This window comes from Passer montanus, unplaced genomic scaffold, assembly GCF_014805655.1.
Source record: "Passer montanus isolate IOZ18808 unplaced genomic scaffold, ASM1480565v1 scaffold127, whole genome shotgun sequence".
Lineage (NCBI taxonomy): Eukaryota > Metazoa > Chordata > Aves > Passeriformes > Passeridae > Passer > Passer montanus.
Genome location: NW_024359499.1, coordinates 3,122 through 108,053, shown reverse-complemented (window position 1 = coordinate 108,053; position 104,932 = coordinate 3,122). Strand labels below are relative to the sequence as shown.

Genomic DNA, 104,932 nt, shown 5'->3' with positions numbered 1-104,932 from the left:
ATTTTGCCCCATGACTTGCTGGGAGCTGAGCCAGGGAGCTCCGCGTTCCCTCCAGCCTGCGACAGCACTGCAGTGGAAAAACCATCACAAAGAGGCATCAGCTGCTGCCCACAGCCAAAATGGTTTCCCCAGGACAACCTGTGGGGCCACCACAATTACAGTCAGTGTAGGAGGGGACAGCAGAGCCCGAGCAGGAGCTGCAGGGCAGTGACCTGCAGCAGCTGCACCCAGGCCAGCTGGGCCTGAGCGTGCCGGGCCAGCAGGAACCCTCACGCACCTTGGCACCACAGCTGTCACCTGCAGTGTTCCAGGAGCAATGCCAGTCCTGGGGCACTGCTCTGCCTGGAGTGGGTTTTTTCCAGCCCTGCCCTACTTCTGGGGCTGCCAGCAGGAGCTCACCTAGGACAGAGAGCCCACAGGGACAAGGCTGTGTCAGCCCCAGCCTCTCCAGCCTGCACAGAGTCACCTCTACCAAGGCTTGGGGACGGCAGCTGGAGATGCCAATAAGGCTCTGTCACCACCTGCCCTGGCTGGCCCAGCCCTGTGTCAGGGAGAAGCCGCAATTAGCAGCTCAGGTTTTCCTTCTTCATTAAAACTAGGAGCTCGGAAAGGCCTGAATTGTTTCAAAGCCCCTTTGCTGGTTTATTCTGAGCATTTGCACCCAGGAACCAGAGCCACACCAGCTGCTTCTCTCCCCTGAGCAAGGAGCTGGGAGGCTCTGCAGGAGAAGGGGGAGGGAACAGCTCAGCCCCAGGCTCCACCAGTACCAAGGGTGAATTTCAATATGGATTAGGACCAGCAGGGAACTCAGTGTTTGCTCTGCACAAGGACAGGCACCACTTCTCAGAGCCTGCTTTGCTCCTCTCCTTGCTTGCAGTCCCAGACAGCACCAGGCACTGCCACTCCCCAGGAGAGTGTGCAGCCCTGCCCTAAGGACTTTGAGAGACTGAAACCCCTGCCAGGGTGCACCATGACATTGGCCAGTTACAGCCCAGAGTCAGACACTCATTTGACCTTCAGCATCCCCTTCACCAGGTCCCTGTTCCTCCATCAAGGACTTAAGGCCACCCTGAGTGCCTTCAAGGCCATTGCTCCTACCTAGTTCCTCCTGTAGCACCAACAGTGATGATTCCACTTCCCCTCCCAGCTCTTCCCATATTTTCTCACATCCAGCACCTCCCTTCCTTGCCTTACATGCTTTCACTGGCACCCTCATCTTCCCTGTGCTCTCCCCATTCCCTCCTCCCCCTGCTCCCTTCAACCCACTCCTGGTCCCTGCAGGACTCTGCCAAGCTCCACCCTGGAGCATTCCTGTTCAGCTGAGAGCAGGTGGGACCAGCAGGATGTCCTGCAGCCAGACCTGCCCCAGCCCTGGGGACACTGGTGGTACTGGGACCAGCCATGTTTCAGATGGAGCAGTGATATCCCAGGAAGTCCTTGAGGCAGTGTGATGGTGACCACAAGGGCAGCCTGCACCTTTCCATGTCCAGGGTGTTTGGGAAGGGCTGTCCCTTTCCAGGATTCTTGGAAGAAAATGGGATCTGCTCCCTTGTTGGGACAGCATGTCCTGGCCCATCCCACAACCCTCTCTAACCCAAAGACCTTTATTTGAGAACTTTCCTACTGTTTCCCCCCTCCCAGGAAAGTTTGCTGGGTTGGAGTGGCTATGTTTGGAGCATCCCCAAATCCCAGTGACTTCTGCCAGGTCCCAGTAAACTGGGAATGCACACCAGTTTGGGTCGTCCAACAGGGCCCAGCTGCATCCTTTCCCTACTGCCACCAGGGAGCATCATGGGGACATTCAGTCCAGCTGTCCCTGTGCCGGGTGCTTCCAAAATCCCCCAGATAGTGAAATCCTCCCAGCCAAGCTTTGGAAATACCTGGTCCTTGGCATCACTGGTATACCCAGAGCCAGCTGTGGCCCAGCCCTGTTCTAGATGCAGGGGCTTGCACCCAGAGGCCGCTCCCTGCCCTGTTCAGCACAGTGTGACAGCCCTGTGCCATCCCTGGAGGAAGCATTTCCCCAAAACACCTCCGGAGCAGCTGGGCCAAGACATGGTGCTCAGAGAACAATGGGGGGTTGATCTGTTGATCCAATAACCTGCAAAGAAACAGCCATGGAAGATGCTCCAATCTCATCCTCCTTGTCCATGAGCAAGTCAATGCCAAAAGGACACTTGGATATTTGCAGGGAAAGGCCAAAACCTCCAGCTGGACATGACCAAGGACAGTGAGAGCCAGGGATGAGGCTGGAGGTGGCTTTGGCTCTTACCCATCTCCTGGGAGTTAGGAGGTGACAGAGATCCCAAAGAGACCCAGAGACAAGAGGAAGAGATGGGGGTCTTCTGCCTCCCAAGGCTAACTCTTAAGAAGGAGGAGAAATTCTCAGTCACACAAAATCTGAGAGCAGCCCTGGGAGAAGGGCTTGGGGTGTTGGTGCTCAATGAGCCCCAGCCATGTGCGCTGGGTCTCAGAAACCTCCCAGGCCAACTGGGCTGATCCTCCAGTGTGGGCAGCAGGGGAAGGGGCATTCAGCCCCTCTGCCCCACTCAGGTGAGACCCCAACTGCAGAGCTGCCCCAGCCCTGGGATTCCAGCTCAGGAAGGATGTGGAGCTGCTGGAGTGAGCCCAAAGGAGACCACAGAGCTGCTCTGAGGGCTGGAGCCCCTCTGCTCTGGAGCCAGGCTGGGAGAGCTGGAGGAGTTCAGCCTGGAGAAAAGAAGCCTAAGGGGCTCCAGGAGAACTGGAGAGGGACTTGGGACAAGGGTCTGGAGGGACAGGACAAGGGGAATGGCTTCCCACTGCCAGAGGGCTGGGATGGATGGGATATTGAGAAGGAACAGGGATTCCACCTGTGAGGGTGGGGACGCCCTTGCCCAGGCTGTCCAAAGAAGCTCTGGCTGCTCCATCCCTGGAAGTGTCCAAGGCCAGGCTGGACGGGGCTTGGAACAACCTGGGCTAGTGGAAGGTGTCCGTGCCCATGGCAGGGGGTGGGAATGGGATGAGCTTTGAGGTCCCTTCCAATGCAAACCAGTCTGGGATTCCGTGGCACAGTGAGCTGGACGCAAGGACACAGCCTTGCTCTGTGACACAGACAACCTGCCAAGGGAGCCCATCCTTTCCGAAGGCTGGAAATGCCCCGGGATCTCACTGGGCAGTGGTGGCTGGAGGCATCATTCCTGCCCAGCACCTGTAAAGCCCTGGGGATCTCTTGGGGTGCTCTAACTTTGCAGGAATGCCAAACGACGTGCAGGGCTGTCACCCGCCCCTGCTGGCACTGAAGGTGAGAAGCTGATTTATGTTCACAACCTGCAAAGCCCTGGGGAGGTGGACATGGCACCAGGGTTGGCTCTTTTCTGTCCCTGGCACTGAGACTTCAAAGTCAAGCATCAGGACTCTCCAAAAGTTCACATCTTCCTGCAAGCCAGGCCATGATCCAGCCCCATCCCACCACCTGCACAAAATAAAACACCTTTGCTGGTCCCTTTTTCAATGCTGCTTGTGACTGTGGTTAGCTCTTCTTGTGGGGTGCAGGAGAAGCTGTGCTGTCCTTTTGCACCCCATCATGGCAACCAGGAGGGACGGGAGGGACAAGGAGGGAGCTGCCAGGACCAGTTATCTGATCCCAGCAGCTCCAGTGTAAACTTAGCATGGCCTTTTGGAAAATACTTGCTGTGGCAAAACACGCAGTAAATCACTGCTCTGAGTGCCAACAATATTTTGAGATTAGCAAATCTTAAAGCTCACTTTAGGGTCGTGGGTTGGAGCCCTGCCAGTGTAACTGGGGGGTCTTCCTCACCTCACAGCCTCCAGCTCCTAGGGATTGCACCAAGCTGCAAATCCTTGCTTTTTGAAGAAGATGGGATAAAGTCCAGAGTCAGCAGTGGATGTGGGGTCCTGCAACCCACTCCTGTGAATTCTCACCCTTTGCTCCCAAAGAGCAGGACTGACCCTCTGATTTCTTTGCTTTTTCCTTTCCAGACTACCTTGGAAAATCCCCAATTTCCTCCCTTATTTTATCAAATAAACCCAGCTCCCACCAGTTGCCCTGACCCTTTCCAGCATCATCCTGTGTTCCCTGGGACAAGTCACTGTGTCCTGCAGCACCATCACCCTCCTCCTGCCTCCCCAGTGTCCCCAGAGCCCCCAGCACCCCAGCACTGAGCTTTCCACAGTGCTTCAGGGTAAGAATGCCCAGGATTTAAAAGCCACCCAGGAGGTGGGACCCTGGTGCTTCCAGACATGCCACAAATTGTCCAAGCTCAGCTGAGGGCTCATGAAGCCTGTGAGACAAAAAGAAGGGAGAAGTCCTTGGAAGTGATCAGGAAAAGGGGCATCAAGTACCTGGGAGCCCTAACCAGGCACATTCCAATAGAAAAACCACCTTAGGCTCTGCATCCTGCAGGAGATTGACCCCTGAAACACCTTCCCAAGGACCAAATATCCTGGAGATGGCATTTTAACCCAGGATAAATCACTGGGTCATCACAGGAGGTCCTAGGGAAATCCCAGGCTACACCTGAGAGTTCTGTGGCTCGACCCTTTCCAGGCCATTTTGTAGTTTGGATGCAGCTGTCTGTGTTGAGAATGCCACGGAGGGAACCACTTCAATCCAGAGCAGTATTCCATCAAAGTTCTGGAGGGATGTAGGACTGGAACTCTGATTGCTGCTATTCTTCCATCCATGCTGTTTGAGTGAACACCCTGATTTATTTCAGGCTTAGACCTCCTGTCACTGAGTTCTCAAAAAGATTTGTGTTGGCCACAGGTCATTCCTGTTTGTATCAGGGAGAGCAGAAAAAGTTGCTTGTCAGAAGGACATTGTCAGTGTAGCTGAGCTCCCATTCCTTGTGGAAACATTACAGAATAAAAAGCTGCCAAGGTCAAGTGCAACAGGAACACAGGCTGATATTAAAAATAATGCTCCTGCTTATTGGCATTGAGGGACAGCTACCACCCATGATGCTGTATGGAACTGTCCTCAGAGTGCAGGGAAAATTCAGCAAAAGCAGCGCAGAGCTGTGTCAGGGAAGGGTCAGGCTGGATTTCAGGAAAGGTTCTTCCCCCAGAGGGTGCTGGCACTGCCCAGGCTCCCCAGGGAATGGGCACAGCCCTGAGGCTGCCAGGGCTCCAGGAGTGTTTGGCCAACACCCTCAGGCACTAGGTGGGATTGTTGGGGTGTCTGTGCAGGGCTGGGGCTGGACTGGATGGTCCCTGAGAGTGCCTCCCTACCCAGGGGTTCCTGTGATTCTGTGATCTGTGGTTGCCCATGTGCCAACAGCAATGCCAGCCCAGCTGGAAGGCTGTAAGCTGAGATGTCCCCTGGCCAGAAAACAGCCTTTGAGCACTTGTCCTGCACTGTATTTGCAGAGGAGCTGCAGCCCAGCACAAACCTGCCCTGCCCACCCAGCACTGTGCAAGCCCATCTGCCCATCACCATGTCCATGAAATCCCAAAGGTGGATTGAAATATTTGGGGTTAAAACCGTGAGGTGCAAGGAAAAGCGGCCAGATTGTCTTTGTTTTCCAGTGCCTGGGAGCTTTGGAACCTCCACTGCAACTACCATGGAAAAATTTGGCCCAAATATTTTTCCATGCAAAAAAGGGCCATTTTGGGGTGTGTGACTTTGACATTGGGATCTCTGCACCCCAGCAATTGGAACATGGAGGATTTTGGGTGGATAAGAGATGTGCCTTACTAAGAAATTGTGATTTTGGTGTACCATGAGGGCTGACATCTCTTTTCCTTGCCCAGTCTGGGTCTGCTTTGCTCCTGGTCATGGCTCAAAGTGTCCCAGCTGAGCCCCCAGCAGATCCCTCTGCACCCACAGGGAAGAGGAGCTGGCAGAGGATGTTCCATGGCTCCCTGTTTTGAGGTGTTAGAGGGCACCATGGAGCACAGAACAGGGCAGAGAGCTAAGCATCAGTGGCAGAAACAATGCAAACAAGAGTATGCTGAACCCACACATCCTCAGCCTGAGCACAAACATCCTGGGAGCCAGAAAACCCGGGGAAAAGTCTCTCCAGTGAAGGTCCCCTCTCCCAGAGAGATTTCTTTGCTCTAACGCCGCCATCCAGTGGGAGAAACTCCCTGACATGGGGAAGGCTGGAAAAGAGGGCGTTGGGTTCCCACCATCCTCGGGCTGCCCTCGGTGGCCTCCCTGCCAGGGATGCTGCGGCTGCCCTCCGCCCTCCGTTTCTAAGCCCCGATCCCAGCCTGGATGCAAAATGGAAACAGCTCCCGGGGCACCGGAGCTCCTCCGGCACCCAGCGAGGGGATGGGGAAGGAGGGAAGATGCACCGGGCTCAGGCGGGGCTGCAAGCCCAGAGGAGGAAGCTGCGGTGCAAGCGGGGTCCCGGGGCGCTGCGGGGCACTCTGCCAGCGCTCCCCTCCCGCTCCCGAGGGATATTTGCAGTTCCAGCACACCGTGCCTGCGGAAAGCCGAATTCCAGCGTGTTTTCAGCAGCACCGGGACTTCAAGGAAGGAAAAGCAGCCAAACACAAAACTCCCCGGGGTTGGTCAGGGAAGCGAAATGACTTTGGCAGCGGCCACAGAGCAGCGCGACGGCGAGCGGGGGAAGCGCGGTGGCCAGCGGCGCCCCGGACCCCACAATGCGCCCGTTTGTTGTCCCTATGGGCGGCCGGATTCCCGCAGAAAGGAGCTTTCAGTGGGAATATTCACTGTTCAACCTCCCTCAGCAACGCAAGGTTTGCTGGATTGCGCAATGGCACAAAGGGACAGTGTTTCCTCGGGAGCGGGAGGTTCTGCGGCTGGAACACGGCTCTTGCTCCCGCACAGAAGCCGCCCGGGCGGAATCACGGCGTTATCGAGGCGGGATCGTAGTCAGAGACTTGCCTTAAAGGGAGAAAGCAGGGGAAAAAATCTGTTTATGGGTATAAAATAAAACAAAAAATCGGGGGTTTTCTTCTGGCTGAAAGCAGCAGCTGTTTTCCTAAGGTGGCGCCAGTTTCCAGGAAGCAGGCGTATTCCTCCAAAATCGAGGGGAACCCCCTAACTTTTTCTTTTCCCTTTGTGCCAAGAGGAAATTTGTCCTGGGAACAACCCCTCTGCACAAACAAACACACTGTCCTCTCCTCCGAGAAGCACAAATGCTTTCCCACCCACTCAAAATTAGACAGAAAAATTACTCCTGGACCAGCAGTTCCCTGATACGCCCGATGAGGAGGCAGCATCCTGGTTGATTCAGAGGCACGCGTCCCGGTGGGGATGAAATTTGGAAGCATCCACCACCTCTGCAAGCTGGCAAAGGCCATTCCTGGCGGCTGCAAACCCCTCCTCAAGCTCCAGCCCACACTCAGGAAAGGGAGAGGAATGGGAGATGTTGCAAAATAAAAGAGAAGAGGACACTTGGTGTAGGGAATCTGCTCTACAGCTGCAAACGGCCTCACGCTGGCACTGGGGCTGAGAACTGTGCACAGCTCATCACACCTGGAATCCGATAACTGATAGCTGTGCCCAGGTCCCTCTGTATGTTTAATTTGGATCATAGAAGATATTCCTTACTTCAGTTTTCTGATCAGAAAATTGTTTGGTTTGGAATGGATCTTAGTTACTGCATAAGCACTACCCCAAAACACCAGAGGAAATACTGGTGGACAGGCTGAGAATGGAAAAGGGGGATTTTTCTTTCAAAGCTGTTACTGGTTTTTAAGGGACTTTCCCTGTTGGTGTGTGCAGAGCAGTGAAACCACCCAGCAAGGCCGAGCAGCTCCACAGTGTCCCGGCATGCCCAAGACAGGGAAACCCCCGGATCACAGCAGCAGGACACTGCTCTTCCTTCCTGCAAGGAGCGGGTGATGGGCTGACTCTCTGATGCCACTCCCATTCTCCTGGTACCTGCAGGGTCTGTCCAGGTGTCCCTCCCTGGCAAGCATCACGATGATAATGGTTAATCACCAACCATTAACAGGTAATTGAAGAATTCTTAACAATGAAGCTAACAGCACTGGACTAACTTGTTTTAACTCTGCAACCTTAAAAAAATAGATAACTTTTTATTCATAACATGCACCACACCGCAGAGTGAGAGACACCAAAGCATCTGTACCCTTGAGGGGACGGGTCAGTGCCGTCTGTGACCCCGCAGAGGCTGCGCGGGGCACCGGTCCTGGCACTGATGGGGTCCTGGGGAAAAAAGGGCTTGGTGGAGGCTGGGAGACTGGAGCAGGGTTTGGGCAATGCTGCAGCACTGGGGAATGAGTGTTCTGTCCCCTGTGATGCAGGGTAAACCTTGTTCCAAGTGTCCATGCCTCGATTCCCACCCTGTGCCTAGTCATGCCCTGTGCCCCAGCCTAGGCCGGATCCCCACTGGGATGCCCAGCCCCGTTTGAAGGGATGCTCAGCTCCCTCTGTGTCCAGTGCTCCAGGTGCCCCCATGCCCATTCTCCTGGATGTCCCATGTCTGGCTCCTGCTGGCATCCTTATAACTCGGGGTGTTCCCAGCTCCCCCATTCCCGCTGCCTCCACGACCATCGTGCCCGCTCAGACTCAGATCCCAGTGCTCCCTGTACCCCCGTGCCCGGTGCTCCTGCTCCTCTGCAACCAGGTCTTCCCGCCTCCCCCATTCCCGAGGCTCCCAGGACCCCCGCATCCAGGTTCCTCCCAGGACCTCATGCCAGGTGCTCCCGACTCCTCCTCCCCAGTGCTCCCAAGGACTCCCATTCCCAGTTCTTCCCTTACCCCCGTATCCTGTACTCCTGGATCCCCCATCCCCAGTTCCTCTCTTACCGCCGTATCCTGTACTCCCGGATCCCCCATCCCCAGTTCCTCCTGGTATCTTCGGCTCCCTGCTCCCCTCATTCCCGATGCTCCCGGGCCCCCCACGCCCGTTTCTCCCGGTTTCCTGGGCTACCCCGTGCCCCAGTGCCCCCTGTCCCCGGACGAGTCCCCCGTGCCCGGCCGGTGCCAGGTGTTGCCCGGTTCCCCGCTCCTCCTCCTCTCCGCCCCGTGCCGTCCCTCCTCCCCCGGGAAAGCGAAAGCGCGGCGGGCGGAAGCCGAGCCCTCCCCGCCGGGCCGGGCCGGGCCGGGGCCGCACCGGGACCACCATGGCTTCCATCGGCAACTTCTTGCGACGGAGCCTGCGGCGCGCCGGCCGCCGAGGTGAGGGGCGGAGGGGCTGCGGGAGGGGCCGGTGCCGGTGCCGGTGCCGGTGTCGGTGTCAGTTTCGGTGCTCGGACAGGTCCATCCCCGGTGCCGCGGCTGCGGGAGCCGACGGCTGCCGGCGGAGCGGGGCCGTTCCCGGGCAGCGCAGCCCGGGGCAGCGGCTCGGTGCCTGCAGCCCTGCCCGTTCGCACCCACCCCGCGGAGCCCAGCTCGGGCCGGCTGCCCCGGGGCTCTCCGCATCTCCTGCTCCCTTCTCGGGTGTTCGGCCCATCCCGGGAGCTGCGCTCCCTCTCCCGGGAGCCCACCCCTGCCCAAGTGAGCCCACCCCAGCCGAGCCCCCACATCCCCGCTGGACATCGCAGGGCATGCCGGCGCCTGGCGTCTGGGACACCCGTGAGGGTATCCATGGGGGGACCCACGAGGAGACGCTGCCCTCAGGACAGGTGGGTGTTGCAGAGCCTTCGGAAGGCGCTGCAGAAATTCGTCCTTTGGGATTTGTGATCTTTTCCGAGATACTGAAAGGATCATCAGAGTTTTCTGGCTGCCGTGTGTCAAGGCAGAAAAAGCAGGTTGTAGCAATCTATGGACTGGGGGGGCTTACTGCGCTCCCCTCCCCGTCTGTTTTGTGCTGGCTCCGGCTCCGCATGAGCTCCATGTTGCCCGAGGTTTGATAAAGGCAAAGCCATTTCCTCTCCGCTGGGGCAGGTGGGCGGCACGGGAAGCCGAGCTCCCCCGCAAACCAGGTCGGGAAACCTTGTCACAGCAGAGGTCGGGAGTTTTCCAGGAAGAAAGAAACCGGTTGTGCCACAGGCAGAGTGGGGCTGAGCACAGCCCTCGGCGATAAGAAAAGCCCGCGGCAGCCTTTGCCCTCTCCGTGCCCGGTGGATGGAAGGGTGAAGATCCACGTCACCCGTAGCCACTTTCCATCCGGGAGTTGCGAGATGCCCCTGGCCACCCGCCTCCTTCCCTGCCTCGCAGGGGATGCTCCCACCCACTGCGGGGGGCTGGGGGTGCTCCCCGAGTGTTCCTGACACGGGCTATGGAGAGTCATTGGCTCTCTCCCAGGAGACGAGGCACTGTGAGCCCTGCTGGTTTGGGGCAGCGCTGGGATCTCTGACGCCACATTCAGCCTGCCTGACAGTTCACTCCATACATCCCTGGAGCTCATCTTCCAGCCCTGGGATGGGAGTTGTGGTCTTGGAGGGATTTAGGCTCTGCCAGTGAGGGCTTTGCAGCCAGACTGGCACTGCTGAGGGATCCACACTTCCACGTGTGAGAGGCAGAGCTGTAGCCTGGCAAGGCCAGGCTCTCCAGAGCAGCAGGTTTTGCTTGTTTGCTTGTGAACCCCATGGACAAAATGCAAATGCAGTCCTTGCTGAAGAGCAGATCTGTTCTCTGAAATGCATAATGGGACTGGATAGGCAGGATTTGACTGCACTTTCCTCTTGCCCTGGTGATGGGAAAACAGCCAATGCCAGTGTCCAGCGTGGATGGGGGACACCAGCAGCCCTCCCGTGACACAGCCTTCTTCCCTGGGGTCCCCCCAACAACAACCCCCTGCCTGGGTCAGAGGTGGGAGCAGACCAAAGCTGGTGCTGGAGCATCCCAAGGAAGAGCAGGAGAAGCAATGCACATCTTGTCACCTTTTTCCTGGCCTGGAGCACCTCATTGGGCAGGTCCAGGATGATCCCCAATGAGGATAAGCCAGAGGTATCCTCAGCCAGGTCTCATCCTTGACCTGCCACAAAGGGTCCTCTTTGGGATGAATTTTGCCTTGCCAAAGACGAAGGACTTTGTATGTGGAGGTGGGACAGCCCCAGGGTGCACAAAGAGGTGGCTTTGAGCATCCCCCCACTCCAAGCTGGCAAAGGAATTTCTAGTCCCTGGGAAGGAACATTCTGTGATGGGACCATGAGTGTCACCTCCTCCTATGAGCCTTCTGTTCCCTTCAGCTCCCAGTGACCTGGAGCAAAGGCTGGAGAGGTGTTTCCAGACTAAAGGAGGTAGCTCTGGAGCTGGAGGGACATGTGGGCAGGGTGTCCTGCTTCTGGAGGAGGATGCCATACATGGAGAAGGATAATGGGAATAGCTGATCACAGCCATGCCTTGCCCCAACCAGCCACAACTAGAAGAGCCCAGGGACAAACTGGAGTCTGGGGACAAACTGCAAGAGCCAGTAGTCTTATCCAGCCACATATTTGTTTTCCTTGCTATTCCTAAAAGAGCAGCTCTACTTTTCTGCCCCAGCTCCCCACCATAATCAGAGATGGGACAGTTTCTGAATCAAGAACAAGGTATAAAGGGATGCAGAAATGGCCTCTGGGAGAGGGAAGAGCTGCGGCATGGCCTGGCTGCAGTCTCTGTCCAGCATTTAACTCCTTTCCAGCCCTTGGGTCTCACTGTCCCACTGTGGTCATCCCAGGGCCCTTGGAGATGCTGGATGGGGCTCTTTTCCCTCCTGTTCCTGGTTGTTTAGGGTGTGACTGCTGATGCTTCCCAGCTGCCCTCCCCAACCAGCCCAACAAGAACTGGGGTGTAATTCCAGGAACTGCTTTGCTTTGGTTTAGGGAAAACCCTTGAGTAGCTCATTTGCAATCAGCAGTTCCCAGGACACCTGGCAGGGAGAGGTTGGGATTCATCTGACTGGAGCTTTAGGAGGTGCTCAAACAAGATCTGGGCTGGTTTGTTGCTGTTTACGTCTCCTAAGAGAATACACTTAACTGCTATAAACACATTCACACACCTCCCTGCAGATGTTAATGCAGAGCCCATCTGCTCTCCACATTCCATGTGTCCACTTTGCTCAGGGCATCCTTCTGCCCTCGCTGGGCTGGGGCAAAGGAAGGCTGGGGGTGTCAGGGCCCCAGGACCTGGTTCCCTTCAGCCAGTTCACATGTAACCCTGCAACTCCTCCCTTGCCCTCAGTCCTTTCATTGCACTCTGATCAGATTTTTTTGGGATCTTTTTGGCTTCAGAAGGAAAAGATGGGGCCTCTGCTGCAGAAAACACCCCACCACGGGTACCACAGGGGAAGCAGGGAGAGCGGAGCTCTGTCTTCTACTCTGCTGGACAGTTCTTCTTTGAGTACCTGGTGGTGGTGTCACTGAAGAAGATGCCAGATGGACATTATGAACCCAAGATAACCTACCAATTCCCAAAGGTATTTAGTCCTGTGTTTCTGATAAGATTAGTTTTCCACATTTAGAGGAGAAAGGGATGTTGTTCCTTCCCCATCATTAAAGCTATGGAAGGAGAAAGGTGCCCCATGCTCTTGAGTCACAGTCCCAGACCCCAGGGCTTTGCCTGCCCTGGGCTGGGGTTGCTGGGACCATCTGTCCCTCCCCATGATCCCAGCCCAGGGCCACAAACCTCAGGAGGAAACTCCAGGGGCTCTCCCATGCCTCCTGACCCAAAAAGGGAGACCACAGTGGGGAAATCACATCTCAGGGAGGTGGCACAGGAAGAGATCACAGTTTGCAGAGGGTCCCTCTGCTTTGCTTCACTGTTCATGGGGTGAAAGTCAAAATTTGGATTTTTGGGAGGTGCTTGTCCAGACATGTGCAGGCTCCTTCTGCATCATGCAGAGCCAGGGGTTGCTTTGGGACAGATCTCATTCCACTGAATCCCACCCTATTCCTGGTGATGATGGGGACCCTCCATCTCCCTGACTCTTGGCATCACTTCCATCCAGCGTGAGAACTTGCTGAAGGGCCAGAAGGAGGAGGAGGAACGTCTCCTTCAAGCCATCCCCCTCTTCTGCTTCCCCGACGGCAACAACTGGGCACCTATCACTGAGTTCACCAGGTACCTGCCCCACTGCAGGGTCTGGGCTGGGGTCCCCACTCCTGTTGGACTCCTGAGGGCTGGAAGGACCAGCCCAGCCCAGCCCAGTCCATCCCAGCTCATCCCAACCCCACGTTTTCTCTCCTTGCAGCGAAACCTTTTCTTTTGTCCTGACAAACGTGGATGGCAGCAGGAAGATTGGCTACTGCAGGCGGCTGCTGGTGAGCCCTCCCCACCCCAGAGCCATCGGGGGTGTCACCCCCTCCCCACCCCAGAGCCATCGGGGGTGTCACCCCCTCCCCACCCCAGAGCCATCGGGGGTGTCACCCCCTCCCCACGGTGGGACACGTCACCTCCTGCCAGGCTCAGAGCTCAGCTCTTGGGGGTGTGCCTCAGAAAGCCACAGTGAGGACGAGCAGCAAGAGGGTACCCAAAGGGGGTTTTTAAAGCTCTCTGCTGAGACATAACTCAGATGCTGGATGGAGGAAACGAGGAAACAATGAGTGTTCACAAAGCCTGTGGATGTGACACTTGGGGATACGGTTTAGGGGTGAATGTGGTGGTGCTGGGCTACTTTTGGACTTGGAGATCTTGGGGGGCTTTTCCAAACTTAACAGTTCTGTGATTCCCCACTGGCTTCCACAGCTTCCCTGGCTCCTTTCCCATGTCTGCAGTAGTCAGGATGGCGGCAAATTCCACTTGGGAATCAGGATGGGAATGTCAGTGCAGCCATCCAGGTACCAAGGAGCTAAGAGCCCTCAGCCCCATTCTCCAAAAACTGCATCTGAGCAGTGGCTGTTTCTCAACTCATGGGTTTGACCAGCTCAGGGGCTCTGAGATGCAATGGTTTTCCCTGGCTGCTGCTTTAAACAGGGGCATAAATCCAGGAGGATATCCCTGTGCCACAGCCTGGGCAACAGCTGGATCAACCACCCCTTCACCCTGGTGAACCTTCCCATTTTGTCATCCAGGGATGGACTCAGGCTGCTGGAACTGGATGTCTGGAGGGCTGAAAAGAGCAAACAGACCCAGGATAGTCCAGTTGGAAAGGGAAAAAAAAGCCAGAGAACTCATCCCGATGGCCCCTGTTGTAGCTGGAGGCAGGATTAACCTGGTGGGGCAGGGTGTCTTGGAGAATGTGCGCCTGGGTGAGAGGAGAGTTTGCAAATATGCCAAAGGACTTTGCACCAAAATAATTAACAGCTTGGGCACCCAAATCACCTTCTCTGGGCACTCTGCTTTTCCAACATCAGCTGCATCATTGGCCTTGGCCCTAGCTTTGAAAATCTCCCAGTGAGTGACTGGGAATTTGAGGGGAGCAAGTGAGGATCCCTATGGAGAGTGTGGGGCTGGTGCAGGGGGCTGGGAGATGCTCAAATCCTTTTCCCACACTCTTCCAGCCGTCTGGGCGTGGTGTCCGACTCCCTGAGGTTTTCTGCATCATCAGCTGCCTGGGCTGCTTTGGGCTCTTCTCCAAGGTAGGGACATGGTGGCTCTGGCCCAGTGGTGGCCCTGGCAACGGCTCCTTTATCTGCTGGGGATTCCCAACTCTTATCTTTCTCACCCAGATCCTGGACGAGGTGGAGAAGAGGCGCCAGATCTCCACGGCAGTGATCTACCCCTTCATGCAGGGCCTTCGGGAATCACCCTTCCCAGCTCCAGGGAAAACTGTCACCATCAAAAGCTTCATCCCCGAGTCGGGCACAGAGGTTGGTGGGGGACCCGGGGGCACCTCCTGGTCTACATTTGGGAGTATCCTCCACCCCTGCAGCACCCAGGGATGCTGACCATAGCAGGGCAGGGTGGGTCAGGCTGCCAGGGGCCTCATTGCTTGGGAATATGGGTGTTATCTCTCTCCTGATCCAGGAGGAGAGCAGTGAGGATGAGGATGGAGCCCATCCCCAGGGGATGCTGCTCCATTTTTGAAACCTCTGCAGCTCCTCCAGCCTGAAACTGGAACTGGCTGCACAAAAACCTCTCCATACTGTGTTGGGACTTGCCTTGCCCTGATGCCAGAGCAGGATGCTGTGCCAGGGGCTGGAAGTAGGATGTTGTGCCAGGGCCTGGGAGGGGCCTGTTGTGCCAGGGGATGGGAACTGTTCCTGAACCAGTGTCTGCTCCTCTGGCAGGCTGGGGAGCACAGTGGTGCAAGGGCTGTCATGGGCTGCAAATTTCTTCCCAAAAGAGGTGCCTGTCCAGGACAGTGGTGGAATCACCATCCCTAGAAGTGTTCAAAACACACATGAATGTGGCACTTGGGGATGGGGGTTTGTGGTGAACATGGAGTTCCTGATCTTAGAGGGCTTTTCCAACCCTGATGATTCCATGATTCCATGATTATACTCTTCTCCATACCACTGTACTCAGCTCCCAGTCTTATTCCTGCCTGGTTTAGCCCCCCAGGCAGGTGCAGGTGTGTGACAAGCCCAGTCTTTTCATGTAGAGAAAAGATCTGATCTAGGCATGGATGAGATGATCTCATTGCGCCCACACGCAGCCCAGACTCGCACGGGCATAGCTTTTTAATTTGCTTTTTCTTTCACTTGTGGTAAAGCCAAGCTGGAAAAATAGGTAAGATCCACTCTGGCACTGGGAAAAATATCCTCAATGCTGAGCATCCCATGGATGTGCCAGGGAGGGCCTGAAAGCAGGATCCCTGCTCTCTAGAGCAATTTAGCAGCTGGTGATCTAAGCAATTTCTTAATCCAGGGAGCTTGTGCAAGACTTTGCAGGTTGCTCAATGCTCTGTCCCAGGGCCATGGTTGGAAGCACAGCCTGGGCTGCCAGAGGGAGGAGGAATGAGGATGTTCTTCGAAAGAGCTGCACTCTGGGGCTCTGGGCAGGGTCTGGAGCCAGGAGATCACTGAGACCAGGAAAGGAGGGGAAATAAATCCTGGGTACTGAATGGGCTGAGGTGGGGATGGGGCAGGATTTGTGCTGGAAAGGGGCTATGGAGCCCAGCCAAGCCTGATGCTGCTGGCTGGGAAAATGCTGCTTTGGTGGAAAAGCATGTGGAGAAGGGGATTTTCTTCCTCAAGGATGGGGGGAAGGGCCAGGACTGTGTCATGAACTGCCTGGTCCTGTTAACCCTTCAGTACTTGCCATGGGGATTGATGGAATTGGGAGACTTGTGGGCAAATGCAGCTGAGTAGCCAGCCCTCCTGTCTGTTAGATCCCTCACTTTTGGGACATCTTAGCCAGGAATTGCCAGGCTGACCCTGCCAGAGAGACATGACAGGAAGGTTTTGTGGCATTTGTAGGAGTCATGCCCTCCCCACTCCTCCCTTTCCTGGCAGCTCACAGCTGACCTCTCAGACACTGAGATGGGACATGTCCCTGCCACCCCCTGCCAGGGACTTGGGAGCACTGGAGAAAAGAGGCATTTGGGTTAAAAATCCAGTGCCCAAATAAAGAACCCCACAGTGCACATCACTGATGGCTTCCCTGAGCTCTCAGCACTGCACAGGGTGAATCTCCTGGCAGGATGAAATGGGGTTTGTCTCTTGTATGTGGACACAGTACAGATGCTGCAAACACTGGGTCATTAATTGCTTCCAAATCACCTTCTCAGGAAGCCAGGGCAGGACAGGGGGAGTGTTGCCCCTCCTAAGCTAGGGTTCCATGGCTCTTTCTTGGCAGCTCATCGAGCTCACACGGCCTGTGGATGCCCACCTGGAGCACGTGGAGTTCCAGGCTCTGCTCCAGCGACTGAGCCCTCACCTCATCCTGCACATCTTCGCCTCTGCCATGTTGGAGCGACGGCTCATTTTCCTGGCTGAGGAGCTGAGGTGAGTCCTGATCTCTTTATTATAAAAACGCCTGTAAAAAATGCCCTTGAAGTGGCACAGGACACAGCAGAGCTTGAGGTGGGGTGTTCCCTCCTCCACGCTGTGATATCACCGCTGGTTGCCTGTCCCACAGTGTCCTGTCTCAGTGCATCCACGCCGTGGCTGCTCTCCTGTACCCCTTCACCTGGGCTCACACCTACATCCCCGTGGTCCCCGAGTGCCTGCTGGACACTGTGTGCTGCCCCACACCCTTCATGGTTGGCATCCAGATGCGGCACCTGGAGCGGGTCCTGGAGCAGCCAATGGAGGAGGTATTTCATCCGGAGGGGAGGGCAGCTGGATGGAGCCATCAGTGAATCTGTGTCCCCAGGTTTGGCTTGGCCCTGGGGCCAGAGGCTCGGATTGTGCCCTTTTCCCACCCAAGGAGGCTGGGAATGAGGGTGTCCTCCATGTCCCCTCCTGTTGGCACCTGGGGTGTTACCTCCATGTTCCCCTGGGAGCTGCCCTGCCCCTGTGCTCCAGGAGCTGCTGTTGGGGTCATCTCAGTCTCGAAGCAGAGGAAAGCTGTGTTGGGACAAGCCACCACACCTGCAGCAAAAATTGTCCTTGTGGGAAATGCCCTGGTCCCCCTGCCCAGGTCTCTCCTGCAGAGAGGGGCTGATCCCTCTCCTGCTACCCTCATGGGCTGGTGACACACCAGTCCCATCCCAAAATGGGTGGGAGGAAGCCCAGGTGCCTTGTCAGGGCTGAACCTGCTCACTCCCTGCTCTCTTTCAGGCTCTGATAGTTGATCTCTGTGAAGGGAAGATCATCCGGGCGGTAGGTCCTCTCTGTGTGGATGTGGGGTTGGGGGTGGCCTGGATAACCCCAGGAAGGGCCTTTTCTCCTTTGGTGTCAGCTACCTGGCAGCTTCCACATTTTTAAATGGCTTCAAACTGCCAGAGGGCAGGGTTAGATGGGATTTTGTGGAGGAATTCTTCCCTGTGAGGGTGGTGAAGCCCTCGCCCAGATTGCCCATGGAAGCTGTGGCTGGCCCTGGATCCCTGAAAGTGTCCAAGGCTAAGCTGGATAGAGCTTGGAGCAATGTAGTCTAGTGGAAAATGTCCCTGCCCATGGCAGGGAGTGTAATGGGATGAGCTTTAAGGTTCCTTCTAGCCCAAACCTATCTGGGATTTTGTGGTTCTATGATTTTGGTGGCAGAGCCATCCTCAGTGGCATCCTCCTAGGGGGAACATCCCATGTGGGGATGTCTACAGCCACTGCTCCTGGCTTTTGAGCAGGTCCATGCACTGGATATCCCACACTCACATCTCTGCAGGACATTGTGATGATGATTAATTAATGAGCTTTGAAAGCCCCACTGATGGGCTGCACCCAAGCCATGGCCCCCTGAGCTGGATTCTGTCCAGTGCTTCACAGCCCCGTTGCCTTCCAGGTGGGGGATGAGGAGGAGATCCTGCCTGGAAAGCTGCAGAACGAGATGCTGGTATCTCTGAACAGGCACAACAACAACAACAACGTGCACAGTAAGGATGTCTGTGATGGTAAAAGAGCCCTGATCTGCCCTCTCCACAGCTAGAGACTTCAGCCAAGGGATTTTCCTAAAGTCACCTGGTCTGGGATGTTGCTCCCCGTTTGCAGGGGTAATCCCTTGGGTTTTCCTCTGTCCTTTGAAACATGAGAACAGGAACAGATAATTCTGATGGAAAAATGGATTTTTACTAATATTTAGAACATTAAGATGCTGCCACCAGAAAGCAACACCCTGGAAAACCAGGGTTCCCTCAGCAAAATTAGTCTGATCCTTGATTAGTGGCAGAGGAAGGCTCTGAGCAAGTAACTCCTTGGGGTGCACACACAGACCAGGTTAAAGTAAGCCCATCCTATCTGTGTTCAGAGGTCTCATGCCCACCTCTCGTGCTCCGTGTCCCCTTCCAGCCTCGGAGCAGGTGAACGCCCTGGTGTCAGAAGCCTTCGTGCACTTCTTCGTGCGGCTGGTGGGGCACTACGGCTCCCACATCAAGTGGGGCAGGAGCGGCTCCGGCAGCTTCCAGGAGCGAGCCTTCTGCAAGGCCATCGCCTCCAAGAGCTGCCGCCGACTCGTGAAAAAGTTTGTGAAGACAAACATGTTTTCCCTATTTATTGAGGAGGCGGAGAAGAGCAGGATCCCACAGGAAGGTAATGGTCCCATTTCTTGTCCCCTCCCCTGTCGGGTGGGCTCTGTGGAACCCTGAGCTGGTTGGTTTAGGGGCTGAGACACCTCGTTCCTGTGAGGGATGGGATGCAGCCCGAGCTGAGGGTGCTCAGGGCACTGAGCAGATCCTGTTTGCTCTCAATGGCCTCATTTCTCCATACCTGTCAAAAAAAAAATCCTCATTTGTGACTCCCCATCCCTGGAAGTGTCTAAGCCCACTTTGGATGGGGCTTGGAGCAAACTGATCTAGTGGAAGGTGTCTCTGCCCAGGGCAGAGTTTGGAACTGGATCAGCTTTAAGGTCTGTTCCAACTCAAACCAGCATGGGATTCTGGACTCTGTGATTCATTTTAGATCTTGTCACTCTCCTGGAGCTGGGGCTGGCTCACTGAGAGCTTTGTGTAGAGGCAAACAAGCGGCAGCAGCACAAACATTTGGCTTGGGCACAGCAGCAACTGCCAGAGCCTGACTCAGCTCAGCCCCTAACTCCCTGGCAGCAGAGCTGGTCCTTTCCTCTTCCTGGGGATTTGCAGGGCTGAGCCTTCTCCCAGCCTGGGACACAGACAAATGGGCAGTGGAGGTGGAGAAAACCACCCAAAAACTGTATTTCTGGATGGAGACATCCTGGGCTGGGATCTGCCACCCCACCTGGGCCACTCCTGCTGGCACTGCCTCAGGTGCTGCTTCTCTGCCCTTTTGTGAGACCTTATAGGGCAAATGTGGGGAGAAAGAGAGGGATGACACAATCCCTGTTTTTTTATTGTATTCCCAGTCTACATCACCATTCTTGCGTTTTGCTGGGTCTACTGCTTTCCCCCTTCCTTGCTGGTGGGAAACACAAAACTGAACAGGAGTGAGCACATGGGTTAAAACCTCTGGCTAAGCCAGCATAATAAAGCCTATTTTGGGTGAGAGAAATGTAACCACCCCCATTTCATAGACTTATAGAATCCCAAAATTCCAAAAAATTGGGTTGGAGGGACCTTTAAAGAGCATCTCCTTCCACCTCCTGCCATGGGGCAGGGACACCTTCCACAATCCCAGGTTGCTCCAAGGCCCATCCAACCTGCCTTGGACACTTCATTTCCATATTTCCCCTGTGTCCTCTTTGGGTGCAGGTGTCCATAACCCAGGACGGTTTGGGACACAAACACTTCCCAGGATTCAGGCTGGGCAGCTCTGTATCCCCCATTCCAAACACCAGCACCTCACCCATGACCTTTTTTCCTCCACAGCATATTTCCAGCAGAAAATAATAGAGTACCATGAACAGAAGAAGCACAGAAGGGACTCCTGAAGTCCAGCGTGGGAGAAGGGGAGCAGGACTGGGATTGACACATCCCTGCCAGCAGCACCATACTGGACTTTGTTCCTGCCCACCTGGGACTCCTGAGCTGCCTGGGCAGCACTGAGCAGCCTTTCTTTCTCAGGGCATCATTGCACTGGAAAACTCTTTGCACAGAACTAGCACCAGGCTGGGATTTCTTTCCTGATCGTGGTCGCTCCAGGGACAGACTGTGACTCCCAGTGCTTGGCCCTGCACAGTTTTTGTCCCTCCAACACCTCACACAGAGGGAGGGCAGCCAGAGCTGGCTGCAGCACAACAGGGGATTAGAGTAATTATTAGAAGGGAGAAAAAAAAAGGGATGAGTAGGAAATAGTGTTACTTCTCATTAAAACAAACCAGGGGTTTGCAAATAAGGAACATCCCATTGCACAGTTCCTGAGGTTTTGTTATTAACAACTGGTTTATATTGTTTACTAAGCCATTGTTGAACACCAGCAGGAGCAGGTGGGGGGGCGTTGTTAGTGGTTTCCTCTCTCACAGCTGCTGCATCACTGGTGCCACATAGAGCCAAGTTTGGCTTTCCAAGGCAACAAAAATACTCATTTCCAGCAGGTTAGTTATTTGTGCTGGAGCAAGCTGTGAAGGCCACATGGCTGTGGGGTGTCAAGGGGAAACAGCTGATCAACAGCTTCAGGGAGGGAGGAAGGATTTGTTCCATCCCAGAGTAAAACGTGTCACCATCCTCCTTGGGTCTGGTCTTGGTGCCAACTTCTCTTAAAACCTCGTAATTCCTCTCTGAAATGTGAGGCCAGCAGCAGGTTAAAGCTAAATGACAGTTCTCCTTTCTGAATACACTCACCCAGGAAATAAATACTGCAGCAGGGAGGCTGGGCTGGGGCTGCAGATCTGACTGGTCCCATCCACAGAAACCCAACCCAGGTACTTCTCCCAGCAAAGGCTGGAAATGAAGGCAGAGTTTCATTCTTCTCCTCTCTGGGATGTTACAGCCAGGCTGTCACATCACTTGGTACCCACCAGGCATCAAAATATCCTGGAATCATGGAATCTCAGACTGTTTTGGGATGGAAGGGGTGTTTATGATCACCCAGTCCCACCCCCTGCCATGGCAGGGACACCTTCCACACCTTCCACTAGCCCAGGTGCTCCAAGCCCCATCCAGCCTGGCCTTGGACACTTCCAGGGATCCAGGGGCAGCCACAGCTGCTCTGGGCACCCTGTGCCAGGGCCTGCCCACCCTCACAGGGAATAATTTCTCCCCAGTATCCCATCTAACCCTGCCCTCTGCCTCCGCCCTTGTCCTGTCACTCCAGGCCCTTGTCCACAGTTTCTCTCCGTCCTTCTTGTGGTTCCCTCAGGTACTGAAAACACACAACTAGGTCACCTCAAGGGTTCTCTTCTCCAGACTGAACACCACCAATTCTCAGCCTCTCCTCACAGAGAGCTGCTTCATCCCTCTGACCACCTTGATGCCTCCTCCCCTGGTTCCAAATCCAGTTTAACACAACATCTGCAGTGCTACTGGAAGCCCCAGTGGGGGATTTTGTACAAGAACTGAAATCCACCAGGGTGCCAGCTGGCTTTTACTCTCAGGGCTGGGCAACATCCACCCAAATAAGAGAGATAAAGGATATTTATGTTTGAACCCTTTGTCCAGTCACAAATGTAACAGAAACATGGCTGAACATAGGACACAAACAGCAGTGAAAATCTCCAGCCCCGCTGAAAGAAAATTATCAATTTTTTGTTCAGCCTCCTCATGTGTTTGGAGGGAGAACAGGAATTATTTGTTAGGAAAAAGGGGGATTTTTGGCACTGAGGGTTTCTTCTCTGGCTCCACAAGTTCCCCCCCACGAGTAGAGAGAGTACAGGGTTAACTACAGGAAATTAAAGGCTAGTGGTATTTTTCTGGGGGAGGGTTATCATATTTATTTTTCGAAGTTCAACTGACAGCAGGAAATGGTGTGGAAAATCAAGGGCACATATCATAAAGAATCCCTTTGGAAACAGCCACTTGCCTACCCTTCTGCTTGTTCATTATGTTGTGAGGAGATGCCAAACCTTTTGGTTGTGAAGCCAAACACCATCTCATTGAGAAATTGGGAAGTGGTCGTCATTCTGGGAGTAGTTCTTTTGGAAACAATTACAAAGCACCCAAGGGACTGGACTATGCGATTGCTTAATTCCTCCTGGAGAAAAAACTGACAGAAAGTTATTCCTCAACTGCTGAAAAGAGATACACAAAAACGCATTCTTAAATCAAAAAATATATAAATTTTCAAATGCAATCAGTGCTCCAGCTGCTAGGCTAGGATGAACTTCAGCTTCAGAAGGGCAGGAGCTGCCTTAGAATGATCAAGCCCCAGAATGGTTTGAGTTGGAAGGGATGTTAATGATCACCCAGTCCCACCCCCTGCCATGGCAGGGACAACTTCCACCATCCCAGCTGCTCCAAGCCCCATCCAACCTGGCCTTGGACACTGCCAGGGATCCCAGGGCAGCCACAGCTTCCCTGGGCAACCTGTGCTAGGGCCTGCCCACCCTCACAGAGAGGAGTTTCGTCCTAACATGCCATCTAAAAATCTCCTATTTTAGTTTAAATCCATCCCTCCTTGTTATATCACTGTTTCCTTGTGTGAAAAGTCACTCTCCTTTTTTTATAGGTATTTGTTGAGTTCTGGCTTTAATACCCTCCCTTTAATGCCCAAAGGGTGGACAGACTGTTTGCTGGGGACACACTGGGAAGGCTCAGCTAGGGCTGCTGGGAGCAGGGACACTGGGGCTGGGTCACATTGCAGCACATCAGCATAACCCACAGTGTATTTTTAAATCCTTCTTCCTGCTTGAGATTTGCCCAACACTTGATCCAAGCCTACAACAGTAAATAAAACAGTGCCAAGAAATGTTTCCCTGAATTGGAAAGAGCTCATCTATTCTGCTAAATTGTTAACATAGTTCCCAGCAGAGCACTGGCCAACTCACACCATCCAAATAACTCGGGGCCCGGCCAGCAGGCAGCTCAGCCCCTGCTGCTGATTTGGGACTCAGCCCCTGCTATGCAGCTGCTCTGGGGAAGATAATTTCATGCTCTGGCATGTGTCACCCTCTGCCACTGGCCTCAGTGCCAGCAAACAGTCCTGGGAAGGTTCACCCTGCTAGAGCCAGCACAGGGACGACAGCCCAGTGCTTCCCACTGCTCCAGGGCAGGAACAGCCCCTGCTCCCAGCCCACTCCCAGCCCACCTGGCCATAACCTCTGAACTGCTGTAGTCCTCACCCTCTGGAAATGATTAAACTCCGCTGCAGCTCCATTCTACACTCACAGCTTGGTCACAGCAGCACTGGAGGTACCTGGGGCAAGCTGGGTAGGATGGGAAGAGGAAAATAGTGCCTTGAAACAAAGCTGATGCTTTGATGACACAGAAAGGGGCCCTGAGGTGTCCTGACCTGCCCCTTTCCTGTGTTAAACCCCTTATCAGAGCAAGAGAACTCCTTCAGCAGTTCTTAAAGAGCCAACACAACACCGAGTGGAAATTTCCAGCTTCTCTTTATAAACCGAGAGGAAAACCTGCAGAGCAGAACTGTATTGTTTTAGCAGGGCGTATTCTCATCCCCAGGTGCTGCTGCTGCAGAAGTTCTCCCTCCCGTCTTCTTGACACAACAGAAAGTGAAAGGACCTCATCATGAGATCAGGCTGAGCCCACAACTCCCCTGTTCTCATTCTAAACCCCACACACATGTTTAAGGTAACCCATGGCCACAAACAAGGCAGGTGGAAAGGTCATTATTCCATTATCTGTCACCATACCCAGAGCCATAGCAGCACTCTAGAGGGCTTGGATTGCTAGCAGTGACTGTTCCCTGACAACACTGAAACTACCTCAGCAGAGAAATGGAATTATTTCTTGGCTGGAGGCATCCAAACTTCCAGGGAGTGAAAAGTTCAGAAAAAAAAAGTGTCCTATTGCATTTCCTGAACAGCAACAGGCTTTAGCTTTGCACATGGAAGTCAGGTCCTGCACAGCCCTTTAAAGGCTTTTGTTCTTCTCCAGTCTCAAGTATTAGTAATAAATTATTTGAAGTGGCCGAATCTTAAACCTCTGAGGACAGAGCAGGAATCTCCTTGTTTACATGGGCAAGTGGACACAGAGGTGTTTGGTCAAAGGTTGGACTTGATAAACCACCAGACTGATTTTGATTCGAGGAAACCACTCACACTCCAGGGAGGGACTTTCCAAGCAACAGTTCTACACCCACTTTATGCTGATGAAAGGAAACACGTGATTTGTAAAGGGCATGTTCAAACCCTTCCACTCTCTTCCCTTGCAGACTTACCTGCTGCCCCTGAAGGACAGTAGCAGAGGCCACATTGTCCAGATCGACCCTGTCCCCAGCTCACTGCTGTTAAAACTCAGTGAGGTCCCTGAATTCCACTTACATCTAAAAATGTCATTCTAGAGCTGTCATCTCATGCATGGAGATGCTCCTGGCACCAAGGTACTCGGAGCAGAGCTCCAGGACACTTGGGAGCTGCCCCAGGTGTATCAGGATGCAGGAATCAACCCCCCTCTCTGGCTCCAGCCTGGCAGGGATCCTGATAGGATCCCCAGCACAGGGCCAGGTCCCCAAAGAACCCTCAGCTGCTCTTGCCATAAAACTGCTGCTCACAAGATTCAAAGTGGGAGTGCAAGGGTGGAGTGGGAAAGCCTTACAGGAGTCTCCTCCTCATCCTGAGCATGTTCCTGACTCCCCCAGTGCCCCCAGGCTGACACATGACCTCCACCTCACTTGCTGACTCGGTGCCACCCCATGGGAAGGAACCAAGACTCTTCCAAGCACAGAAGCCACAAGACTGGGCACTTCCCTGTGCCAAGGCTGAGCCGAAGGACTTGGCACCTCTGCTCCACTTGCTAGCACAGCCCAGCAGGGCCAGCCTGGTCTCTCCCCACAAACACTGCAACCACTAAACCAGAGCCACCTTCCTCCGTGCCCCCTCCAGTCCTGTCCCTGCCAGGACACAAGCAAGCTCAATCTCTCAGTCCACATCAACCAGATACTGAGCACTGCCCAGGGAGAGGGCACAAGGGTTTCAAACCTTCAAACCTCTCCAAGCACTGCAGGAACGGAGTTTTCTCTCCACTTCCTGAGCACATTTTCTAATCACTGGGGTATCACAGGAAATCCATGTCAGCACTTCCAGGAGCTGAGGGAGGTTTTGATTTATTCTTATTGAGGTGTGAGGGTCTTTTGTTTGTTTGTTTTTTTCTGACCATGAAGTGTGTTTAATTCCTTCAGAGCCATGTCATTGTCCACAGGCACTGCCTTGGCCTGGGCTCCCAGCACAGCGGATTTCCTTCCCACCTTCAGAGATGCTCCATGGTTCAAGGGCTGGGATTTCAGACATAGGATCCCAGCATTCCAGCTCTGTCCCCAGCAGCTTCCCCACAGCCAAGGCAGATTCTGCTCCCAGTCACTCCCTGCTCGGTACTTCAGCCCCTTTGCTCAGAGCCAGGGCCAGGCAATGGCAGGGCCTGTGGCACCACATGAACTTCATTAACATGCAATTAAACTCTTCATTAATCTTAGTGTCCCTCATGCAGTTCACAACAGTTAAAATTGTATGAAAACAATGACAGAAAAAAGAAACCCAAACTTACTGCACTATACAGCAAGCAAAGCTCTCAGAGATCCTGGAATGACATGATCCACATAAAAGCACTGGAAAACTACTCTCTAAACCACAGGCAGGTTTGTCATTCACAAGTCTAAGCACAACAGAGCAACACATACATCTCAAGACAACTGTTGCTCTCAGAATTCTTATTTATTAAGAGCAGAAAGGAAATTTTGCTTAAGTTTTATACATAAAAAAGTAAACAGTAAAATTTTTTTTCTTATAGTCTTTTCCACTGAAGAAAATTGAGAAATAAGTTGTCTTTTTAGATAATGTTTATTTAAAAAAATAAAATTAATTGACAAAGATACCACACTATTTTGCATGCCGGGCACCCCTTGGCTCGCAGGACCCTGTTCAGCATGAAACCGCTTTGTCAGCAATGCACGAGCAAAAACCACCCCAGCCTGGCTCCCACCTGGCAGCTGCTGCAGCCACACAACTTAGTGAGATATCTCTGGGTTTTTACCAGCTCAAGTCTTTAGTAAATAAATTCCAAGTGGACACTAAACAAGTATTTCACTAAGAGATGATGAAATATTAAAATTAAAAGCAAGTCAGATTGCAGCTGTAATTATACTACATTAGAAACTTCAGTTGGTGGGGATCCATTCACCATAGAGAGATTAATTTGTAATCAAGGTAATTACAAAGACAGAGCATTTTCTTCCTGCATGCTTTCCCGGGCTTGGAACCAACAGAGTTGACTACATGGAAAGTTGACTAGGGTGTACTTGGAATTCACTCTCTCAGGCAGGAGACTAGTTAAGGAGTGTTACTGATAACAAAGAAGAAAAGTTATACAACATTGATTATTATAAATTACTTTGTTTTTATCTGCTTTTAGCCTTAGTCTCCTACAAGTCTTCACCCATTCCTGTAGAAACCCAACTCCTTCTCCAATCCCCTGTGGCAGCTCCCATGCCTAGTGGTGGTTCGAGTGCGCGGGGCAGCCCTTGATGCGGAACACGTGGATGTGCAGGTGGGCAGCGATCTGGTTGCACACACTGACACAGTATCGGAGCAGGTCGAACAGGGACAGGATCTGCACAGGAAAAAATCATCCACAGTTATACCCACATGTTCTTTATGTGCCACACAGGGTGTAACAGCCCACACTCCACAACCACAGCACTGCGCTCCATTGAGCTGAATCTCCAGCTCTGGGAACAGTCACGGAATCCCAGACTGGCTTGGGATGGAAGAGACCTCAGAGCCCATCCAGCTCCACCCCTGCCATGGGCAGAGACACCTTCCACTACACCAGGTTGCTCCAAGCTCTGTCCAACCTGGCCTTGGACACTTCCAGGGATGGGGTGTTACTCCCTAAAGAGTTTCTGGGAATTGTGGGCTTTCTTCCAGCCTAAGACAAGACAAACTCTTAATTCTAGAAGCAGAAAGTGGAGAAGAGTTACAGCAGCTATGGAGATATTGTGAAATGCCCCATTAACTCTGAATGGTGATAACCACACACACAACATCTTTTCCCATCACATCAACACAATTTTACTGAAAGGTTAACACTGTTCCTGTACATTAAACTTGTGCATTTGATAAGCCCAGATAAGTTGAATTTAGGATGTTTATCCGGATGGGTGCTGGAGTCATGACAGACATTCCAGAGCTTAAGCCACAGCCAGAGCAACCTGACATTGCCCATCACAGACACCCTGCTAATGATGCAGCAACACTCATCTGCAAAATATTCTAATATGAGCTTTGAATATCGGCTACAATGCTTTGAAAATTTAAACTATCACAGTCATCAAGTTTGGAAGTGACCTTCAAGACCACCAAGTCCCACCATCACCCCAGAGCCACCATAATCACCCTTAACCCATGTCACCAGGTGCCACATTCAGACACCTCTTGAACACTTCCAGGTATGGTGACTCCATCACTGCCCTGGGCAATTTATTCCAATGCCTGAATATTTCTTTCAGCATTTTTTTTTCAAATATCCAACCTCAACTTCCCTGGCCCAGCTTGAAGCTGTTTCCTCTTGTCCTTGCCCTTGTGCCCTGGCAGCAGAGCCTGACCTCCCCTGGCTGAACCCTCCTTGTCAGGGAGCTGTGCAGAGCCAGAACTTTCCTCCAGGCTGAGCCCCTACAGCTCCCTCAGCTGCTCCAGGTGTTCCAGACCCTTCCCCAGCTCTGCTCCCTTCCCTGGACATGCCCCAGCCCCTCAGTGTCTCTCTTGTCAGGAGGGGCTCAGAGCTGTCCCCAGGACTGGAGCTACCCCAGCAGTGCCAGCACTGGGAACCACTCTGGGCCTTCTGGACACACGACAGCTGTGACAGCCCAGGTGCTGTTGTCCATGTGGGTTCACTGTTACCAGAACTACCAGATCCTTTCCCAGCTTTCCAGCCACTCTTCTCCCAGCCTGGAGCGTTTCGTGGGGCTGTTATGACCTGAGGACAGGACCTGGCACTTGGCCTGGCTGACCCTCCCACAGCTGGCCTCAGCCATGGATCCAGCCTGTCCAGATTCCTCCAGAAGGTCTACATCCCACCCAACCTGGTGTCCTCTGCAAACTGACTGGGAGAGCCTCGATCCCCTCACCCAGACCATCCCTAAAGACAGTGCCCAGGACTGTCCTAACACCAAACCAGGGACACTGTGACCCTGCTCAGCTCTGCACCAGCTTCAAACCCACATCCCCTCCAGGGGATACAGCTGGGCACAGCCAACACAATTAATTAGTGGCAAAGATAATTAATCAAATGAGCTTGGACTCACCAGGGCAATCCAGAGGACAATATACTCATCAATAAAGCTGTTAAAATACTGGTCAAGGAACAGCAATGCTGGGCCTATGAATGCTGTGTCATACAGATACATCTCACTCTTGGTCATGTGGGCAACCTGCAGTAAAATAAAAAAAAGAGAAGTTTAAGAAATAAACATATGCCAGCCAAAGCAAAGTGATTTTAGAACACGCAAAGCCCAAACCATACAGTTGAAGCCACATTACTGCAAAATACCAAATACTCAAGTGGTAGCAACAATATTGTTTGAACCATGGTGCTCCACAGCTACAGAGATGCAAGGTTTACAGAGAGGCATCTTTTATTAGAACAGAGAATGTAGCACAGGAAAAAAAACTAACAAGTTTTCCAGCTCACCTCTTCCTCCTCCCAGAAACCAAACAATGAAATGGAAGCAGACTGGTAACTTTTAAATTTGAGCCTAGAAACAAAAACTCACAGCTGCTGGAGCTTGAAAAGTCAAGGACACTTGGTGTTCCTCTCTCTCCACTTCTTTTTCTCCCATTCCATAAGGATCACCACCTCTTTCTGGTTACAATTTGATAACATTTTTGGTGTTCAAGTGTGCCTTTCTCACTTCCCTACGTGCACAGAACCCATCCCACACTCCATCCTCACTGCACATCCAGCTGGGAGGGAATTGAGCACCAAAGTGGGCCTGGTAAAAAAGAAATTCTTCTTCCACTGTGAGCTTAAACTTTTCCTTCACTATGAATTTAAACTCTTTCACTGTGATTTAAGTCTAGCACTGACCCAGCTCACAGTAGCCCAACAGAGGCTTGCAGAACTGGGATGGCCTTTACAGCAGGATCTGTTTAACCCTCATTCACTGACACCCCTGCCCTTGTATAAACCTGTTAATTATTTTAACCCCTATTTCCCTCCCATTCTTCAAGTTAAACCCTCAGGAAGTGTTCCAAACCTCAGCAACTCCATCACCTCCCCTCCTTCTGCCAAACTTTCCTGGGTCTGAGGGGGATTGCAGCCCAACTCTTCACACGTGCATAAATACATTGCAAATGTGTGAATTAACAGCTGGGGAAGGGAGAGAAACAGCACTGGGCTGCCTGGTGCTGCCTGTGCAACCACAGCATCAACTCCACGTTTCCACTGCCCTTTCAAACAGAAGAAGACTCTGCTGCACCTCCAGGCTACTTAAAGCAAAGCATGAATATCTCTTCAGTGCACAAACAAGTGCAAGTTACTCAGTGGAATACCCAGGGAGCTCCATAATCTACAAAAAGTTCTCCTGCAACAAGACTCAGAAAGGTTCTGGCGCACTCACCACCAGTTTATTTGTGATCTTGGCAGACACAAAGCCAAAAGTCAGGATGTAGAGGCAGGGGTGCCTCTCAAAGAGCTGCACAGCAGATTTCTTGTAGATCATTGCAGCCAAGGCAATCACGGAGCCAATATGGAGAAAAGGTGAGAGGACACTTGTTCCCTGTGGTGAGATTAAAGCATGAGGTTAATAAAATGTGCACATTGCAAAGAAACCTCAAAGAGCCCCTCATGTGGTGTTAAATGAGGGGTTAAAAATAAAAGCACATTAGAAACACCTTTCTGAGTGCTGGTGGTAAAAGGAACAAAAAGTAGTGAAACTTGAGCACGCAGCAGCTGAGAATGTGGTGGAAACTTTCTGGTGCTGGGGAAAAAAAATCAGATTTTAGGCAGCAAGAACACTGCAACAGAAGGTGCTTGTGCAGACACCTCTACTCATTCTTTTACATTGGTAATATAAATAATATAGACCTTTCAGAAGGATCAAACCCAGAATCTTCTTGAAAAATTTCTTTCTGAATGGATTTTTGCAGAGGATTTTTCTATAAACTCTTAAGTGAGGGGTGTATTTGTATAACTCTGTTTATCTCATTAATTCAAAAACAAGTATCAAAGTACAATGAGTACTTTTAATCAAAAATTTTAAAACTTTGACTCCTAAATCTACTATTCTTACACATACAGTATTAACTTGTTTTTCCTAAATCAGCAAGAAGCTGAAGGGAAAATATTTTCCATGAAGGAGGGATTATGTTAAACAGAAACTGTGGCTGAAGAGCCTCTGTGCTGAGGAGGAACTGGCAGCCCAAGGTACTCACTGCTATAGTGGATCCATTTTTGCCAACTCCACCCGTGAAGATCACACCAAAGTAATTTGTACAGGAGAATATGGTTCCTGCCACAGTACAAAGAGCTGGGAATATTTTCACCTGAATATTCAGTATTGGAATCTTAATGGAAGAGAGACAAGAAGTTAAAATATGTACAAACTCAAATTTGGGTTAATATTTCAGGTGCACTCAAACACTCCACTTTTCAACACATTTGCTCTTCTCTCTCTGCTATACAGAGATTGACATTTCTACAGAGAAAAATTTATTTTCCAAAAGCTTCCATGAAGCTTCCCAAAAAGCCAGACTTATGTTCAGTTACCAGAGAAAAAACACCAAAAGCAGAGAAATCCAAAAACTTGCTCTAAATCATCCCAGGGGAGAGAATCATTACCTTTCCTGAAGCTGCAGCCAAGATCAAATTGGGCAGAAGAGCCACTTGGGGATGGTCAGATAAGCCCTTTCAAGTATTGGATCCAATCTTTTGTGCAAGGCAAGGCAAGCAAAGAGATCAGACAAGTCAGATCAGAGTCAGTGACCCAGGAGAGGAAGGATGAGGTTGCTAAAGAAGGGGAGAACAAGCACAGGCAGTTTCGAAAGTTTCCTTCGTTTTTTAACAGTCATGTTTCAAGCAGAACAGGAAAAACTAGAAATGAAGAATAGTCCAAAGTAAACCACAGGAAACATGTTATGGGAGCAAATGTTTAGAGATAACTACCCAAAACTTCCCAACTGCATCTATTCAACTACTAAAAGCTCTTTATTCAGGAACTGAAGTCATGGCACTCAACTGAATAAATGCTTGGCTCCCTGATGAGTCCGGCCAGGAACAGAAGGCCAAAGGAGATCAAGTTGCTTCTATTTGTCTTTAATTACACTCTCAGAGTAGCTTTCAGCAGGTAAATCATGGAATATAATGAGTTGGAAGGGACCCATCAGGAGCATCCAGTCCAACCCCTGCTCCTCCACAGACAGCCCAACAATCCAACCCTGTGCCTGAGAGCTTTGTCCAACCCTACTAGAGCTTGAAGATAGTTCTGGAAGATCCTAAGTTTTCTATTCCATCAACAACTGAATCTCTTCATCTTTCCAGGGCGTGATTAAGAGGCAGAGGAGCTTTAACCCTTCATGTCTTGTTCAGTCCACTCCCCCAACCCCGCCCAGTTTCATGACACTCAAATATATTTCTCCCTTGCTAAGGCTACCCCGCTAAGGCAAAAAAAAAAAAAAAAAAAAAAAAAGGCATTTCCTACAAGATTGTAGAGAAAGAATAAAGACAAGTAAAGAGAAGGCTTGAATTGCCAGACTGGAGGACTACTTGTAATCATCCATTAACATCAAGAGGCTCAGGACTCCTCAAGCTCATCTAAAAGCAGGTACCTGCGCTGGCCTCTGCCCCAGAACTTCGATATTTAAAGAACGGCAGGGGCGGGGGATTGACTTTACAAGCAAAAGGAAACAGTAGCAAACTCCACTACAGGAGTCAAATGACATTAAGGTTGACATTTCCCCAAGACAAAGGGAATTGGCTGGGAAAAACACCCCGTGAAGTCCCAGCTACCACTAGAACAGTGGAGAAGGATGCTCAGGGAAGGATAAGATAAATCCACACTGTTTTAACACCCAGTTTGACCAAGTTTGGGTTCTTAACGCCCTCCTTTTGGCCTCCAGACCAGCTGCATCAGTAGTGCAAAACATGTCCGAAGAAAAAAATATTGAGAAAGAGCCACATACAGAAATTTGGCAGAGGAAAGCCAGTAGTGCATTAAAAAGTCAGAACCTGCTGAATTTCTCTGTGCCAAAATGGGATCAACAAAGCCAAAAGTGGGAAGCAGCAATATTAAGCAAATATCAGATTACTTTTATTTTTTTGCTGTGACTGGAGGGAGAGAGGGAAAATGTTCCTGAAAAGTGGCACCGCAACCCCTGAATTTTAACTCAGGACACTGGAAGACAGCTGCAAGGCTTCCCTGTCTGGTATTCCATGTATCACTACAGTCCCTGCAATTATTCTGCCCTTCCTGGTGATTCCAGGGGCTTCATCCAAAGCCACATGCAGGCAGAACTTCCCAAAACCATGTCAGCAATGCAGGGAAGCACCACCAGTCACATCTTTCACAGGCATATGATGTTCTTCTTTCAACCCTCTGAGACTAATCACAGATGGAATTGCCCAGAGAGCTGCAGAATCCAGGTAAACCCTGGGAAAGAAGCATTCCAGATTGGACAGGGCTTGGAGCAACCTGGTCTAGTGGAAGGTGTCTCTGCCCATAGCAGGGGTGAGACTGAATGAGCTTTAAGGTTCATTCCAAACCAAACCATTCCATGATTCCAGATTTTGTTTGGGAAGAGCCCAGGCCTGACAATAACCAAGTGGCAGCAGGCAACAGACGGAGTCGGGAGCGGTTGCCAGAGCCGGCATTAAAGCAAGTCTGGAATATTTTGCCAGAAAATTACTCCCAGGATTCCAGAGTACATTTCATCAGTTTTGTGCAGAATGAATAGGGATTGATGAGGAAATAGGCCAGAGCAGAGCCCAGCTAAGGGCTCATGGAAGCAGCAGGGAGGGAGCATGTAAGAGTCGCGCTTCCTCCAGGAACTCCTCCTGTCACCAATCCCACAAATCCCACAGCCAGCTGGGCAACTCGGACCCGGGAGTCCTCACAGGGCTGGATCCCAGCTGGAGTTTTGAGCTGTCCAGATATACTGCAGTCACATCTGCCCAAGGAACAACTTCCAGAGGGCTGAATTCCAGCTTCATATTCCCAAAGTGTTTGTGCTTTTTCATATTCCAGATCCTATGGGAGAAAACTCCAGCAACTGTAGCATTTTTATTTGCTTCAAGCAGGAAAATCAACTCCAAATAGACAATCTATTAACAAGTTACCCTAAGCTTCCTTGCTTTACTTGTATGTCCCAAATGATCCAAGCTGAGCCACACTCAGCATCCCACAGGAATTACCCAGCTCAAAGAGCATGGGGAGCAGCATTTAACAGGCTTTGAAGAGAATTTACACTGCCAGAAAGGAGGGAGTCAGGACAGGCACACACAGTTTCACGGACTAAAAGAAAGGTAATGAAAGCAACAATTTCCAAAATTCACAGCTCTGCATTTTGCCTGTTCAGAGTGTTTTGCTTTTCCCATGAAAAGTGGAATGTTTGAGTACACAACCACATCTACTCCATATTTCCCCCAAACAGAAGCAAACAGAAAATACCAAACCACCAATTTTGCAGTCACATCAAGTATTAAAGGATTAGAGAGGGCTGGGTGAGAAGGGGTTGTGTGATTGATTTTGCTCTGCAAGCAGTAAGCTACATTTATCTCTAAATGAACGCAAAATCACACTCATTGAATTAAACAGGATTGTCATGGGAGACCTGATTAATGTTGTTCTCTGGAGAAATGCTCTGTTAAACCAACCAAAATAGTTAGATATTTTTGGTCCTGCCTTAGCAAATGCTGCTGCAACCTAGAACTTCTGATAGATTTCAAGATTTTGCTGAAAAGAGTTATTTTAAAGGCCATTTTAGAGTTATTTAAGCTATTTAATAACAAGAGATCCATTTCTAAGCTCACACAAACATTACTGAATTGTGCCAGAGATTGCTGTAGCAGCATTCTGCCACCACCCCCCTCCCTTTTTTTTTAAAGGAAACTGAGAACAGGAATTGAGAAATTCTCTTGATAACACAAAATATTAAATTATCGCTGCATGGGGATGTGGGCCACACTAATATTTCTGGAAAACTTGGCACCAATAAGGTGACATGTAGCCTAATTTTTATTTTGTAATCAGTCCTACCCACCCTCATTCCGTATATATGGTATTTACTTTGCAGTTTATAGAATTAATTAAGAGAGAAGATCAATAACCAGGAAGGAAAACTAGGAAAACCTTTCAGGAAATCAATGTTTTAGATTTTATTTCTAGTAAACGTATATATTTTTAATTTATGTATGCACATACATGCTTTTCTGTGGACAATGCCATTTTGATAGCAGAATGTGGCTTCAGTAATACTTACTATTGTATTATTATTATTATAATTATCATTATTATTAAACTGTCAGCTGACATGACCTGGTGAGCCTATATCAACATATCTATAACACTATATATATAGATATATACATAGACATAGATATAAATAAGAGATCTGCAGCCAGGCTATGCCAGCAGCTCATTTAATCAGGATCATCTTTGTTTAAAAGGAAAAACCTGACAAGTGGGGGGTGTCCCCTTACACAAATCAAAAGTCATCAGCCACATTCAGGCCAAATTATCTACTGATGGCTCCCAACTGCTCTCTGAGAGTTTCCCCAAATCCTCCTCCCAGTTTAATATTCCTCCACTGTTTGTTGCATGAAATTAATTTAGGTTTTGGCCAGGATTTCACCAAAGGTTCAAGTCCACGCACAGGTATAAAATAACCTTGTTGTAATGACTCTGGTACAGACAGAATCCACAGTTAATTCCATGGGATTGGAATTCAAAAATCTGTTTCTGTTTATAAGGAAAAGTGAAACCTTCCTGCAGAAGTGAAACTGTCTCAAGATGTGCAGGAGGCCTTCAGCGACCATGGGATTATTACAAAGGATAAAATAAGAACATGAGCAAAATTACCAGAGATTGCCAAAAAGGTGGTCCTCCAATCACTGCCAGTAAATGCATGATTATTATGAAGATTTGTACTTCAGTCACATCAATTCTGATTAGGTATAAAAAGCCAAAAAAAAAGCAAAATTATTCAAAGCAATTTCAAGTCAGTTATTCGCAAGCTCAGCAGCACAACTCTGTCATGCACAGTATAAAGGCTGAGGAAAAGAGGAAAAACTTGCAAATAAATTAGAAGGCAAAAATGTATTTAGTTTTATTGTTCAAATTAAGAGCAATGTTGTACTATTATTTTGTTTTACTTCACAGTCCAATAACAGAAATCCATTTTATCAAGCAGAAACATTGGAACTCTTCACTGCCCAGTGGCAGCTGCAGAAATAAACATTCTGTTTTAACCTTGTCCACCAAAAAAATAAGAATTTAGTACAGATGATAAAATTCTAAAAATGTATTTTTAACCCCTATTATATTCCCTACCCTATCTTAATATGAATATTCTCTGAATAGCATCAAGCTTTGAAAAGAAACACAAATCCCTAAAGGGTTAATGGAAATAGTGCAGTGGCAGCAAGAAGAGAAACCACTTCTGGTTCCAGCAGAGCCAGGATGTGCTGCAGGAAGAATGGGAGAAAACAGGGAATTTATGGCTTTGTAAAAGTCTTGGAGGTAGAAAGGGGGGGAAACAGGTCTACAAATGAATGCCAGAAATAGGAGCATATAAAAATACAAGTGAAAGGAAAAGAATGGACTTGCTGGTGTGATATATATATGGGGTGTGTATACACTATATATGTTATAAATAGGCATACACATTCTATACACCTGTATGTATGCATATAGATGTATGTTATATATAACTTATATATTATAACCACATAATTGTATCTTGCCCTGAAGTGCTACATTAAAAATAATCCTTCAAGTCAGTTTGAAACATTTCTGGCTTATCCATATTTCCAATTAGATAGTTCTACCTAAAAGACTCCAAATCCCTTCCTGCACACACAGGTTTTGCTGTGACAAAACCCTGCTGATATCACCTGCACAGGGAAGAAGCATTATGGGGTGGGCTTTCCCCTGTCTACCTTAAATGAGCTACAAGACCATGGAATTGATTTTAGTATCAGCTCAGTGTTTCTCCATAGACTTTGTTTCAGTTTGGGAGTGGAACCTCTCATTTGAGGATCTCCAGTCTGGTCAGCAGCAGAGCCACATGCTCAAGGGATAATTCCAAGGCTGTACCTAAATCCCTTGATGGACATTTCCCATGGCAGGGGTTGGAATGAGATGAGTTTTAAGGTCCTTCCCACCCCAACCCATTCCATGATTCTTTGCTTTGCCAATTTGCTTTCCACCACACAAAGCTGGAGATGGAACATCCAAGAAAAAACCTTCAGAGCCCTCCTATATTCAATTTGCCCAATAACAATCCTGCAAGGCAATCACAACTGGCTGAGGAAAAAACTGACTTCCACTGAGGAAAGAATGTTCTAAAATATCTCTGTTTTCAGTCCTGATACAAACCAATGGAGCCATTGAGGTACCTTGCAAGAAAAAAAAAATGCTCAGCAGAGATACACAAACCAACTGATTTAATGCAAATTGCTTCCTCCCAGCCCTTGGAGTCAGCATGGAAATGTGTTCTCAGTGTGTCCAGCCAAAGAAGGACTGGAGCAGCTCCATTCCAGAAACGCAGGAATGTGTTTTAGCCCATTTCACTACTTCTGTCAATCTCCTAAAGAACAGAAAGAAACCTAGAAAGTTCACAGAAACAGTGACTAATAAGTCATGGAGGTAACTCCAATTTACAGCTTTCCTCGGATAGGAAACCGGGTTTCTTTTGGCAGCAGAAATCTTATGCACAATAAAATAATGTCATGCATGGAAACCCAAGTTATTCTGCCAGACAAACCTTTGCACAAGACTGAGAGCACAACAAATACATGGGGAGCAGTGCCTGGATTGAGGTTAGGGAAACAGTTTTATCTTTACACAGCCATGGCACAACCTTTACTCCCCTGCCCAGGGCTCTATCCTTCCAACAAACAGAAACAGCATCAGGCAGCCAAGGATATTTGTTAAAAACTCGCCCTGACTTAGAGTAAGAATCTCCTACTGTAGAACAAATACAAGTCTTAACTTCAGTTCCATCTTAATATTCTGTATTTTTAATACCAAATGGCTCCTTAAAAGAGAAGACAAAAGCATTAAGACCTATTGAGGAAAAACTAAACACCAAACTAACACCTAAAGAAAGCATAAATTCCTAATACCAAAGAGAAAAAAGGCCTGGGAACATCCCATGCTCATTAAAATCACTGTCAGGTGGCTTAAAATTATAAGCTTGATATCAGTAAAGCACATGCCTGATGTTGGAATTATTCAGTGATTTTTTTTTTGGTAGGATATCAAGTGGCCTCTGGGCAGAAATCTAAGAATCCAGAAATCCACAGGCAGCTCCTCAAAGCTGAACCACAAAAGGGAACAACATCTGGAAGAACAAAGTGTGAAAGGGGCACACTGTTCCTCTTTGGGTTTAGCATGAATTCAAGACAATTGCAACCACAGCATGAACCAGAGACATCTATGATGCTGCTGCTTTGGAGCAGGCATCCCAAGTTCCTTAAAATCCAACCACTTTCTTCCCCCAGAAACACCTGCTCAGCCCCACTTTCTCTCCCATGCCAGTACCATCTCCTGCCATCAGTAGGGTCAGGAGACTGGCTTGGCTAAAACAACCCAATCAAAAAAGAAGAAATTCCTGTCCCAATTCCTAGCCCATCAGCTTTCCTGGTGTTTTTTTTCGTGACCTCGGGAATGCTGGGAGCCCTGAGGAGAGGGCAGGGAAGGTCTGCTCAGCCACACAATCCAACACTGAGCCAGTGAGACTTGGCAGCTCCAGAGAGGGGAGGAATAAATGGGAATGACAGACAAGTGGATTGCTATCTGCCTTCATAAAAGTCCTAAACATCCCCTAAAATGAAAAAGAAGTGAAAGAATGCCATTATAAACCAAAGCAACAATGGTTTTGTCAAGACAGACGTGAGTAAAGCAATATCCACACTGCCTGGAAAACATTAACACATCAGGTGATCCAGAAGACATTCTTACACCTAAATGATTAACTTCAATTTATGCATTGTACCCAGGTAAAATGACCTAGCAATCAAAAAAATCCATAAATTGCCTAGGTCACTATAGTGCTTTTAAACTCCGGTAGAGCTGGGAAGTACCCAATAAATGGGAAGGCAAAAGCAGGGCTGCAGGAGAGCACTTGCTCCACTTGGAGGGATGTTGGAACCCAGGGCACAGAGAGGATTTCTCTACCTGTCCTGAAACATCCTGATCCTCAGGAGAACACTGCTTTTAACCTTTGTCTATGGAGAAAGCTTCCAAGACTTTGGGATTAATTGGAATCTATGAGTATGTGAAATAGATAGTAGTAGAGTTTATCACAGAGTGACAACCTTAGAGTTTTGTGGTTTTAGTATGGAGGTAGATAGGAGACAAGATAGAAGATTTTGGGCATTGTCTGATCTCCTTGTTCTTCATCTACTCCATTTTCTACAGTGTTGGGAGCACAGGATGATTGGTTAAAAAGAACCACAACGCAGATGCTGCGTAGACAGAAAAATAATTAGTTATTCGTAGGAAGGTAGAAATAAAGTACATTCTAAGAGTTAATCAGACAAAATAGCTTTAAAAAACCTTGAATCTGTGTGTCTTGTGACTTTTGGTGCCTTCTCTTCGTACACTAAGTCTAAGATGTAGACAGCATACAGAACTTCTGATAAGAGAAAAATAAACAATAACCTGAAAACCAAAAACCCAAGAGTCCCGTCCATCTCTCATTCCTAGCACAGAACTTTTTAGGGGTCTCCCCATCAGGGGGACCCATGGGGGAGGTTTCTACAGAGGGAAACTGACCAATGCCTTTCTTTTTGAGGGAAAATACATCCAATTTGCTTTAGTGGATGGGGAATTGATTCACAAAGTAGGGTGATAATGTTCCTACTTAGATATGATATCATTAACACTATATTTTATTCTACATCAAGTTCCATTGTATATTCAAGTGTCTCTCCCATGGCACACATAAGGAAAAACTCAATTTTGGATCAATGGATCATGTATCAAATTATAGTAAAAAAATAAGGGGAAAAAAAGCAGAAAATAGGAAAAGGCCTTTGTTCCTGCAGACTGCCTCATTTAATTACTATAATCACATTTAATTACATATAATATAATGTAAGCTCTGTACCACACACAGAGCTGTAAGAAAGCAGATCCATTTCAAAGCAAGAAGGGAATCAGCCAGTTCAAAGATTCTATTTTCAACTTGTGTTTGTATTTATTTACTCATTTAAATACTACAGTGGAAATCCTAAGAAAAAAACTAATGGGAAGAGCAAGCAGCATGAATTCTGCAAGAGGTTCTTAAAGCCTCTGAACTGGGATATTTTTATTATGTGGGTTATTTTCAGGCATCACTGGAGCCACACTTCCCCCCAACCTGACAGCTTTGCTGCCTGATGCTTCCTGACAACTGAGTCATGTCAGCACTGCCCAGACACTGACACTGTGCGCATTGTGTGGAAGATCATTAAGCCCCACTAAATGAAAAAAATAAAACAAACCCTTTTCCCAAGACATTCCCACACAACAACAGATGGACGGAAAGTTATTGTACAAGTTCAGTGGACACAAAGAATCAAGTTCCAAAAAATCTCTTCTTCAAATAAACCAGGGGCTTTTTTCATCTTCTATAAAATAAACAGAAGACCCTATACTGAGGTTTAAGATCGGCAGGAACATCCAGACGAAGAACAAGAACAAAGAGCTGATGCTGACAACAGAGCAAAGAGCCCAGACTCAATATCTGACAAACTAAAATGCCCAGACAGAACATCCAGTGGCAAGGCTGGGGAGAACACTCACAAGAATGCTGAGAAATACTGATTCTGCAGCAAAGAGATGCTAGGGAAGAATAATAACCAGCAGCACTGTAGGAGGCAGGGACAGGGTCAGGCAATGTCAGCACTGCACTGGGGGTGACCACAGCCTGAAAACCAGAACACCCAAGGATTTAATTCAAGTGAAGTCAGAGAAGCACAAAAGTTGTGAGTGTCTAAATTCACATTTCAACCCTTACTCCCTATCTGCCTAAATTCACAAGACAGGAGAATTCCTGCACAGTTTCCAGGAGCAGTTGTAATTCCTGTGGTGACACTGCCATCCATGGATTCCCCTGCATACACTGCAGTGTCTTCCTCTATTGATCCTCCTTTCCCTGTTGTGGCAAATTGAAATGCAGATTATTTGCCTGTCTTCAAACTTGTACAGTCTTCCCACATAAGAGAAGATCCAGAGAACCCCAGCATGGCTTGAGTCAGAAGGAACCTCAAAGCTCATCTCATTCCACCCCCTGCCATGGGCAGGGACACCTTCCACTATCCCAGGGTGCTCCAAGCCCTGTCCAACCCGGCCTCAGGCTTCAGGGATGGAGCAGCCACAACCTCTCTGGGCAACCTCTTTCTGGGCCAGAGCCTCACCGCCCTCACAGGGAGGAATTCCTTCCCACTATCCCATCTATCCTTGCCCTCTGGCACTGGGAAGCCATTCTGCCTTCTCCTGGCACTCCATCCCTTGTCCAAAGTCCCTTTCAGCTCTTCAGGCACAAGAAGAGGCTCTAAGGGCTCCCTGGAATCTTTCCTTTTACAGGTTGAACATCCCCAGCTCTCCCATCCTTTCCTCATACGAGGTTTCCATCCCTCTAATCACTTCTGTGGCCAAATATTGTCAGGAATTATTATTTCAACATTTTGTTTTCTATAAAATGCTGAGCGGTGTCCAGATTGAACCATCCTCAAGACCCTTATTTGCAATTCCTCTATATTGTTGTGCTAAACTGTATTAAAACAGCCCAATTCTGGTCTTTGAAACATCACCAAGGCAAAATGTTCCAAACTAAAGTCACATTCCACCAGTACAAGAACTGCTGGGTGACACTGCAGAATTGCAAGAAGAGGGAGGCAGAGCTGAAACTCTGGCACTTCAAGTGTGAATGTGGGGAATAATGGAGTAAACCTATTTTGATTCCCAAAATATTTTTATTTTCCAGCTTTTTAAACCTTCAGGTTCTTCTAAATAATTTCCCATTGGCTACAGAGATAAGTAAACTTCATTAACAATTTAAGACATTTTCCCCTCCTTGGTGAATATAAAACTTTCCTGCCCAGCAAGTACAAGGTTTAGCTGTGCTGCAAGAATTTGAAGCTACTCACTTCATACTGTCCTAGCTCCTGTATAATTTTCAAGAGAAGGTTATATTATTATATTTTCTCAGTACAAATGTTTGTCACATGAAACAGCCAGAGTATGAATACACATATTCTGTAGCTTACCCATCTGAGATGTGCAATACTGACCTAAAAATCTGTTCTGCCTGACATCTGAGTGTGTAAATATGTCATTGATGCTTGGTGTGTCTGAGTAAAGCACTTGGAAGCAGCAGCATCTTTAGCTGAGTTAAGACTAAAACTAAAGATGCCAGAAGGCATCTGAAATTACTCATGCAAGAATTTAAATAGATTTAAAAGTCTATCCCGTAACTCAGTGCCTAAAACTGGGTTAAAATAAGTGTGTGAGGAGACCTGTCACAGGCAACACCTGGGGTTCTGTCTCAGGAGCCTAAGGGACCAGAAAAGAGGGAAGTGCTTTCCCAGTTCCAGAGGGCAGGGACGGATGAGACATTGGGAAGAAGTTCCTCCTTGTGCCTCTGGCCCAGGCTGCCCAGAGAAGCTGTGGCTGCCCCATGCCTGGAAGTGTCCAAGACCATGCTGGACACTGGGGCTTGGAGCAACCTGGGCAAGTGGAAGGTGATCCCCATCTGTGGCAGGTGGGGGATAGGATGAGCTTTAAGGTCCCTCTAAACCAAACCATCCTGGGATTCTGTGAAAATGCCCTGCCTGGCCCATCCCCTCACACCCTCCTCCGCAGCTGGCTGTAAAATCAGTATCACCAGTATCTCCTGGAATGGCAAAGGCCTCCTTTGCTGGGGGGCTGCAGGTGGACATCTTCAGCAGCTCCAGGTCCTCTGCACCTGCCCTTCCTCTCTCTTCCACCCCATGGTAAATTGTCCTACTCCAGTTCAAACAATTTCCTTTCATCACCCAATCTGAGTTATTCCCACCCCACAACCATCACACCAGGGAAGGATTTCAGAACTCAGTGTTTCAGAACTATGTGATTTTATCATTTTTCCGCCCTAAGTGACTCCTTGGTCAGTTGATATTACAGGCTAAAATCTTGATTTAAGCTCTTCCTTCCTTTGCATTACTGCTTGCTAAATTACTATTTCCTGACACTATTTCCAGCCTTTCATAGATTATGAACAAAGTATTTTTAAAATTAAGTCACTCATGTCACCTGACTCCCTTTAGAGCCACCCAGCTCCCAAGGTCAGCTGGAGAGACACATCAGGATTTACCAGATTGCTGATGGTGCTGCATCTAAAGCAGAGCCAGTAATTCATCTTCCTAAATAACGTCCTGAAAGCAGAGATTTTGCTGAGCTGCTACATGAAAAAACAAAATAACTATTTGAAAATAATTAGCATCAACACAGGTTTAACAAAGGCTATGCAAACCAACCATCAAAAAAATAACCTCACTTTTCTTTAACATCTGATGCAGTTCTAAGAAAGAGATCAAAAAGCTATTCTTATATCCTGAAATATTTCAAGGAAAAGTCCAGGGTAAAAATTCATCAACAATAATCACCATCTATGAAATATTTCCAGGAATCCAATTCATTCACTTTTAGTGATAAGATTTTATTGGGAGGGAACCTCACCCACATACAATGTATTAGCAAAAAAAAAAAAAAAAAAAGAAAAAGAAAAAAAAAAAGAGGTGAAATAAGGAAGAGAAAGTCCTTTTTAAAGCTAGCAAACTAGAGGGGAGAAGGACTTATTTAGCACAGACATAAGGAAAAGTATTTTAAAAATCAAGACAAGCTGGAAAGGAAGTTACTTCTTCATGAAGCTACAAGCACAGGGATCAAGCTGCACAGCTTAAACCAAACATTTTTAACCAGACTTTTTCAGTTATTACACAAGACACAGCTCCCTGAAAGAGCCAAGAAATTCTCTCTTTTTTTTTTTTGGTGGAAAGGTATTGAAATGGTAGCAACAAAAGAAGCTTTTTTAAAAAGTAGTTCCAACAACATTGTTCTACACCCATACTTAGAGACGATTCCACAGCCCCACTTGGCTTTTAGGTGAAGCCAAAACTGTGATAAATAGAAAAGTTTGATTTAAACTTTTGTTGAACAGGCATGTTTTGCTTTGGTTTCAAATAAAATGAGTTGCTTTCAAAAAATTTGTTTCTAGTTAAATCAAATTTTTCCTACTCATTCAAATATTTTTCCTCCTTGTGTTAAATATGAAAACGCCTCGTGTTAAATATGAAAAAGAAGCTGCTTTCCACAGAGCAGTGCATGACAAAGGTGCTGCCCTGCTCAGTCCGTGGCGCTGCCAAGCAAAGGCTTTACCGTGTAATTCCAGAACGAGGGCCCCAGCGTTCCCGTGAGGAGCTGGATGGCTACTGTGCAGAGCATGGACTCTGTCACATCAAATCTACACGTGAGGGAGAGAAACAGTTCAGAACACTGTCCTGAGCACTCCTCTGAAGGGGAACCATTAAACATCTTCAGTCAGGCTAAAGGATAAAATCCAGGGTCGGGATGATTCAAAGGGCAATTCAGGGTAGGGATTAACAACCACAACACCCAGGAGTATTAATGAATTAACAAAACCATTCTATCCCACATAGTATTTTACACATGTAAATCTTCATTCAGAACTTTTGCAATTTACAATTTTACCATATCACTCCAACACATGAGAAAAAACAACCATTCGGTGTGTGCATGAGGGAATAAATTAAATTCCTTGCTCTGAGTCATGGTGAACAAAATCCATAAACAAGCACAATCCAGGACTCTCATCTCCCAACCTCATGCTCATGTCTGCAAACAACACTGAATATATGAATTCTTTAGCTGAAGATGCTCCTGCATGTTTCAGTGGAACAGAAATGCAGACTGTATTTCAGTTTGCCACCTCTGAGGGAAAGGAAGAAGTTTCACCTCTCTCCTCATGCAGCTTTTTGGCAAATAATGCTCCAAGAAGTGAGCTCTGGACCCCTGCTCAGGGGTAATCATGCTCCATTCTGTATCTATTTATTTCTCACCCCTGACTGAAAGAGATGAAAAAATATACTGGAGCCAACAGAGCCACAGAAACCACCCTTTCTCCTAATACAGTGCCATAAATCTGCATTTTAACATAACAAAATATTTTTAAATGGGATCAAATTTAAAAAATCAAACCATTGAGTTTAAAAAGAAAATAACTCAGCAGCAGCAGCAGGGTCAGTCAGAAAACAGCTCCTGTTTATGGCTGTGCTTATCAGAGTGTGCTGGAACAGACACTCACCACGCCAAGGGATTTAAAATGGGCAGCACAGAAAGGTCATTGTGGCCCCACTGCAGGGCTCAGGTGCAGTGATGATATGCAGACACCAGGCCAGAGGAGAGGGGCTGCTGAAGTTCAGCCTGATAAGCATTTTCAGTTTAATTAGCACAGCACATAACACAGTAAATAGCTGGGATAGGCAATAGTTGGTATTTTAGGGAATACAAGAGAAAGCCCCATGCCCAAACCCCACAGCTACTTTGGTGCTTCACAACAGCTGCAGTTTCTATTCCTTTTTTCCTATGTTATTTTAGGTGATATTTGTAATTCAGACATGGATCCACCTTTTAAACATCATTTGGGAAGTTTAAGAAGGGGCATTGACCTTGGCATGTGCTTCACTCCACGGAGATGCTGGCACTGACAATCCCTGTGCCTGCTCTGCTGGGAGCCCTGTCAGGCTCCTGAGTCTGGAGCCAACTAACACACAGGGGATTAGTGCTGTATCCAGAATATTCCCTTGTCAGTGCTAATTTATTGAGTGTATTCCATGGGCAATTCTTGACTAAACAAATCATTAGACAATTCAAGAGCCACCACTGGCTCAGGGCTCAGAGACAGCTGCAGTCAGTCCCTTCCTTGTGCTAACAGGGAACCCAAACTGAATTCAAACAGAGAGATGCCCTGAGAAAACAGGAAACAGACACTTACACTGGAGATGGCCCTGAAATCAAGTAAATTAGTAACAACAGAGCTCATCTAATACAGCTTTTTAAGGCTGTGTGAAACTAGGGTGGAGGCTACTGTACCATCCTCCTCTTCCTCTCCCAACACACAGAACTCCATTAAAAAGTCCCAGATCACAGCAGACAAGAAAAACACTCCTGCCTCAACAGAAAACAGAAGTTATGGAGCTGGAAAACTTACAGGGAACCATCTACCAGTTAATGCTCTGGTCTGGAAAATGATGATTCTTCCATCTGTCTTGTCCATATCTACTGAGTGTGCAAGTGGGATTACTAAGGCTGAGCAATGAACTGGGAATCTGAACAGGAGACAAAGGACTGTTTTCTTAAGGGAACCACAGCAGCAAGAAAAGAATGTTCAACATCTGAACACAACAGAAAGAAAGGCTGAGAGTCACATGCTAAAAGTGCAAATGCTTTGTTGATTAGAGTTTTATCCTAACTCATTCCAATCCAGCAGTTTCCCTTGGATGCCATGAAATGCAATAGTGTGAATAAAGCAAACTGTTCAGAAAAAATGTGAGCAAGAATTAGAATTATTTCCAGCACCAGGAAATTCATGTTAAAGGAAAATTAATATTAAAAATTAAGGGGGAAATAATTAAAAATAAGCCCCCTTCCTTGTTACTATACGCATCCAGTATGTAAATTTTTCCTTCATATGTTTGTTATGCTCACAGAACAGTGAGAACTCCAAGGATTTCTCAGAACAATCAGGAGAAGCATCTCCACACATGACCAATGGGATTGCAGCTGAAAATGCTGTTGGAAGGACTTGTGGGAGGGAAAAAGGAGCGGGATGTGGAAACCACCCCCCACCTTTTCCATGAGCCCCATCAGCTGCACAGGTTTCTGTGACGCTGCCAGTGTGACTGAGGAAGCAGGAGGTGCAGGTTACCAAACTTCACACCCACCACAAAGACACTTTAACACATCCTGCTTGCAAGTACAGAGAACTCAACACCTCCTGACATCAACAGTGGCTCTACTTAGCCTCAGACTCTCTCTGTAAACAACCTTGGTGTAAATGTTCTCCAAGAAGTGTTGGAAAGTTTTAAGCTGTACAATCATGGGAATGATTGCCTTATCTCAGAGTGGAGATCCTGAGGCTGCTCCCAGGAGCAAGAACTCAGTGTGCTAAAGTCTGACTTGGAAGGTTTCCATCCCTGTATTTCAGCATTTGGTGTGTGTTGTCTATGCAAGATAGAACATCAACTCCTTCTCTGCTGAGGCTGAAGAAAAAGGTTGGCTTAGCTTTCTGAAATCCCCCATTTCCTCACCTCTTCTTTGGACCTTAGTGGTAGCAGTGGTGATAGGACTTAGGTGAACTAACCTATTATCCCACAGGCTCTTGGGCCTGGACGACTGCCCCAGAGTCAGGGAAAAGGAATGTTTCCCCAAATCCTCCATCTCTCATCGAGAAAGGCTGTTTTGCTCAGCAGCCGGAATTATTTTGCTTTCTCTGGGGGTTATTATTCAAATGGCAGCGTAACCACTTTTAACTTTTCAATTCTATGAAAGGTGGTAAAAACTGATTCTTCCTCTCCTATTAATGATACTCCTTTGTGAAGTCTCCTTGAAAACTAATTTCCATCTCATTGTGTCTATATTTACATACATACACAGCTATAATTCCTACCATCACCAATTTATGGTATTTTCACTAAAAAAAGGTTGTAATAAACCAGATAATGCAGTAACTTGTAGGAGAAATGCTGGAGACCATGGTACAGCAGCCCCCTCAGGTCTCTGGATGGACCCTTGGGCATTCAGTGCCCACTGGGTTTTTTTCAATATGATTCAGCACCTCCAGCACTTCCATCATGAACAAATGCACCAGGACTTTACCTGAGCAGTTTGTGTATCATGTCTCTCAAGAGAACACCCAGGCTGGACAAGGGGGAATGGCTTCCCACTGCCAAAGGGCAGGGTTAGGTGGGATATTGAGAAGAAATTCTTCCCTGTGAGGGTGGGGAGGCCCTGGCACAGGTTGCCCAGAGAAGCTGTGGCTGTCCCATTTCTGGAAGTGTCCAAGGCCAGACTGGACAGGGTTTAGAGCAGTCTGGGATAGTGGAAGGTGTTCCTGCCCATAGCAGGGGGTGTCACTGGATGAGTTTATTGTCCTTTCCTACTAAAACCAATTCCATGGTTCTGTGATTCTGAGCTGTGCTGAAGAATCCAGCTCTGACAGGGACAGACAGTCCATGCACGTGGGACAGCCCCTGCAGTCAAGGCTGTGCTCTGACCTTGAGCAGCTGGAACATCCTGAGCCTCCACACACTTGCTTCTCCTCCTGCACTTCCTGCAGGGACCAGGACCATTACTGAACCCAAGTGGGATAACCCTGGATTGGGAAGAACCAGGTGATCACACCTGGGCTCCAGATAACATCAGGAAAATCCTTTCAGGATTTGTGCACCATACTCCCTAATGATCTGTTTTCTACAGCATGTTCGTGAAGTACCTCAAATCTGCTTCCACAAGGACACATGGAAGTCCATCGCAGCCTGCCAGTTTGATTTCTGGGATATGCAGGAAAAAATTCTCTGTTTCCAAAGCAGAGGTGCCCCAGTGATGGCACAGCTGCCCCAATACATGACTCAGCTCATCCTGTGCTGCAGCACAGCAAATCCACAACCCAGACAAACCAGTTCTGTGCTGGAAACCAGGTCAGGAGAACCAAGTCATTATTTGGGCTGCTTCAATACTAAGTGTCTCTCTGCCATTCAAAATCACCTTTCTTTTTTTTCAAATATGCTGAGTATTCCTGTTCTTCCATAAGATCATTCCCAGATCAGGTGTTTTAAGTAAAACTTCTTCATTTAACTCTATCTCTGCTGCCTTTGCACTGCTGATATTGTTACAGTGACTTTCCTGGAGCTTTCCCCACTTGCCTTGAGACACTTCCTGCTTCCTCCTGGGGAATTTTTAGGCAATACTGACCTCTAGCTATTTGAGCTGTTCAATCAACACCAACTGCTTTTTGAAGAGTGCAGTGGTTGCCAGGATCTAATGGAATTATGTGATCATTTGAAAATAGAGACAGATCACAGAACTTTCTTGACTCAACTGATTATTCTAAATCCCAGAGTAGCACAGGGACACCCCCACAGCTGTCAGGGAGAAGACAACATACACAGCTGATGGATTCAGTAATTGTGTCCAACTGAACAAAGTTTTCCTTTTCCACCTGCAGGATCTGTAGGAATTTTGCAAAATAGATCCCATTTCCTCCTCCCTCCCTCAGAGGAACTGATCCTGCTCAGCAATCTGACAGGCCCTGCTCAGCTTCAGGGCCTTGCCAAGGTTGGTGCAGTGACACCTGAATGAATCATGGAATTGTTAAGGTTGGAAAAGCCCTCCAGGATCAACAAGCCCAGCCTGACTGATCCCCACCTTGTCACCAGCCCTGAGCACCACTTCCATTTGTTCCTAGGGCAGGAATGGGGACTCCAGACCTCCCTAGGCAGCCCCTTCCAATGCCTGACCACCCCTTCCTAGGAAGAAATTCCTCCTGATGTCCAACCTGACCCTTCCCTGGTGCAGCTTGAGGCTGCTTCCTCTTGCCCTGTCCTTTGTTCCCAAGGAGCAGAGCCTGACCCCGTCCAGGCTGTCCCCTCCTGTCAGGAGTTGTGCAGAGCCAGAAGGTTTCCCCTGAGTCTCCTTTTCTCCAGGCTGAGCCCTCCAGCTCCCTCAGCTGCTCCTGGAGCTGCAGTCCCTTCCCCATACACAAACGACACACTGTTCCACAAGCACACACTTACTTGGACACACCAATTTCCCTGTTTTTTTAAGGTGGGCTTTTTCAGCAAGACAGGCTGATTCTGTAACTCAACATTTTAGGCCTGCGTGGAAGGAAAGAAATACAATCTCTCCCTTTAGCCCCCTCTGCTCTTCTCCAAGCCATTTCACTATCAAGTTCTCTCTGTACTGCAATACAATTTCTTGGACATATCACAAACACAGTAAGTGATAACCAGCTGTCTACTCTTTCCTGCTGCTTCAGAATTAAGGCAAGTCAAAACCACTGCCACATTCCCTAAAACATCACTATTACACCCTCTCTCTGAGGATTTTTGAGAGTCACAACATGGGATACAGACAGGAAAAAGCTCCTGTGCACAAGGATCTTTTTGGCTCCTTTCAACAGCTGTCTCTGATCCCACTTATTCAGGATTAAGGATACCTAAGTCTGTGCACTGCAGTGAATCTGAAAGGGTTGATAAAATACCTTTTTTCAATTATAGATTAGTGAAACAAAAGCTTCATTAAAAATTGTCAAACAGTGAGAATCTGTTAACTGGATAAATAGTCTCATGGTTTATGCATTAAAATGAACATCAGCTTATGACAGTCTATTAACCTTGTGACAGAGGGCAAAAGAAGGAACAAATATGTTTACTACACAGTGCTGTGCTATCTAAATTAATGATACACACATTTAGATCCTTATTGCCTTATCTGAATTAGCTACATATTCATGGTCACTACATTCTTATACTATTATAAGGCCAGGCAGAAAAATCAAATTTGCTGAAAAATGCCTCCAAAATACAGACTCCTCACAAAGGAATGTCCCAGTCAACACCAGCACTGACCCAAACACTTCTCTGCAGCACAGCAGCAGTTTGGGGAGGTTGATACTTCCGTCTGTAAAGTCAAGCACATGTCAAGGTCAGGCTTTTGTGTTCTTTGATCAATAGCCAGAAATCTTTGGTTATCAGGGCCCTGTAAAGTTTGAAGGGAGCTAAAAGCATTCAGACTTCTCGTACAGCATGAAAGTGAGACTTCTAAAACAGGAAACTATTTGAGCCACATGTCTTATTTTAAAGATTTAAGTACCAGAATGGGATGTTTCAGTAAATATGCTTTACTGTAATCAGAGTTGGAACAGAAGTCTACATTTTCTTTTCTTCCTGTAATAGACATTTAAAACTGATCCAACGTCTTAAATTTTTGAGAAGAAACACAGAAGTTTTTCTAGAGCATCTGCATTATTGAAACAGTATCCTGCCAATAAAAGCTGTCATATGTAAGAGACCCACAGTTGTACTGTTCTAGCAGTATCTGGGTACCTACAGACTAGTAATTATAGATCACAAATAACAGTCTGTTAGACATCTGTATGTAGTTGTTTTAGAATTGTTTCAAAATCCCAGAAACTAAAGGCAAATTTCAGTTTCCAGATTGAAAAAAAAAATAATTCTCCAGTGCATTTATTTGAAGCATGTTTGTTTACTCTGGAATGCGAACACAGAATAAATTCTCAACATAGAATACATTTATTTCCTCATAAAGGTTACAGAATCCCACAGCTCGCCAAGCCCTTGCGTTGCACCTCCCACCCAGCCTCATCCAGCAGGAAACAGGATTTCTGATCCTGACCTTCTTGGCATTGCAATTTTGGTTCCATTTATTGACAGAACCATGAGCTGCATTAACCAAAAGGGATTCCGAACTTTAAATTGGAGTCACAACGGCAATTAATACAGTATATTTTAAGGGTCATGGTTAATATTAACAAATAATTGCACATCACAATCAAGCAGTATTATGACAGAGTTTAACAAATGCTAAAGCCAGACTGCCACCATCTGACCAAAGCATTCCTGTCTTAGGATAAAACAGCAGGTACTTTCCATTGCTTATTTAGCTTTATATCACAACAAAAGCTCTAATTAACTAACAGGCCAAAATTATATTTTTACCACTCCTAACACAGGCTAAGGGACATTCACTATTAATTACAGATCCAACACCTGCCAGCAGCTGTAAGCATGTCACTATGGATAAAAACAATTTGCTACTGCTCTGAGGCGCTGCACTATGGCCACACAAGGTGCAATTCAGGAGAACAGGGTGCCATCCCCTTTTTCTCATCCAGGTACTTACATGCCAAAGCGCAGCGTCCCCGAGACGTACGTCTGCCAGTGTGCGCAGTAAAACATGAATGTCCCAGCAAAACAACAAAAGAACATCCAGTCAGGGTTGGTGCCCAGCTGCACAGCAATACAAGTTCCCAAAACCACAAAGACTGCAGGAGAAAATCAGTCACAGAGTGAAAAGGGTGCATGTGTGTAAGCATCCTCACCAGAAGCAAAGCTAACAACGGGGCCCAGAGGAGGGACACTGGGAAGGTTATCCTGGCATGGTTATTTCACAGACATAAGAGATTAATGCTTCCACTTAAAAATACACAGGCTGCACAACATAGACTTCAATCCATATAAGTTATTAGAGGTCATCAATATTAAGGGTTTCTAAGTCTCCTACAATTTTATTCCCTGTGATGCCTAATGTCAATAAGGGACTCGAGTAATTAATTAAGGGTTTCTAAGTCTCCTACAATTAAGGGTAAATTAAGGGTTTCTAAGTCTCCTACAATTAAGGGTATATTAAGGGTTTCTAAGTCTCCTACAATTTTATTCCCTGTGATGCCTAATGTCAATAAGGGACTCGAGTAATTTCTGCAGATGCAGCCTGCAGCAAGTTTTGGGGTTTTCTCCTGCATTTGCCAGACATTTTTCCCTGTCTTCTGACTTTTTCTGATGGCATTAAGAAAATCAAAGGTCTGGATACATTCAAGATAAGTAACATATCTAGGCTTTCCCGTCCACCCTTTCCATATACAACTCTGACAATGAATTCATAAAATTTAAAGCCTAGGACCTTTAGAATTTGAGGAATCTAAAACACCTGAACAGGGGTTGGACTCAATCTTGGGGGACCCTTCCAACTCAAGATATTCTATGATTTTACAATTTTTTCTGCAATGAGGTTAAACTTCAGGCTGGCTCAATGAACTCCACCTACCCAGGAACTGACCTAGACAATCTGAATCTTAAACTCTTGACTTGTAGAGTCCCACTGCTTAGGCTTAGACCTGTCTTGGTACCACTCTGTATCAAGTCAATATGAAATAATATAGCAGAGTATTATGACAATTTCTTACAGAAAATATTTTAGAACCAAGACTCTGCTAAAACATCATATAGAAGTGCTGGCTCAGGTTGAATTAGTCACATCCTTAGTTTTGTTTTTTCAATGTGATACAACAGAAGACATTCAGCTGATCCAGAGCACTGTTCTATGGAAAGAAAGGTGACTTTCTTGGTTGAAATTGATACATTCAACATTATCAGTTGTCCTTTCTTCAGTAAAGAAGCTTTTTTATTGTACTGCAGATTTGATCCCTGAAACAGAGTAATTTAATCCTCCTACTTCAATTAAAAATGACAACAATACCTGTGGACAATGAATCACAGCCATGATCAAAAAGCTCTCCTAACGGAGTGCTGCTGTTTGTCCTTCTTGCTTGTTTTCCATCTATAGCATCCAGGGACTGGTAGATGAAAAGGCCACAAGCACAAGCTATGTATGCCCAGGGAGGTGCCTAAGAGAGAAAGGCAATCACAATAAGGTTTAAAACAGATAAAATTCTCTTCAAAAAAGAGAAAGCCTGCAGCTGTCCCACAGCCAGACAAAACAGTTTTCCTTTTGCACATACAGCTCCTCACTCAGGGGCCTTTCAGCAGCTGGCCCTTGCAAGGACAGACAGAATGGGTTGTTACATACGGAATGTAAATAAACCAGTGACAGATTAATAGCTACAGCTCCTGCTCTGAAGTAGGAAGCTGCACTGCACAGCTGGAAAAATTGTAATATGACATTTGCAAAGCAGTGCACAGCAAAGTCCTTGTTAAATACATGCAAATTGTTGCACTGATTTCAGAAACTTGGGAACTTTTAGCCCCCAACTTTGTCACAAACACTTCACCAGTGTTCATCTTCACCAGTCCAGAGCTGTGTCACTGCCAGTGCCCAGACTTTGAGTCCAAGAACACTTCTGGAGCTCTGCAGCACAGCCCCTCCACCACCAAGTGTCTCCTCCAGTATGAGGCACCAGCAGCTTTGCCAAACCTATGTTAAGAACACTTAATGGTCACATCCATGAAAAGGATTTCTACTCTGACAGAAACACAAACAATGCCAAAGCCCTGCTGGAGCAAAGATTACTATCCAGGCTTTTTTATGCTTTTTGAAGCATAAACCATTAAGAGCACAAAAGCCAGGGAGTTGTCATTACTCTATTCCGTTTACACATCCATAAATCAGATATTATTGACTATTTTGCAATCTTCACATTTGACACACTTTACAGAAGTGAGCATTTACAAGCAGCTTTATTTTACAGACCACACCAAGAAAAACCAAATACAGTTTAATCAAGCTGACCTGCCTCTCATCAAGCCCTGAAGTCCAGCTAGTTTTGGCCAACACAACCATGACTAATTTGCAGTACATCAACTTAAATATATTTTCTTCTACAACTTGCATTGCTCCTGCCATTTACCAAAACAGTTCCTTCTGCCCCAAAAGCTGCCACTGTGAAGTGCTTTCAGTACTGTCTGTACAAACAGCACAAGGTGAGAAAGGTGGAATGTGTCACCCAAGAGCAGAGCACCACATTTAGCCGAGGTTCTGATGCCACACAACTCCCTCTCATTTTTATCCCTTAGGTACAGATTTTATCTGCCACAGTTAAGCTAAATTACATCACCCTGAAGGTTTCTCTATAAACTTAAAAATCAATCTGCTGGCTCTCCTTTCTTAAGAGCTCCTTTCATGAGCAGTGTAGGTGTTTCCACTTAGACCTATTTATATCCAAGTAAGATTTCATATTTCTCTTCTTATCCAGGTAATTTTTCCCTTTTATTTTTTAAACTCAGGTATCATTCCATCAGTCAGCACTTTTCCAGCTGGGTCCTCCCAGCTGAGCAGGAAATATTTGCATCTTCTTTACTCTCTGGCTGCACAAGGCCCTGAGTGACAGCTCTGCCCTGGCTGCACCTTTCAGCAACAGGAAGGGAGGAGTCACTCTTGAAAAAAAGCAGAACTAAGGCTGAGCTACAAGAAGAAAATTTACATCAGAAATCAATAGTGGTTTGGGGGGAGGAGGAGAAATTCTGCTCCTGGAGTTTCAGAGCCCCATTTTCTTCCCCACACAGTTCCTTGACGGTTAAAAAGCACCTCCCTGGTCATGCTGTGCCATGTGGCAAATCAGATCAGGCCAAAAGCTGCCTTAGCACTAAGTTGTTTTTCAGTTCAAGTGAGGAGAAAAATCTCACTCACCTCACGCAAAGTACTTCTCAAACTGTTAAACACCAAACAGTGCTTTCATACAGCAGCCTTCAGCTAACACTGAATTTCTCATGCTCTGAGTGCAGCTTCCTGGGCACTTCAGAAGTTTAGTTACCAAGATACAACTGTTCTCCAAATTCTAAATTCTGCTCCAGTTTAGTGACCCAAACCAGCTTTGGGTTCCTGAGAGCTGAAGTCTCTCAGACTGGATTTCAGAGTCCGAGCCCCCACGTAAGCCTGCCCAGAAGTAAACACAAGTTAAACCAACACACACCACAATGCCACAGCCTGGAAAAGGAAGGAGCTGCTCCAAGTATTCCCTGCTCAAACTGAATAGTCACTGTTTATTTTACACCTGCCAAATTCCACAGATTATTGTGAAACAATCTATTTCAACAGATTTCTAGGAGAGGCAAACATCCCTTTCCCATTTCATACGTGGAGCAGGGATGCAGTGCTGACTGTGCCAACCTACGTGAGATTCTGGAGACTGGTGGGGAACAAACTGTGTCCTGCTGGATTCCCAACCTCAGCTGGGAGACTTGGTTAGGAAGGAGTTCAGATGTTTTAAAAGCTGGAACTCTTCAGACATTCCCAGTCATTTGGTGTGTAACACACTTCTATACCAAATAACTCCCTTTCTCAGTGCACACACATAAAAGCAGCTTTTAAGATTCAACATTCAAGTGAAAACTCTTCCAGTGCACAAAAATTAGTTTTCAAGCGCTTTATGAGATGATTGGTGATAGAGAGAAGTTGAAATGCCTCAAAGACTTTTGTACCCCTGAAATCAGGTTAAAACAGTTCTACTCAGGGCAGGTGAGGAGCTTTTAGAGCATTCAAGACAAAGAATAAAACCACTGACTTTTATCTGGTTTTCTCACAGCACAGCTACAGCTCAGGAACACAACTCGACCACGCTGTGCCAAAGTCCTGACTGAGCTGCCAGGACACAGAACCTGTGGGGCCCAGGAGGGTGTCCCTGTGGCTCACTAAGCTGGGATTACTCACACCAGCTTTGGTATCTTAAGTGCCCCTACTCTAGAGCTCAGTGCCTTGGCTCTGGTGCAGCCCCAGCATGTCCAACCCACCCAGCTCGTGTGGCAACTCTGATCCCAGAGCCGAGGGGAGTCACCCTGTTCTGGTCACAGAGTAAACAGGTACCAACTCCTCCTGCCACGCAGGCCAGGCAGCTGCAGAGCCACTGCTCCAACTCCTGGCAGGGCTGAGCTTTGTGCAGTAGGTCCCTCATGGCTGCTTTGGTGTCAGATCCTACTCCATATGGGCGTGTTGGCCCCAGGAACTGCTGTCTCACTCCAGCATCCACACATGATCTCTCTGCATGCCAGCATCACAGAGAGGCACAAGAGAACAGGTTACAAGGTCGAGGACTGCAAGCTGAACAGCAAGAACCAGCTCTCCCCAAAGCAACAACCCACCCAAAACCAGTGCCAGCAACCAAAACAAAGTGCCAGCAATCCATAACTCACCTGTTCTGTAGCTGTCGGGCAGTAACATACTAATAGCAGAGTTGTAAATATATTTATTAACAGTCCGATGATGGTGATCAGGTTGGGGGCAATCCAGGCTGGAACTCTTCCAACTAACCATTCCCAGTAGCCCTGCATGAGGGGCTCAAGCAGGGACCGTCCGGCACTCTGGTACTTGTGCTCCTCTAACCGTTTGAGCTGGTGCTTGGACAGGGGCGGCGTGGGCAGCTGCACCAGCTTGCTGAGCACGCAGGCGGCGCTGGCGCCGTGGCCACAGCCCGCGGGGCCCTCCAGGTGCGACTCCCCGCATCGCCGCCTGACGCCGCGCTGCCCGCTCATCGGTGGCTGGCCTAGCAGCTGGCTTGGGCAGGCAGCAGCTGGGCTGGAGAACCATAAGATCCTGCAAAACACAAAGGGGCAAGACACACCTGAGCACACAAATGGGATTTTAGGATATCAGAAGTTTCCAGCTGCTGCCCTAAAGAGCATTTCATTTGCCATCAGCAAAGCAAGATGATTTCATAGGACTACTCCTTTGACAGAGAAAGTTATCTGGAGAATTGCTGATGGAACAACAAGAAACAGGTGCTCCAAATGCAGCAGTAAAACCCTGCAGCCACCAGCTGAAATTCCAGCAGCAGCAGAAACTCCCAAGCCCAGCAGTGAGTTGTGTTACAGACTGGGGCACAGCCAGACCCCTCACACCTCTCCCAGGAGAGCAGGTGACACCATTCAGGTTATCAAAAACTGTACTAACACTGGAAAGTCTTAAGTTAAATTGGTTTGGAGCAGCTCTGTCTCTGCAGTGAAGCTGGACAACCACTTAAAAACAGTTATGCACATTTTTTTTCAGATTTCTGTTCCTTATTTCAGTTTTGCTATAGCTTTTTTCTTCTCTAAATTTAACCCAGCTCATTGTCTGTTCAACTTTCAAGAGATACAAGAAAACGCGCAGGAGCTGGAGAGCCTTAGCTGGCCACAGACAGCATAAAGCAGCTGTGAAAAGAAAATACAGGGTCAGGAACAACCTTTCCAGCACAAACAAGAACACTCGCAATGTTCCATCTCCCTTGAAAACAGGTAACCAGACACGTAACTCTCCACAAGACGTAGAGAAGCAGTAGAGAAAGGAGACTCAAAATAAGAATTTGCTGTTTATCTGTAGGAGACAACCATGAAAAAAATAAATAAAAAGAAAACCCGGTGGAAGTCCAGCAAATAAAGCAGAGAAAGGAAAAAGACAGAGAGCTCTAAAGCCGTCTGCACTGCACGGGTAGAGAAAACTGTGCAAATCAAAGGTCATCACTGGCCTAAGAACAACTGAGCTGAGCTCCACTCTCCACACCCTCAGCAAGGCAAATTCCAGCAGTGAAAAGCCACCTCAGGCAGCCCCGTCAGAGGGAGGAGAAGAGAAAGTGGCAGGGCCCTCGCTGTGCTCGATAAGCTCGGGAGGCAGCAGAGCTGCACCTCCCCAATCGCCGGGAGAGCAGAACTCGTCACCGCGGAGGTCCCCGTGGGCGTCGCCCTGGATGACCAGAAAAACGATTCCCAGTACACTAAACTGAGCTTTCCCCTCATCCTGAGGGCATGAGCCGGGGGAAAGCAGCCCAGGAGCGCCTCGTTCCCCAGAGCAAACGCCCGGCCCGGCAGCCGCGGGACTCCCCCGGGCCTGGCACAGCCGGCCGGGGAGGGGCCCAGGGCAGCCCCGGCCCCGCCGGCACTTCGCCCCCGCCCACGGCGCAGCCCCGGCTCCCCCCGGCCCGCGGCTCAGCGCGGCCCCAGCCCCGCCGCGGGGCCCTCCCCGCTCCCCGGCGCTCCCGGCCCCGCGCAGCCCCCGGGACGGCCCCAGCGCTACCTCCGCTCCCGCACCGGGCGGCGCTGCTTTTACGCCCCTTTTGCGACGGCCGGAAAGGAGGCGGCGGCGGCAGCGCGCGCCGGGGGCGGGGCCGGGGCGATGCGAGGACGGCGCGGGAGCGGCTGAGGTGAAGGGGGGGGCACGGGGGACCCAAACACCGAGCCCGCTGTCACCCCTGCACCCCGGGGAACGCACAGCCTCCCCTGCCCCCCCCGGGGAACCCACAGCCTCCCCTGCACCCCTCAGGGAACCCACAGCCTCCCCTGCACCCCGGGGAACCCACAGCCTCCCCTGCACCCCGGGGAACCCACAGCCTCCCCTGCACCCCTCAGGGAACCGCAACCTCCCCTTCCCCCCCCACAGCCATCTCTGTCAACCCCCCAGCGACCATACCCCGGTCTCCCTATCACTCCTCTTAGCAACCGCCCAGTGTTCCTGTTACCCCCTCCGAGATCCCCTGTCACCCCCTCAGGGATCCCCCTTCATCCCCCTCAGGGACCTTCCGATGTCCCTGTCACCACGTCAGAGTCTCCCTTGGAAGCCCCGTGTCATCCCCTCAGAGATCCCCCATCCCCAGAGACGCCGTGGTCTCTCTGTCAGCCCCCATTACCGCTCAGCGATCCCCCGCGTTCCCTGACCCCCTCCACGTCACCCCCACCCTGCTCCGTGCCTCTCACCCCCCTGCAGCCCCCACCGCCTGCACTGCGCTTTGGGACCCCCAGAAACCTCAGCTGTCCTCTCTCCCTCTCCTAATAAATCCCCCTCATCCCCTCTATGCCCCCCTGTCAGCCCCAGTGACAGCCACCACCATTCCTGCTGCCCAGTGACCCCCCTGCCACATCCCCAGTGAACCTCCATCACTGCCCCGAGGACCCCACTGAGCCCCTCTGCCCCTTCACCTCTCTGCCTTCAGCCTCCCCTTTCTCCCCTTCATTCCCTTTTCCTCCTTTCTTAAACCTCCCTCCATCCTGGTTCCTTTTCCCTTTCCTCCCTGATTACCCCCAGCACCCCACTCCCCATGTGACCTTGCAGTGACTCCAGTCCCAGCTGTCCCCTGGGAATCTCCTGGTGGCTCTGCTCCGAGGATTCAGGTGTTTTTAGCTGAAACTGTGGTCAGTCAAGTGGGATTGGCCAGTGCCATCGGTTCATCCCTGACACAGAGCTCCAGGATCAGCCAGAGCACCCAGCCACTGTCACAGTGTGCCGGCTGTCCCAAGCAGGCTTGGGGACATCCTGTGCCACAGTGTCCTGGGCCTGGCACTGTTTGGGTTGGCTCTAGGCCATGCTGTGTCTTCCCAGCCAGGGAGCAGGAGCAGGGCCAGAACACGGAGACCCCCTGGAAGCTGCCCTCCAGGACTGAAAGGTTTCCTGGCAACTTTTTTGGTGGCTGTACTGACAAAACACTCAAAATGAGTCACCTGTCATTACCCTGCAGCACGGACAGCAGAGGTAACACTCTTCCTACTTCCTGACGTCAGTGCTTTGAGGATCAGTGACCTTTACCCGTGGCTTATCAGTAGGACCTAACCTGTGTTCAGACACAGCCCCATCCAGCCTCTGTTTGTTTAGGAAGACACAGACAAGTTCCTCTGTCCTTCCCTTAGTGCTGTCCACTGGAAAATTTGCTGGAGACAAAAGGAGGTGTCCCTTGGTAGTGCTTTATCTCTGCCTATCTGGCTGCAGAGCAGGGAAGAGGCAGATTGACAACCCAGGGATCATCAGTAATTCAGGAATTTCTCATTTCCCCACGTAATTCAACCATCTTTGCAGCTTTGTCATTCCAGGTAACATGAATTTCCTGCCCTTATGGTCTTGCCCACCTTTCATTTTCCTTTGGAGATTCTATTCCACGTGCTCCAGCCTGGGTAGGGTGTGGCTGCATTCTTGCGCTGGGAGAAACACTTCCGAGAGGGTTAAAATCTTTGCTTTTGAAACACTTTCTTCACTCTTGATATTGGAAACAATCTGTGATACTCAAACTGGAGCTTAAAAAAAAAATAAAAACCCTTAGAACTTTAAAGTGCCTGAAGATCAGAATAGATGTTTAAGAAAATCATAGTTATATGGAAAATTGAGGCTGGCCATTGTTGTTGTATAATCTGCTTGCAAAGGAGCTTATGAAAAAAGGAGTTTGAGTGTGTATTTTCCTTCTCCCTGTTGAAAACAATGGGATAGGACGAGGTGTCAATAATAATTTATCTCATGACCTCAGCATCTGACACATGGTAATTCCTTTCTGCCTCCTGGTGTTTGGAGGTGCCTCGTTCTGTGCCCAGACAGAGCCTGGGAGCTGGCAGGGACACAGGGCAGCTGCACAGCAGGAAGGTGGGACAGCCTGGAGTACACTATGCCCTGACTGTGCCCAGGGGTTTGCAGAGTGAAGCCTGTGTTGGAGATGTACAGTCTGCCCCCAGAACAGTGGGAGAACTGACTTGATTCCACTGTAAAATATTTAATGAGGAGAGAAATAGAGGAAGAAAAGAACTCGGGGTAGATCTTGACTGACCTAAGAGAATTTAAAGGAGGATAAATTTATAAAACTGCTTTTGGTGTAAGGAGAGTTCATGAGGGGGTTTCTGCTGGGGAAGGCAAGAGGGATAGAGCCCAACTGGTGCCATCAGGATGATCCTCCTGGGGTCTGCAGATTCCTCCTGAGGGACAGCTCTGACCTCTGCTCTCTGTGACCAGGGACAGGACCCAAGGAGGGGCTGGAGCTGTGCCGGGGAGATTTTGGCTGGATATCAGGAAAGGTTCTTCCCCCAGAGGGTGCTGGCACTGCCCAGGCTCCCCAGAGAATGGGCACGGCCCCGAGGCTGTCAGAGCTCCAGGAGTGTTTAGACAGTGCTCTCAGGGATACACAGGATGGAGTTGTTGAGGTGTCTGTGCAGAGCAGGGGTTGGTCTGGATGATCCTTGTGGGTCCTTTCCAGCTCAGGAGATTCCAGGATTCTGCCAGCCTGCACATACACTCTCAGTAAGAAGCTGTGCCTCAGCAGTGCTCTGTGGTGTGACTGAAGGTGCTCTTTGTGCCAGACCACATGAAAATGATGATAAGTCATGTGCAGAGCTCAGCTCTGGGAGCAGTGACAGCTCAGGGTAGAGAGATTCCCAGTCCTAACAGAGTGAGAGCTTCTCTACTGCCCAGCTTGCTTTGGAGCAGACAGTGCTGATGAGCTGCCTGTGTGGACGTGTTTATTTTGTAGTAAGGGCAGCATGCAGGGAGAAGTTGGGAATAGCTGTTCTGCTTTACTAAGCTTGTCCTAGCCCAGGTAAATCAGTCTGCACAGGCACGTAAATACCATCAGCAGGTAGAGAATCTGCATTGTCTGTGAGCTTCATCCCCACAGAGCTTCAGCCCCTCTGCATCCCCAAGGCAGCACTCAAACCTGTGGGAGGAGAAGTCAGGAGTTATGGAATGTCTGATTAAATGGACAGGCAGGATCCATGGCTGAGGCAAGCAGTGGGAGAGTCAACAAGACCAATGCCATGTTCTGCCCTTGGGTCACAACAATCCCATGGAACGCTCCAAGCTGGGAAAGGAGTGGCTGGAAAGCTGGGAAATTTTCTGGGAATGCTGGTAACAGTGGCTGGACATGAACCCACATGGGCAACAGCACCTGGGCTGTCACAGCTGTGGGGTGTCCAGAAGGCCCAGCGTGGTTCCCAGTGCTGGCACTGCTGGGGTAGCTCCAGTCCTGGGGACAGCTCTGAGCCCCTCCTGACAAGAGAGACACTGAGGGGCTGGGGCATGTCCAGGGAAGGGAGCAGAGCTGGGGAAGGGTCTGGAGCACCAGGAGCAGCTGGGGGGCTCAGCCTGGAGAAAAGGAGGCTCAGGGAGGACCTGGCTCTGCACAGCTCCCTGACAAGGAGGGTTCAGCCAGGGGAGGTCAGGCTCTGCTGCTGGGCAGCAAGGGCAAGGACAAGAGGAAACAGCTTCAAGCTGTACCAGGGGAAGTTGAGGTTGGATATTGGGAAAAATTTCTTCCTGGAATGTGTCCAGCACTGGCGCAGGCTGTCTAAGGCAGAGGTGGAGTCACCGTCCCTGGAGGGATTTAAAAGCTGTGGATGTGGCACCTGAGCATTTAGTTTAGCAGTGGCCTTGGCAGTGCCAGAGGAACAATTGAACTTGATGATCTTAGAGGCCTTTTCCAGCTTAAATGGTCCTATGATACTCAGGTTCCTCCAGCCCCTCTCCAGCCATGTATTTATCATTGCACCAGCAGGACATGGGGATGTGTGTCCACAACGAAATGGGAAGTCTCCATGTTCTGTTCCCTCTCTTAGGTGAAAGCTGTAGTCCTAGGCACTGGTTTTAGTTGCATTCACTTCATCTCTTGAAAGCTCTTCAATTCAAGTTAAATGGTTGTGTAGAATACTCCTAAAATCAAAGAGCCTTAAACACCTTCATTTCTACCTCCCCACCACACACAACTTTCACTCCTTAAACTCCTTGGAATGGAGGAAAAACACCGTGGGGCAAGCCAGCAGCCTAATCTGTATCCAGTCAGCAGCAGTGACTAACAGAAGGTGCTAAGAAGAATAAACATGGCAAGAGGTACAGAAGAACTTCACATCTTGCTTATTTTCCTTTATATCTCAGAGTCAGAAAAATGAAGCGAATGTGGAGCTTCATCAGAAAAATGACCTTGGATTGCCCTTAAGTGACATGTCCTCTGATGCCCTTTTTCTCAGGTATGTGGAATGTGGTTTGTTGGTTCATTGGTTGGCTGGTTTGTTTGCAGGGGAAAGTATGTTAGCTCAGAAATAAAATTAAGACACTATGAATATTTAAATGTGAAATGAAAAGTATATTCAGACTGACTGGTTGGAGCTGACAATTACATACCCAGGAACATAACAGAGAACATCATGCAAAATCCACATTTCTCTTTCAAATTCCCAATTTACTCATACTAGAGATGGGATTGTGGAGTTACAGTCATTACTGCTTGCAATCTTAAAATCATGATCAGATGGCAAACTTTAGCTTAAAAATGGGCAAGAGATCAGGCAACTTGAGTTCTGTCAATCTGTTCTTATTCACTACATATCCTGTTAAACACCTTTACCTGTCACCAACTAGCTTTCTCACAAGCAGCTGAACCTTCACCTCTACAAGGCTGTAGTTGTCCATTCTATGCAAGAGCTGTGAAGGTTGACCAGCTCTGACCTCTTGCAAGATTCACCCACTTTTATTTCAACTTTTTTCTCGCCATGAGACTTTCTAGTCTTGGTGCTTCCTCTTTCTTCCTTTTCTCTTCCTCCTTTCTTTCAGCCTCTCCACCCCAGGCTATGCCCTTCTAAAATCTCTCAATACTTCCTTCTAATTTCTTTCAACATTATTTTGCTTTTCTCACATACAGATCTTTGCCTGGATGCTCCTGGATGTACACTCTCCATTATTTGCTCTTTACCTTTGTCCTTTTTCATCTTCTGTTTACAGTCTCCAGTTTTAACTATGTTGAAACACTTTTTCTCCTCTCCAGTGAACATCAGGAAACACTTTTTCCCTGTGAGGATGACTGGAACTGGTCATCCCAGGCTCCCCAGAAAGGTTGTGATATCTCCAACCTTGGGATGAAATCCTGCACTATTGGCTCTGGTGGCCCTGCTTGAGCAGGGGGATGGCCCAGGTGACTTCCAGGGCTCCTTCCCCACCTCAGCCATTCTGGGAGGCTGAAATAGCTCTGGTTGTGTTTGAAGCTAGTAGCAAATTACTTTGCTTTTGCAGCAAGAATAGAGAAGAGTCACAGTTCTCTCTGTGTGAGCTCACTAGGGTGGTCCTTCATCTTGCTTTGAAAAGACAGGTGTCTGCTAAGGAAGGCAGAAGCCTCCCCTCAATGGAAAATGTAAATCCCCTCCATCCAAATTATTATAATTTTTGAAATTAAGGGGGCTCTCAGGCAAAGATATGGGAGCAGGAATAACAGTTCTTTATTAGGAAAGAAAATAAAATTAAGAATGCAGTAATACAAAACAACACTGACAGAGTCAGAACAGGACCTAGTACCCTGTGGGTCAGGGTGTTGGCAGCAGTCCCATTGGAATTGTGGCTGCAGTCCTCCTGGAATGTCAGCTGTGGTTCTGTTGAAGCAGGGATCCTGTAGAAGGGTGTAGTCTTCCTCTGAAGACCCAGAGGTGATATAGATGGGCCTGGTCTTCTGAGAATCCAGTGGAAAAGGCAGCTGCTCCTCTGGGAATCCAGTGGAATAGGCTGCTGTGGTCTTCCAGATCTCAGATTGTATCCAGGTAGGAATGCTTGGCTCCTCCCTCTGGGCAGAGCATCTCCCAGTGGGATGATGGAATTTTATCAGTCATGCTGTGGCACTCAATGTCCCATTAGCAGAAAATATCTCCTGGAGGGAGGATTGGTTGTGGCAGAGATAAAGAAAACTGCCCAATTAACAGAACATAACTGCCCCATCAGATAGGAATAGAATGCACCCCTCATTTCCAACCTAAGACACCCTTCTTGCTCTTAGACATCTGGGTTGAGACACAGATTTGCTGTCAGGCTGGGATTTAGGGAACTGAACAGTGTGACTACAGAATCATGATTTCACTGCACTGCACATGGATCTTTTCCTCTCACCTGTAAAACAGCAACTGCTGTGAGCAGCCCTTGAGCGTGAGGGTTGTGGTTTGTAGCAGTGAACTCAGATAGCTGAGAGGTCGTGAAGCCAGGCTGGATGGAGCTCAGCAACCTGCCCTAGTGAAAGGTGCCCCTGCCCTGTTAATATCATATTGTTATTACTGATATTACAGTCCATGGAAAAGTTCTGATTCAATCTCCACAAAAGAATTGCGTCTATGTTCTCAAACCTCCGTAGGCGATATCTTCCAAAAGTTAACCTCACAGCATAGAATAAATAGGGTGATTTATACAGTACTTCAGTTTTGATTTCCTTCAAAATATGTTTTTAACATTTTCACTGACATTTCATCCTAAACATCAATAAATTTAAAAAACAAACTAATTTTTAAAAATTGTTGCTGAATGGCAAAGTCATTTTCTGTCCCACTCTGTGAGGTACCTTAGTACAGTCTTCTCCTTGGCAATACACAAATCTAGACAGGATGGGAGGAAAAGATGTGGGGAAATGGAGCTGTTTGCTCAACATTAACACAGTGAGCCCAGGAAACCCCCCAGTGCTTTGAGAGAGCCCATCAGCACATTATGGAGGGACAACAAAATGAGACTGTGATGCAAAGAGGACTCAGAGTAGAAAATAAAACCTATGTGTGTGCAACTAATGGCAGGGTGAAATGGGATATTCCTCCCTGTGAGGGTGCTGAGGCCCTAGCACAGGTTGCCCAGAGAAACTGTGGCTCCCCCATCCTTGGAAGTGTCCAAGGCCAGGTTGGACAGGGCTTGGAGCAACCTGGGATAGTGGAAGGTGTCCCTGCCTGTGGCAGGGTGGAACAAGATAGAGTTTAAAGTCCCTTCCAGCCCTGGGACTCTATAACAGATGTCAAGTCACACAGTCTGACAAGGAATAATTGAGGGCAGGTATTAAAGTAATTTTGGGTCATTTCCTCCACATCTACCCAGCTAAGTGTTAATAGAAGCTGGAGGCTCCAGCACAGCCACCATCAGTTGCAGTGTCAGTGCAGGGACACATTCTCTGTCAGCTCACTCTACTGACCTGGTGTTGTGACACAAGGCTGAAAGAAAATGGAGTCACTTACTCACAGTGACCCACTTGACCCTTTTCTGGCAGCAAAAAATCCAAGCTACATAGTAAAATGACAGTACTGGTTTCTAATGATACTCTAAGAATTTCAGAATTAATATTTCCAGATTTAATTCTGCTTATTTATGATTTCTTTTGTGAAGTCAGTGTTCACTTTGGATTTGCAGGAGAGGAGTGAGAGATACATCAAACTGCTGTATGGGAAGCTTCCTGCCTTAAGGAAAGCAAAATTTCAAAGTCCTCATAGTAAAATCCTAGATAACCTTTGAGAATCTCAGTAAACCTTTGAGAACTCTCAGTAAACTCTTGAGAACTCAGTAAATTTGAGAATCTCAGTAAATGTTTGAGAACTCTTAGTAAACCTTTGCATTTGGTTCTTCACAGTGTCTGGAGGCAGAAGTCAGCCCTGAAATGTGGTGGTTCCAGCAAGGCCTCTCGTTCCTGCCGGTGGCACTGGTTGTGTGGTCAGCAGCATCATTTGTGTTTTCCTACATTACTGCAATTGTCCTGCACCACATTGACCCTTTGGTGCCCTACATCAGGTCAGTGATGTCCACCCTGTGTCAGAGCACTGAAATGACCCCACACCTGTGAATTCTTACCAACTCCAGACTTAAATAGCAGCTCTTACCCAACAGCTCCTGTTCTAAAATTACTCTTTATAGCCATTTAATATAGTTATAGGTGATATTAAACTGATAGAGGGGAAATTCAGGTTAAATGTTAGGAAGAAATTCCTTCCCTGTGAGGGTGGTGAATCCTGGTATGTGTTGCCCAGAGATACTGTTGCTGCCTCATGTCTGGAAGTGTCCAAAGCCAGGTTGGACAGGGCTTGGAGCAACCTGGGACAGTGGAAGGTGTCCCTGGTTGGAATGAGATAGTTGAGATGAGCTTGAAGGTCCTTCCCAACCTAACCCATTCTGGGATTTGTGTGTTACCCTATTTAAAGGTGCCTGGTTTTGTGCAAAACTTTAAGCTTTGGCTCTGTGAACATACCCTTAAAATGATGATAAACTGGGGGTGCCTCACCACATCCCTGCTCAGAGTGAAGCCACTTGCTGCCGGGTTTGTTGCACCAGAAAATCCGTACTAAAATCTACATTGCCAACTTTATTCTGTCAAGGCTGATATATATAACAGCTTTGCTCTTTCAGTGTTCCATGTTCTTAATTTTTTCAGTTTTAATCCTTTTTATTCACCTTTTATGGCATCAAGATCAATATGAAAGTAACAGTTACACTGAGCATGATCATTCCCTGCTCCAAGGCGAGCTTGTCTTTACCATGGTGATTTCTACAGCTCTAAAACCAGCACAGCATAGTTTGAGTAGTGAAAAATTCAGTGAAAATCATCTGGGAGACACTTTTTTACATGTCCTTTGTAGACTGAAATAAGTAAAGTTGTGTTGGAAGTATTTTTAATATAAATAATATAGGATATGTATCACTCAATTTATCTTTTCCAGTGACACAGGGACAATACCACCTGAAAGATGCTTATTTGGGATCATGTTAAATGTTTCAACCTTCTTGGGTGAGTACAGAAAACTGTCCTTGGTGAGCTGCAGGCAGTTCTGGAATGCAACAGCTTTAAAAAAGTTCATTTCCTTCTCCAGATCATTAAACAGCCCAGAATTCTTACTCAAAAACAAAATACTGAGCGATAAATCTCACTTTTCTTAAACAATTCAAAGTGTGTGTCAGGGATGTTATCCACGAATTGCCAATATGGCAATTGCAGATACCAGAAGGACAAAAAATGCATTCAAAAAAACAAACAGAAAAGTACAAGCAATAAAAATCTAAATTCAAGGCAGTCACCTTACCTGTGCTATAACAATGGAAGGAGGGAAAACAACCTAATATGGCTTTTAAATTAAATAGCTCAGAAAAATCTATTAATTTAACTTGTTTGCCATTATAGTATTTCAATTTTCATTCCAGCCTTACAGCTTTCCTATTTCACTGCGCCCTAAAAAATTCTTGTATTTTAAAAGTTTCCTCTGGCACTCAGCATCTTCCCAGGTAAACAAGGACACTGCTCCCCAGCAGGAATCTCACTGCCTGTGGCTGTCTTTGGCAGGGATGGCCACCATGTACGTCCGGTACAAGCAAGTGTCTGCCCTGAGCCCAGAAAAACCCAAGATCCTGAGGCTGAATAAGCTGGGCCTCACACTGGGATGGATGAGCTGCTTTGGACTCTGCATTATTGCAAATTTCCAGGTTTGTGCACCACCTGCACTGCTCTGTCCCTGCCAGAGCTGTGTCTGTTCTGAGATATCTGATGTCATACCTGATAAATGGCAGATTTACAGAAAGCAACTTTCCATGGCAAACTGCTTTTTTGTGACATTCTCTACAGAGAACAGTTAAAAAAATGTAAGGTTTGACTTTTAATTTGTTAGTTATTCCTTATTTGCTTTGGGACTTGTGAGCAGCTGTTCATGACATTTCAAAACGTTCATAACCACCAAGCATTGCAGAAGCCACACTTGGATCTCCTTCCAGGCAGGCTGAAAGCCTGAGATCCAGATTGAAAGCCCACAGCTGTGGCTCAGGAGAATCAGGTATCAAATAGTATAAAAGGTATAAAAAACTTGTGGTGACTAGAAGTAAAGCAAACAAAACATCCAAACCCACAAGCCCAGCTCTGGAAAACCTGCCCTCTTGGGTAGGTTCTCCTTCACACCTTTTAATTCTTGAAAATTCTGCAATATTAATTCTTCTGATTTTCTCCATCCCAGGTCTCTATTTTTTTTTTCTCCTCAATACTTTCCACTCCAAAAAAACCACATCTGATATTCTCACCCATCACACCATGAGCAGCTCCCCATTGTTGGCTTCATTTGCCAGGTGATTGTATAATTGCCAGCCATATCACATTAATTACCTGATGGATTCTGGGGCTCTGTTGTGGTGCCTGTAGCCACCACAGGCTGCAGTGTCACCTCGGGCTCCTGCTGGATTAGGCACAGGGAAAACGAAAGAGGAAAAGCTCTTGGGAACCTCCACCTTTCCCTAGCCCAGCTCCTCAAGTGCTGCAGCACCCCCTGTCTTAGAAACCTCAGCACTCTCATTCTAGGCATTTTTTTTCTTCTGGAGGTCTCAATCTATTTATTGTTTTCTAGAGCCCTCAGAGGTCCCAGCCTCCCATTCCACATCCACCAAGAAGAATCCTCCAGACTCTGCTCAACTCCATTATTTCCCTCCACTGCCATCAATAAAGGGTTTTTCTACTTTATTTGTATTTCACAACAGTCAAAATCCAAGAGGCACATGTTAATTTGGTAACAGTTCGTGCATTGTTTAATCTTGAGCAAAAAAAAGTTGGAAGTAATGCACTTGCATATTTCCCTGAAATCCACTGGTGATTGAAGACCCTGAAGTGTGAAAATAGAGAATTTCTCTCTGCTGACACTTCCCTGCACAGTACATGTTTTTGGAGCACACACCTTTGCAAGCTGATTATTTCTTACATATAAATTCTCACTGTAGATGCAGCACTTAAAATTCATTTGCGCACAGAAAGTGCACAAGCAAAAGCTTGATCTTAAGAGTTACTCAGTAAGATACACACAGAACCTCATGTTGTAGTGCAGGAAACATCTGCATGATTGGAGTGCAGGAGGCTGCCAGGCCTTGCCTTGTGCAGCAGGTCAGATGACACTTTTTGTTCCCTGTCTCTGGCTCATGTGCGAAGCTGGTGATGAGAGTAAAGAGGTGAACACACTTGGGTTTTCACACACATATATTTTGATAACAAAATTTTAGTTGGATTGGATTTTTTTTAATATCTTCTGGTTTTAGTTATTTTTTTTATTTGACACTTGGTTCTCCTGGTGGTGTTTTTTAAGTATTGCTGCTTGTTCCCTCAGAGAATTCCAAGACACTAATTTGACAAACAATCTTTATTCAAACCAGAGTTCATTCAGAGAAATGCAAAACCTCATTATTCTTAATCCAAAATTGGGTGCTAGAATAGTGTTGTGTCTGTCCTGTATTACATAATCTTTCACAGATACATAGACGCACAGGTTCCTGGGGTGGAAATGTTGTCACTCCCACTCCCTGCCCACCTGCAGGGATTCTTTCACCCCATTCCTCTGATACTGTCATTTATGAAAAGAGCTCTCACAAATTCCTGTACTGAAGATACAGCTGTGACCTGTAACTTCACCACAAGAACTTAACAAAAGCAGAAATTCCAGAGGCTGGCAGGTTGTGGCTTCCAGACATCTTCCAATGCTGCTTCCAAAAAAAGTCTCCTGTGGACTGGCACAGTCCAGAACTGCTTAGCGCAGAATGGGAGGTTGCTGAGGGGTGGATGCCAGAGGTTTACATAAGAAAATGAAACCAGGTTTTCACAGGCAGCACTTTCTTTCCCTAGAAATGCGTCCTGTACTACATCCATGTGCTGGGAGCCTGCCTGACCTTCGGGGTGGGGTCCATTTACATGCTGGTTCAGACCATCCTGTCCTACCTGATGCAGCCAGAACTTCACAGCAAAGACATCTTCTGGGCCCGCCTGGCCGTTCTCCTGTGGAGCTGTTCCAGCATCTTGAGCAGTATCCTTTGCTTGGGCAGTGGCACCAAAACCCAGTAGTCTCCACAGGATTTACACCTACTTGAACCGAACCACCACCATGTGCCACAAGAAGCCTGTCATCCTTGATTTTACACCCTGTAGTGTGCCCCATTCTGTATTCCAGCCTGGGAATGTCAAGGAAAATGGTTAATCCCTTTAATACTTTTAATATTCCCCCCTGGATATTAAAAAAAAAAAAAGAAAAAGAAAAGGTTAGAGGGACAGTTACTACCCTTTCTCCTCCCCTTTCCTACTGCACACCAGAGACTAAAAATAGGAAAAATACGAGTTTATCCCAAGAGGCCTGACTAAATTAAGAAATACGGTGCCAAAGCGAAGTGTGCTTAAGGGATGGCTGGTTTCAATGGGGGAAAAAAACAAGTAAGAAGTAAAAGTGTGTTCCTGAGGACAAAAATGGTGCAGAGTGTTAGAGTTGGATATAACTGAGAAAGAAACCCAGAATGTAGCACAAGAGGAAAACAGACCATGTGCCAGCTGGCTCTGGAAGAGGGATGATATGCGGGCACTTGCCAGGGAGACAAGTCTGGAGCACATTTCAAGGGTGAATCAGGGAGGGACTTAGACCTCTGATTTCCTCCCTTCCCATCCTACAGTTCAAAAGACAAGATATTTCTGACTGGCATTCCCTACCACCTTCCCTCAGCATGAGTCCATCACCCCCTTTAGCTCTGAATTCCCACTGCTGGAAGCAGTTGTGAGTTTAGAGAAAGAAAGAAACACAGAATGGTTTGTGTTGAAGGGACCTTCTAGTGCTGCCCTCTCTCAGTGGGAATCCTTTCCCATTTAGCCATATATTTATATAACAAATGTGGGCAAACTCACTCAGAAATAGAGGCCTTTTCCTCTCCCAAATTATTGAAACAGTCAGGAAACTGCACCAGAACAGTTCTCCTGCTCACCATAATGGACTTAGAAATTTGATTTAAAAATTAAACTCACTTTTTGTGTCAAACAGGACAACACCACCAAACTTCCTGCCAGAGACACAAGTTGCAAAACGCATTGTTTAAACACTGTCCCATCTGCAGCTGTATCCAGGCCACTGATTTAATCCCCACCAATCCCACATATTTCCAGGCTGGCAGACAATACCAACACTAAACCATATGTCTCATTTCCCAAGATTGGAGCATCTCACTGGGCTCCCATCCCTGCTGCTCCAGGATTATAGAATCTGTAGGAGTCAGAGGAGCAGGGACAGTGGGGCACAGGCTTGTTATCCATCATGAAGGACCTTCACCTGCTGAGGGGCCTTGGCAGACAGCAAAGAAATCATCCAAGAAACTTGGAGAATTGTATTTAACAGAAATTTTTGCTATTAGCAAACAAGATTTTCAGCTTTGAATAGGGAGGAAGCAAACTGGTGAAACTAAAATATGTTCTATGAACAATATGATCTGCTGCAAGTTACATTCCTCTTACAGATGCCAAAAGCCCACAAACCTCAGATGAGTAGAGGGTTTTGTGCCAATGTAGTCTAACCAAAATTGTAGGGAAGTTGTAGAAGTAATGATGTGTACATATATAACAATGAAAGAGGAAGAAAAGGGAAATTATTGTTCTAAATTAACAGATCATAATGTAATAAGGGAAAGATGGGGAAAGGGAGAAGTCTGTGACCTTGGGTTAAATGGTTGTAACAGGTACTGGAAGACAGAAGGAAATGTATTTTGTGCCAGCTCTGGGGTCACAGCAGTGCCCATCCCCTGTGCTGGCACTGCTGGGGTAGCTCCAGTCCTGGGACAGCTCTGGGCCCTGCTGACAAGAGAGGCACTGAGGGGCTGGGGCATGTCCAGGGAAGGGAGCAGAGCTGGGGAAGGGTCTGGAGCACCAGGAGCAGCTGGGAGAGCAGCCGGGGGACTCAGCTCAGGGAATTGGAGGCTCGGGGGAACCTTCTGCCTCTGCACAACTCCCTGACAAGGAGGGGGCAGCCAGGATGGGGTTGTGCTCTGCTGCTGGGCAACAAGGACCAGGACAAGAGGAAACGGCCTCAGTTCAGTTGGATATGAGGGAAAATTCCTTCCTAGAAAGGGTGGTCAGGCACTGGCACAGCTGCTCAGGGCAGTGATGGAGTCACCATCCCTGGAGAGATTTAAAAGGCATGTGGATGTGGCACTTGGGGACATGGGTTTGTGGTGGCCTTGGCCTTGGGGAACAATTGGACTCAACCTCAGAGGCCTTTTCCAACCTAAACAATTCTCTGAATCTATGAAAATACTCCTGGTCCTGTGGTGGAGTGTAACAAGCAGAACTGCCAGCACAGAGCAAGGCGGTTGATGACCCACTGTAATGGTGGTCAGGGGAGGGAATGGGAACCAGTTGTTTTTGTATCACAATGACTAAATTCTTCCCACTGCAGCAGGAACTCGGGCAGATAACAAACAGCTCCTAGAGCTGCCCAGTTCAATTCAGCAGAAAATTGGGTGTCTGTGGTCCAGTCAGTAACCAGAGCTCCTAAACCACTCACACACATTTTTAAATAAGCTTTAGAAGTCTGGGTTCTTAAAGCTATGTTTGTGCTAGGATGTCCAGCCTTGTTCACCACCAAAATTAATTTTTCACATCAGGAGGCTCTTCATGTTTGATCTCATTAACCACTGAAGAATTTAATATCTTAATGCTATGAAAATCAGGTTGTCTGTAAATTAATGATCTGAGTTTCATTTGTGGCGTAGCAGAAGCACTTTTTTGGGTAACTTCCCTCTGTAAGATGTTGAAGAATTGACATCAAATACTCTAGAAAGATCCAGGTCTTGGATTAAATAGGGGATCGTTGTCACATGAGGTGAAATCCAAAGCACTTCTCAAACCTTGACTGAGAGGCAAACAGAAAAGCCAAAAATCCTCTTTGCTGCAGGTGATACAGAATTCCAACCTGTGGCCCACAGCAAGAATGCAAGGTAGTTGAGACACTGACAAGCCATCAGAGGAAGAGATCTAGACTCTTATTAGGGTGGGAAATATCAGTAAAATTAAATTTAAATGCTCAGTAAGTGTGCACATCTGACCATAGCTTAAATACTTACATGAGAGTGCTGCCTTTGATCAGAGGAATAATGAGAGGCAGCACTCAGAGAACAGAAATAATGGGTTTGGGTTGAAATTAACCTTTTCACATGACAATAACCAGGGGGCTGGGTTGAAGGGCACAGTGTGAACTGTCCATGGCACCATTACTGCTCCTCAGGCTGAGATCACATATGAGATCACATAGCCTCAGCTCAACACAGTCTGCAAGTTCCATGTTCCTCATTCTTGGCCTTGAATGTTCCTTAACCTCCTCCCTCAGTGTTTGTGTCCTCAGTTGTGTTGTACAGTGGCTTGTATGGACAGAACCTGGTGCAGAAGCTGCACTGGGACCCCCAGGAAAGAGTAAGTGATTGGGTGGGAAATGGAGTCCAAATCCAGATGGATTTGGAGGGACAGGTGAGAACTTCCTGCAGTTCACGACACAGCCTGGGGTGAGAGAGGAGAGAGCTATGCCAGCCAAACCAGCCAGCAGCTCCTTGGAATTATGGAATCCCAGACTAGGGTGGGTTGGGAGGGACCTTAAAGCCCATCCAGTTCCACCCTCTGCCATGGGTGGGGACACCTCCCACTAGCCCAGGTTGCTCCAAGCCCTGTGCAACCTGGCCTTGGACTTCCAGGGATGGGGCAGCCACAGCTGCTCTGGGCAACCTGTGCCAGTATTTGTTGAAGTTCTAATTGCACAAAACTGTTGGATCTTCGAGTGTAACTCTAAATTAATTCCTTCTTCATCTTGAGGAGGGCCTTGAACCTTCCTGCTCTTTGTTAGTTGAGCTCTGGACTGAACTTTCATGTTTTGCAGGTGTGTATTAAATTCCCAGTAGGCATCATCCAAGTTGGAGCAGGTGTTTTCCTGATCATTCTCATTCTTCAGCACTTCATTCTTGGAGATTCCAGATACAATAAGGGATTTTGGTCTCCAGTGGGAATAGTTCTGAATGCAGGATCTCACATGGGATGTCACAAGTCACAAGCAATTCTTGTGCCACTGTAGGTTCCAGAGCAGTTTTCACATGGATTTTTTCCCCTCTGTAACATAGGGCTACACCCCCCACATCATCAGTACCGTCTCCGAGTGGTCACTGGCATTCTCCTTCCTCAGCTTCTTCCTCACCTACATCCGTGACTTCCAGGTAAAATGAAGTTAACATTCTCTGTTTCTGAATAGCCCAGTGTAGTGCTGCAGGGCAGCCTTAGATTTTATGGGATCATGGAATTGTTTTGGTTGGAGAAGACCTTTAAGGTAATGGAGTCCAACCATTAACCTGGTATGGATCAGTCACCAGGGCTGGAGACTCATGAGCAGCTCTAAGTGACCCCCATAGAGTCTGTCCCTGCTGTGTTACCACAGCTCCAGCATCAGGCTGGCTTTAACTAGCCTCAACTGGCCCTGACTGACTTCACTTCCAGACCTGTTACAGCCATAGGGGCCTTTTCCTCCAGGACAAGGCAAATGATGGAGCCCACAGCTAGGAGCCAGGCATGGTTCTGAGCTGATCTCTTGGTGTTTACAAAATGGTGTTTCCTCTGGTCACTGAACTTGCCAGTGCCAAGGCAGTGAGGGAGCCACTCACAGGGACCTCCTTTGCTTTCCCTCCACAGAAAATCTCCCTGCGAGCCGTGGTCAGCCTGCAGGGCCAGACCCTGCACGAGAGCCCAGGGAGCTTCAGGGCAGAGGAGCAGGCACTGCTCATAGCAGGGAGCATCTGATGGATGGAGAGAACTCAGGAATTCAATAGCAATAACAGCTGTTATTTCTACACATTTATTTTATATAAAAAAAAAGTATGAAGTTATTGTCATGTCAAGTCTTGTACTTGACATCAAGGGCTTTGCACAGCTTTGCAAATGTTACCAGTACTGTGAATGAGTCTGTGACATTTCTACATTTCCCAGTGTCATGAAGGATTAAATGAAGGTTATTAATGAGTTGTGTCTCTTTGTCTCTTCCTCCACACCCAGTTTGACCTCCTTCACCTTCCTCTCTCCAGTCTCCTCAGGCTAAATCCTTTTGGATGGCAGAGCCTCCAGCCTCACCTCTGCTCCCCTTGAGCCCAGGGGGCTGATCCATGCCCTGTAGTTTGGGCCAGATGGGATGGACCCCAAAGCCACCCCATCCTTTGAGCAGCCCATAGGGAAAAACCTCTTCACACCACAGCCTGCTCTGGAGGTCAGGAGGCAGCTGAGCAGCTCCCTCCTGCTGTGTTGGCTCTGGACAGGAATGACAGGGAGCAGCAGGAACCACACAGCCACGGAATCCCAGAAGGGTTTGGCTCAGAAAGGACCTTAAAGCCCATCCCATTCCATTCCCTGCCATGCACAAGGACACCTTCCACTAGACCAGCTTGTTCCAGGCCCTGTCCATCCTCCAGTTGTTGGAGCTGACAGGCAGGTTGACCCAGGAATTCTCATGCCAAGCGTCCCTGTTACACAGGTGGAAGTTGGCCAAGGCAGCCCATGTCCCGTTCCCTCCCAAGCCAAGAGCTGTCCCTTAAACACCCCAGAGTGCGACCCCTGTCCTCATGTTCTCAACATCCCTGGTGTTCCCTGAGAGCCTCCAACCTAAGCCAGCTGCTCCTTCCTCCAGCTGCTTCCAGCAGCTCCCAGAGTGCTGAAGCCCTTATCCCAACCCTGTGGAGTGTCTGTGTGCTCCAGAGGCTGAGCTGGAGCCTCTAAGTGCCAAACACACCAGCTGCTTCCAGGGTCAATCCATAGGGACAACCTCCCACGCTCATGCCCAGGCCAAGCCAGAAGCCTTAAAAACAAGTATCTCAAATTCTACCAAGGTACAGCAGATTGAGGGGATATTTGATTGTGCACAAACCTACCAAGTACCTTCACAGCTGCCTCTGAGCCCTGCTCGGCAGGGATAGCTCAGTTCCCTTCCCAAGTTACCAAGTTCAAGGCTTATACATGAGCTCCAGCACATTTCCTCCCACACCAGAATTCCTTACTTTGGCATCTTCCCTTCCTGGAGGAGCAGACAAAGCACCTGGAGAGAAATTAATCTAAGCTGGAGGCCTCCTGGAAACCCCAACTTCCCCTGAGTAGCTTCTTTCTTCCAGATTTAAATGGGATGTCTCCATCCCTGTTACCGCACCTCCAGCCTGGTTCAGCCAGAGTTCAGACAATTCACAGAGTGGAAACAACATTTGGGGCCAGAAGATGCCATACTACTGAGGGCAGTGGGGTGAGAGGACAGGTGGATGTGATTTACATGGGCCTAGGAAGGTTTCTCAAGTATTGTATTTTACCTGCGGATGAATCCTTAGGGATCCCAGCCACCCTGGAGAGCTGCACACTTGGCCACATACTTCCTAAGCAGGGAATAGGTAAAGCCCAGTTCCTGATTAACTGCTCCAATGTAGAATATGTGATGTTTCAGCTGAGAGAATCCTTTGCTTCCCCCAAGGCCCATTAGACAAATGGTTTAAGCAAGAGATGGTGCCAACAGTGATGGGATCCCTGTGGAGGAGGGAGAGAGCTCTTTACGTAATAGGATGGGAGAAGAAAAAATCCCAATTGATGCATTCATGTAGCTCTCAAGGAGGCTCTAGAAGACATCTGCCTGCTCACAGGGCTTTCCTCACCTCCCCTTCACTGCTTTCTCCATGGATCCCTGTGAAACATGCAGAGGTTGATCCTGACAACAGACATCCCAGAAGCAACTCCTGCCCCAGAGAGCAGGAATTTCTCTGTAACTTAATGTCACTGATGAGCTGGAGATGAGCCAGTCAGGGCAGACTGAGGTTTTGGTTGGACAATAGGAAAAATTTCTTCCCCAAAAGGGTTGTCCAGCCCTGGCACAGCTGCCTATGACAGTGAAAGAATCACCAAGTCGTGGAGGTGTGATAGAACACGGCATGTTTTGTTCACTAAGGGATTAAAGTAAGATAACAGGAAACAGACTTCTAGCACTTGAGAAAACCTGGGACTAAAGTAAAATAACAAGAAACAGACTTCCAGCTCTTGATAAAACCCGGGACTAAAGTAAGATAACAGGAAACAGACTTTCAGCACTTGATAAAACCCACATTGTCCAAAATGCGCTTGCCTAACAACTTTTAAGTTTCAGAGAGATAAGCATTGGTACTAAATAAGGAATGGGTCACCCAGAGGAAATCTGAGAAAAAAAAAAACTACCGGCCTTCACCTAGAGACCACCGGGAGGCCCGATATGACCATCTAGCAACAGAAGAACACATACGCAGAGTACGACTTAAAGGACACGTGGACAGGAAACGATACAGTATAAAAACCGACTGGAACTGACTGTGGCTGAGGCAGTTGGCGGAGAACAAACTCCCCCGTCGCCCAGCGCTGCTTTGCTTATGCTTTATTTGCTGTAATCAATAAATTCTTATTTGATTATACTAATAAGGCGTGTCCCAATTTATCATACTGGCACGGTCCATTTTCGTCTCGGGGCTGTCGGTGCTCTTGCTGAACATTAGTCACCGTTTATAGTAGTTCGTTTTGAAAGGGGGCCCTCCGGGGACTGCCCAGAGTGCCCCCCCCAAAACGAACTACTATAGGTGGCCTTGGCAGTGGTGGGGAAAATTTGATTCCATGACCTCAGAGGGCTTTTTCAACCTCAAAGATTATGAATTTACTGCCCAAAGCAGTACATTCCTGGGTTTACAGTTAAACCCTGCAAACCTCCCTCACTGCTCCCCTATCAGCCCAGCACCACGTGCTGGAATTCCTGCTCAGCTGCAGATCCATGGAAATTCAGCCTCAGAGCGTCCAACTCTTCTCGGTTTAACAACCTCTTCAATGCCAGGAAAACCCTTTTCCTGCTGTCTTACCCTTTGTCAAGAGACAGATGAGCAGCAATGAGGAGCAGTTCCCTACTCCCAGCTGCTCCAGTTACACCCCCCAGTGAATCCCCGCCTTTTTCCCCTTTTCTGCAGTCCTACCAGCACAGTCATGATTCAGGGTCTAAGTTGGGTCCCACCTCCCATAGAATCATCATGGCTGAAAGAGACCTTCAAGATCATCCAAGTCCATCCCATACTGCCACTGTAGCCCCACAACACCTAAATCATATCACCCAGCGAGATCCAGACAACCTTTAAAGAACTCCAGGGATGGTGCCTCCACCAGCTCCTTGGACAGCCCCTTCCAATGCCTGACCAGCCAAGCACTGAACAGGCTGATAGGGTCCATTAATACACCTGAATTGCCCTGACCAGGCCCCTGGGACCTCCTCACACACTCTTGGCCCATGAGCTCCACATCAGCCCAAGCCTGAGCATCTAGCCCTGGCCTGGGCTGCTATGGGTGGCCCTGGCTCAGCTCTGCCCCAGGATTTATTCTGTGCACAGTCCTCAGATCTCGATTAATAAAATCCCAAGATGGTTTGGGATGGAAGGGACACTAAAGATCATCTCATTCCACCACTGTATCATGAGCAGGGCACCTTCCACTATCCCAGGTTGCTCCAAGCCCCGTCCAACTTGACCATGGACACTTCCAGTGATGGAGCAGCCACAGCTTCTCTGGGCAGCCTGGGCCAGGGGCTCCCCATCCTCACAGGGAACAATTCCTTCCCAGTATCCTATCTAACCCTGCCCTCTAGCAGTGAAAAGCCATTCCCCTTGTCCTGTCATGCCATGCCTTGTCCAAAGTCCCTCTCCAGCTTTCCCGGAGCCCTTTTAGGCACTGGAAGGGGCTCTGTCTCCCTGGAACCTTCTCTTCCCCTGGAGTGTCTCTCTCCAGGCTAAACATTCCCAGCTCTCCCAGCCTGGCTCCAGAGCAGAGGAACTCCAGGTGTCTGAGCATCTCCATGGCCTCCTCTACACTTGCTCCAGCAGCTCCAGGTCCTTCTGCTGCTGTTGGGTCCTAAGTCTTAAGGCAGCACTGTAAGTGGAGTATCACCTGAGTGAGGCATAGGGGCAGAATCCCCCTCCCCTGCTGCCCACACTGGGGGATCAGCCGAGGGCTTGGGGGGTTTCTGGGCTGAGGCATATTCAGGTCTCACCCACCGACACCCCCAGGTCATTCTCCCAGGCCTGCTCCATCTGCTCACCCCCAGCCTGGATCCATCCCAGGGTCACCCTGACCCAGCTGCAGCACCTGGAACTTGGCCTTATTAAACTTCTTGAGTTTCCCATGGGCCACTTCTGAGCTTGTCCAGGTCCCTCTCAATGACCCTCTCCCGCAGGGGTGTCCCTGCCCCCTCCGTTCAGTGTCACCTACAAACCTGCTCAGGGTGCCCTAGATCCTTCCATTTGTCATTAATGAAGATATTACATAACGCTGGTCCCAGTACAGATCCATGAAGGACACCACTGTCATTAATGTTCACAGGGACTCTGAGCCTTTTACCACAACTGCCTGGATGTGGCCATACAACCAATTCCTTATCCACCTGACAATCCACCCATTAAATCCATCTCTCCAATGTAGAGAAGGATACTGGGGGAGAACCATGTCAAATGGTTACAGAAGTCTAGATAAATGGCATCTGTCAGCTTTCCCTCATCACTGATGGAGTCACTCCTGTTGAGCTTCTCATCCACCAACACCCCCAGCTCCTTCTCTTCAGGGCTGCTCCATTTATCCCCCAGCCTGGAGTTATGCTGGGGGTCACCCCAATCCAGGGGCAGGATCTTGTCCTTGGCCTTGCTGAACTTCATGAGGTTCACATGATCCCACCTCTCCAGCCCATCCAGGTCCCTCTGGATGCCCTGTCCCTTTCCTCGTGTGTGACATCACCAAACATCTCACTGTCAGCATCATGCTGAGGATGCTTCAATTCCACTTGCCCATGTCACTGACAAAGACAGCACTGGTCCCAACTGACCCTTGGGGCACCACTTGTCACTGGTCTCCACTCAGACATACTTGTCTACAGCTGCAGACCACAATCCTTTGAGTGCCACCATCCAGCCAATTCCTTATCCAGTGGGTGTTCCACCCATCAAATCCATGTCTCTCCAGTTTTGAGACAAGGCTGTCCTGCAGGACAGTGTCAAATGCTTTGCACAGTCCAGGTAGATGATATCAGTCGCTCTGCCCTCACCTATCAGCACTGTCACCTTGTCATACAAGGTCACCAAAGTTGTCAGGCACAATTTGTCTTCAGAGAAGCCATACTGGTTGTCACCAATCACCTTTTATTTTCTGTGTGCCGTAGCATAGTTTCCAGAATGATCTTCTCCATGATCTTGCCGGACACCAGTGTGACTGATTGGCCTGTAGCGTACTGCATCTGCCTTATTTCTCTTTTGAAAAATGGGGTCAAATTTTCCATTTTCCAGTCAGTGGAACTTCACTGAACTGCCACAACTTTTCAATGTGATACAGAGTGGCTTAGGAACTTCCTCTGCCAGTTCTACCAGGATCCATAGATGTATCTCATCAGGTTTCACAGACCTGTACACCTTCATATTCCTTAAATACTCCTTTACTGGAGTATTTAAGATACTCCAGTAGAAGATACTTTATCTTCTCAAGCCCAGAGAAAGGAACAGAGCTGGTGAAGAGTATGGAGCATAAGTCCTCTTAGGAATGGATGAGAGAGCTGGGAGGCTCAGCCTAGAGAAAAGAAGACTCAGGGGAGACCTGCTGGCTCTCCACAACTCCCTGACAGGAGGAGGCAGCCAGGGGAGGTCAGGCTCTGCTCCCAGGGAACAGGGACAGGACAAGAGGAAATGGCATCAAGTTGTACCAGGAAACTCAGGTTGGCTTCAGGAGGAATTTCTTCCTGGAAGGGGTGGTCACGCATTGAAGGGTCTTCCCAGGGAGATAATGCATTTGCCATCCCTGGAAGTGTTGAAGGAATGCCTGAACGTGGCATTCAGTGCTCTGGGCTGAGTGGCAAGGCAGGTATTGGTCACAGATTGGACTAGATGACACAGGTTTGACTTAATGACCTTGGAGGGCTTTTCCAACCTTAAAGGTTCTGGAATTACATGGTTCTCCTAGGGTGGAGGGTTCTTCCTTCTCCCAGTCCCTGCCTTTGCCCTTGCAACTCTGGCGGTGTGAGTGGGTCACTTCCCAGTGAAGACTGGGGCACAAATACTGAGAATCTCAGACTTCTCCATGTCCTGGGAAAGCAGGTGTCCCGTTTCCTTTTGGAGAGGACATTTTCCCCAGTCTTCCTTTTATCACCAATGTTCCTATAGAAGCTTTTCTGTTACCCTTGATGTCCCTGGCCAGATTTAACTCTACCAGGGCTTCAGGTTTCCTAACCTGATCCCTAACCTAACTTCAGACAATCCCTCTGTATTCCTCCTCGGCTGCCTGTCTTTGCTTCCACACTCTGAGTTTGTCCAAGAGCTCCTTGTTCACCCTCACAGGCCTCCTGGAGTTTTTGTCCAAATTTCTCATGCTTGAGATGCGTCACTCCTGAGCTTGGAGGTGATCCTTAAATATGAACAAGCTCTTCTGGGCCCCTCTTCCCTCCAGGGCTTTATCCCATGACACTCAGCCAAGGAGATCCCTGAAGAGGCATCCTGAATCCCAGGACTCACTGTGCCCTCCTTGTTGCCCTGAGGATCCTGAATCCACCATTCCACGTTCACTCAGCCCAGGCTGTCCCTGAGCTTCTCATTCTCTACTAAGTCGTCCTTGTTGGTGAGCACAAGGTCCAGCACAGCTCCTCTCCTTGCTGGCTCCTCCCTCACTTGGAGAGTTTATCCTCAATACATTCCAGAACTTCCTGGATTAATTATGCTCTGCTGTGTTGTGAACATGACACTGCTATTCTGTCCAGAGCTTCATCTGATGGGTGTTCCTAGTACAGCCCCCTTCCTCTGGTGGCTTCCTGGGCTGCACCTGGCATTGCCCAGCTCTGGATCAGTGCTGGGCTTGGCCACCTCAGGTTTATGGCCAGACTTAATGATCTTGAGGGCTTTTTCCAATCAAAACGATACAATGATTCTATGTCTAGGAGAGACCTCTGTCAAGGTTTGTGCCTCACATAGAAATTCTGGGGCTGTGGTGGGTCTCCAGTACAGGAGACAGGCACAGGGACAATTCTGGCCAGGGACTCCAAGGCGCCAGGTTTGGCTGATGTTGGCAACTTACCCAGCACCATCTTCACTTCCTGAATCTGTTCTGTCCAGCACTCACTGCCACTTCTGCTCTTTGGACTCTGAAATTTGTAAAAGGTGATTCTTGCCAGGAATTTGCTTGAAGTTGTAATTCATATCCTAAATCCATTGATTTTGTAGTACTTAGCACAGCAATTCTGGTGTGTAACACCTTCCTGCCAGCCTGGGCTGAACTCAGGGATGGCTACCGGTCACCTCCACTCCTGGGGTGACAGCCAGTATTGCCAGAACTCTTGCTCTTGTCACAGACTCTTCATAAATCACAGGAGTTCAAGGATGAACAGGGCAGCAAAATCCAATCCATGCTGCAGATGGTGAGTCAGGATGAGGAGCAGCTCCAACAGCCTTAAGGTCCTTGGCTGTCAGAAGCCCCTTTGCTCCTCTTGGTGCAACTTTCCCCCATCAGCAATCAAGAGGCTTCTCTTGGCTCTCAGTGATCCCTGCAACCTTGCACTAGTGCTGTTCCAAGGAAGATGTCTCTCTTCCATACTTGGTTTCTGAACTGCACCAGGTATTTTCTGTCACTATACTGGACATAGCCCATACACCTTCTTCTATCAGATCCTGGTCACGTTTCTTCAAAATTCTGCAGTGAGGATTCTTCTCCAAACTTTGAGTACTTAATTGTGTCTACAAAAAACTCAGGCAAATGGACTACTTTGTTAGGGTAAAAGAGGTTCTGGGATAAAAAGATGGTGCATTGTAGAATGTCAACGCTGGAAACCTCAAGTGAAATGAGAGGATAAGAGAACTCGGCTTCATTAATTATTTTTGAGATCACTGGAAATAAAGGAAAGACATTTGTTAGAGAACAGTAAGTGAGCAAAGCGTGTTGGAAGAGTATCTACCAGGTGACTGCAGCACCAGACACATAACACAAAGCTGCCTCCATCTCCTTCCCAAGTCCCATTTCATCCTTTCAGGTGGGATGGAGTCGACGTCCTTCACAGTAGCTCCACATCATGCCGTGTTTGGGGTTTTGAGGAGACTGCTGATCACGTACCAGTGTTTTGAGAAGAGTTCCCACAACATCCAGATGTTTTCCTTCTCTTGCTGTGCACCCCCTAGCAGGCTTGGGATGGACAGGAATTTGGGGATGGACAAGAAACTGGGAAGAGACACAGCCTGGACAGTCTTCCCAGACTGATCAAAGGGATATTCCATACCACAGGAGGCCATGCTCAGCAAATAAAAGCTTTTATGAAAGCAGGAGGATGGAAGGACATTTCTGGTCAAAGTATTTGTCTTCCAAGTGAATACAGTGCACACAGAGACCCCGGAAATGGCTGATCTTCTGCCTGCTGACAGGATGTGGTGACTGAATTCCTGATTTTACTTTTTGTGCAAGTGGTTTTATCTCCACCCACAATTCCATTCTTCCATTTTCCCACATCCCGCAGGAAGGGAGTGAGTGGAGCAGGCGGGTCTCTGGGAATTGACCAAAGTCAGTTCTGTCCCAAAACACCCATTCCATACATAGGGAGCCCATGGATACCACACTTCCATCCTGACTTGCTTGTTCCACCACGCTTCCCTCCTATCAAGTGATCTCAATCACTGCAGAGTTTATTTCCATTATTCACTTTCCCTCCTCACCCATCACTGTGCATCTGGTCCATCACCTTGGTCTAGCTTAAGCTTTCCCCATCCCTGGAAGTGTTGCAGGCCAGGTTGGACGGGGCTTGGAGCAACATGGGATAGTGGAAGGTGTTCCTGCCCACGGCAGGGGGTAGAATGAGATGAGCTTTAAGATTCCTTACACCCCAAACCATTCTCTGATTCTGTGATTCTTCAGAGCAGGAACTTCATTTTTCTTCCCTTGTAAAAAGCTGTCTTGCCTCTCCAAACTATTGGAATTTTTCCCACTGTGAAAACTTAAATAAGTAAGGAATATGGAACTCAGCTCTCCAAGAAGCATCCATCTCCACCAAAACCCTATAGAAAAACTGGACATCTGTGGGATAATAAATGAAAACCCTGCAGATGAAAATTTGATTAAAATTAAACAAAATAGGAATAAAACCAGAAGTAAGGACAGTAAAAAAAAAAAGCCTTCAGTGAACACAAATCTGCAACAGAGTTCTGCCAGGAGTGGTGATGTTTAAAATAAATATAAACAGACAGGAACAAAGCAATAACAAACTCTGCTGGCAAAAAAGTTATTATTTGGTGAGAGAACACTGAAAAACTGCAGAAGGAACTGCAATGATCAAAGACATGACAACAGAAGACAAGGAAAGGTGTCCCTACACATATAACAGAGCGTGGTGGGGAAATACACAAAAAGTTCTACAAAACTTAGGATGTAAAGACAGTCTGAGGGCACATCCCCTCCTACAAGGCAAACTAAGATACCATAACTGAAGGTGGCAAGAGACATGTTTAAACAACATATTAAAAGACACTCATTGAGGATTGTTAAAGATATCACTGACAGATAAAGAAGTCTTTTAGCGTCAAGAAATTATTATTAACAGAATTCTGTTTAAAAAAAATACATCCCACTCTTCAAAAAAAACCCCACAACCAAATTTCCACATTGCACATCTGGTCATGACCTTATAAAGGCTCACAATAATGACAGAGAGAGCCATGAATCCAAGCAACTGTCACAGGGCTTCTCCTGCCTATGTCTTCACATCTGCAAGAGGTTTTATATAAGTATCTGCACTGCTACTGTCTAAAGTCTAATTTCCAGATTATTTAACTAGCATTTATTAACCACTGACTGTTGACCTCTTCTGAAAATTAACAGTTCTCAGGAATACATCGAAGTTCTCATGCACATGAGAAAAACAAACAAAAAAGTATCTACAGCTAGGGTTTGCAATTTGCATTGGGGTTCTAAGAGCCAGGCCATGGAATTCGAAAGGGGAAAGTTTATTTGCTGAGACTAATACAGAACCCCCTCAATTAAAAATATGGGGAATATGCTGGTAAAAATGCCCTTTATCTGTGCTCTTGGATCATGTCCTAGAAGTAGAATTTGATGGTCAAGTCTCTTACTTCTGGCATTTAACAAAAACTTACAGTTCTGTAAATACACACATACTTAAACTTCTAGTTATTCCATCTACCAGAAATATTCATTTAAGCAAAGGATTTCCTCTTGAAATCACTGAAGAGGTGATGCACAAGGTTGGGATCCCCAGGGCAGGGGTCTCAGCTCTGCTGCATTTCCCGTTGCCGGAATTCCTCCAGCGCCGCGGTCCGCTGCCGCAGGGTCTGCTTCAGTCGCTTGATTTTTTCATCCCGTATCGTTTCATCCAGGTCTGGGGGAGCCACAGGGAAAGCATCATCTCGGAAAGAACCTTCCAGAATGGAAGTATCCTCTTCAGAAGTCACTAAAAGTGAAATCCCAGGGTGGGTAATGTCACTGTACTGGGGGAATGTGTCCTGTTCCAAGTCCCTCTCTTGGGACACTCCAACGAAGCCAGTGGGAACACTTGGCTGTGGTGAGGCTGGTGCAGGTGAAACACTCCTTTTAAGTGCACTGAAACTTGAGCTGGTGATTTCTAAACTAGGACTTGTGGATGATTTGACTGAAGTTCTCCTCCTCTTGCCACTGTCTGACAAAGGTGAGGATTTTATTTTCCTTTTCCTAATCAAATCCTCTTCCAGATCCACAATTATCTGCAGAGTTAGAAACAGACAAAATTCACTTGTTAAACTCAGTAGCAGTTACATTATAACACCAAGTTCTCTAAGCACAAACTACAAGTTATTTGTTGCAAGCTTTTAAAAATTATTGCCTGGAAGAAGTTCCTTTCAGCAAAGGACCAAACATATTTTTGTGTTTGATGTTCTTCTAGCAAAGATTCCCAGTTAGTAATTCCAGACACTGAATTCCTTCCTTAGTCAATGCTGCATATCTGCCTTTCCTGGCCACATCCATCACCTCCTGTGGCTGTTTAAGTTAACACTACTGCAAGACAAAAACTTTCTAATTTGATAGGAAAATACAGTGTAGAAGAATTCTTCATGTCTACATTTCCAAAACCTCAATCTGAGGAGTAATGTCCATTATCAGACTAAATTCCTCATAGACATTTTATTATTTGAATCATGGAATCACATCCTGGTTTGAGTTGGAAGAGACCTTAAATCCCATTCCATTCCACCCCCTGCCATGGGCAAGGACACCTTCCATGAGACCAGGTCGCTCTAAGCTCCATCCAACCTGGTCCTGCACACTTCTAAGAGATGGGTTAATGCTAATGTTAATAGCAGCCATGGATCTGCTCAATTATTAGCACAAAATTAGTAAACCTGAGAAAGCCTTTGATTGAGTTGACTGGAATCACACAGATGAAAATGTAGCTGAACAGAAATACTTAAGTGGATAAAATCTTTTCCATGCATTAACACGGAAGTTCTTCCTTCCAGAACTACCCAACCAATGACAAAGTTTGTAACAACATTTGTAATTCAAAAGATTGGACAGATCCACAAGTAAATTTCTTTTAATTTCAAGTAAACCCATTCCTCTGCCTGTACCCACTGCACTGCTACAAAAACATAACCATCTGCAGAGGCTTAAATATAAATCAGGATCCCGAGGTCAGGTCCCTATTCCAACAAGGACCATCACCGTAGTAGTAGGGACAGTCTTCTCAAAAGCATTTGTTGTTCAAGTTTCCTCCAGCAAAACCCAAAATTGAGAATAAAAATTCCTAGAGGGCGCTTGAGTCATACAGAAGTCTCAAGTTCTAGGAACAATTCTCATAAAGATCCCAACAACTCCTGACTCTCCTGGTGAATACAGAGGTGGGAGGCTCCAAACACCTTCAGCTCTGTATTGACTAAACATATGCTGTTTTCTGAGTGTGTTTAGCACTGAAAAATCCCAGGTACCTTTTCTTCAACACATTCTTGATGATCACTCATTATTTCCACATCCAATGAGGATGAACTGCAAGACTCATTTTTCCTTTCCAAGCTGTCATTGGAACAAACCCTTTCTTCTGTATTCTCACAGAAGGCCCTTGATGGTATTCTTGTAAGGTAAACTCTCTCCTCCTTAAATAGACCAAATTTTTTCCTTAATTCCAAGTATTGTCTCCAGTGTGGGTGCTCTTGGTGTTTCATTTGAATAACCTTTCCCGGTGAATCCATCTTTACACATTGCATCTGAAATACAGAAACAGTGAGAGAGCCATAAATCACTCTCTCACTATATATATCTATAAATAGATAACATATATTATACAAAAAGTAGGTACTACAAAGACAGGTGAGCATTTATTTTGTCTGCCATTCTCCAAGAACTGCATTTAACACAGGTAACATGTGACACAGATAAGCCAATTTTGATAAATTATATGCAAATTGTCATAGGTCTAACACTCTTTAATTAATACCCCAAGTACATTGTGGGATATCCCGAAAATGTCCAGGCCAACCAGAAACCACAAAAATAAAAGATGCAACATTAGAATCACTTGTCCTACTCTTTCAAAGTACCAAAGAAAGAGGAGGGAAGAGCAGGTAGTGTCTTTACTCTGCAATCCAGGACTTTGCAAATTTAGGGACAAGAACACCAAATTTGCTGAGCTATTTCTCACCAAGGTTAAAGCAAATGCTGAGACTCAGCATCACACAGCACTGAAGAAAATAAATGGTATTTCAACCATTTTTCAGGTGACAAAAAATAAAAAAAACTAGGTATTACAGTCAGTTGCAACAATTAAATGTCTAAAATTTGTAAAAATACACTCAGCTGACATTTCTGTTCTTCCTGAACAACATAAACGAATTTCGGGTTTTTTTTCCTTTGGAGACAAATTCATTCATGACTCTGAAGCTCCTAAAAACATGACCCCCAATCCTGTGTGGAGAGTTTGAGGAATGGAGGCATACAACTTTTAACATATTTTCAACATTATGACCGTAAAAGAATATGTCAATGCAGCCACTAAGGATCTCAAGAGTTCATTCTGTCTGGCATGGGCCCAGGAGCGAAGGAGGTGGACACTCCCCACCAGGGCAGAGGAGGAAGGAAACACAGCTCCTGCCCATGGCTGTCAGTCTGGAGCTGACAGTGTCACGCCAGAGCTGTCACTGGAGGACAAACTGCTCTTCCAACTTATTTTCCTCTTGTGAAGCCACAAACTTCTCCTTTTCTACCCTACATCACCCCTACAGCCCTAAGGTTGTGCTGTAAGCATGTGGTATCAACATCTAAGAGCTCAAACCATGAACAGCCTCCCTGGAATTCAGTTATTGCTGACCATTTATCTTGGGAGGAAATGAAAACCACCCTTTCTCTGCCCCTTTCTTTTCTATGCATTTCGCACTTGCACAATGCAAAATTATTGGGAAAAAGGCCATTTATTGACTAGAACCAACCTTAAGAGCAGCATTTCCAGGATACCTGGTTACAAAAATGTGTGAACTCATCAAGTCATTTTATCCATCTAAAACCAGGACCACAGAACCACTGACCAGACACTGAGCAGCATATTTATGATTTATTACCTTTGGCCAGTCTTCACTGACAGCACATTCCTGCTTAGCCTGAGGTAACACAGCCCCCGCTGCTCTTGGGGAATGACTCATATCTTTGCCATTTTGCCACACACTTTCCTGCATCCCTACTGCTGGAACTGGGATCACTTCACTGCAAGAAACGCTCTTGATGGAGGGCAAACTCTGTCTCTGGCTTACAGTGGGATCCTGCTGATTAGCACTTGGTGTTAGCAGAGCTGCAGGTGTGGATTTTAAGTCATTTCTTAAGCTAACTGGTGACGAACTTTTGGAAACTGTACGCGGTTTTGGGTCTTTCTGAGATAGCACCACTCCTTTGCTTTTTGAAAACACCAGATTCACCACTTTACTGGTTATTTTATTGACTTCAGTAGAATCAATTTGCTTGGGTGTCTCCTTTTTAAGTAAAGCATCAGAAGAGGAAGATGCCTGTTTGTCAGCCTGGGCTGACAGAATATCAGAGCCTCTTTTGGTCAATAAATAGATTTTCCCATTGTACATGACCAGAGCATTATCTTTTAAAGGTGTGATTTTGGTTTGGCTTCCACCAGGACCATTAGAACAGAGTGGCAAAATATTTGCAGGGTTAACTTCTACATTCTTCGTGTCTGACAAAGTTTTCAGGATCTTGGAAGCCGCATTATTTGAAGACTTTACAGGGATAAGACAAGCTGCTGAGAGTGGGGCAGTTTCTTGCACAATCCATTTCATGGGAGTTTGCTGGCACTGCTGCCCCTCAGATGTGACTGGCTCAGGAGAAGAACCAGATCCCTTTTGGGCAGCTGTCACTATCAGTGTCTTTGAAACTTCCGTGGCAGGTTTGGGGCAAAAGCTCTGCAAGTGCTTGGGCAGGACTTGGGAGGTTTTCACTGTGTTTACGGGTGACACGTAAATCACCGTCGGCGTTTTTGTACTGTCAGCCCCTCCAGACACATTGGCGGCTGCAGCTGCCAGGATTTTTTGCTGTACTGCAGGTGGCAAAAGAGACGCTGGGACAGATTTCACTTCTGCATCAGCTGGAATCTGGAGGTGGTGTCCGGAAGGCACCACTGGAGACTTGACAGTCACTGGGAGGGGTTTGGTATTCATTACCATGTAGGTTGTGCTGCTCTGGTGAGAAGAGCTCATGATGGCCACGTTCTGCAAGGACACTCCATCCATGGGCATACAGCTGCTCTGGGCATTGGCAGCTGCACTTGGAATCAAGCTTTCCTTTTCAGAACCTGCCCTAGCACTTTCCTGCTTGTCTAATGTCGTCGTAAGAATAATCTTTCCAGGATTAGGAGGCTGAAGAATCGGTATCTTAACAGATGAAGGTGCAGCAGTATTGCCAATCTGTGTCTTATAAGTAAGATGGACTGGGCTAGAAACATTTGCGTTAGAATTATTTGGCATGGCTGGAGACTGAACTATTGGTACAAAGCTTTCAGAAGTTTTAGAAATGGGAAGCAATTTCAGAAGGTTTTTTCCATCTGGTCCCGTTGTCTGAATGACTCGGTACATACAGCCTGTAATGCTTAACAAAGAAAAGGGAAAGGAGAGAAAAATGAAAGGCAATGTAAGTGAATAAGCATAGGTACTTTAATTCACGAGCATCAGTGAACTCTACACCCAGGGCTGAAGCAGATTAACTCTTGGAAAATGCCTGAGCTAATCTTCAGGAGATTCCTACTGACCTACCTGGGTTTCCATTTCAGACCAGCTCAGACTGTGTGAAAATAGTGTCCAACTTCAAAACCCCAGAGTAGAAATAAATGGCATCTTTTTCAGATTAAATGTAAGTTAAAAGACCCCAGGAAACACCTCACATTACCTCTGCTTCCCCTCATGGGGCCTTCCATCTTGAAAATGAAACCACTACCTCCCTATTTTCCGGAGAAGCTATATTCTTCCCTTTCCCACCTCCCTGTTACTATTTATATCCTTCCTGAGAGCTATGAACTATGAATTTCAGGAACACTTCAGGAAAATACAGGCAGAGTAGTTGCATGGCAAGATGGAAGCAGAAATTACTTCAGATACAACAAAGGAATTTGGAAGTAGGATGTGTTTATCTTGTGGAACAGGTGGCTCCTGTGCCTCCATTGCACCTGCCTAGCCATTCTTGAGGCAGATACAGACCAGAGGTGGTTTGTCCTCAAAGAAATGGAAAACCCTCAAATACTACTGGGTTATAAACATTTTTGAGAGCAGAAGTCTAAGTCTGGGAAGGAAAAGGCTTCAAAACCAAGGAGGAACACATGGAACCAGGACTAGGGACATCTCAAAGAGAAAACAGAGATTTCTTGCAGGTGAAGGTAAGAACTCACCAAGAGACAGACAGATTTGTCAGAACGTAAGTTAGATGTGACTGTTCCAAATGCCAAGATTTCCTGAGTCCATGGCAAGACAAAGAAACTTTTCCACTCCGGGGGAGTTTGCCCAAAGCAAGCTCTCTGGCAAAAGAGCTCCTAGACTGAGCAGAACAATCTACTGCCCAAAGTACTGCAGACATGTGTGGGTAAACAGAGCTGCTCTCACTGGAATGAGGAGACCAAATCACTGGAAGTTGTTTCCTGACAGCAGATCCAGAGTGATTAAAAGGCAGAGCTGCCAACTCCACCTGGAGTAACCAAGAGCACCAGCTCCATACCACTGACCTCCTACACCAATAAACGCCTTAGGAAGATGAACATGGGAATAGCCAGACCCATCCTGATGACATCAGTGATGTGTTCTGCTTTCTGTCAGGTAGTTTTGAAACCAGAATTTTTTCTGTCTTTTTGGGCTTCTGACTCAGCTTGGAGCAGTGCTTGGGAGAGCTCAGTCTTGCCTCCCATCACTGTGTCTGCTCAGGAGTCAACCAACCTTTCCCTTTTCCCATCAAGTGCGAAGTCATAGGAATGTTCTTCACTCCCAAAGCTGGGCAGCTGCTGCTGGGGGTCCCATTCCCCTGGGGACTCACACGAACACCCCACTACTGTCTGCCCAACACACAAAGGTGTCAGGGACACAGAGCTTTCCTTGCTGTGACCTTGGAATTAACTCCCACACCTAGTATTTTGGTACAATGCCTCATTTCTGGTCAAAATATGTGAAAATTGAGATTTTTGCATGAGGTAACAGTGCAGCGGGCAGGAAATTCTCCAGTACTATTGTTTATAAGGTACCAAAAATTAAAATATGGGCAATTTATCACACAGTTCCTAATAGAAGCTGTCATTGAAGGGCTTAGGAGCAAAATGGCATTGGATGCTTTGGAATCAGAAATGAAAGTTGAGATGGACTAGCACTGACAGGCAACAATCTGATAGAAAACAGTTTTGCTTAAACAAAGAGGAAGTAGAAGTATTTGTGTGTTTGAACATGATTAAAGCAGAGAAAAAAGACTTTTGGAGAACTTGAAACCTTCTAGCACTACTGACAATGCAAAAGAGGAACAGCAGCAGCTCCTGGACAACACTTCGTCTGTTCTGTGCTTTGAATCTCTCAACACTCTTTCCTAACTTCATAATCTACAGCCTCAACTTTGCTTCTACATATAAGAAGTAAAGGCAAAATAGGAAAGATTTTTTCAGCAAGTCCCACAAACGTGGAAGTGCTGAACAGAGAAACAGGCACTTACCTGCACCCCCAACTAACTAGGGCTGCAAAATGTCACCAAGAAGAAACCTCCAAAGAGGCTTGTTCCTCCACCTGTCAAAGCAAGGGGACACTTCTAACTTTTGCGCAAGAGGAGGGGGAGCAGATCAGAGGGAAAGGAAGCAAGAAAAACAGGGAGAGATAAGCTGATGATATATTTGTATCAATATGTTCCTCTGGCAGTTTCCAGCGCTCACGTCCTCATTCCACCTGGAATCACCATTCACCTCCAGCTCAACGGACTTCAAAAGTGGTTTTGACTGTGCTACATACAGGAACTTTAGAAGTAGACTGGGGGCAAAGCACCAGTAAAAAATCTCATTTGCCTGAATTTCAGATCATTCTGCTTTTAATGATTACAGAAGGCAACTGTAGCTTTTTATTTCCATGAAAAACAGCAAGACGTTCCGAAATTGTAAATGTCTGGGAAACAACGTTCTTTAACTTGAAACAAATATCAGGTATTTACATGTTTGGAGAATGACAATAAGCTAAAGGACAGGCAAGAGAGAAGGAAAAGTCCAACAAGATACCAAGAAGTGGAATTCACACATATTTACTCGACAGAGAAGGGAAAGAATCACAGCAAGTCTTTTTAGCTAAGTTGAAAAGGCTTCATTACAATAATTTCACATCATAATGCTTTTCCCAGATGATACAAAGAATCAACCATGAGGAAGTTTCATGTTACCAGAATAAAATAAAGCACTGTCCCCATAAATTTTTGAGTGATGAAGAGAGAGTTAGAACTTGTTTTGCATCAGTCTTCAAGGTCACTGCTTCCTTGAATTAATGAATCTTTAAGAATGTCTTAAGCAGAATGAAAAAAAACTCCCTCAGTATCCCCTTTTTAGGGTGTCAGATTAATTTGGTTAAAGAACAGATTAATTTCTTTTCCTAACCAGAAAAAAAAAAATGTATATATAAAGAAATCTCTTTCATGCCAGGCTGTCCCTTGGGACTTCTCCCACAGTTAGTGAAGTAGAGTTTTTTTTCTCCTCTTCATCCTCCTTCACTTCCAATCCCGTAAGAATAAACTTCCTCAAGTCTCATATAAGAACACCCAAAAATAATTGTGTTGTTATGATACTTTAGAAAAGCCTAAGGCAGATCCATGAACAAACCTTGAGGGAAATAAGCTCACAGAAGACCAAAAAAAATGATGGACTGGAAGAAATATTTCAGCATCACCAGAGAAATTATCAAATTCAATAAAAACAATCAAATAAAATTCTTTGACATTCTCAGAGGGATCTGTCAACCAGATCACATTTTTTTGACCCAAAAAAGAGATTTCTTTTGGTGAACAGTGTGTGTGTGACAACATCAACACCCTCCTATGGATGTGGCATTAAAGAAGGCAGGAAAGCAAAGAGAACAGAAAGAACCTGGAAGACTTTTTTTTTTTACTTACTTATTTCAAAACAGAAAAACAAAAAGAATAATCTACATTTCCTTCAGTTCACCAAAATTCCTGTTTTCTTGACCAGACACATCAGTTTTACTGTCCCAACTTCTCTCTCTGTTCATTACTCTCAGTGAGCAGCCCAAAACACAAAATACTGAGTATGCAAACATTCACCTTCTGTCCTTTATGCTGGCATTAAACAAAACATCCACAGAATATTTTCAGGAAATAGGAATATTTGGTTTTGCCAAATAAATACATTTACCAAATCCAGTGCAAACACCAGCACATGATTCCCACAGAAATCCTGACAGTGGCATTAAAAAATGCATCAGTAGAGACCAAAGAGACAGACTGGCTCAATTTTCCTGCAAAGTTGTCACAAGGAACAATGAGCTACTTTTTCATCTGCCTTCACTCCCAACTGTTCCTTTAGGCACAACTTTCATCTACAAATTTGAATAAATAACCAGGCACTATGGGCCACTCCAGAGAACCGAAAGAATTTATTTTAATGGGTTCAACTGCATCCAAGAAGTGGCAAAGGAACTATTTATCATCAATTGGAAACATGCACCCAGGGACAAAGTAACATTAATTGATAGTAGTTGATACATATTTATTTTATAGAGCTGCATTCATTCCATGGATTATTTGAAAATTGCAATAAAATAATAATAGTAATGATAATAATAAATACATAGTAACATAGATATAATCTAGATAATATACAATAACCACCATTATTATCATCATCTAAAGGAAATCAAGAAATTGATGTTGAATTTGGAGAAATCCTGACCAGAATTTCAGTTCAAGCCATCTCATGATCTGAGGTTTTATCCTAAACCAGAAGCTTTCCACAATGGCAGAAAAAACACTTTCTCTTTGACAGTACTTGTTTCCGGGAACTCTTTTCATCCACTGTGTAGTATTCCCTGGAACAGAGATAACTGTGGATGTGCAAACTGCCAGGAAACACCTCCTGTGCTCTACTATCAACCCCAGCTCTCCTGATCCGTGACCGAACCTCCTCCGCCACAAAACCTCTGGTAGAATCTGTGACCATCACAAACACCCAGCATGGATCCCCTGGCAGCCCCGGGATGCAGAAACCACCCAGACCTCATCCCTGAACACACAAAGCACCCTGAGAACTCCTGAGAGACAGGAGAGGTATCAGGAGCCACTGGGCCTGCTGAGCTCCAGCAGGAGCGGAGGCACAGAGAGCTGGGCAGCCCGGAGCATTTCCTCAGCACGATCCCAGCCAGCACAGCCCAGCACAGCCACTCTTCGTGGTCTGATCCTAACGAGGGACCCGACCAGTGAAACTGCCCCAGGGAAGAGATCAGGGTGGGGAAGGGTCTGGAGCCCCAGAGTGGCTGAGGGAGCTGGGAAGGGGCTCAGCCTGGAGAAAAGGAGGCTCAGGGGGGACCTTCTGGCTCTGCACAACTCCTGACAGGAGCGGGGAGCTGCGGGGGAGGTGGGCTCTGCTCCCTGGGAACAGGGACTGGAGGAGAGTGAATGGCCTCACACTGTGCCAGAGGAGGTTCAGGTTGGATATTGGGGAAAATTTCTTCAAGGAAAGGGTGGCCAAGCATCAGAAACGGCTTCTCAAGGCAGAGGTGGAGGCACCATCCATGGAAATGTTTAAAAAAACGAGTGGATGAGGCACTTGGGGACATGGGCTTGGGGTGAATGCAGCAGTGCTGCGGGAATGGTTGGACTCACTGATCTTTAAGAGCTTTTCCAACGGAAATAATTCCATGACTGTACAAGGTTCAATTCCTCTCACATCCTCACTCCCCCTTTCCCGGCTACCTCCAGCACACACCACCGTCACCGCGATGTGGCAGCAGTGACAACAAAGAGCAAGAGCCCGCGGCACCAAAACACAACCGAAACACAACCGAAACACAAGCGAAACGCAACCGAAACACAACCGAAACACAACCGAAACACAAGCGGCGTCAGGCCGGAGACGGCACCGCGCGCGGAAGGAGCTGAAACTGTCCCCAGTCCGCTCCGCTCCGGTGGAATGGGAACGGGAAAAGGAGGAGAGGAGAGGAGAGGAGAGGAGAGGAGAGGAGAGGAAGGAAAAGCACAGGACAGAACGAGATAAGAAAGAGACGGGAAAGGAAGGGATAATAAAGGAATGGAGGGGATAGGAGCGAACAGGACGACGCCCTCCCCGCCCCCCGCCAGTCCCGCCGAGGCCGCCGCCCTCCCATTTCCGCCCACAGGTCCCGGCAGGGCGGGGAGCGGCGGGACCGTACCTGGCGGGGCGTCCCTGCGAGGCGGAGCCCCGGGCCCGCCCGTACTCACAACTGCGGCCGCCGCTCGGGGCTCCGCGACATGGCGGCACGGCCCCGCCGCGGCTCCGCATGCGCGTCACTTCCGCCCGCCCCGCCCCTCACACCGCCGCTTCCGGGACGCCGCTTCCGGGAAGTGGCGCCGACCGGCGGCCGCGAGCGGCACCGCGGTGGCGGCGCTTCCGGTGCGGGCGGAAACGGGCGGGGCGGGGCCGGAGGGTCCTGGCACCGCCCCTGGCACTGGCCCCGCCCCCGGCCCCGCCCCCGGTACCGGTACCGGCACGGCTCCGGCACGGCTGGTTCCGGTGGGCGGGAGCCACGGGACGGCGCCACTGAGCGCGGGCCGGCGTTTGCATGGGCAATTTACATATGCAAATGTGTGTTGTAATCATGCGAGGGCAGGGGTCTGTCACAGAGAGGACGGTGAATGCAGGTGAGAAGCGCTGCGTGCTGCCTGTGGGCGTCACTTGTAACAGGTGTTATGTAATATATAACATGAATGACAAAACAGATCATCTAATATTGTATTGATGCAATTATATTAATCGTGGTAAAATAATAAATTGAAATACGAGTCATAAATAATGACGTAATCAAATATAATGAAAATTTATTGTTGTTATTATGCTCTTACATTTTATATAATCCGTACTATAGGTTACATGAAGTAAATGCATGTTTGTATTATGTTATATACACACTATGAAAAGGGGCATCTGAGGCTGCACAGACTACAAATATGCATGTGTATGAAAAAGGAGACTGTGTGAGACTGTGACATATATATACATTTATACATATATATATATATATATGTAATATATAATTATAGATAAAGTTGTAATATAGCAACAAGTGTAGTACCCAACAGGAAACAATACCATGACACTGTGGGATGTAACAGTAAATATAAGTACAAATAATACACTACATAACACACGGCAGATATAAAATATCTTGTGCATTTTGTTATATATTTTGGGTTATTAAAGTTACACAGAGAAATGAAAGAGTGCCTGGGAGTGTGTGCATTTATAAAGTATAAATACGTGTGTGTGTATAAAACGGTGAGAGAGTGAAAATAACACAAATCACATTATGTATTGTTAAGTTCTCTGTGGTGTAACGTTAGGATAAAAGGGTGTCTGAGACTATAAACACATGGGCCTATAGGCATAAATGTATGTGTATACAAGTGTATAAATACATATACTAAAGGTGTTTATATGTGACGGAAATATTAGATATATAATACATTATATAATATTACATATTATATAATATGTAATATTATATTATATTATATTATATTACATATTCAATATTACATATTATATTATATCGCATAATATAAGATATCATATCATATTTATTATATTTATTATATTGGTGAAATTTATCAGGCTGACAAGGTGGGGATTGGTCACAGGTTGGACTCGATCATCCTGGAGGATTTTTCCCATCTCAGCGATTCCATGATTTCCAGTGTCAGACTCTCTATTCCATGGAAGGGAAGAGTTTCAAAATAGAGGAAAAGCACAGGACAGAACGAGATAAGAAAGAGACGGGAAAGGAAGGGATAATAAAGGAATGGAGGGGATAGGAGCGAACAGGACGACGCCCTCCCCGCCCCCCGCCAGTCCCGCCGAGGCCGCCGCCCTCCCATTTCCGCCCACAGGTCCCGGCAGGGCGGGGAGCGGCGGGACCGTACCTGGCGGGGCGTCCCTGCGAGGCGGAGCCCCGGGCCCGCCCGTACTCACAACTGCGGCCGCCGCTCGGGGCTCCGCGACATGGCGGCACGGCCCCGCCGCGGCTCCGCATGCGCGTCACTTCCGCCCGCCCCGCCCCTCACACCGCCGCTTCCGGGACGCCGCTTCCGGGAAGTGGCGCCGACCGGCGGCCGCGAGCGGCACCGCGGTGGCGGCGCTTCCGGTGCGGGCGGAAACGGGCGGGGCGGGGCCGGAGGGTCCTGGCACCGCCCCTGGCACTGGCCCCGCCCCCGGCCCCGCCCCCGGTACCGGTACCGGCACGGCTCCGGCACGGCTGGTTCCGGTGGGCGGGAGCCACGGGACGGCGCCACTGAGCGCGGGCCGGCGTTTGCATGGGCAATTTACATATGCAAATGTGTGTTGTAATCATGCGAGGGCAGGGGTCTGTCACAGAGAGGACGGTGAATGCAGGTGAGAAGCGCTGCGTGCTGCCTGTGGGCGTCACTTGTAACAGGTGTTATGTAATATATAACATGAATGACAAAACAGATCATCTAATATTGTATTGATGCAATTATATTAATCGTGGTAAAATAATAAATTGAAATACGAGTCATAAATAATGACGTAATCAAATATAATGAAAATTTATTGTTGTTATTATGCTCTTACATTTTATATAATCCGTACTATAGGTTACATGAAGTAAATGCATGTTTGTATTATGTTATATACACACTATGAAAAGGGGCATCTGAGGCTGCACAGACTACAAATATGCATGTGTATGAAAAAGGAGACTGTGTGAGACTGTGACATATATATACATTTATACATATATGTATATATATATATATATATATGTAATATATAATTATAGATAAAGTTGTAATATAGCAACAAGTGTAGTACCCAACAGGAAACAATACCATGACACTGTGGGATGTAACAGTAAATATAAGTACAAATAATACACTACATAACACACGGCAGATATAAAATATCTTGTGCATTTTGTTATATATTTTGGGTTATTAAAGTTACACAGAGAAATGAAAGAGTGCCTGGGAGTGTGTGCATTTGTAAAGTATAAATATGTGTGTGTGTATAAAACGGTGAGAGAGTGAAAATAACACAAATCACATTATGTATTGTTAAGTTCTCTGTGGTGTAACGTTAGGATAAAAGGGTGTCTGAGACTATAAACACATGGGCCTATAGGCATAAATGTATGTGTATACAAGTGTATAAATACATATAGAAAATAACACAAATCACATTATGTATTGTTAAGTTCTCTGTGGTGTAACGTTAGGATAAAAGGGTGTCTGAGACTATAAACACATGGGCCTATAGGCATAAATGTATGTGTATACAAGTGTATAAATACATATACTAAAGGTGTTTATATGTGACGGAAATATTAGATATATAATACATTATATAATATTACATATTATATAATATTACATATTACATATTATATTATATTATATTATATTATATTATATTATATTACATATTACATATTATATTATATTATATTATATTATATCACATAATATAACATATCATATAATATTTATTATATTTATTATATTGGTGAAATTTATCAGGCTGACAAGGTGGGGATTGGTCACAGGTTGGACTCGATCATCCTGGAGGATTTTTCCCATCTCAGCGATTCCATGATTTCCAGTGTCAGACTCTCTATTCCATGGAAGGGAAGAGTTTCAAAATCACCTGGTAGAATTTTGCTTTCACCAGCCATAAATTGCCCAAGCGACACGGAATGCTGGGGACACATTTGGCTGCCCTTCACATGTGGAGGAACAGCTTTGGCAGCTGTGTCCCTCCATCTGTGTGGCCAGGCTCATTCTTCTTCCTTGGCAGGGATGAGCCCGTGTGGCTCGGATGGTGAACCAGGACGATGCCAGTCCACACCCCAACTTCCCAGGCCAGGATGGATGGGCTTGGAGCACCCTGGGATTGTGGAAGGTGTCCCTGCCCATGGCAGGGGGTGGGACAGGATGAGCTTTAAAGTCCCTCCCAAACCAAACCATTCTGGGGTTCTGGGATTCTGAGATGTTACAAAACTGCTTGGGAGATTCTTGCCACTGATTTTCATGTTGCTCCTTGGGAACAGACTGAAAGACCCTTTCATATTCTGTCCTCTCTCTTGCCCCATGACCAGGATCACAGAATCATTTAGGTTGAAAAAGATTGCCAAGACCATCAAGTCCAACCTGTGACCAGTCACCAGCTGGACAAGACCACTGAGTGCCACAAGCAGTCACTCCTTGAAAATGTCCAAGGACAATTACTCTAGGACCAATGGAGCCCCAATTCCCTCCTCCACCCCAAGCTAGAGAATGAGTCAAAACTCTCTGGATTTGTGAATGTCCAGATTGTGGTAACAACGGGGTGTTGGGGTAATACAGGAGAAGGTGGGTGTGTCCTGAAGAAACCACATCCATCCCATGAAGTACCCACCCCGGAGAAGGAGAAATGCAAGGAAGAATGAGCAGATGGGAGTTTATATACACTGATCACATCCCCCATTCCCCATCTCCACTGCACTGCCCAGGCTAGAGGGAAAGGGAGGAGTTGGGGATGTGAAACTGAGCCTGGGAAAAAAGTGGTTTAAATCTTGTCTTGGTTTCTCAACATCCAAACATATTTTAATTTGCAATAAATTATTTTTTCCAACATCAAGTATTTGCCCATGACAGTTATTGGTGTCATGTGGGGATTATAGCAATTTGGCAGAAAACAATCCCCGTGTCCCAACTGGTCCTCAGAGGGGCTGGGAACAGCTGGGTTAAATTTCCGATGACCACCTGGGCACCACAAGTCTGGTCCAGTTACATATGGACTTTCAAAGACACGGATTCGCAAACAGTAGGAATTCAGTTCTGAAACAACAGAAATACGGGCTTGGAATTGCCATTGATAATATGCACCAGCACCAACAGAATGATGATGATGATGATGATGATCAACAGCAACAACCACCATATTAATAACGATGTGCTAACATGGGTAATAATAATTGTATGCAAAATGTTACCAAGAAGGCATACTCAGCTGGGAAGGGCAAAAGCAGAGTCACCTGAGTCACCCACTGATTCTCTCTAAGGTCTTCCTCCTCACTAGGGTAATTTACACCCAACCCAATCATCCTCCTCCTATTTTATGTACAGCATGATCCAGGCAAAGACTTGAGTTGTAAAGTCATCCACAGAATCCTGGAATCATTCAGATTGGAAAAGACCCCCAAGATCATTGACTCCAACCTGTGAATGGTCTCCACCTTATCAGCCAGCTCAGAGCATTGAGTCCCACGTCCAGGTATTCCTTGGATACCTCCAGGGATGGAGACTCCAAACCTCCCTGGGCAGCCCCTTCTAATGTCTGACCACCCTTTCCATGAAGAAATTCTTCCTCATGTCCAACTTGAACCTCTTATGGCACATCTTGAGGTCCAAGACACAGAGGTTTAGACCATCTTCTGATCTTTGTGGTTCCTGATACACCTAAAAACTTATATTCTTTAGAATTACTATTCCTTTATAAACTAAGACTGAGTTTGGAACCTGCCATGAAACCAGTGGTGGGCTTACACAGAGAGAGGTGTCATGGGGACACTTGAGAAGAGTGTCTGGCATGTGACACCAGGCAAAGGCACTATGACCACTCACAGTCTGTCCATGTCACTGCTCTGAGATGATCCTACATTGATCCAACCCTTGGGCTGCATCAAGAGGTTACCTGGAGAGACACTCCACCATTTCAGCCCAGAAGGGAGCCTTTACAAGCCCTTGTGAGTAATTCTGTGCCAGCAACTTGTCAATGGGATTTGCTTATGCCCAAACTCATGTTTGCAAACCTCTTTCCATTTTTCTACAACAGCTGTAATCCCAGTCACAACCCAGAATCACTGAATCATGGAATCATTTTGGTTGGAGAAGCCCTCTAAGATCATTAAGACCAATTGTTAACCAGCACTGCCAAAGCCACCACTAAACTATATCCCCTGAACCTCTCCAGGGATGGTGATTCTACCTGTGCCCTCGGTAGCCTGAGCCAGAGTCTGAGCACCCTTTCTATGAAGAAATTTTTCCCAATATCCAAACTAAACCTCCTTGGCACAGCTGGAGGTTTTTTCCTTTTGTCCTGTCCCTGTTCCCTGGGAGCAGAGCCTGACTCCACCTGGCTGCCCCCTCCTGCCAGGGAGTTGTTTCAGAGCCAGAAGGTTCTCCCTGAACCTCCTTTTTCATCAGGTCCCCTGAGAAGATCAGGCACTAGCATGATTTATCTAAGACATTGTGACTGTCACAATAGGAAAGGTGTGATCACAGAAGGTCCTGTGGAGCTGAGCCAACTCCCAGAGACTCATGCTCAGTCCCCCCTCTTGAGGAGGACTCAAAGGGTTGGCTGTGCATTTGTGAATAAAACAGAACAGAAAACCTAATTCACATAAAAGGCTGCACCAGCTTAACTATAAAGGGAGTGGATTGGGCCACCTGGTTCTCTTGGATATTTATAAATCAATGGGACCAGATGGGATCCACCCTAGGGTGATGAGGGAGCTGGCAGATGAGGTTGCCAAGCCGCTCTCCATCATTTACCAGGAGTCGTGGCTCACTGGTGAGGTTCCAGATGATTGGAAACTGGCCAATGTGACACCTGTTTACAAAAAAGGTGGGAAGGAGGATCCTGGTAATTACAGGCCAGTTAGCCTGACCTCAGTACCAGGTAAGATAATGGAACGGTTCATACTAAGTGCTATCACACAGCACTTACAAGATGGCCGGGGTATCAGACCGAGTCAGCATGGGTTTATGAAGGGTAGGTCATGTCTGACCAACCTGGTCTCCTTCTATGACCAGGTAACTCGTCTGATGGATGCAGGAAAGGCTGTGGATGTTGTCTATTTAGACTTCAGCAAGGCCTTTGATACTGTCTCCCACAGCACACTCCTGGAATCTCAAGCTACGTCAGGGAAGGTACAGGTTGGATATTAGGAAAAAATTTTTCACTGAAAGAATAATAAAGCACTGGAATTGTCTTCCCAGGGAGGTGGTGGAATCACCATCTCTGGATGTGTTTAAAAAAAGACTGGACATGGCACTTGGTGCTATAGTCTAGTTGAGATGTTAGGGCACAGGTTGGACTTGATGATCTTAGAGGTCTCTTCCAACCTCACTATTCTGTGATTCTGTGATTCTGTGATTCTTTTTCCTCTCTTTCACTTTTTCTCACAAGCCCAACTCCAGGAACAAGGTGGGATCTAAGGACTAGTGAGACTCTGTACTTGTTCTCTTCCTTCCTCTTTTCTGTCTTTATTTCACAGAACCACAGAATGTCCTGCATTGGAAAGGACCCACAAGAAGAGTCCAACTCCTGTCCCTGCACAGACACCCCAACAATCCCACTCTGTGCATGCCTGAGAGCACTGTCCAAACACTCCTGGAGCTCTGGCAGCCTTGGGGCCGTGTCCATTCCCTGGGGAGTCTGGTCAGTGCCCAGCACCCTCTGGGGGAAGAACCTTTCCCTGATATGCAATCTAAACCTCCGCTGACACTCCGGGATCCAGCCATTCCTTCTGGTTCTGTCCCTGGTCACCACAGAGAAGGGATCAGTGCTTGCCTCTTCCCTTCACATGGAAATTGTAACTGTGATTAGTCTCCTGTCAGTCTCCTCCAGCTGAACAGAGCAAGTGCCCTCAGCTGCTCCTCATATGTCTTCCCCTCAAGGCTCTTTAGCATCTTAGTTTCCCTCCTTTGGATGCTAACAGCTTAATGTCTTTTTTATCTTGTGGTGGCCAAAAGTGCCCCCAGCACTCAAGGTGAGGATGCCTCAGCCCAGAGCAGAGCAGAACAATCCCCTCCGTGCCCAGCCATCAATGCTGGGCCTGATGTCCCCCAGGACAGGGATGTCCCTCCTAGCTACCAGAGCACTGCTGGCTCAGATCCGACTTGCCGTTGACCAGGACCTCTGGGTCCCTTTCCAGGCTCTGCTTTCCAGCCTCTCATTCCCCATTCTGTCCATACATCCAGGTTTGCCCCACTCCAGGTGCAGAATTCAGCATCTTCCCTTGTTTAACTTCATATTTTTGGTGATTGCTCACCTCTAATTTGTTGAGATCTCTCTGCAGGGCCTCCCTGCCTCTGAGGGAGTCAACAGCTCCTTCCCAGATTTGTATCATCTGTGAACTTGCTCAGTATCCCTTCCAGTGCTGCATACAAGTCATTTCTGAACGTGTTGAAGAGCACAGAGCTGAGGGTGGAGACCTGTAGAACCCCAATAGTAACAGGTCCCAGTCTGATGTCACCTCAGTTATTGTTACCCTTTCTGCCTGACCTGTGAGCCAGTTGCTCACCCATTCCATGATGTTTTTATCCAGCTGTGGGCTGGAAAGCCGTGCTGCCAAAGCCGCGCTGCCAAAACCGCGCTGCCAAAGCCGTGCTGCCAAAGCCGCGCTGCCAAAGCCGAGCGGCGCCAGCGACAGCGCCATCCTCACAGGAGAGAAACCGCGATGGCACCATCCCCACGCGGGAGAGAAATAAAAGCAGCTCGGAAAGGCAAGCACCAGGCCCTTCTTTATTCCTTTGCCATGAATTCTTTAGGCGTTGAACCCGCGTTCTGAGCCAGCCAAACTGTGACCCTGCCCGCCGGCGGCACAGACAGGGCACGGCCACTCCTGACGCGGGCCCCAATCGCCTCCCGTGACCGGGGCGCAGCATCACTTTGGCGCACAAGGCGAGGTGCAGACCCCACGGACAGGACTGTCTGCAGGGTGCACGGACGGCCCTGCTGAGTGAAGTTCGTGCTCCGACAAGCGCCGCCGGTGATTTCACGCATTTTCTGGTTGCTGCAGCTCCTGGCAGGCGGGAAAGCCAACCCTCTCCGTTCCAGCCATGAGAGGA

At 47.5% G+C, this 104,932-nt stretch overlaps 4 protein-coding genes across 12 annotated transcripts; 2 read left to right on the top strand and 2 right to left on the bottom strand.

The window, feature by feature from the left end:
* Nucleotides 1-8,970: 8,970 nt before the first annotated feature.
* On the top strand, nucleotides 8,971-20,358 carry DENND2D (DENN domain containing 2D). Its single transcript, XM_039698557.1, has 12 exons — nucleotides 8,971-9,121; nucleotides 12,100-12,284; nucleotides 12,816-12,928; nucleotides 13,059-13,128; nucleotides 14,308-14,385; nucleotides 14,476-14,616; nucleotides 16,547-16,695; nucleotides 16,829-17,006; nucleotides 17,473-17,514; nucleotides 18,131-18,221; nucleotides 18,634-18,873; nucleotides 20,124-20,358. The coding sequence occupies exons 1-12, from the start codon at nucleotides 9,067-9,069 to the stop codon at nucleotides 20,183-20,185; spliced, it is 1,404 nt and encodes a 467-aa protein (XP_039554491.1). The 5' UTR covers nucleotides 8,971-9,066; the 3' UTR covers nucleotides 20,186-20,358.
* Nucleotides 20,359-26,124: 5,766 nt separating this feature from the next.
* On the bottom strand, nucleotides 26,125-59,386 carry CEPT1 (choline/ethanolamine phosphotransferase 1). 5 transcript variants are annotated; one of them, XM_039698533.1, is made up of 9 exons: nucleotides 59,103-59,386; nucleotides 56,223-56,622; nucleotides 52,837-52,984; nucleotides 51,484-51,625; nucleotides 43,921-44,005; nucleotides 30,734-30,865; nucleotides 29,920-30,078; nucleotides 28,606-28,731; nucleotides 26,125-26,912 (listed from the first exon to the last, which is right to left on the bottom strand). In XM_039698533.1, exons 2-9 carry the CDS (start codon nucleotides 56,559-56,561, stop codon nucleotides 26,793-26,795), a joined length of 1,251 nt encoding a protein of 416 aa, XP_039554467.1. In that variant the 5' UTR covers nucleotides 56,562-56,622; nucleotides 59,103-59,386; the 3' UTR covers nucleotides 26,125-26,792. The 5 variants fall into 5 exon arrangements, with proteins under 5 accessions (XP_039554467.1, XP_039554466.1, XP_039554471.1 ...); XM_039698532.1 differs by lacking the exon at nucleotides 59,103-59,386 and adding an exon at nucleotides 58,078-58,144; XM_039698537.1 differs by lacking the exons at nucleotides 43,921-44,005; nucleotides 59,103-59,386 and adding exons at nucleotides 35,374-35,458; nucleotides 58,078-58,144.
* On the top strand, nucleotides 58,088-77,782 carry DRAM2 (DNA damage regulated autophagy modulator 2). Of its 3 annotated transcripts, none has more exons than XM_039698538.1 (9): nucleotides 58,088-58,204; nucleotides 62,677-62,768; nucleotides 66,155-66,312; nucleotides 67,236-67,303; nucleotides 67,853-67,992; nucleotides 70,157-70,334; nucleotides 73,665-73,747; nucleotides 74,443-74,535; nucleotides 77,519-77,782. In XM_039698538.1, the coding sequence occupies exons 3-9, from the start codon at nucleotides 66,182-66,184 to the stop codon at nucleotides 77,672-77,674; spliced, it is 849 nt and encodes a 282-aa protein (XP_039554472.1). In that variant the 5' UTR covers nucleotides 58,088-58,204; nucleotides 62,677-62,768; nucleotides 66,155-66,181; the 3' UTR covers nucleotides 77,675-77,782. The 3 variants fall into 3 exon arrangements, with proteins under 3 accessions (XP_039554472.1, XP_039554474.1, XP_039554473.1); XM_039698540.1 differs by lacking the exon at nucleotides 77,519-77,782 and adding an exon at nucleotides 75,005-75,331 and having other exon boundaries at nucleotides 58,096-58,204; XM_039698539.1 differs by lacking the exon at nucleotides 58,088-58,204 and adding an exon at nucleotides 59,837-59,861.
* Nucleotides 77,783-84,011: 6,229 nt separating this feature from the next.
* LRIF1 (ligand dependent nuclear receptor interacting factor 1) lies at nucleotides 84,012-98,099 on the bottom strand. 3 transcript variants are annotated; one of them, XM_039698530.1, is made up of 5 exons: nucleotides 96,256-96,380; nucleotides 92,555-92,625; nucleotides 88,942-90,466; nucleotides 87,319-87,594; nucleotides 84,012-86,097 (listed from the first exon to the last, which is right to left on the bottom strand). In XM_039698530.1, the coding sequence occupies exons 3-5, from the start codon at nucleotides 90,451-90,453 to the stop codon at nucleotides 85,627-85,629; spliced, it is 2,259 nt and encodes a 752-aa protein (XP_039554464.1). In that variant the 5' UTR covers nucleotides 90,454-90,466; nucleotides 92,555-92,625; nucleotides 96,256-96,380; the 3' UTR covers nucleotides 84,012-85,626. The 3 variants fall into 3 exon arrangements, with proteins under 3 accessions (XP_039554464.1, XP_039554465.1, XP_039554463.1); XM_039698531.1 differs by lacking the exons at nucleotides 92,555-92,625; nucleotides 96,256-96,380 and adding an exon at nucleotides 98,003-98,099; XM_039698529.1 differs by lacking the exon at nucleotides 92,555-92,625 and having other exon boundaries at nucleotides 96,256-96,385.
* Nucleotides 98,100-104,932: the final 6,833 nt, after the last annotated feature.

Excerpts from the sequence above, each read along its gene's own strand:
- DENND2D (XM_039698557.1), top strand. The coding sequence starts at position 9,067 with ATGGCTTCCATCGGCAACTTCTTGCGACGGAGCCTGCGGCGCGCCGGC. Across the intron at positions 9,122-12,099 it reads GCGGCGCGCCGGCCGCCGAG|AAGGAAAAGATGGGGCCTCT; the intron begins GTGAGGGGCGGA and ends TTTTGGCTTCAG. Across the intron at positions 17,515-18,130 it reads AAGGGAAGATCATCCGGGCG|GTGGGGGATGAGGAGGAGAT; the intron begins GTAGGTCCTCTC and ends GTTGCCTTCCAG.
- LRIF1 (XM_039698529.1), bottom strand. The coding sequence starts at position 96,365 with ATGCGGAGCCGCGGCGGGGCCGTGCCGCCATGTCGCGGAGCCCCGAGC. Across the intron at positions 90,467-96,255 it reads TCGCAGGGACGCCCCGCCAG|CATTACAGGCTGTATGTACC; the intron begins GTACGGTCCCGC and ends TTCTTTGTTAAG. Across the intron at positions 87,595-88,941 it reads TCAGTGAAGACTGGCCAAAG|ATGCAATGTGTAAAGATGGA; the intron begins GTAATAAATCAT and ends TCTGTATTTCAG.
- DRAM2 (XM_039698538.1), top strand. The coding sequence starts at position 66,182 with ATGTGGTGGTTCCAGCAAGGCCTCTCGTTCCTGCCGGTGGCACTGGTT. Across the intron at positions 73,748-74,442 it reads ACTGGGACCCCCAGGAAAGA|GGCTACACCCCCCACATCAT; the intron begins GTAAGTGATTGG and ends TCTGTAACATAG. Across the intron at positions 74,536-77,518 it reads CCTACATCCGTGACTTCCAG|AGGAAATCTGAGAAAAAAAA; the intron begins GTAAAATGAAGT and ends TGGGTCACCCAG.
- CEPT1 (XM_039698533.1), bottom strand. The coding sequence starts at position 56,561 with ATGAGCGGGCAGCGCGGCGTCAGGCGGCGATGCGGGGAGTCGCACCTG. Across the intron at positions 30,866-43,920 it reads CCTCGTTCTGGAATTACACG|ATTCCAATACTGAATATTCA; the intron begins GTAAAGCCTTTG and ends TCTTCCATTAAG. Across the intron at positions 30,079-30,733 it reads AAAATGGATCCACTATAGCA|GGAACAAGTGTCCTCTCACC; the intron begins GTGAGTACCTTG and ends ATCTCACCACAG.